The sequence below is a fragment of the Lygodium microphyllum genome, chromosome 9 (genome assembly GCF_053477565.2).
Source record: "Lygodium microphyllum isolate KBCC chromosome 9, Lygodium_microphyllum_v1.1.10, whole genome shotgun sequence".
Lineage (NCBI taxonomy): Eukaryota > Viridiplantae > Streptophyta > Polypodiopsida > Schizaeales > Lygodiaceae > Lygodium > Lygodium microphyllum.
The window spans coordinates 9,470,862-9,615,040 of record NC_141143.1 but is presented as its reverse complement, the minus strand read 5'-3'; the positions used below and the strand labels follow the sequence as shown (position 1 = coordinate 9,615,040).

The following is a 144,179-nucleotide window of genomic DNA, read 5'->3' as shown; positions in this document are numbered from 1 at the left end:
ACCGGGTGTGCCAGTGTTAAGACTGAGTTGACATCACACCTTAGAGTTATGTATTAGGAGTTTAGAAGTCAAGTTAAGCCTTAGGGTAAGTCAGATATGAAGGGGTGTAAGTTTTTGGAATGAATAGTCATAAGTAAGGGATGTGAGGAGTTATCAATCCCCGAATGTAACTGTTCAAGTCTGAGCGCATATGCGGGTGTAGATCATGTCTGTGCGTCTGTTTGTAAGCAGAAACTGAAGTTATGAAGAACAGTTCAGAGTCAGATATTGTTTCCCTGTCTTGAAGTGGTAAACTGTTTTCAGTATTCATGTTATTTATTGCTGAAATGAAGTCAGATGGTTCTGTAAAGGTGTACTGTAATGATGGAATGTGTGTATGAAAGTTATATGAAGTCAGTGCAGTCAGAAAGTAAGTCAGTTGGATTCAGAAATGTCAGGTAGAGTAGTTTTTCAGGGAGTAAATCGCAGGCAGTAAATTAGCCTGTAACAGAGGAATAAATGAGGGATGCTTGTCCAATGAAGACCGGATTGCTCCATAGTGCAAGAAGATTGAAGATTGCTGAATGTGGACTGTCATGAGCAATAATGGTGGCTGGAAATCAGTCCCGAAATATGGCAAATAAAAACCCGCAACCCGTAAAAGAACAGTAATCTCATTTTTACAAAGGAAATGGTGTTTTTATGCAATTTGCTTGATGAATTCTTGTTCCCATGAGATCATAATGCATTATAATGTTGTCTTCAATGTCTTTCAACTGTTTACGTGCAGAAAATCAGAAAATCATAAGTGTTGTGGATGAAATTAGTAGTGAAAAACCCGTAAATATGCAAAATATGGAAAAATTGGGTGTTTTTGAGATATCAATGGAAAATATCATAAGACACACCAACTAAACTTGTCTTTTTGCTGCAAATGAACCTAAGGGCCACAGCCCATAACCTGTTTTGAATTTTTAGTAATTAAAAAATGAAGGAAAATGGAAAAAATACAAGAAAAATAGGGAAAATAAGGAAAAAATAGGGGAAAAATGGATTTTGAGTGACGAAAATTAAGGAAAAATAAGATTCATGTTTGTGGATGTATGGGGGGTCTGAAGTATGAGGTTTAGCCTCAGTTCAGCCCTAACTTTATGTTTTAGTGAGTTTTATGGCTTTTTATGTAATAAAAATGTGGAAAATGAACCCTAAACCCATGCAATATGCACAATCTAAATGGGTGAGGGGGGTAGAGTGTATAAAAAGTGTGTAAATGTTGAATGAAATTATGAGAAGCTTGCTGGTTTTTTATGCATATCATATAGATTGATTGTTTATTTAAAATAAGAACCTAGTAGCACGAGGGTTTCTCAGTGCTAGGTCCATGCAACGCCGCATACGAGTGATAGAGAAATCCATTGAAAGAAATGTTTTCCACATGTGCACCAATGCTGATTTTATTAATTGTTTGAGTACGTAGACATTCACAACTTGCATGAAGCATGAAATTTTAAAGGTATCAGGCAATACCTCTTGGATGCATGGCAATTGCTTTCTAGAGATATGACCAACGTTGAGTGAGTAAGGTTGCCCAAGCTGTAGGCTAAGCGTTGGGTCTAGGGGAAAGTAAAGTGAGAAAGCATGGTATATCTGCTGAAAATACGCAGATCATAAAAGAGAGAAGTTTGTGTTCGTGTGTTATATATGTTTAGCGACGCATCGAGGGGCCAATCCCCAAGGTGTAGGAGAGTCGCAGTGAGGTAGCGGCAGTCAACCGTGGAAGGACCTCCTATGTTTTTGCTTCGTGCTATTTGGCAATGTGTAGGGACTCCCTTTAAGGAGTGTTAATTGGGTTAGAGTTGGACTATAAGACGTAATACAAACGCAAGATGTTTAGGAAGATGATGTATGTGTCATCCACGCTCCTGGCCGTGAGACCGTGGGGTTGTTGAGCGCATGATAGAGGTCCGGCTAGTGCATGAGCCAGTGCCGGCCTGTTTCAGGTCCCATCACCTTGCGATGGTCTTTGCGACTAAAAAATTCAGGCACTACATCCTCTATGAGAATGTAGTTTTCTACACGAAGGCGGAAGGGCTTAGATTGCTTATGAACAAGCTACAATTGCCTGATCGTCTGGCAAAGTGGTTAATCACTTTGCAAGAGTTCGATTATGAGATTAAGAGTAAGCCACCAAGGTTGCAGGGTATTATGGAATGCCTTGTGGATTTCGGGGAGCCGAAAGAGACTTTGGCTAAAGGAAGTGATATCGAAGAAATGTTTAAAATCGATACAGCTTCTATCCCATCTTGGTATGCTGCTATCATGCATTATCTATCAACGGGAGAGACTGGAGCTAGTTTATCCAAATCTAAAAAGAGGAAAATCAGACAACAGGATTTGAAGTTTTCCTTGATCGTAGGAACACTATATTGGCAGCGTATTGATGATATCTATCGCCAATGTGTGATGCGTGACGAGGTTCCTTTCATCTTGGAAGAATGCCATGACTCTGTGTGTGGAGGGCACTTCACTGGACGGTTGACCGCGCAAAAAGCTTTAAGAGCTGGATATTGGTAGCCGTCCATCTTCCAAGATTCCTTTGAGTACGTTAAGGGATGTGATACTTGTCAAAGACATGACAGTAGAGAGAATAGGAGACGCCCACTTACGCCTATCATGGCTATCCTTCCATTTGAGAAGTGGGGCATTGACTTTGTGGGTCCTATCACCCCATCGTCTACTACTCAGAAGAGGTACATTATAGTAGCAACCGATTATTTTACAAAATGGTCAGAAGCATGGGCGACGAGGCAAGACAATGCAAAAGAGATTGCAAGTTTCCTTTTAGAGCAGATTATCTGCCATTTCCATCCACCGAAGGAACTAGTGTCAGATCATGGAACCCACTTTTTGAAAAAAGTGATCAAAAGCCTGACTGAAGCTTGGCAAATCAAGCATAACAAAACAACCCCCTATAATCTGCAAGCCAATGGACAAGTCGAAAGTACTAATAAGAAGCTTGTGGGTATCTTGTCTAAAATAGTCTCTGAGAAGAAACGAGACTGGGACAGGAAGTTGTAAGTGGTTGTATGGGCATACAATACAACATTCAAGCGAGCTACCGGCCATACTCCATTTAAATTAGTTTATGCGGAAGAATGTGTGTTACCCCTCGAAATCGAGTTGCCAACCATACGGTTTGCAATTAACCACTCTTTGGGAGACGAAGATGCACTCTTTGAACGTTTCACGACCATAGCCCACCTGGATGAGCTGAAATTGCAGGGCTTATTACACCAGGAGGTAGCTAAACATCGGATGAAGCAGTTGCACGACCTTAAAGCAAAGAAGTATATCTTTAAAAAAGGGCAATTAGTTATGTACTACGATGCACGTAGGGAGCTATTTCCAGGGAAGCTGGAACCTAGATGGGATGGCCCCTACAAGATTGTCAAGATAGGGAAAAATAGGTCTACGGCTCTACTAGCTGATTTGTAGGGAGCAGAATTTAAAAATAAGGTTAATCTTAATAAGATCAAACCTTATTATTTCTAAGTATGCTAACACGGAGAAATGCATTGCAGGTCCATGCTGGGGCTGATTTGAGACCTGCAAAAGAGCTTAAAGCTGATTGATGGGGCAGTTAATTCCTTATTTGGAGCACCCATATCTAGAGCAGAGATACCATCAGAGGAAACTTATCTGGTGGAGCAAAGGATACAAAGTGATTGAGCAAGAAGATGGAACCTTTGTGTGGGCGATCAAAGTCTTCTGCCATCACTGCTTACGAATGCTGACAAGTATGCCTGTTGAGTTTAATGAAGAAGGTGGGATGGAGCCGTCACTTCATCCTCTAAACATGCTAAATTTTGACTATCATAATTACGAATAGAGGAGTTTGTGATGGCAGGCTGTGTAAATCCATTGTGGACGTACACATTATATTTTGACGGACCGTCCAAGGGCCCTAATAAAAAAAGGAAGTGTTGGAGTAGTAATCCGAGATCCCCGACGTAGAGTTACGATGAAGTTAGTTGCTTATCTTGGGGTAGGATTCACTAACAACATGGCGGAGTATAAAGCCTTGATTATAGGACTGTATATTGCCAAGCAAGGTGGTATTCGACAGTTGTTAGTAAAAGGGGATTCCCAGTTGATCTTGAATCAGCTAGATGGGACATACACAGTGCGGAATCCCATCCTTTGTATGTATCATCGAACTGCCATGACCCTACTTGAGGAGTTTGAGAGAGTGTCTCTTCAGTTGATTCCATGTTACTGGAATTAGTTTGTGGATTCACTGGCAAACATTGCTTATGAAGAAGGCATTTTCTTCAACTGTGGTCCTAGTTTGGATATTGCTATCAATAATGAGACGGGACCCGGTCCCTTGTGGGAAATGTTATCAGAGCATGCAATATATGGCAGGCGATGGTTGATATGGGTAATGCAAAGAGTAGTCGAGACCCATCTACTATTGTTATCCTGGACCCATAGGCTAATTAGACAGCATGTTATGCATACGCCTCTTGCTATATATGCAAGAGGGATGGGTCATAATCTTATGCATTTAGCTTAGGGCTACGAGCCCTATTTTTCCTCCTTGGAAAGGAGCATATTATTGTATATCTGTACTATTTCAGGGAGGGATGTGTAGGTGCTATTCTGTTTGATCTCGTTAGGCCAAGAGGGCCAATTTTGCGAGGTTTTCAATGTTTTATTTCATTAGGCCAAGAGGGCCAATCAGTTTTTGTAGTGAAATGCTTTATTTCATTAGGCCAAGAGGGCTAGTCGTTTGTTTAGTATGGGTGCGGTTAATGGTTTCTTGTTTTAGTCCTGTGCTAGATAGGTTTAAAGAAGAGCTTGGAAGGAGCCTATGTCATACGGAAGCTTCTCGTGGCCCTATCCAAGTGATATCTCTCCTTTACGAGTAACGTGTTTTTTATGCTATATGTGCTTGTGTACTTGTAGGGGATTTTTTCTTTCTTGATTGGGGACCGGTGTCCAAGGCATGAAGTCCCAGGTTTAGGTTAGGTATGTCTGAGGGAGGTCTGAGTAGTCGTTGCCTCCTGTAAAGACATTGCCAGGCATCGAGAGATCTGTTTTAGAAAGCAGTCCTAGTGACCCTGTTGTGCTAGCCTGCTAAGCAACCGCTCTAGGAGTTCTTGTTAGTTGTGAGGCAGTTAGAGAAGCCTGCTAGAGGAAAAAATGATGATGATAGCGAGGAAGAAACCCTGAATATCTCAAAGAAAATAAATATATACAAAGGTATGTAAAAAGGGGTTCTTACCCCTATAAAAAGTGAAAATAAAAGAAAGGAAAATTTATAAGTAGTTGCTCATCGCCTTGCGAAGGCCTAGTAGGGTCCTGAGGCCGATGCCTTGTCTTCCTAGGGGTGCCATCATACTGGAAAAGGGAAAAAAGAAGGTTGGAGCGAAAATAAAAGTGAGTGTCAGAAAAGGATTAAGTGTTGCCTCGCGAGGGCTTGGTAGGTTCTTGGGTACCGAGACAAGACCCGAGGCCGATGCCCTGTTCTCCTTGGGTCACTACGCTCAACTCCCTCCTTTTTACACGCCCGAGTATGGGGGAATAAATACCTAAAAGAAGAAATGTGCTAAAAGAAAATACTTCTTGATCAGGTTATAGGAGTCCTCACCTAGTAGGAGCTCCTGGTTGTGTTGTCCTTAGTTAGGTAAGTAGTTCAGACCACCATGTAGGGCAACCTCTTTGATAGTTCTTTTTAGTTTGGCCGTGTTGGAGCAGTCGGTTAGTGACTAGCTTTAGGCATTCGATCAGATTATGCTAGGCCTACTCTTTGTGGATTTCATGCCTTAGTTTTGTCAGGGGTAGGGTGAGCATTGTGCTGTGTTTTAATATGTATCAGCTTGATGATTCCTTTGGTTGTTTTGTGCAGATCTGCTGTGGGATTTGATGGGCTGAGTCACCCTATCCCGTGGTTGCCAATGAGATCGGAGTTTTGAGCCCGGAATGTGCCTAAAATTTGCCGAAAAATCCAGAATTTAGGGGGAAAATATTTGGCTGCAGCTAGGACGATTTTAAGCACTAATTAAAAGATGGCTTTTAAAAGGCACTCGAGTGACACTTGTGGATTTTTGATAATTTTTTCAACTGCCGTGTGGGATGCCGGTAATTGTCGGTCCATGTGGGATGCCGAGACGAACGCACAGGATTTTTCAGAGGTCGACCGAACGTGAAAGAGGCAAAAAATTGGCCAAGATTTGAAAAGGTGGACAAAAAAAATTAGGACCAAAAGGGGGTGCCCTTTGGGAGGGGGCACCCCCCCCCCCCTCATTTTTTTTCGTGGAGTATGGCGGTAGCATGCTGATTAGAAATGGCGCCGAAAAAATCGGACCTCCCCCCCACAAATCGATTTTGGGACAGCAAGCACCCCAAGGAACAGACATTGCCTGGAAAATTCTCCTTCTTCCCTGATCCTATCGCTGGTCTTCACGCGAGATATGGCTGACTGAATGAAGAGATCAGAATCTAGTCTTTCTCTCTCCTCCCTCTCTCTCCTCTCTATGGGTTGTTCATGCGCACTATCTTGAAGGAGGAATCTGAAGGGAGATTGAAGAAAATGGTGATGGAGATTGATGGAGATGCTGAAGATTGATATGCAGCATTGGATTGAGAGCAATGGAGGCTCCGTCCGCTGGTCATGCAGTCATTTAATGCGTCTCGAGTTTCGTAAAAACACGGTATGACCATTTTTATGAAGAAAATGAAGGGTTTTTGGTATTTTATAATGGTAATGATGTTGTTATTTGATGAAAATTTATTTGAGTGCTGGTTACATCATGATTAATTGTTGTTCATCAGAAAATCTTGATTTTGCAATGATTTACATGCATTATTTGATTCCCATAAACCCAAAATGTGGTTTTTAAGCGGTAAAATGATGGTTTTGTCGTTTCGGATGGGTGGAATGTGTTCCTATGGGGAAAAAATGAAAAATAAATTGAATGTTAGTATGCTGAAGTGATTGGAATAAGAAAAATCAAAAAATAGCATATTTTATTGACAAATAAATTAAGAAAATGGAAAAAATAAGGGAAAAAATAGAAATACGCTTCACAAAAATAAGGAAAAATATAATAATTATTTGTGGATGTATGGTAGTGGCAAAGCATGAGGTTTAGCCTCAAATTGCCCTATCTCCTTGTCAAAGTTTGTGATTTATCACTTTTTATACATCAAAACATGACAAAATGAACCTCTACACCTATGCAACGAAAGCAATACCTAAAGGTAGGGCGTGGGATGTTTGAATGGTGCGATTTGCTGATTATTGCTGATTTTTTTATGTATATCATGACATAGATTTTTTCGTATTTTAATTAAGAGGATAGTAGCATGAGTGTTGTCTCGCTGCCATCCTTACATCGCCGCAATGAGTTAGTGAATGAGCATTGGAAAGCCTGGTTGTGCACAACACGTTTCTGGTTGAAAATTATGTTTGAGCACTTTAGGATCATCCACCTTTGCATGTGCATGTCAACCATGGTATCAGAATACACAGGACTGGATGCATAGCACCTGTTTTCGATGACGATGACCCATGCTTGAGTGTGGAAAGGCAACCCAAGCCGTAGGATAGACGTTCTTTTCTTGGGGAATTATCTGGTAAGGACACATGGTATCTCTTGGAATACTTTCAAAATGAAAGAGTGGAGTTTGTTCGTTTGTTCTATATGTTGAGCAGCGCATCAAGGGGCTAATCCCTGCGATGTAGGAGAGCTACAGTGGGGCAATGGTGATTCCACCGAGAGGTTGCCTCCCATGTATGTGATTATCGTGGCATTTATTGCCAATGTGTATGGGTTCTCCCTCTGTGGAGTTTATGGAAAGGAAAACATTGGACTACAAAACTATAAACGCATAGATTAGGCTTTAGGACAGTTCGTCCTTTAGCAACAGATAGACGCTCCTGGCCCGTGAGGCCGTGAGCGTGTGTTTGTCTATCATGAGCATGAGGTCCGGCTAGTGCTATAGCTAGTGCCGGCCCATTTGAGGTCCCATAATATTCCATGTTCCCCCTAATAGTACTGATTGTTGAAAGAAAACCCTCTTAGGAAGACCCTTCAAAAGGGCGACAAAGTGTGAGGCTGACTATGTAGCATAGACGATACACTTGACACTATCGGGTGTGAGGATAATCACAATCTTTAGCAAGGGTGACCTCATTAAACCTCTAGGAAAAGACAAGAAATGCTCTAACATACCAGGCAAGCCTAGTAATGAGAGTAAGGACTTGTTGGAAGAGTTGATACAAGCGCATGTTGAACAGAGAGAACTAGTAAGTGAGGCCATGCTTGAAACGAGAAGGTCAGGAGACAATGCCAAGGACAGGATTTGGACTTACAAATATCATAGAAGACCACAAGAGAAGCCCAAGCCTTACAGACAAAGGTATTGATGGAGAGCCAGCATAACACCACAATGGATATCCAAAGCATTGCTACGCGCTCAAGGGTATTACGTAGGTAACTAATGGATTTGGGTACCAAAGCCCCCTGCTAAACCACCTCTATCAGTTGAAGACCAGGGCATATTAAGAGCAAAGAAGCCCACGAGGAAATCTAAATGAAAGATCAAGCCTCGAGTCAAAAACATTAGAGTGATCGAGCCCCTCACAATTGAAATCAGGAAACCAAATGGGACTATTCGAAGGATAGATCCTTAGCCTATCATGCTTAACAAGCAAATATCAGATGTAATCATTGAGGGTACACAAAAGCCACTAGTGCCCAAGGAGCCTTTGATTTCCCAAGAGGATAACAAGAATCATAGGTGCAACATTGCTTATGGTAAGATTGATTGCTGAGTAAAGCAAATGACAAGATCGTCTAATAGCCACGAGAATATCTTTTCACCAGTGCCAAGTCCACCTAGGAGCCCCAAATCTCCTACACCCTCTTTCCCTAAACGGACACAAGAAGCACGACAGTAGTCGTCAAGTGCAACTACTCAATCCCAATCTCTATCTCCAGCTAAGCCTCCAAATGTCCAAGAGGTGGGACATGAAACCACCCGTAGCTCTTGGCCCAAGGATATGCCTACACAATCTATTGTGACTAGATCAACTAAGGCTCAACCTGCACAAGTGAATGCTCAAAAGGCAACAAAAAGCACAACCACTTCTAATCTTCTTAAGGACTTGATGGCACAATCTACTAATAGTAGCCAATCCACTGAACTAGCTACTACTACTTCCAATCAGGAATCACACCAATCACAGCCTTTGGCCATGATGATGCCTCTTACGGAACATATCCTTAGCAATTCACATGCAGAAGAGGGGTCATAACCAACATCCTTAACACCTCCACCACTTTAAAGCACCTAAAGCCTAGGCTTGAGGAGAAATATCTCAAAGATTTGGCCAAGGAGATGGCGCATCCAACCAATGAACCAGAGATGAAGTGCCTAATGAAGCTTGATCACAAGCTAACAACCATCACACGTGTGTACATCCATGTGAACATTGGAAGGCTAACATCAAACACACAAAGCTCATAGCCGAACCCCTAACTTGGGATAAGCAAAAACATGTTTGCTCCCACTATGTAGATGTCATTGAAGAAGTCATAAAGGACATCCCAAAAGCCACAGCTAGAGAATTGTGCTTGATACCCTCACTCTATACTGCTCCATGTGAGACAAACAAGGAAAAGCTCAAAGCAATCAAATGAAAAGGGAAGGGACCAAGCAACTTTGTGCGGAAATGGTACTCCAACGAGAGTTTAACAACCAAAATTGGCCACCGACTAATGATACTCACTAAGCAAAGGAAAGCCCTTTGGACATCGATACATGATCCCACGTACGTTGCCTAGATCTCATTAAGAGTGTTGGCAATGGTGAATGAGGTCTAGCTTTCTACCACTGTCCAAAAACATCCCTTGTATGATAAACTACTTTTAGAAGAATATTAGGAGTAGGGCACATGGCACTTGATGTCAGTGCATATATCTTTTGCCTCACTCAAGACCCTACAATCCTAGATTTCTACTCTTCCCATCAATACAACCCTGAATTCTTTAGCTGGTTCCATCCAAGCCTACAAGACAGAAATCCTAAACTGCCCCTTAGTTCTACACCAGAGTCACCCAACCCTCCTGAGCAAGATAAAAACAACTCTAAACACACAACACCCACGCTGATAAGAGGCACTAAAGGCATGTTCCAATGGGAAAGGACAAGAACCTAGAGCAAATGCCCCCTGACCCGGAGAAACTGCCCATGCAATTAGGTGAGGAGCTAAATGCTGGGAATTAGCTAAAGAGCTAGACTCTCGAAGGGGAGAGGTAGTCCTCACAACCTAGTGAGGCTCTTTAGAAGATCACAACTATGTCCCATGAGGACACACTAGAGAAAGAGAATGTTGAGGCCCAACCAAGCACATCAATGGCTGATCTAGTTTAGGGTCCACAATCTTTAATGTTGAGATGGCAAGCTCAACACGTGCGGACATTGATGATGGACCACCTGGCTATATGGGTCTACACGTCTACACTTAGCATGTTGGTAGTCATTATGATACTCACATGGCCACTGACTTATCACTTATTATATTTAGTTTGTTACACCTACCAACAACTGGCAAAGATATAGCGTGACTCGATTAGTGTAGTCTGTTATGTATTGTTTGACTTAGTAGGCCACTTTCCTTTATATTGTATCTTATCTATACTTTGTGTACATTGTATAGGGTGTGGAAGATGAAGAAGAAATCAGCAAGAAAACGTTTTGGCCTCCATCTCTCTTCTTGTGTTCTTGAGTGAGCTTCCTCTTGTGTATATAGTGTGTGTTTGGAGCATAAGCTCAAGGAAGCCCTCCCACGACACGATTCTTGACATGGTATTAGAGCCACGCCACTAAGAGAGGCTGATTTTGAAGGTTGAAGTGAAGAAAAAGAAGCAAGGTTTGAGCAAGCAAGCAATGGGTAAGAAGCTCTCTCATTCTTCCACTCTTTCTTTTCGATAGTGCCTGTGGAGGCACTAGAAGCAAGGTGGAGTGAAAATCTTAGATTGCTGTGAGATTTGGTGTGCGAGCAAAGCATTGTATATTTTTTAGATAAGTCCTTTACAGTTTTCCCACAGTTCTTTTTGGCATTCTGAGGCCGTTTCAGGCCCCTTTTTAGAGCCACAAAGTTGCGGACATTAGTTTTAGGGTACACTGTGATTTCAGTTGTATTGACCGAAAGTGGGTGTACATGTTATAGATTTCAAATCTGTATTTTTTGAGGTGTTTTCCAAGAAGCAAACATAATGTTCATTTGAAACATGTTGTAGATTACTTGTACTATTGATCAATCAGTGTTTCTTGGTGTATTGTTGTGCACTTGTTGTCAAAGGCTACAGAGAAGACTAGCTTGTTGTGTTGTATCCTTTTTTGTGATAATGGCAGAGAACAGTGAAAATCCCATTATTGAGAAGCTCGACAAGAACAACTACCCTTCATGGAAGTCCTGTGTGACGAACTTTCTCATTGAAAAGGGCCTTTATGAGTTTGTTTCAGGTGAAGAAAAGGAGCCAAAGCTGGGTATCCCTCCAACTACAGATGAATTAAAAGCATGGAAAGAATGCAATGCAAAAGACAAAAAGGTGACATACTGGCTATCTACAATCATTGATAATACGATGTTGGGACATATCAAGAATGCCAAAACTTCACATGCAGCTTGGACGGTTTTTGAGAATATATTTTCAGTAAATACAAAGGCACAGAAGATTCAACTCAAGCAAGAGTTGAATACCTTGAAGAAAGAGAAAATGCCTGTCATTGAGTATGTTCTGAAGGTGAAAAGCATTGCAGATACTTTAGCACCGATTGATGCAATGCCTGATGATGATGATTCGGTTTCATCCACTTTGAGTGGCCTTAATAATGAGAAGGGATGGAAATCATTTGTTACTTTAGTATACGTACAGAAGCCATTTTTGTGAAAGATGCAAGATCTAGAGCATGGCAAAGGCGGAAGCTATGGAGGATGGAAGATAAAGATACTACTCATGTTGACATGACAATGTAGACAACTATTACACAAGTGACTTAGGTTTCAAGATTGAGACTTGAACTCATAAACACAATCTTGTGTAGAATTGACAATGACACAGACACTTGACAGAAAGAGACAAGTATTATTACATTATCATCATATGAAAGTAGTCAAGTACATCATTATATAGGATTGCTTGGTAGCACACTACATCCACTGTGCCTATGGGATCTGTCTCTCTTCCTAGAATGAACTGCATCTCCCTAGCCTAGCTATTCCATACAAAGGGGCATACATAGGGTGTGATTGGCAGATTCTCAACACCCCTCCTCAATCACAACCTGAAAGTACAAAGTGTGTAGAGGCTTTAGTGAGAGCAACACCTGCAAAGTGTGGGCATACCACAAACATGGCAAAACACCAGAGGCTATCGCAGAAAAGGCTAAGTGTGGGTACCATAAACATGGTGAACATCCAGAGGCTATAACAGGGGCCTCACAAAGTGTACAGAGGTTGTAGTACAAGGATACATGAGGAGTTTTAACAAGCTTATGAAAGGAACATTAAGGCAGGTACAATGCTTTTAAAACAAAAAATGAGAGACAAGGACCGATAAGCCCTTGTGGTCTTTTTCAGCATCTGCCATTTCTTTGTCATCATGGAAAATCTTCATGTCTTTAATCTTTGGTTCTTCAGCTTTGAATGATGTGGTCTTTTGATCTTCATGGCTGGTCTTCTTCTTGTCCTTCTTCCTTTTGATATTATGGTCTTCTTGGTCTAGTTCCCCGTAGACTTTGCTTGCTGAATCAATCTTCATGTCTATGTCCCCCTCAAGCAAAGACATCTCATTCTTTTTTAGGGTTTGTATGATGACCAAGGTAGCTGGAGTGTCCTCAAAGTCTTCAGATGGAATCATTGATTGCACTTGAGTGTAGGTAGCTCCATTATTACGTGATGCAAACAAGACTTCTATGTTGCTTTGCATTAAGATCTTCTCGTTCGTCATTGTCATGACCAAGGATGAGCAGCAAAGCAACTCCAGAATTCTGAGATTTTATCAGTGGAAGAGCATATTACAATGTGTCAAGAGACACAAGTAATGACAGTGTGAAAACACACTATGTTTGTGTTTATGTTGAGCTTGAATCTTCTTGTTCAGGGTCGTTCGGTCGTCCTTCAATCTTTCCAGGTCCTTCCCCTCCTTGATTTGGTGCTGGGACAGTAGATTAGAGTGGCAATGGGTTGCTCCAGGTGGCAGGAGAGAGAAAATGATGAGATTTTTTAGCTTTGATGAGAATGGCTATGGCTGACAGTTTAGGGTTTCAGACAGGGGCCTGTTTTTTGTAGATTGCAGGAGCTGTACTTGATGATTTTCAAAAAAAAATTTATAGAAAGATAGCCTACTTCATGGGCTATAAAAGCCCCATAGTACTCATCATGATTACGTCGCGTGCAGGGCAGTAAAAGTGACGAAATCAGATCGGGCACAGATGAGGACATGCGCAGTCAATTTCTCCAATGCTGGGACTAGAGAGCAACAATGTTATCAATTAATGTGATAGGGAGTTGCGCCTAATGTTGGGGAACATCTTCCAAGAAGAGGTCATAAGCTAATTTGACCTGTAGAGGGAGATCTCAGCCCTATATCAGAGGTATGTCCAAGCTGGCTATGGTGGCCACAGGACAGAAGCAAAGAAGAATGACAATGCTGGAGCTATAGGAGCCCAATGTCACTAATTGAGGTGCCAAGAAGAACCTTTGGAAGTAGCAAACACTTTTCTAGAAGGAAGCTCCAAGATATTTGACTTGTGGAGTGAGATACAAGAGCTTGAAGCAGGCAGGGTGCAGGCTGGCTATGGCTGCCAAGGAAGGTCAAGTAGAGATGGAGGTGAGAAATGGAACCATGAGCACTTGAGCTGACCTGAGGTTAAGATGAGCTGAGAGAGAGTAGGGAAGAGCTAAGCCATGCTCAGCTGCGCTCTGATACCATGTGAAAGATGCAGGATCTAGAGCATGGCAAAGGCGGAAGCTATGGAGAATGGAAGATAAAGATACTACTCATGTTGACATGACAATGTAGACAATTATTACACAAGTGAATTAGGTTTCAAGATTGAGACTTGAACTCATAAACACAATCTTGTGTAGGACTGACAATGACACAGACACTTGACAGAAAGAGACAAGTACTATTGCATTGTCATCATATGAAAGTGATAGTCAAGTGCATCATTATATAGGATTGCTTGGTAGCACACTACATCCACTGTGCCTATGGGATCTGTCTCTCTTCCTAGAATGAACTACATCTCCCTAGCCTAGCTCTTTCATACAAAGGGGCATACATAGGGTGTGATTGGCAGATTCTCAACAATTTTTAGATTTTGATGAGCTAGTCTCTTTCATGATTACCGAAGAGATCAATATGCAGGGTGACTCGCTGAAAGAAATGGTGAACACTCCAAGCATTTTACCCAAGTTTAGAAAGGGGACGGGGTAGATCCTCTTTGAGAGGCCGTGGTATGGGACGTGCTGGTGATAACCAGCAAAATAGGTTCAATCACCAATCTGGTGAAATACAAGTTTCAGGAGGCCAAGGAAACTTTAGAGGCAGGGGGAGCTCTAGAGAAAGAGGTGGATAGCAGAATAGAGGTTCTAGAAATTTTACTATTGTTTGCGATTATTGTGGCAAAACAAGTCATGTTGTAGCCCATTGTTATGCTAAGAAGGATTATATTCACAGTTGTAAATTGCAGCAACGAAACTATGCATCATCTTCACGATAGAATGAAAACAAAAATCAGCTTTTGTTTGTTATGTAGCACAGAATGCAGTTATAGGAAAGGGGACACATGATGATGTATGGTATGTGGATTTAGGTGCATCTAATCATATGACCAGTCATGTTGAATGCTTTGGAGAGACGCATGACTTACAAAATTCAGGTTATATGTAGACGGTGTCGAAGGGTTTCGAAAGCAATGTCGCAACTTCAAAAGTCCTGGATAAATTTCAGGATAGAAAATCAAGCAAGAGAACGAAGTCAAATCTGTTATGACAACAAATACTTCTTGTGATGTTGATCAATTGGGAAGATAAAAAATGTACATGATCATATAGAATTCTTTGTATTGAATGAACCATCTTCAAAAACATAGAAGAGTTCTGATAATATGTATCATGTGTATCTCCCTTTTTCTGCATTGTTGTCAGAATAATCAATGTGCTTTGGTGATGGAGTAGATGGAATGAAAAAGTTTAATAGCTGACCCTTCATCCTCAGCTAGATGATTCCTGCTCCTGGGCACTGAATTGTGCTGAGATTTTTCCCGTGTTTGATGCTGATGTTAAAGCTCTGGTCAATTCAGTTTCTGGATCCATGTACAAAGGGCAAATATGCCATGGGTAAGAACAGGCCCTGATGTAACTTAACCAGTCCCACACAAAAGATAAGCAAGAGCCTTGAATACTGTAGAGAGGATCATCTGTGAAGATATTGATCACTCTTGCTCTTTTGCAAGGCTGTCCAAAAAGCAAGGTATTGCTCTGTAAATTGTGTCTACTTCTTTCCGAGGGAAGCTTCCCATCCTCTGTGCAGTCCGTTGTGTCCTCTAAGATGTCAATCTCCTAGTACGTAAGGTCCTGCTGACATAAAGCAGAGCCCACATATGACATATTTGGGTATTAAAGTCTCCTATCAGAAGCATATCTCGAAGGCTAATAATTCAAAGAGAATGCTTTGGTGGCTGCAAGGCGCACAGATAGTGAGTTAATTTATCATATTAGAGTTGGCATGATTGCGTGCATCCTTAAGCCAGCTTGCTAGATGATTAGACGTCTCTCGTCTTGTGATGTCATATACCAACAGAGCACCGGCAGCACCACGATAATAAGACCCTGTGATAGATCAAAAAGACTCTTGCCCAGTCGTCTCTCAGATTTACAGCTTGATGGGCTTATTGTCTATAGTGATCATGTGGGAATCCGATGGTGAGATCATGGACAGGCTGAAAGTGCTTATCTGTGAACTACAAGCGCAGGCAGATCAATCATTTTGTTCTCGCTGAATTAAAAAAAAGCTCTTCGTCTCCCTCCAATTGATGAATCGACAATCATCGTCGACATTGGGCAGTGAATTCAATCGTTTTCATCTTCTTCGCGGATCTTCCGTTAGCCTTTCTTCATATTTTCTGTAGCTTCGTCACTAATGCCATCGTCTTCAGTCTTCGACCTCTGAAATTCCCACTGTTCAACCGCAAATGCCTTTTTCTGCATCTCGATGAGAGATTCTAGCTGTTTATTGCGCTTGGGTATAGGCAGCTCCTTGATTTTCAGAATTGAAACGCTTTAGTGCTTGGCATCGTTGGGGCAAAACGACCCTCGATTAGATGGATTTTGTGTCAAAAATACTGTTGCCTTCGTTCACAGTAGAGCAGCTTCCTCCCCATAGGTCTTCAGCACCGTCGTCCCCTGTTCTTCTGCGTTTCCAATGTCCTCCCCTCCATGCTACCTTTAATCGATCCTTCTCATTCCTTCAAGTCAAAGAATACTCCTCAAACAAGTCGCAATGGTGAACTGCAGAGTACTGTCTTTCTCCCCAAGATATGCTTCCTTAATCTCCGTTTTTGTCTTCCCAGCCTCTGAGCCACAGTAAAAAAAACAACGCGTGCCGGGAGCCTTCCTTCTTCTCTGTTTTTTTTTTTCAACCCCTTTCATGCTTTTTCCATTTCACCACACAATTAGATTCCCCCCCCTTTTTGATTCAAAAAGCTCTCCCCTTTTTCCAGAAAAACGGCTCCTGAAAATAGCCATCTAAATTTGTTCCTTTCGTGATAGCCATCTAAATTTGTTTCTTTCGTGGGCCTCTTTGGCACAACCATATCTTTGTCGTTTCCTTTGATGAATACCTCAATCAAGTTTATGTCGACTTATCCTGTTCCTATGGTTGCACAAGCTTTCAAGCAGATAACATATGTAATAGAATTGGCATGCACCTCTTGATGTTGCATCTCCTCATAGCATCGCATAACCATATCACCTTCACGATTATGAACATAGGCATCTAGCATTATTGTCCACGATATAACATCATGGACAGTCAATTTCTCAAATGCTTCTCGTCCTTCCTTGATAAAGCCACATTTTCCATACATGTCCACGAGCATGTCACCAACAATAGAGTCTCTTTCTAGGCCCCTTAGGATGATCTCAGCATGTATCTCTTGGCCCATTGGGAATGCTCCTATGCTACCACAGCTTTCAAACGAACCCTTGGTCACAATCAAAGTGGTCCATGAGATTGCATCTCAAGTTACCAGTCTACCAAAATTCCTTATTCTTCTCCATCTTCGGCATAGAATGAAAGAGCAAACATAACAACTAAGTATGTACAAAGTATCAAATCACACACACGACTTTTGGGTGGTTTCACACCTCGAATGTGCAGCAATATGACATCCACCCCCTCTAATCCTGCGCATCCTCCGGATGGGCCAACTACCCATGATCGTTATCATCAAGATCCACAAACAGATCAATCTCTTTATTATGCATTTCCGGTAGATCAACAAGATTATCTGTCATATCATCTGTCTCTTCCATTGGAGTTTCTTGTCGTTGCTCTTCTCTTAAAAATTCTTCCAATGCATAATCCTCATCATCTCTTTTCTTGAAAATCTTGATTCTTTTTCTAGCAATAGGCACTCTAAGCACTGTCCCATCCAATTCAGTCAGCTCATATGTTGCATTATCAAAGACATGTCTGACTATGTACGGCCCAAACCATCTTTTCACCATCTTCCGAAGTGCAGTATGCTGATTTTCAAGGCTGCTATCAAAGACCAATACCCAATCTCCCTCTTCTATTGCTCTTGGCCGCAAGCGATGCCTGCTGTCAAACCTGTCCTTATTTCTTAGTCTAGCAACCTTCAACTTGTCAATAGCTAGCTGAATATCCTCAGGTCTCCTCTCCAACTGTCGAATCCGAAGAGCTAAGAGCTCCTCTCTCGTCAAATCCTCCTGCCAAGGTAAAACTGACCAAGTCAAAGCACAAGTCTCAATCGGCATAATAGGTTTCTGACCATACATCAACTCTGCAGGCATATATCCTGTGGTAACACTATGAGTCGTACGATCAGCCCACAAAGCAAATGGTAGAAGTCTCGGCCATTCTCCAATCCGTTCTCTGCATGCTTTGGCTAATGCTTTCACTATCGGCGGATGCCCTCTTTCACTCTTCCCATTTCCCTCTGGATTGTATGCTGTGGTTAGAGCCAACTTAATTCCTAGCTGAGAGAAAAACTCCCTAGCTTCATCTGCATCCAATTCACCACGATCCGCAGTGATCTTACCCACAGAACCATACCTGCAGAAAATTTCCTCCAATAAGAACTTACACATTGCACTAGTGGTCTTCGTTCTCAAAGATCTGCCCTCAACATGATTGGTAAGATCCTCTCTAGCCAAAACAATGTACCTCATCTGCCATAGACCCATAGGCATGGTAACCAAATCAACTACCCACTTATAATGAATGCATAGCGGATAGGTCGGATGAAGCTCATCTCGATGACGCACTACTGAATACATCTGGCAGTCTCTGCAAGTCTCAACAAAGTGAGAAACATCTCTATACATGCCTTTCCACCAATATTTCTCCTTGATTTTCTCATAAGTAGCCCACACTCCTCTATGACCAGCCCAAGGACTCTCATGAAACTCCCTCATCACCTGTAACTGTGTCTCTCTATCGCAGACAACCCGTAAAGGTAATCCACCTCTTTTCTTCGGATGCTTCCAAAGAAATCCATCCTTGAGAAAATAACCATAGGCTTTTCTTCTGATCTTCTTGAACTCTTCATCTGTCCATTCATCTCTTTTGCTTAGTGTACTAAGGTACCTGCCAATCTGCAACCAATCTCCAACATAGAGTTCTTCTGTGAAAGCCACAATATCATAGACATGACAAACATGATCAACCATAGTGGCTGAAATTTCTGCATCATCCTCTTCTGCAAGTAGAGTCTCCTCATCATCATATCTGGCTCTTATAAGGGGCAGGTTCCCCAACTGTACAAACTTTTCGTACCTACTTCTAATACATTTCACGTCTTTAACCAAAAAATAATCAAGCGTAGGTGATATGCATTGAGATCAACACCATAGGATTTAGATAAGTGATGTCTTTTTGTGTTACATCTGTTCATTATAGTTGAAGCATATGTGGCTTGCATGTACTCTCACGAGTTGTCAAGTGGATACAGGACGGCACATGTCTCAGTATGAAAGCATTCAAATGTCTCAGTTACCACAAGCCCACCAACCCCACAAAGAGCCATTACAGAAAAAGCAATAGAAATACCAAGAACAAAGTGCCATGACAGAAGCCTCATTGTTGGAAGAGAAAATCACCCTTGCAAAACACCCACATTGCATTTGAGCATGGCCCAAAGCATAATCATTGGCTACTCTCTCATTCTTGGCCAAACTCCACATTTGGCTCACTAAAGCTACCTCAATTGTACCGATATCTCACATGTTACAAAGAGGTTTGCCAAATCCCAAGTGTATCTCTCCATCTCAACAACTGTCCCTCTAGCATCGAGGCTAGTAACACAATCATCGTTGTAATATCCATTTTTAGAGCCTTTGGATCTCGACATTTCCCAATCCAAAGGAAAGGTTGATAGCCTCATTGTATTGCAATGGTTGTATTCATGTTATCAAAAAAAAAGGAAAAAAGAGAGAGAAATAAAATAAAATCAAATCAAATCAAAGAAAAAAGACACCCACAATCACAACACAATACCTAAGGGTCCTCAAATTAGGTATATCCAGTGACCTTGGTCGGGTGACCTTAGTTAGCTGGCTCTCTTCCTAGTCCCCTAGCCCTTTCCACATCCCCCAAAATTGTTCAGGGCACATCAAGGGCAGGACATACCTAGGGAGCTTGTCTCACCTAGGGTTAGACCTATCACCTTGAACTATTTCCACAATTCTTGTTCGCACTCCATCTCAGTGTAGTACTATTGCAATCAATAGTGGCAAGCAAGGCCCAAAGGACCATGGAAAGTACACTGTACTCTTCGAAAAATACAAGTCGCTACCAACTACCAAATGTTAAGATGTCAATGAGCTCAATTATGCTAATCATGTTGTCAAAATCACAAATGATGTCTCAACAAACCTTCGTGTGTACTCCTCCTCAACATCAACAACCTTTTCCACCATATTGAACCCTTGCTTCATCCACACATTGCTACAAGGAACCAGACCAGCAATCTTCTAACTATGTAATATCTAAGTATGCACGGACACACATACTATCTGAATCATAATCTATACGCAGTTTCAGTCCTCAAGTGCAGGACATTCCTCTCAGCTTGCTTAGAGTTCGACCTATCTCCCAAACTACTGAAACTACGTCTTGTGTGCACAATAAGAAGACTAGCACCAACCCCTAGGAAGAGACCATATGAGAGGTTTTCAATTGCAGGCATTGACGACTCCAACAAAAGTACCAACAACTCTTCATCACCATTCAACTCTGAACTCTTGTCCTTCCTCATCATGCAAGCGACCAAACAATCGCCATATACAAAATCCCCACAAACCAACACATGTGCTAGTCATCAGTGCAATTTTCAACAACGAACAACCCTATCCCCAACTCCAACAACCCAACCACTAGCCATCCAAGCCAACAGCATGTCCCCAACGACCTTCATCCACACCACCACCAAAACTCCTCCAAGGCAACAACATATGTCCCTTCCCCCACGTCTTCGGTGCATGCCAATGCCTGCTATCTATGATGATGAGTATCATGGGACTGGCACTCGTTTAGGAGGGGGGTAATGTTAACCCTCAAACCAACAAGGTGGAAAATTTGGAAAATCTAAAGCAGAAGACAAGGCTAAGGGAAAAGTGAAATGGATGACGAAGGCATGCCAAAGAAGAATCTGGAAATATAAGAAGTGCAAAATAGTCCTAGATTAAGGAGAAAGGCACATAAGAAAAAACACAAGTCAATACTTTTGTAAAAGAGAAAAAGGAACACCATGATTTATTTTAAGAGCACCGACTCTCACCCGTTCAAATTGTAAAGGTAGATGGGTAGTGGGAAGGAAGCTAGGAAGATAGGAGGACGATGGGAAAAAGGGCCTAGGCCAAAAGGGGATAAGGGGATGATCTCCCAAATGGAATTTAGGGCTTTGTATATAAGGTTGAAAAGTGAATGAGAAGCTCATTCTTGTGTGTGGCCAAAAGTGGCTCTCTTTTTCTTTTTCCTCTTCTTGTTATTGCTTGCTTAAGCTTGTGCTTGAGAGAGGGAGTGTGAGAGTGTGAGGGAGTGAGTGTGTGAGGGTGAGGGACAGTGGTGGAGAAGCCCCCCATCTTCTTCTCTCTTCTTCTCTTCTCTTCTCTTCTCTTACTCACGTAAATGGAGCTTGGAGCATGGAGCTTGAGGATGAAGCTTGCTTGAAGCTTGCACTTGGATCATGGAGCTATCAGAGTGTTGAGATGGCAAGCTCAACACATGCAGACATTGATTATGGACCGCCTGGCTAAATGAGTCCATACATCTACACTTACCATGTTGGTGGTCATTATGACACTCCCATGGCAACTAACCTATCACTTATTATATTTAGTTTGTTACACCTACCTACAGCTGGCAAAGATATAGCACTAGTCGATTAGTGTAGTTGGTTATGCATTGTTTGACTTAGAAGGCCACTTTCCTTTATGTTGTATCTTATCTATACTTTGTGTACATTGTATAGTGTGTGAAAAAAGAAGAAGAAACTAGCAAGAAAACGTTTTGGCCTCCATCTCTCTCTTGTGTTCTTGAGTGAGCTTCCTCTTGTGTATATAGTGTGTGTTTGGCACAGCAGCTCAAGCATATCCCCCCATCACGCAATTCCTGACATGGTATCAGAGCCGGGTCACTGAGAGAGACTGATTTTGAAGGCTCAAGTAAAGGAGAAGAAGCAAGGTTCGAGCAAGCAAGCAACGGGTAAGAAGCTCTCCCATTCTTCCACTCTCTCTCTTGGATAGTGCCTGTGGAGACACCGGAAGTAGGATCGAGTAAAAATCTCAGATTGCTGTGAGATTTGGTGTGCAAGTCGATCACTATATATTCTGCAAATAGATCCTTACTGCTTTTCCACAGTTATTTTGGGCGTCTGAGACCATTTCAGGCTCCGTTTTAGAGCTGCAAGGTTGCAGGCAACAGTTTCAGGGTACACTGTGATTTCTATTGTATTGACCGAAAGTGGGTGCGCAGGTTACAAATTGCAAATCTATAATTTTTGAGGTATTTGCAGGAAGAAAACATAAGGTTTATCTGCAAAAAGGTTGTAGATTACATGTACTATTGAGCAATCAGTGACAAAGGTTGCTTGATGTATTGATGTGCACGTGTTGCAAAAGATTGCAGAAGACTAGCTTTCTGTGTTGTATCCTTGTTTGTGATAATGGCAGAGAACAGTGGAAATCCCATTATTAAGAAACTCAACAAGAACAACTACCCTTCATGGAAGTTTCGTGTGACAAACTTTCTCATTGAAAAGGGCCTTTATGAGTTTGTCTCAGGTGAAGAAAAGGAGCCATATCTGGGTATCCAACTGTAGATGAGTTAAAAGCATGGAAAGAGTGAAATGCGAAAGACAAAAATGTGATATATTGGCTATGTGTAGTCATTGATAATACTATGTTGGGACATATCATGAATGCAAAAACTTCACATACAGCTTGGACAATTTCTGAGAGCATGTTTTCAGTAAATACAAAGGCACGAAAGATTCAACTCAAGCAAGAGTTTAATGCCTTGAAGAAAGGAAAAATGTATGTCAATGAGTATGTGTTGAAGGTAAGCAGCATTGCAGATGCTTTAGCAGTGATTGATGCAATGCCGGATGATGATGATTTGGTTTCATCTACTTTGAGTGGCCTTAACAATAAGAAGGCACAGAAATCATTTGTTACTTCAGTATATGTACGGAAGCCATTTGCAGATTTTGATGAGCTTACCTCTCATGATTAGTGAGGAGATCAATATGTAGGGTGATTCATCTGAAAGAAATGGTGAATAGGTCCAAGCATTTTACTCGAGTTTAGGAAGGGGACGTGGTAGATCCTCTTCAAGAGGCTGTGGTATAGGACATGCTGGTGATAACCAGCAAAACAGGTTCAATCAACAGTTTGCTGAAATACAGGTTTTTGGAGGCAGAGGAAACTTTAGAGACAGGGGGAGCTCTAGAGGAAGAGGTGGATGGCAGAATAGAGGTTCTGGAAATTCTGCTATTGTTTGCCATTATTGTGGAAAAATAGGCCATATTGTAGCCCATTGCTATGCAAAGAAGGATGATATTCGCAGTGGTAAATTGCAGCAAGGATACTATGCATCGTCTTCACGACAGAATGAAGACAAAAATGAGCGTCTGTTTGTTATGCAGCATATGATGAATGCAGTTATAGAAAAGGGGACACATGATGATGTTTGGTTTATCGATTTAGGTGCATCTAATCATATGACCAGTCATGTTGAATGGTTTGGAGAGATGCAGAACTTACAAAACCCAAGTTATGTGCAGACGGGTGATAATTCATGCCACCCAATTTCACACATTGGAAACGTTTTCTTATCCTTGTATGACGGCTAGACAAAGAGTCTGACAGATGTATTACATGTGCCATCAATTACAAAGAATCTAGTGTCTGTTGGTCAAATGGTAGAGCAAGGGTTGCAGGTCCGATTCAATGCAAAAGGTTGTTTTGTAGAAGACTTTGATGATAAGTGCAGGTTGGTCACAAAAGGAAGTAGAGTTGAATGTTCACCTTAGAAGCTGGATTTCTTGCAATGGATGCTGCTATGTATGCTAAAGTAAAAGGAGTAGTTGTAGATATTGAAATATGGCATAAACGTATTGGACATGCAAATGTGCAAAGGCTGAAATTAATGGAGTCCAAAGGATTGGTTACAGGGTTGCCTTCTTTTAGAGTTGCAGAATTGCATTAAGATTGTGAAGCATGCCAGTTTGGTAAGCAGGCGAGACAACCCTTCTCGCATGATAGAGAAGTGAGCAAAAATATACTTGATGTAGTACATATAGATGTTTGGATTCCTACACAGAATGTATCTCTTGGTGGCAGCAAATACTTTGTCACATTTATTGATGATTGTTCAAGGAAGCTATGGGTATACTTCATGAAGGAAAATAGTGATGTGTTTGAGCACTTCAAATCTTTTAAGGCAATTGTTGAAACAGAAACAAGCTTAAAAGTGAAGTGCTTGAGATCAGATGGAGGGAGAGAGTACATCTCTAATGAGTTTAGTGGCTTCATGAGGACTCATGGGATAAAGAGGCAATTTACTTGTAGGTATACCCCACAGCAAAATGGTATTGCAGAAAGAAAAAACAGGCATATTGCAGAAGTTGCACGAGCATTAATGAATGAAAAGAATATACCCAAAAAAATGTGGTCTGAGGTTGTCCATACTGCTGTCTACATTATGAACAGAACTCCCACAACTGTAGTTCATGGGATGACTAGAATGCTTTATTGGCAAGAAGCCTGATGTATTGCACTTGAAGGTATTTGGCTGTGTTGCATACGTTCATGTGCCAGATGAGCTACTGAAGAAGTTGATCCAAAGGTAAAAAAATGTGTTTTTATTGGATACTTTTTGAGTAGAAAGGGTATCGCTATTATAACCCTGTCACAGGTGACTTCAGAGTGAGCAGGGATGTTATCTTTGATGAGAGGGAAAGTTGGTATACACTTGCTAGGGATGTTTTGGATGATGATAATGATCATGACAGCTATGTGTAGAAAGATAAAAAATAATCACGGAGTCTTAGTGGACTCGAAACATCATCTGGTACTACATCTATAGTGAGCCCTTGGTCTGGGAGACTAAGGAGTAGCCCCACATCTTCAGGTGGATCTATAAGTGTTGCAGGGAAAGACAAAGGAAAGAAGAAAGTGTTGGATGGTAATGATGCATCTACTAGTCATTTGGGATTTGATGGAGATTCTAGCGGTTCAAAGAGTTTGGATGATGAGCTTGTCATTCCTTTAGTCATGACACCAGGTGTACAGAGAGCTCATAGTAATGTAAAGGCTCCATTCAGTGATCCGATGGTACGTAGATCTAGCAAGGTCAGATACCCTGTTAAAAGATTTGGTTTTAAAGGTTATGCAGCTCACCATTATGCTTATATAGTGAAACTAGTTGAGGATTTTGAGCCCACTTGTTTTGAGGATGTTGTTGGTCATGCTCATTGGGATGCAGCAATGGATGAGGAGATGGCTGCATTAGAAGCCAATAAGACTTAAGATTTGGTACCCTTACCTAAGGGTAAGAAAGCTATTGGCTATAAGTGGGTTTACAAAGTCAAGCATAATGCAGACAATTCAGTTAGTAGGTATAAGGATAGGTTGGTTGCAAAAGGCTATGCTCAAACATATGGCATAGATTATGACGAGACATTTAGTCCAGTTTCTAGGATGGCAAACTGTTAGGTGTGTGATTGCCTTGGCAGCAGCCAAAGGTTGGAGTTTGCAGCAAATGGATGTTAAGAATGCCTTCTGCATGGTGAATTACAAGAAGAAGTGTATATGGAGCAGCTAGCAGGTTATGAGGATTTAGAGCATCCCACATATGTATGCAGGTTAAAGAAGGCACTCTATGGGCTGAAGCAAGCACCTAGAGCATGGTCTGACAAGATTGGAGAGTATCTTATCAATATTGGATTTTGTATTTCTGATGCTAATCACTCACTTTATGTGAGAAAGGGAGATGTAGGTTTGGTCATCATAGTCATATATGTGGATGACTTAATTATTACAGGTGACAGTGACAATGGGATTGCTAAAGTTAAGGACTTCTTGAAGAAGAAGTTTGAGATGAAAGATTTACGTTCTTGGTATTGAGGTGATCAGATGTGATGATGGTATATGGCTATCCCAAAGGCAGTATATCTTGGATTTGTTATCCAAGTATGGTATGACAGCATGTAAGCCTCTTTCAGTACCATTGGAGAAAAATGTGAAGTTGAGTGCTTGTTGAGATGACAAGCTCAACACATGCGGACATTGATGATGGACCGCCTGGTTAGATGGGTCCACACATCTACACTTAGCACCTCGATGGTCATTATGACTCTCACATGACCACTATTACTTATTATATTTATATTGTTACACCTATTTACAGCTGGCATAGTTATAGCGCCAGTCGACTAGTGTAGTCAGTTATGCATTGCTTGACTTAGTAGGCCACTTTCCTTTATGTTGTATCTTATCTATACTTTGTGTACATTGTAAAAAGTGTGGAAGAAGAAGAAGAAACCAGCAAGAAAACGTTTTGGCCTCCATCTCTCTTCTTGTCTCTTGAGTGAGCTTCTCCTTGTGCATTCTGTATGTGATCGGCGCAGCATCTTGAGCAAGTCCCCCCACCATGCGATTCTTGACGTGGTATCAGAGCCGCGCCACTGAGAGAGGCTGATTTCGAAGGCTGAAGTGAAGGAGAAGAAGCAAGGTTCGAGCAAGCAAGCCACGGGTAAGAAGCTCTCCCATCCTTCCACTCTTTCTCTTGGATAGTACCTATGGAGGCACCAGAAGCAGGGCAGAGCAAAAATCTCATATTGCAGTGAGATTTGGTGTGCGCGAAGAGCGCTGTGACAGGCCCGTTTTAGAGCCGCAAGGTTGCAGATAGCAGTCTCAGGGTACACTGTGACTTCGACTGTATTGACTGAAAGTGGGTGCGCAGGTTACAAATTTGAGATCTGTAAGTTCAAAGATGTTTACCAGTGAGTAAACACAAGGTTTATTTGCAAACAGGTTGCAGATTGTATGTATTGTTGAGCAGACAGTGAAAAAGGCTGTCTGATGTATTACTGTGCACTACAGGTCGAGGGTTGCAGAAGATTTGCTTGCTGTTGGTATTAATTTTGTGATAATGGCAGAGAACAGTGGAAGCCCCATCATTGAGAAACTCGACAAGAACAACTACCCATCATGGAAGTTCCGTGTCATGAACTTCCTTATTGGAAAAGGCCTCTACGAGTTTGTTTCAGGTGAAGAAAAGGAGCCGGAGGTGAGTGATCCTCCAACTGCAGAAGAGACAAAGGCACGAAAGGAATGGAATGCAAAAGACAAGAAGGTCATGTATTGATTGTTTGCAGTAATTGACAATAATATGCTGGGACACATTAGAAATGCAGAGAATTCATATGTAGCTTGGACCATACTTGAAAGTATGTTTTCTGTAAATACAAAGGTACGAAAGATTCAACTCAAGCAAGAGTTAAACACATTGAAGAAAGGGAAGATGTCTATCAATGAGTATGCACTGAAGGTAAGGAGCATTGCAGATGCATTGGCAGCGATTAATGCAATGCCCGATGATGATGATTTGGTGCTGTCTACCTTGGGTGGACTTAACAATGAAAAGGCTTGAAAGTCTTTTGTAAATTCCGTATATGTTAGAAAGCCATTTCCAGATTTCGATGAGTTGGTCTCCCTTATGATCACTGAAGAGATCAACATGCAGAGTGAGACATCTGAAAAAGGTGGTGAACAGGTCCAAGCTTTCTACTCCAGTTCAGGAAGGGGACGTGGCAGGTTCTCTTCAAGAGGCCATGGTACAGGACGTGGTAGTGACAACCAGCAAAACAGATTGAATCAGTAATTTGGCGATATGCAAGTTTCAGGCAGTCGTGGTAACTTTAGAGGCAGGGGGAGCTTTAGAGGAAGAGGTGGATGGCAGAACGGAGGCTCTAACAACTCTGGTATTATGTGTCACTACTGTGGCAAAACAGATCATATTGCAGCCCAATGTTATGCTAAGAAAGATAATATTCGCAGTGGTAAGTTGCAGTAAAGAAACTATGCATCGTCTTCACGACAGAATGAAGACAAAAATGAACGTCTGTTTGTTATGCAGCATATGTTGAATGCTATTACAGGAAAGGGAACACATGATGATGTTTGGTATGTTGATTCAGGTGCATCCAATCATATGACCAGCCATGCAGAATGGTTTGGAGAGATGCAGGATTTGCAAAATGCAGGTTATGTGCAGACGGGCGATGATTCATGCCACCCAGTTTCACACATTAGAAAAGTTCCCTTGTCCTTGCATGATGGTAAGACAAAGAGTCCTTCAGATGTATTACATGTGCCATCTATTACAAAGAACTTGGTGTCAGTCGGTCAAATGGTAGAGCAAGGGCTGCAAGTTAGATTTAATGCAAAGGGTTGCTTTGTAAAAGACTTCAGGGAGATGCAGGTTTGGTCATCATAGTCATCTATGTGGATGACTTGATTATTACAGGTGATAGTGATAGTGGGATTGCTGAAGTCAAAGACTCTTTGAAGAAGAAGCTTGAGATGAAGGATTTAGGTGAGCTAAGATACTTCATTGGCATTGAGGTAATCAGATGTGATGATGGTATATGGATGTCCCAAAGATAGTATGGCTTGGATATGTTGTCCAAGTATGATATGACAGCATGCAAACCACTTTCAGTCCCGTTGGAGCAGAATGTAAAGTTGAGTGCTGATGTTGGGGATGAGATAGAAGACCCTACTATGTTCAGGAGGATAGTGGGGAGTTTGATCTACATGACCATTACAAGGCCAGACTTGAGCTACGCTATTGGTCTTGTGAGTCAGTTTATGCAAGTACCTAGAAAGCCACATTTGGATGCAGTCAGACGCATATTGAGATATGTGAAGTCCACATTACATTATGAACTTTTCTATGAGGCAGGTACAGATGTACATGTGTTTGGATACACAGATGCAGATTGGGCTAGTAATATGTCTGATAGAAGATCTACCAGTGGATACATGTTCTCTCTTGGTAGTGCAGCACTTGCTTGGAGCAGCAAAAAGCAATCTACAGTTGCTTTGTCGAGTACAGAGACTGAGTATAGAGGTGCTGCTGTTGCAGCATGTGAGGTAGTATGGCTACAAAAGTTAATGGCTGATTTGGATATGCAAGTGGAAGGTCCAGTTGTCATTTATTGTGACAACATGAGTAGTATACAGTTGGCTAGGAACCCTGTGTTCCATGCCAGGACAAAACATATTGAGGTACACTACCACTTTGTGAGAGAGAAGGTACTAGCAGGTGAGATTGACTTGGTGTATGTCAGCACACAGGATCAAATAGCTGACATCTTCACGAAGGCATTGGGTATAGAGAAGCTTCAAAAGTTTCAAAGCTTGGAGTTGCAGAGATGCAGTTGAGCTTGAGGGGAAGTGTTGAGATGACAAGCTCAACACATGCGGACATTGATGATGGACCGCCTGGTTAGATGGGTCCACACATCTACACTTAGCACCTCGATGGTCATTATGACTCTCACATGACCACTATTACTTATTATATTTATATTGTTACACCTATTTGCAGCTGGCATAGTTATAGCGCCAGTCGACTAGTGTAGTCAGTTATGCATTGCTTGATTTAGTAGGCCACTTTCCTTTATGTTGTATCTTATCTATACTTTGTGTACATTGTAAAAAGTGTGGAAGAAGAATAAGAAACTAGCAAGAAAACGTTTTGGCCTCCATCTCTCTTCTTGTCTCTTGAGTGAGCTTCTCCTTGTGCATTCTGTGTGTGATCGGTGCAGCATCTTGAGCAAGTTTCCCCACCACGCGATTCTTGACCGTGCTGACATTGGGGATGAGATAGAAAGTCCCTACTATGTTCAGGAGGATAGTAGGGAGTTTGATTTATATAACTATCACAAGGTCAGACTTGAGCTATGCAGTTAGCCTTGTCAGTTAGTTTATGCAAATACCTAGAAAGCCTCATTTGGATGCAGTTAGACTTATATTGAGATACATAAAGTCCACTTTACATTATGGACTTTTTTATGAGGCAGATGCAAGGTGGTATGGCTGCAAAAGTTATTAGGTGATTTAGACGTGCGGCGAGATGGTTCAATTTTCATTCATTGTGACAACATGAGCAACATACAGCTAGCTAGTAATCCAGTGTTCCATGCTAGGACAAAACACATTGAGGTGCACTACCACTTTGTGACAGAGAAGGTACTTGTAGGAGAGATTGACATGGTATATGTCAACACACATGATCAGATAGCTGACATTTTCACAAAGGCATTGGGTGCAGAGAAGCATTGCAAGTTCTGAAGCTTGGAGTTGTAGAGATAGAATTGAGCTTGAGGGGGAGTGTTGAGATGGCAAGCTCAACATGTGCAGACATTGATGATGGACCGCCTGGAAAAAATGAGTCCACATGTCTACACTTACCATGTTGGTGGTCATTATGACAGTCACATGGCCATTGACCTATCACTTATTATATTTAGTTTGTTACACCTACCTACAACTGGCAAAGATATAGCGCCAGTCGATTATGCACTAGTGTAGTCGATTATGCACTATTTGACTTAGAAGGCCACTTTCCTTTATGTTGTATCTTATCTATAGTTTGTGTATACTGTATAGTATGTGAAAGAAGAAGAAGAAACCAACAAGAAAACGTTTTAGCCTCCATCTCTCTTCTTGTGTTCTTGAGTGAGCTTTCTCTTGTGTATACAATGTGTGTTTGGTGCAGCAGCTCAAGCACATCCCCTCATCATGGGATTCCTGACATAGAGTGCTCGGGAGAGGAGGCAACTCAATCGGTCATGGAGGTGAGTTTACTATACTCCTAGAGATGGATAGCGTGTCAACTATGTGAGAGGTAGCCATTAGTGCCCGACTTGAAACTCTTGAACAATAAATGGTCAGTGGGTCTTGGCGGTTGAGCTTGTGCTCCCCTCTACATAGGTATAGGATTATTGCAATCATAGAGCTACTTCACCCATCATGGCAATAGCTTTTTCGATGGTGTGATTGCAAGTTGGTAATCTTTTTCCTCATCATTTGAAGATTATACTTTCTCTTTCTTGAGGATAGGGATAATTCTTGGGATAGATTCATAGTGGACTACTTTTTAACTGGATGATAAAGTGAAAGAAATTATATTCTCCTCCTCCACTCTATATGGCTGCTTCTTGAATACCACATCATGGCTCCCCAATGATATTCTTTTCCTCTTGGTCATACAATTTGTAAGCCTTTTGCTCATCATTATAACCCAAGAAGATACATTTTGTGCTTTTGGTTTTTAACTTGTTTCACTTATCCTTTGGGACGTATGCATAACATTTACATCCAAAAGTTTTAAAGTGTGAGACACATGGTTTCTAACTAGAATAGGCCTAGTAAGGAGTTTTTCCTTGAAGAGCCTTTGTGTAACTACGATTGATAATGTAGACTAGAATATTAACAAGTTTTTCTCAAAATTGGTTACAAAATCATTTTCCTTAGGAATACACCTTACCATTTCCATAATAATGTGATTTTGATGTTTAACAATGCCATTCTATTGAGATGTATGAGCCTATTCTAAACTTCTTTACAATTTACCCCGTTTCATTCTCAATAAGTTTAGCCATTCTTTGAACTTGCCAAAATCTTGAGCCTTATCATAAAGAAATTACACCCACATCTTCCTACCATAGTCATCGATGATCAACATAAAATAAGAAGACCCTCCTAAGGCTTGTATAGGTATTTACCACTCAAGTCGACATGTACCAACTCTAGAGGAGCCTTCACTCTATTCTTACTTTCTTATGGCAATCTCTTTCTCTGTTGCTTACCCATCATACAAGCTTCACATGGTTCCTTTATTTTAGTTACTATAGGTAGGTGAGCAACCACATCTTTTTTATATATCTCCTTTAACACTCGAAAATCAATGTGACTAAATGTTTCATGGTAGAGTTTACTTGTGCCCACACTAATGGTGGCTGTAAGAGTATGTAACTCATACAAGTTGTTTCTTCTTTCTCCTTTGCCAATAACTTTGCTAGCACTACTGACAATTTTTTTACTTGTCTTTGTGAACCTCACCTCATGACCAATATCAATTATAGAAGTAATTGATAGCATATTTCTCTTAATATTTAGAATATACAATACATTTGAGAAATTTTTTAGTTCATCGTTTGTAACAACAAAAAAAATAGTACATGTACCCTCAATAGGATATTTTGCATCATTTCCAACCATCATAGTGATGGATTCTTGTAGAGGTTTCATAGAACTATTGTTGTTGGTCATGTAATGAGAGATGCCACTATCCAATACCCATAAGTCAATGGTAGATATTTCTTACACCAAGGAATAGACTTCCTCAATGATCACTTTGAATAACTTCAACTCTGATTTTGCCATATTGACTGTCTCCTTCCCTTTAGTCTTCATGATGCCATTCATTTCATCTTTCTTCTTGATATGACAATCTGCAATTGTATATCCTTCCTTCTTATAGTAAAAGCACTCTCCTTGAAACTTATTCTTACTACCCTTATTTTTGTCATCGTTGGTAGAGGAACCACCTTTGCCTTTTGCATTGGCATAGAATGCAGCATCTCCATCACTACTATTTTCTCAAGCTTCAAGTTGCAAATCTTCCTTCATTATGTTGAGATCGCAAGCTCAACACATGCGGACATTGATGATGAACCATCTAGTTAGATGGGTTTGCAAGTTTATACTTAGCACATTCTTGATCATTATGATCCTCACATGGCCACTAACTTATCACTTATTATACTTGGTTGTTACACCTATCTAAAATTGGCATAGTTATAGCGCCAACTGATTAGTATAGTCAATTATGCATTGTTTAACTTAGTATGTCACTTTTCTTTATACTATATTTTATTTATACTGAATGTATATTGTATTGTGTGTGAAAGAAGAAAAAAAAACCAAAAAGAAAACATTTTGGTCTCCGTCTTACTTCTTGTGTTCTTGAGTGAGCTTCCTCTTGTGTATATGGTGTGTGTTCGGCATAACAACTCAAGCACATCCCCCCACCACATAATTCTTGACATGTTATCAAAGCAATTCCACTGAGAGAGGTTGGTTTTGAATGTTGAAGTAAGAAACTCTCCTATTCTTCCATTCTTTCTCTTGGATAGTGCCGATGGAGACATTGGAAGTAGGGTAGAGTAAAAATATATATGAATACCCCTTTTTGACTTTTCCATTGCTTTTTTAGCCATTTGAGGTTGTTTTGGGCCCCATTTTAGACCCGCAAGGTTGCAGACAATAGTTTCAGGGTACACTGTGATTTTGGTTGTGTTGACCAAAAGTGGGTGCACAAGTTATAGATTTTGAATTTGTAAGCTCTAAAATGTTTGTCAAAAGAAAAACACAAGTTTTATCTATAAATAGATTGTAGATTACATGTACTATTGAGTAGTTAGTGAAAAAAGCTGCTTAGTGTATTGTTGTGCACTTGTTAAATGAAAGGTTGTAGAAAATTTGGTTGATGTTTTATATCAATTTTGTGATAATATCACAGAACAGTGGTGGAAACCCTATCATTCAAAAGCTGAACAAGAGCAAGTACCTATCATAAAAGTTTTGTGTGACAAACTTCCTTATTGGATAAGGCCTCTTCGAGGTTGTTTCAGATGAAGAAAAGGAGCTTGAGTTGAGTGAACACTATGTTAGGGAATTTGGGAATTCTCATATAGTTTGAAAATTCCCAATATAGTTAATATTTGGCCACATGATCAAATCTTATCCCCTTATTTGAAAGTGGAATCTACCTTAATTACTATATAGGTTGTCTTTCCAAGTCCAACTTTGAAGCATGGGTTAAGATTTAGCCACATGGCCAAATCTTTACTCCTTATTTAAAAGTGGAACTTGGGAGATTTCCAAATTCTCTAATATGGTGTTAGTGACCCTATGACTGTAGAATAATTAAAGATGTGGAAAGAACGGAATGCAAACGACAAAAAGGTAATGTATTGGTTACTTGTAGTAATTGACAATACTAAGTTGGGACATATCAGAAATGCAAAAACTTCACATGTAGCTTGAAAAAATTTTCAGAATATGTTTTCAGTAATATAAATGCATGAAAGTGTAACGTGCCCACCTAAGAGCTACACATGCACGTTTTTAGCGAATGATCGAGAAACGAATCTAAGCGTCGCCACCCAGCTTTCCCATGGAATGTTTCAGGTTTGTTGCCTTCCCGATTTTGCCTCGCAATGGAACGTTCATGGCCCGAACCCACTAGGATCGACCAAAAATTTGAATTTCTAGTTATCAAGGTCTATTAATAGCATTCTAGCATTGGATCCTAGACATCCTACTTTATGTAGAGATACCTAGCCCAAAGTAGATCTCTGCTGCACTTGGTTCAAAGAGAATGGGAAATGAGAGGGATGCACTGCTCAACCTCTCTGCCCATAAGGCATAGTCCCATTTCGGTCCCCTAAAACGGGATCAATCGGGTTCTTATCTAAAATTACCTAAAGGTCATACGTCTATAGAACCTTGTGAGAAGCCTCCCAGTTCTCTAGGACCACCCTACCATAGGACAGATCCGTCAGGGGTTCTGCCCACCCGTTTCCCTCAATGGCATTCTTTAGTTATCTAATTAGGTCCTATCACATTTATCTATGACATTTAAAAAACAACTTCCTTAAGTAAGCCTTTTAGGAAACATGGTTCGTTTGCGTAACTTATAACACTGACACAAAAAACAATTCAAAAAAGTTCTTTGAAAGTGAGCTTTATATTATCCTTTTAACTAAAATACAAGTCTTGTCCAAAAAGGATGGATTCCACAATCCACGAGGATACATCTTATTTCTTCCAAGTTTCCGCCCCCCTTGCACTAGCATTAGGGACTCGAGAATCTATCTTGAGACGTAGATCATTTGAGTAGGACCTGGAGACATGGAATTTACACACGTAGCCCCCCTTGGCATCCAGGCATCCTCCTACATTCAAACTAAACCATGGAGAGACCTCTCCTGGCAGGTTCAGTCCACGTTCCCATCACAATTATTTGGGAACCCCCTTGGCTAGGATTGGCGGCCACCTGGGGGTAGCTTGGCATGCCCTCCTTGAATTCAACCTGATTCATTGTTCAAATTTCTATTGTGGTCCAAGATCCAAGTAGCATATATTTGGAAGCATCCAACCCAAGTATCTTGCAAAGCTCTTACTGGAGCATCAAATAACCATACATAATACATAACAATGAATGACAGCCAATGTCAAGATTCAAAGGCTCCAATCTCAGCTCAAAGGCAATCTAAAAGCATAACCAAGCATGCAATATCTGAACCATAAGCATCGGTACATCACCCAGAATAATTGGTAAGCACCCAGGAGCAACAAGCATATGCTTTCATTGATAGAATAGCATTCAGCCCTGGTTATTACAACAACCATATTACTATCCATACTGAGCAAGAACAATGCTCAAATCAATTCCAAAGTGAGCTCAAAGCATAGGCATAACATCCCCGAACATGGTAGCATTATACATAGCCATTCAAGTATCAAATCAGCATGCCATTGATCATGGGATATTAAAGACAAGGGGATGCCCTGTTATTAGAGCCTGTAAACTGTAATGCATAGTCAATAGCTGAAGGATAACACTTCAATGGAATGCTAAAGTAGCAAAGACCAATGCAGAGGAGTATCAAGAAGGATTGCTAAAGTTCCAAAGGCTACATGGCAAGTGGGATGAAGCTGGAGGAGTAGGATAGCCAGGCACAAATCACGCTACCTATTCCTACTATTGTGGTTGCTCTTGCACTGATGGTGTTTAAGGCTCGCGGAAGCTCAGTAGGTCCTAGGGAAGCCTTGGGGCAAGCCTCAGCTTTTATAGGAAGAAGTCGAGGAGAAGGTAGAGATCAATGCATACCTCATGGTGAAGAATCAATGGGGTGGCTACCATTGAAATTGTGAGCTGAAGCTTTTCTCCACAAGCTAAAGTAATGATAGGTCGGGCTCAAGATCTCGAGGAAGATGGATCTGATACTAGTTGAAGGGAGTGAACCATGAAGTGGAAGCATGGAGCGGAAGCAAGAGCTATGGTGGAAGGAGTAAGAGCAAGAGAGAGACACACACAATGTGGGAACTCCAAAAGTCACAATGTGTAATTGGCCTTCTTTTTATTCAAATGTCACTAAAAGAGTAAAAAATAAAGTAACAGTGATGGCCACCTACCACATGTAGTGTCCAAGTGTGCGAGTATATGGGTACTGTTACAGTCAATGTAACTAATACACAGGTAACTAGACACATACACCTTTACCCCCAACAACATAATAACCCTGTTGCTTGCCTTTTTGATTTTCTTTCTTCTTCCAACATTCCTTGGCAATGTGGCCATACTTTCCACAATAGTAATAGTCCTTATCCTTATTTGCATTTTCATGCGTAGTCTACGATTACCATGATCCTCTACCTCTAGAGTTGGATCTTCCCCTCGTGCAGAAGTATCCACCACCTCTAACATTCTGAGATTTTGAGATGCATTTTGTTGAGTTCCTCATCTATGATAGAACCATCTACCATGAGTGTCATGGCCTCTTTGATTTGCATAAAATATTATATCTATGCCTTTCGAGCTACTTGAGTTAGTAGCTAAATCCAATTTAACCTCTTTATGAATAAGCATGGATTCAGCTTCAACACCTATCACTAGATCTGAGTAGCCAATTTTCATATAGCATAGTTGTTGTTATCTAGTTTTTCACCCACTATCTGAGTGATATTGTCAGTCCTATCATCATTTGCCATGGTTGTAGCTCTATGTATTTACTGCAATATTCAAACTGTTAATGCATGGCTCCTAGCAAACCAAAAGCAGTCTTTTCAATGACACAATGCTTGCATAGCATTCAAGCAACACTCATACACTCTGTACTTAGTCCAGTCAGCTCATTTCAGTCATAGAGCAAACATCAGTACATCAAAAATTATCCAAATATCTCAGCTACATAACATAGATATACTTCTTCCCAATTATGACAATTTCAATTTTAGAGTGATTGCACTAGTCTCTTTGCAGTAACCAATAGTATTTCAGCTTAGTAGCTTGTTATACATCTCCAAAAATCTGACATAACATCGAGGAGTGATAGCATACTCATGTAGACATCATTTACTACACAGCCCTTATGCAGATAACCTTTCCAACAATAGACAAACAAGTAGTTTGTGTGATAATAGCAATTAATTCTCTGTCACAACTGAATCATTCTTAGCTCAAAAATAGGTAAAGGACATCTTAGGCAAGTGATATAACCACTGATAGTCGATACATAGACATATGAGTATCAATGCTTGTACATTCTTTAAGTATCAGTAAGAAAAATACTTCAAACAAGCTGTAACTAGCTTAATAACCTATTAAACTACTTGTAGATCAATCCAAACCTAAGCAATCAATGCTCAAAACATCCCAAAATAGACCTCAATACTTTTGCTAGAGATCCTCCAACCATCCAAGTAGCAAATGGTGTCAACACAAGCTTATGCAAGCTCTAAGTACTAACAAAAAAAAATCTTTCCAAGACCTGTAAACAACAATCTGCTATGAATAAACAACAAGTAAACAAATGGGAAAGCTCCAAACCAATGCCCAGGCCCACAAAGTTGATGTCAAGGTCAATGCCAATCACTTTCTCGATGTCCAAGGATGCTAGCATCGAGTATATAATGGTTGTCCATCATGACAAAGACCTGAAGAAATAGGTGCATTTTTTTTCCTGATCTCTCCACACTAATTTATTGCTCACATTTTGATGATTTTGATGATGATGATGGTTGCCATTGTTCTCTTTTGGGCTTCTTCATAGATTAAATGTCAAGTCAAGCTCCACAAAGTTGAGCTCTTCGCAATGCTAGTTCTCTAAGGCTATGCTTTGATACCATGTTCAAATACAGAAGAGAAAGTGTAGACAAAGGAATGGAGCAGACACAAAGAGCAGTGTGCTCTCATCTTCTCTCATTATTCTTCATCATCAGTAACAAACACTAATAATCTACAACAATGTAATGAAGATAGGTCTAACTTACTGACCATAGTTCACTAAATATGGTTAAGTCTAGTCTACTCGACTTATTAATGACACACACATGGCTAGTAATAGCTAAGGTCTACAACTATCATATCGGATAAGTATGATGGTAGATGAGCTTGACTCTCAACACTCTAGTGGTTTCACTTTGTGAACAACAATACATTGGGTTATTCTCCCCTTGTTGCATTCATTTTTAGCTCAATTTTAGGGTTGATTTACTATTATTATAGCAATCCATTCTCTCTTTACTTTGCATTCATAATGGCATGTGCTTGTAATGCCTCTAGGGATAGTGCCCTCTTTAACATTGATAAGTTTGATGGCAATAACTTCAAATATTGGAAGACCCAAGTATGTGTTGAGAAATGACAAATGATGTATGCTCCAGGAAGAGATGTCCTGAATCCCATATGCATAGTGAGGAGAGTGGAACAACCCAACTTCTATAAAGCATTGTACTTGATTATCACTTTCACAATGATGAATGCAATATCATGATGCTTTCCTTTTTCAGTTAGTGCCATTGTCATTGTCAGCCCAATACACAAGATTGTCTTTATGAGTCCAAGCTTTCATCTTGGAACCTAATTCACTTGTGTAACCGTTGCCTACTCATTGTTCATGTCAACATGAATTTAGTCTTCACCTTCCAACCTCCATAGCTCCTGCCATGCTCTAGATCTGACATTCTCACATGGTATCAGAGCTCAGCTGAGCATGGTCAACTCCTCACTCTGCTTCTCCAGCTCCCTTTCACTTCTACCTAGCTTGGTATCAGCTTAAGACTTCATTTCCTACTCCAGCTTCACCTTCACCTTCACAAGAGCTTTCATGGCTGCCATAGCCAGCAGCACCCTGTCTACTTGGAGGCCTTGGATCTAGCCAAAGAAGAAGAGATAGCTCATGCCTTGAAGTAATAAAATCTTCTCCTACTCAGGACACTTTAGGCCAACACATCAAACCATGGCATTGGCCTCTTCCTTGCTCGGCATTACGCATTTCCCAGGTCGCTACTCAGAATTGCGCACCGATTCCAGTCCGTACACAGATTCGTCTCATGTGAGTGATTTATCCTGTGAATATAGGGCTTTGGAAGCTCACTATGTAAGCCTACTCCCCATGCAATATCTCTTGCAATGGTCAACTCCTTAAGCTGCACAAGCTAAAAAGACAATCACCTGTAAAAACCCTAAAAGAAGAAGCCATAGCCATTGACCTTCAAGGCCATAAACACTTCATTTTTTCACTTCATTCCAACACATTGAAGACATATCAGTTTCTAGCAAGAGAAATTCTCAAGAAGAAGATTTGGAACATCAAGCATCAACTATTAAGCTCAACATCGAGTCTTCAAGGCACAATCAAGGCATAGTATCTCTTGACACTCCATTAGTGCTTCTTCAGCTTACTCAAGGACAAATCATTTTTGATCCCATCTCAACTGCTTGATCAAATCTCTTGTAAGTCTTAACCCTCTTGTAAAAGGACAGACACTGCCCGAGTACGCTCGTGGTAAGACCTCCTTCAAAATGAGTGAACTTGGGCAAATAGCTAAATTCAATGGTGAAGGCTTTCATGCCTAGAAGGAAAAGACCATGTGCCATCTCATGAGGAAAGGCCTCTAGGATCTCTTTGAAGATGATAAAGGCGATGCAGATGGTGGGAAAGAAGATTTAGAAAGTGGGATCCTTACAGTAGCTCCACCAAAAACCAAAGAATTGAAGAAGATGAATAACAAGGCACTAGGCATCATTGCCCGGGGACTAAGTGATGATGTGCTTCTTCTCACTCTCGCTCCTGCTCACCCTTTCCAATCTTGTATCCCACTAAGGAAGCAAGCATAGTCTTTTTTTTGAAAATCAAAGCCAATCCATTTGTTAAGCTTGTGCTCATCAACAAAAGTACAATATAAAAGCTATCTTTAGACAACAATTACCCAACAATTACTAGAACAAAGCTCTTTTGGTTAAGATCTTACACTTTCTCACAACCTAGTACTTCTGATTCTTATCTTCATCAATGTCATAATTAGAGACCATCCAAATGCACCAATTGACAAAAATGATTACTAAAGCCCAGAGCATCATACTCTCTAGAAATTGTCCCTACACATGGGTTAGCCCTAACAACGGACATGTATTGCAATTGCTATTGGTCATTCTTTACTATATTGCTCAGAGAGTAGGAGTGCCTGCTTTAGGTGATTTTGACATTGGTCTTGGAGTCTACTAAAAGGTAGAACTTTTTGGAAAAGAGAAAGCATTATGGATACATGTCATGTATAATTTGAAATTGGTTATATATATTTGACTTGGTTGACCAATCTCCACTTTTTGTAAGCACGTGTGATCATTTATTAATATACCATGCTAACGAAGTCAAGATTACTTACTTGATGGTAGAGCTAACAAGCACCACATACTCAAGCTTTGATACTTTCTTGTATTTTCCTCAAAAACATATAAATGTCACCTTCAATATACTAACATACACACATCATCACTTTTTAGAAGGGTTTAAATCAATCGGACAAAAAGTCTCCCTTTAAAATTAAGGGGATGTGAGTACAATAGACTAAAAATATTTTCTCTTTTCTTTGTTTTGATACAAAAGACAATTTAAAAGTTATGTATGTGTTTTTTAAAAAATCAGCATATCCATAATATATTACATTAAACAATACTTACAAGTTATACCATCAACATGCCAAAAGCTAGTGTAAGAGCCCCATCATGCTCGCACCAATGCTCTCAAATTTAATAGCAATATTTTCCTCCCCTAGTACTAACATTTTGGTCGCCGTGTCAATTTGCATAGTTTGAAAGACACGATTACTCATTCTTTACCACCTTAAGCTTCCCTTTAGCACACCCATTTTTGCTTGGGTTTGAGGGGTGACTATGGGGGAAGCAAGCACCAGTAGCCCTCGATGCGACCAATGGCTAGTAGGGGGAGTGAGGTTCCATTCCCCAACTAGCCCTGGGTGCAACCCAATTCTTATAGGTCTAATCAATCTATTGTGTCCCTATGTTCCAAAGTGATATGATGAAATACAATACATTTTCCATTGAGCCAAAATATTAGAATCCTATTCACTTTTCTTGGGCGTTGTATTAAAATTATAGCTTGGAACAACATGTAAACAAATCATAATTGGCAACATGCAACCAATGCTAGAAAAACTTCCATTTGGATTTAACAATATTCATGACTACCATGCATAAACTTCTCTCCACGTTAGTGGAAGCTCTCCATGAAGAAGACTACGAAGAGGAAAGGGAGCTAAACATGTCTTACACCAATGCCAAAAAATCTTCCATTTGGATTTAGCATTCATGACTACCATGCATAAACTTCTCTTCACGTTAGTGGAAGTTCTCTGTGAAGAAGACTAGGAAGAGGAAAGGGAGGTAAACATGTCCTACATTGTGGAAGGGTAGGAAAGGAATTCTATTAATGCTAATTAGGTGGAAGACTAGACAACTATTTTTGTGGGGTTTTTCTCACAGAAATAGTTTTCTAGAAAGGACCCACTCCAAAAGACCCATAGCCTTGCTTTTTTCCCATAATAGAGAAGGGGTTTTGGGTTGAAACACCAAGACTGATGATTAATAGTACTTGCAAGCTAATGAATTAAAGGCCTCATCCACTTTTGTTTGGCTTGCAAGTTGCATTTGAAAAACTAGAACGTATCTTTTCAAATGTGAAAGTGAAATGTGAGAGTGATGTCATATGGAGTGCTTGATCAAGACTCAAGGCATGACCATCGACACAATTCAAGTCAATTAGATTCATTCACCCACTCACATGCACTGGCTCCATGCAATCATTGCATAGTTACCATGTACTTCTACTTCTTCAAGTAGATATAGTAGCACTAATTTACTTGCTGAAGTCCCATTTTTTTTTTCTAGGAAATCAAGTAAAGTAACTCAGCCATGCTCGTAGTGACTTCACTCCGTTGACCTGTTCAGATGGACCCAAGTGTGGCATGGCCTTAAACCTCAATAGAAAGCTTCCTCGCTCCCCAGAGGGAGCTTGATATTTGTTAATGCACAGTCGCGGTGGTCGCTTCGACAGCACTAGCTGCCGTGTGCGCAACCGCGTGATCGTGACCATGCATTGCTTCTACAGCATTCTGGTACTGCAGCTAGTCTTAGCTGGATCTTCATGGTCCTCCGGCTCGGGCGTCACAGCACAAACCACCGCAGGCAAGTGTGCGGGCGGGGCTCCTTAATATTGACTACACTCTCAGCATAATCCTCAACGAGGAAGATGATGATCTTACTACTTAGACTTTCGGCGTAATATCAGTGCTGTTTCGATGCAGGCTTTGTGAGCATCGACTGCGGCTCGAACGCGACCACAAGCTACCAGGATGTGCTGGGGATTGAGTGGACGCCGGATGGGATGCTACTCAGCAGTAGTGCGATGGGAGCGGGCCGCCCCTCCCTGGGGAATATCAGCAGGACGGCCTCGGTGGCAGGGCAAAGCAACTGGCCGATGTACAGCACGATGCGCTATTTCCCGGAAACCACCAACCACAGCAAGTACTGCTACTCGCTGGCTGTGAGCGCCCAGGGCACCACGTATCTGGTGCGGGCGACCTTCTGGATGGGCGAGAGGCCGCTGTACAGCGTGCTCAACTCCAGCCGCATCAGCTTCCAGCTCCTGGCCGGGGCGGACTTCTGGGACGACGTCATCATCGACTTCCCTCAGAGCGTGCCCTTCTTCTGGGAGATTTACGTGCCCGCCTTGTCCAGTCGCCTCGACGTCTGCGTCGCCCCCGATAGCGCCACCCGCGACCCCCCTTTCATCTCCAGCCTGGAGCTCCGACCCCTCCCCGTCACCCTGCTGCCCGTGGGGTACATCGTCAATACCACGAAGGCCCTCGTCCTCTCTCAGCGCGTCAATTATGGCGTTGCCCCAACCGAAGAAGACGTCAGGTCGTATCTCTATATAAACCTCTATCGCTTTACCAACATCCATTGATATAGTTGGTGCGTATGAACGATTACAATAAGGCTCCTCACACACCGTCAGCCACCCCCACCCACACACCATTACGTCACACATCATGGACAGATCTGCCCCCATTACACAAGGACAAGGTGCGATGTATGTTCATGTGTTGAAGTACGTAACTCTCAACATAGAGGCCGAGCAATCCTTGTTATCCATGTCAAAACATCAATCCTCGAACAAGGGCATGATGTTTCCGTATTTGTGGCGAAACTTGAGAAAGTTTTAGAGATTCATGGTTTGAGGATGCAAATCTATATTGAGAAGTGGTCCTTTTAATGCCTAGCAAGTTCATTCATATCTTTTGCTAGCCATGTGGAGTCCATCACTCACCAACACCTTCTAGCACAATACTGGGCAAGGCAATGCATTGGGCCTTTGCAACAACCTTGATGTTTAGCTATCTTTACTACCTAGCAAGCTCACATCAAAAGCACCCACTTGTGATAATTACTCAATGAGAGTGTATTTATGAGAAAAGCCAATAGATTCTTTATGCCCCACTTGAGTTTGAAACAGAATGAAAATTTGCAAGAGAAACAAAAGTCTCCTTAATCACTAAAATAAGTATCCTAAACTCATACTAAAACCAGGAGTTAAAATGCAATGTTACACTATTGTGTATATCTTCCATAAAGATCATGTGTAAAGAGTGCATGTTTTACAAATAGACGTACGCATTTAGAAAATAAGACATCTCAATGTTTATTTAGGTTACGATGCCTTAAAACTCTAATATAGGCATGCATGGGCTATTTTCTACTCCTACAGTGCATGGCTTACAAACAGCCACGTCATACATATAGAACACAAGAAATTTGTGCATATATTCACTCATTGATGTCGAAGTTTGTTTCAGCTATCCTGACGACACTTTTGATCGAATTTGGACCCCGGATAGTGGCCAACCAAACCTTGAAACCTTGTCATCGGTGGGGAATAATATTTCAGATGAACCGCCAATGAAGGTATTTCAATCATCCTATGTGAGCAAGTGGCCTACGGGATTCGTATTTAACTTTGCAGCACCGCCTAGCACCACATACCGCATCAACTTCTACTTTTCGGAGATCGATTCGAGGGTGAATGCATCAGGCCAAAGGGTGTTCGACATCTTTGTCAACTCGAATTTCATTAATAACCAGACGGATGTTTTCGCTGAGACTGGTTCACGAGGAGTGCTTGAGCAATATTTCAATTTCATGAATGAAGGATCCATGATGACCATCAACTTCTCATGGTCTCCCGATTCCCTATTTCCCCCGTTTGTAGCGGCTCTAGAGGTATTTCGAGTTTTTGACAACGCTGTGTCAAGCGGAACTTCTCCCCAGGATGGTATGCATCATATAACCCTTTTCTCCCTCGCTAGTTGAATTTCGTAAGAGAATGTTCGCTTCATAGGCACGGAAAGCCGATTTCAAAAAATGTTGAGTCGCGTGGTTTGTGCGGATGACTCTTTCCTTCAATACAAAGTGATATAAAACAAACGTGTTTTCTCTTGTAGACGACTTTTCACAAGGATGGGTTGGGAGGTAAAGGGATTAGTTAACTTGTGTGTTCACTGATGTTCTTTTCAAAACTTACATTAGCACAGAACAATATCAAAGCCCAGAGAGAGAGAGAGAGAGAGAGAGAGAGAGAGAGAGAGAGAGGGTTGATAAAGGGACTTATGCATACATACATAACCATCTCTCTTCAACGACATTGCGTGTCTCTTCATGCCACACCTAATACAAGTTTGGACATTGTTGAAGGAAGCATACGGCCTTTGTGAATGAAACTAAAAGTGCTGGAGTAAGGGAAATATAGACGATCGTGTGTCACTTCTCTCACTTGAAACTGCAACCTAAGCAGCAGCGGTCCCCTAAAGAGATCCGCCATTCTTGTTCATATATGTACATGGAGGTTGAGCCTCTTGTAAAGACGATCTAAGAATGTTGAAAACATAATTGGAGCATTGCCATCTTGTGGGTTTTTCTTTAAAGATTATGCTAGGTGAAGAGGAAGAACGGAAGAGCAACACATGAAAGGCAAAAAGCATATTAGTAGCAGGATATGAACTTGCTTTACTAAAAAATCTAGTTATCTTCAAGTGATTGAAGTTAGTGACTATATCTGGGGTTTGTTCACCTTCCACTTGAGAGTATTTTTAGGGTTTCTTACCTATTTACAGCACACTTGTCAGTTGGTCGCTGTCGCTTCCTTGCTTGCTTCTCACTTGTAGCAATAGAAGAAGATCGAAGTGCGTGGAGGGTAAGGGGGCCTATCGCTGCAATCTTAGGTAGAGAGAGAGTGTGTATCGCTATTTCGCTTGTAAATTCACTCTTTGGCTGTCATCTCTCACATGGTATCATTACCTGTTTACTGCGAGCATGCTGCACATCTTCAGCGGCTTCTCCCTCTCTTGCCATAGATGTGTTTACAGCCTATAGCCCTTCGCCCTACTCTCTAGTTGTTTGCCCCACCATCCTCTCCAACCCTTTGCCTTGTTGTTGTTACCGTGCTTTCACCCTTTCTCAGCATCAAACATCTTTCCTAACCCTTCATTCTATAGATGTCTCTACTTGTGATAGCTGCTTGTACATCCTTTGAGTTTCTATCTTGACATCTATGCTTTGACAATTTATTTTCGTCTTAGTTGCTCTGTCAATCTATTGGTTGAAGGCTCACACCATACAATTTATGACATGCTATTAGAGTTGCACCATTTTGATAGAGGCTGGTTGTGGAGGTTGAAGTGAAGGAGGACTAAGCTCTCCCATTCCCTCACTCTTTGCCTTGAATAATGCTTATGGAGGCACCGGAAGCAAGGCATAGCAAAAATCTTCGATTGTTGTGAGTTTTGATGGACAAGCAGAATGGTGTAGAAATTGGAGCTGATTCGAGGGAGAAGGTATAACTAGCATGGGACTTGTAGTATCCTAACTTGAGCCAAGTGTGAATTTGTGAATCCCTACAAGCTAAATCGAGAACTTGAGTGCACATGATATGCATAAGTATCATTGGAATATCTCAAGGCACACAAAGTACTCTTCCAATGAGATACATGATCTTTAACGAAGCATTATGAAAGTATGGATGTGCAATAAGCAAGGTCAAGTTAGGAATAGGTGAGCCAAAGCAACTTACTCATGACCTATTTGTAAGAAGTCTCATCATGGAGCATAGCATCCAAATTCTTGGTTAGTTTAAGTCTCTGATCAAATGAAGTGGCCACTAAAATGATACGATTGGGAAAATATTGAGCAACCAGCAGTAAGGCATACTTTTGCATTGACACAAAAGCACTATTATATGTTGGACAATCTCCACACCCAAAAAAGTAAGACAATCGATTGAGGTTAGTTATCCCAAAGATTAGAAGCAATCGTGCTTGAATGGATTGAATTTTTGAAGAATGATAACCTATGATGATAGGATCATCCACCCAGAGCACAATGTGGTAAATCCCCTTGGAATCCTTGAATATGTACAAATTGAGTTCAAACATAGAGGCTTGGAAAGACCAGTTTTCCTTGAAGAAAACCTATTTGTCATGCCTTGTCATCTCCTGTTGCTGCCTGTGACTGCCTGCCTCTGAGCCTCAGTCTGAGTAAGACGAGGACATTAGGAGCTTTGACATGTCTCGCGAAAGAGATAGCCCTATTTGAGGATATGCATTCCCCTCAATTGTCGGCTTCCCATGTGCACTTCTAGATTAGTTTTTGCATTTCCCGATCTGTCTCCACCTATCGGACATTGTCTATGCTAGTTGGGATTTTTCTGCGGCCACTTGATATTTTTTTGGCCTTTTTGTGTAGTGTAACGAGCATTAAATGTTGGTTGGCCAGCATTTATGACACCTCAGAGGTAGGTCGGTAAATTTTGGGCATTTATGGCTATATATAGTTAGTCCCCCCACTTGGTAGTTATTTATCCTCTCTAGTCTTTTGTCCTCCTTGGCACGTGCACACTCCAACACTCCGCCTCCTTTGTGCTTGGTGCCACCATCATCATCAGTTTGATCTGGTGCTCTCACCGATGTTGTGGGCTGCGTGCAGGGACTGATCAGTCTCCTTCCGTTGTCCCGTTTGTGTCAACATTCTTCCTTGTTTAGTGCAGATTTCATTCTTCTTTTCTTGCAGTCTCTCTCTCTCTTCCTTTGTCTTTGTATTTCCGTTTCTTTCTGTCGCGCACGCTCACATGGTATCAGAGCATGGTATCATTATCTGAGAGAGATACAAAGGTGAGGAGACCATCCACATCCAAAATGTAGGCATACATCCTTGCGTTTGCTGAAAATGCCAGCTATACTGTGTGTGGGCAACATCATCTAGTGGCCAAGTGTCAACATCCAGTGGATTGTGACATCATTAGGAGGCCAAGTGACATCATGCAAGTGTAGGTGATTGCTTCTAGGCATTAGGCGACACATCTCCATCATGCAACCCTTTGGGTGGTGGCAATGGCCTTCACAGTCAAACACAACATTTGCCGAGCAGATTACAACATATTGATCAGCGCTTTGTGCTTGTGAATCCTTCTATGTGCAAAGAGGAAGACGTCTTTCCTATTTACATGCTTTGATGACTCAAATGGGGATTGTCATTCTCGACACTCTTCTGAGTGGAGATGTGATTATTATTGCGAATATCATCGGAGGGAGGACTCTCCTATTTGTACTTGTCTTGAAACTAGCCTTGCTTCTCGGAGAGGATGGTAATTCTTGATGAAGCACTTGATTACAATAATCAGAAAATCATTACAAATTGAAATGCACACTTTATACCTTAAAATTCTTGGATAGCAAACACCCTATTAGCCCCAAAACTGGCACCCCATACACCCTTGCTTATATAGGATTCTCATGCTTTACTTCTAACACGAAGGAACATTCATAACAGAGGGACACAAGCCCCCCTAAGGGTGGAAATTACTTGGTAAGAAGTCTCATCATGGGGTATAGCATCCAAATTCTTGGTTAGTTTAAGTCTCTGATCTAATGAAGCAGGCACTAAATTGATACGATTAGGAAAATACTGAGCAACCAGCAGTAAAGCATACTTTTGCTATTGACACAAAAGCACTCTTATATGTTGGACAACCTCCACGCCCAAAAAGTAAGACAACCAATTGAGGTTAGGTATCCCAAAGGTAGAAGCAACGGTGCCTGAATAGATTGAATTTTTGAAGAATGAAAACCTATGATGATAGGATCATCCACATAGAGAACAATGTGGCAAATCCCCTTGGAATCCTTGAATATGTACACATTGAGTTCAAAAGAAGAGGGTTGGAAAGACCGGTCCTCCTTGAAGAATCGATCAATCCGATGAAATGAGGCCCATGGGGCTTGCTTCAGCCTATAAAGAGCTTTCTGCAAAGAAAACACCTTATTCTCATGGCCAAGAATAGTGAGGCTAGATGGTTAAGCCCTGTAGGCCTCCTTTTCGTTTGAAACGATGGCCGCTTATGATGGGCATTCAAGCTCAAAAGGAGGTGGAGTGTGTAGTAGGTGCAAGAGTCTCCTCGAAGTCAATACCCTCTTTTGGATAGAAACTTTGCACTACTAAGCAAGCCACCATTTGCCTTGTACTTGATATGGAAAATCTGTTAGCAGTCATGACTATCATGCCTTGTCATCTCCTGTTGCCTGTGAGCCTTAGTCTGAGTAAGACGAGGACATTAGGAGCTTTGACAAGGGATAGCTCTATTTGAGCATGCCTTTCTTTGCATTCCCCTCAATTGTCGGCTTCCCATGTGCACTTCTAGGTTAGTTTCTACATTTCCCAGTTTGCCTCCACCTGTCAGACATTGTCCATGCAAGTCCGGATTTTCTTGGAGCCACTTGATATTTTTCTGGCCTTTTGTGCAGTGCAACCAGCATTAAATGTTGGTAGGCCAGGATTTATGACACCTCAGGGGTAGGTCGGTCAATTTTGGGCATTTATGGCTATATATAGCCAGCCCCCCACTTGGTAGTTATTTATCCTCTCTAGTCTGTTGTCCTCCTTGGCAGGTACACACTCCAACACTCCATCTTCTTCGTGCTTAGTGCCACCATCATCATCATCTTGATCCCATGCCCTCACTGACATTATGGGCTGTGTGTAGGGACTGATCGGTCTCCTTTCGCTGTCTTGTTTGTATCAATATTCTTTTTTTTTTTTTCCCAAGAAAATGTGGCTGATTATATTACTCAAAAAGCTGATTACAACGAAGTGCTCAAGCTCAACAGAATAAACTGGACCTGATGCAAAGTCACCACTACATCATGTATACAAGCCTCTCACGGCGGTCTAGGGGGGATGGGGGCAAGGAGCCATGGGGGAGATTGCCTGCCTGCAGCACAAAGAATAGGCCCTGGCCGCCCCAGGTACGCATGAAGTGACCACGGAGCTCCTGACGAGCCTTGGACTCACCCTGCACCTGCTCCCATCGACCGCGGAGGGAGTGAATGATGGAGGTCCATAGCTTTGCCAAGGTTGCAAGTGCTGAAAGCCTCTCTCTGTCGAAAGCCACCTGGAATCACGCCTTCCAAATATGCCATCCAATAAGACTCCCTATGATCTCCCATATCTTTGAGCGGTTTGCTGTGGGCTCTAGTACCTGGCGGATGGGTAAAGCCTCCAGACCAACCACTACACATGACCCTGCCTCGATCATGAAATCGTGTTTTGCATCCCGGCCTTATACAAAAGGTGACGGCCCTGGCTAACTGACTGCTAGTAGAAAGCTCCCCATGAAATACACCCAAGGCTGGGGGCTATACGTCAAAAGATACGGCATGCTCCTCTCCATACAAGCTGCGCCTCCTCACAAGACCAAAGGCGATGCTTTGGGGTTTCTAGAGGCTGCTGTGTGCAGCGCTTACACCCTCCTTCCTTCTACATCTGGGCAAGCCAGCTTCCCACCACCAAACCTCCATGTGCCACCAGCCATAAAAAATACGACACCCTCCTCGGCCTCCAGCTATCCCACAGGCGGCGCCAGAAGGTCCGTCGGAAGGGCTCCGTGATGCTGTGCTCCACCCAGTGTCTGCTGCGTGACAGTGCCTAATCCATATCCTCTTGCATCAATACATGTTTGCCAATCCTGGCTGTGTATTCTAGGAGCCTGGGTGGCTTTTTTGCAACCGCAGAGGCCGGCCATAGCCACTCTCCTGGGTCCCACTCCAGCTCATCAAGTGGTCTACCCTCCCAGATCCAAAGGCGCCACTCCTTGAGCTCCATCTAGAAGACATAGGGGTCCAGTCGCCAGGTCTTCCCTTGAAGACCCCCACCCGAATCCTCCTCCATGAAAGGGTGGCAATCCCCTCATCCTGTTGCCCTCTGTCAAGGGCCAGACATCCCCCCTCCTGAACGGTAAAGGTCCCCTGGGGGGCGCCGCCCACTCTACCTGCCACCTGAAGAGGGATGCCTGCTGGAGAGAACCTGGCTACCCATACCTCCCCGGCCTCTATCGGTTCTCGTATCAGGGGGGCAAGCCACTCCGGAGGTATTGCTGCGTCTATCTCTCTTTTCCTCAACTCCACTCCTCTCAAGCACCTTGATACTCGCTGTAGCACCTCCTTGTCTGCCATCCTGTACACCTCCCGCCATGTCCTGATGGAGCGAGCCGGGCCGGCCTCCCACCCAGCCCACTGGATGTGGGGGCGCTCACCTAACTGTACCCCTTCCCTGTCTTTGGCCTGGAGGTTTCAAATCACCGGCTAACAGGCTATTTCCTCCTGGCAGCTCGGGGGGCTCTGGATTAGGGCCTTACGGAGGCCCTGCCACACGCAGAGTAGGCTCCGCAGGAAAGGTGATATGGGCGGGGTAATCTAGGCTGAAGTGAAGATCCATCTCAGGGATGGCCTCCATTCCCCGCCAAGCCTCGGTTTACAATCCTGGAGGCCCTCCTGCAGTAAGACCTTCCAAGTTTGCCCACCTGGTGTGAGACCGCGGACAACTAACTTGCCCAAGAGGGCCCTACTCTGATATTCTGGGTCTATGATCCCAAGCCCTCCCTCTGATCGATATCGTATGATGGTCGCCCACGCCACCTTGGCCCTGGAGTCTCTGGAGCCATCAGACCCTGACCAAAGGAAGTTCCGCACCAGGCGGCGAAGCTGCCCTGCACCTGATGAGGAGAAACACCAACATGAGGCGATGTACTAGGCTGTCGCTAGGAGGACCTGGTTAACCACCAGGGCTCGACTGGCTAGTGAGAGGCGAGCCGTGCTCCAATAGGTCAGTTTCCTCCTAATAGACTCTAGAACCGGAAGAAACTGCTGGGCAGGAGTGATATCAAGTCCCACCTGGAACCCTAGGTATCGGACGGTCTGCCCTCTGCTCACCCATCTAAATCCCAAGTGGACTTCCCACTCCGTGCTGGATTCCGGGTCTGTGAGGAAGCCAACCGACTTTTGCCAGTTGATTTTCGCACCCGCTACAGCACAGAACACCTCAAGAGCCAACCTCATTCTTCCCAGCATCACCTCATCGTCCTCTATGTAGAGTCCTGTGTCATCTGCATACTCTGAGTCTAACAACTCAGCCTCCTCTCTCACTGGAAGTTGGAGGCCGCGTAGTCCACTCACACGTGACCTGAGGAAGTGAGACATCGCCTCTGCGACAAATAGGAACAGGTATGGGGCCAGGGGGCAGCCTTGTCGGACTGATCTCTCCATTCGGACCTCCTCCCCTCGCCTTTTGCCTATGAGAACCCTGCTGGTGGCTGATCTGTACAGGCCGGAGACCCGCCGAATCCAAGCGTGGGGAAATCCTAACTTCACCATGGTACCCTCTAGGAAATCCCACTCCACCCTGTCGTAGGCTTTCTCGAAGTCCAATAGTAGTATTGCCAGTCTTTGCCCACTGTGTTGAGCCCACTTTGTCGCCTCAAAGAATGTAAATACATTGTCTAGGATGCTCCTATCCTGGACAAAGCCTGTCTGTGTGTCATGAATGATGTCTGGAAGCACATGGCGTAATTGTCTACCAATCATCTTTGCCAGAGCCTTATAGGCCAGTGACAATAAGGTGATCGGTCTCCACTAGGATAGCTCCAACCGGTCTCCCCCTTTGGGGAGGAGACTGATAAGACCTGCTGATAGCCTCCCTGGCATTTGTCCTGAGGAGAATATCTCCTGGAAAGTCCTCAGTAGGGGATCCTTCACCACCTCCCAGTATGTAGTGAAGAAGGCCTTAGAGAGGCCATCCTCCCCCGGGCATTTTTGCTCATCCTGTGTATGGAACGTCTCCTCTAGTTCCTTCTCTGTGAAGGGGACTAGGAGGGCGTGTCCTATCTCCTCTCTGTGACAAGGGACGGGATGTGATCCCATACCTGTTGTCTGCATCTCTTTCCTCTAATTGAAGCTGTCTCCTGTTGGAAGAGTCGTGTATAATAGTCGGTGGCAATCTCCATCCCCTCATCAGCGCTAGAACGAGTCCTCCCATACTGATTCCTAAGGCTGCGTATCTGCTCTCTCGCGGTGCGGGGCTGGTGCACCTGGAAGAGCTCCTTGCACATCGTGTCTCCCTTCCGCGCCCAAAAGGCTGCTGAATTGCGGAAAGAGAACTCCAAGCCCCTGTCCTCTAGGTCAACAATGGTTGCACGCGCGCGCACCTCCTGTGCGTGGAGGATGGGGTCCCCTGGTGCCTCCTGTAACAATCTCTGCGTAGCTGCCAAGTCTCGGCGGAGTGCTTTCTCCTCCTCCCAGCACTGCTGCTTGGCCTGTAGGGCTGCCTCTTGGCAAATTCTACTTGACTCGGCTAGGACCTCTGCGACCTCCTCTGCTATCCTGTCCCTCCTCACCCACTCTCTGGTCCAGATCTCTATCTGTTTCGACACCTCCTCCCTCCTATAGATCGAGTCAGGGATCCGGCAGGATCGTGTATCTAGGGCGGATACTAGGGGATCAAGTGCCAGGAGAACCGGGCAGTGATCGGCGAATAGTGTGGTACCTGCCAACTGCTCAATCTGGCCTCCGCGAGAACCTCCCTACTCTCCCACATAAAACCTGTCCAACCGCTCCAGCAAGGCTCCGCCTAGTCGCCTGTATCCCCAAGAAAAGTCCAACGACCTCTCCCTCTTGTGGAAGGCAGGGTCTTTCCAAGTATCTCGTGCTCCGACTGCAAGCAAAAAGACCTCCCATGCCTCCTGCTCCTCCCTAGCCATGCCTTGGTAGTTTCTTCCTTTGCCCTGCTGGTCCTCCAAAGCCTCTAGGTTGTTGAAATCTCCTCCCACAATCCAGGAGTCCACCTCAGGGAGTCCATTTACAATTTCCCCCCAAAACCTGCTGCGTGCCCTAACCTCCATAGGGGCATAGACATTGAGGACTCCAACACACGAGTCCCCAATATCCAGTTTGATCCATAGAGCCCTTCCTACCACTATTGTCCCTTGGTCTCGTACACAGGTGGTAAGACTCGGACCAATAGATGTGCATACGCCTCCGCCTCCGCTCCTGCCGTGGGCACCTATGGCTTGCTCCCAATAAGTATGCGAGCTGCCTGGTAGTACCTTCCCAACCCGCTGAGCCTGGGCGAGGGTGAGCTTGTGCTCCTGTAGTAGTAGCAAGATGTCTATCCGTCCGGCGAGGGCAAGCTGTAGCTCTCGTCGGACAATTAACTTCCTTGAGCCACGCGTCCCACTATAGAGGAGACTGTTCACATTCGAGGATGCAAGGTATAGGCTCATGGGGAAACTTGTGACTAACCAAACACGCATCTATTCGGTGTGGAAACTGCAGATGAGGAAGAGAGACTGCGAGGCGTGCAGGTACGTTTTGCCATTGGCCTGGATGGTGAGCTCTAGTCCCCCATTGTGGCCCTCGGCCGGATCATAGGGGTGATAGATGCTCCAGGTGGTACTATCAATGCATCTATTAGCCATGCTGAAAGCCGCGACTCTGTACACTGGTAGAAGCGGGCCGCCATTGCCGAGGGCCACGCAATCACATCCCTCGGTGCTCCCCACTGTGGGGGGGCTTGAAAGATAATGCTCAAATGCGGGATGTCGGCGCTAGCCCACCAGTTAATGTCCATCATGCAGCCTGGACACTGTTGTGCGAACAGTGCTAGTCCTTCCTCTCCCATCCACTGGGAGATGTGATCTGCCACCTGACTCTTCAATTCCTCCTCAATTTGTGTAGTCGTCCACTTCTCTGAGAAGGATGACTGGAAAAAGAAAGTGTAGTTTCGTCCATCCGGTGATGCTAGTAGGTGGACCTTGCCCCTCCTTGACTTACGAACCACGAAGATCCCCACCTCTAGAGGTAGTGGAAACTCTCCGCGCTCCGCAACTCACAAGTAAGACCATGGGCCACTGCGAAAAAACTCGTGGCAGTAGCTGTGCCTGTCTTGGGAAAGTAAGGCGGGTGACAGGGGCAGATGAGCTGGTGGTTGTGTGGACAGGGGGGGACTGTTGGTGTGCAGAGGAGGTAGGTGTGTGTGGATTATCACCTCCTGTGGGGGGAGGGGGGGTGGGTCTGGGGGGACTCACCTGACCTAGGTGCGGATTAGGGGGGGTGCTCGGTAGGGGGGGGGATGGGGGTGGATTGGATCGCGCTATGGTGGAGTGGCTAAAGATGCATGGTGGGTGTGGGGAGGGGGTGGAAGCCCTGGCAAGGGGGGGCTGTGGGCCATGGTCAGTGGAGGGAGGGGGGGGATGGGATGTGGGGGGGGGGGGGGAGGGGGGGTGAGGGACTTGTGGGGGCTTCGGCGAGGCAGTCTGTGGCTCATGTGGATAAAATGGGGGGATAGGTCTTGCCGGGTGGGGCGGGCAGGGGGGGGCTGTGGAGTGCTCTGCCGAGAGGGGGGCGCTTGTCTGCCATCACCTTGCTGACAAGGCTGGGCTTGAGGGGCTAGCTACACCCGCCCTTGCCGTCTCCCTCTCTGTCGCCTTTGGACCCTTGTGAAACTGTCAACATCCACCTGCGGACCTGTAGGCGGAGCCGCCTTGGCTCCAAACCCTGTGCAAATTGCTGCATGATGCCCAAAGTCGTGGCAGCGCAAGCAACTGCCCTGGTTGCCCAGTCACAATGACCTGCTGCCTGAAGGAATGCCCGCCTGCCTCAATCTCTAGGAACTGTGGGATATTCTTAACCTCCTTCACTGCCACCCGTACCTTTGGGACCCCTGCCCGCTGTCACTGCATCCGCGAAGGACGCTGGAAGGACAGTGCCGAAGAGCCTCCCGAAGTCTTCCACTAACTAGCGGTACTTAATTGCCAGGCCGGGGAAGAGGAGGGTGACTGGGTGCTGAAGAAACCTGTTGTGGAGTGCAAACGCCTCCACCGTGAAGCCACTGTACCAAGGGACCATGTATATGACCCCCTTCGTGGATGCATAAGGTGAATTGGCGAGTAGCTCGCGAGCTGCGTCTGCCGAACTGAGGTGGACCATGAAGATCCCTTGGCCCAACAGGACCGCCTCCATGATCTGCGCCGAGCCGATGCTCAGCGTGGAGTGGAGCCAGTTCCGAAGCTGGGCCCTAGCTGGGGAATGTCCTACTACCTGACCATAGATTGTTGTTTCCATTAGTTCCAGCTTCTTAGCTCAGACGGCTAAGAGCTGCTCCTCAGAGAGGATTACGCGCAAGGTGTTCGACTATGGGGCACTCGGTGAGTACGCCGGTGTCTGACCAAAGGTTTCCATTGCCCGTCCCTACTGGGAGAACCTATCTATTGCGCTGCTGTGTCGCTGAATGGGGAGTTGCTACAGGGGGAGGGAGCAACTGGAGGGGAAGGGAAGAAGAAAAGGGGGGGGGGGGGGGGGGGGGGGTTCTGTTTTCAATGGCGGTGGTGTTGCAGACTGATCGCGGGCCAGGCCTCTCGTTAAGGTGGCACTCGGGGGGGGGGGGGGGGGGGTTTAAGGGCGACAGCGTGCACAAGTAACTGACAGCGGCCTAGCGGGGGGGGGGGGGGGCGGAAACAGTCAACCCGGGGGATAGCCAGGCAAGAGGGGGAACAGGTGGCCGTTACACACCTTGGGCGAGGGCGCTCGAGCTGAACAGAGAGGCACGAGCAGTGCTAAGACTGCCACGATCAGTTGGGCAGCGTGCAGGACAGTCGGACAGCGTGCAGGCCAGTCAGACAGTCGGGCAGTCGGATGGCGTGTATCGGGCGGGGGGACAGCAGCGCGACGTGTAGGCGGAACACGATTTTTTTGGTTTTGTATCAACATTCTTCCTTGTTTAGTGTAGATTTCATTCTTCTTTTCTTGTAGTCTCTCTCTCTTCCTTTGTCTCTTTGTTTCCGTTTCTTTCCGTTGCGCATGCTCACATGGTATCAGAGCATGGTATCATTATTAGAGAGAGACACAAAGGTGAGGAGACCATCCACATCCAAAACGCATGCATACATCCTTGTGTTTGCTGAAAATGCTAGCTTTTGTGTGAGGGCGACATCATCTAGTGGCCAAGCGTCAACATCCGGTGGATTGCGACATCATTAGGAGGCCAAGCAACATCATCCAGGTGTAGGCGACTGCTTCGAGGCATAAGGGACACATCTCCATCAGCGTTCTGCATAAATGCAACCCTTTGGGTGGTGGCGACAGTCCTTCATAGTCAAATGCAACATTTGTGGAGCAGATTACAACATATTGATCAGCGCTTTGTGCTTGTGCATCCTTCTGTGTGCAAGCGACAATCTTCTCTCCTCAAGCGGACCTTCTACATCGAGATCTTGGTATCTTGTAGCCGAGTCCTTCAGTTTTGGGGCTGTCCATAGCCAAATGCAAGTTTTCTTTAGTGGATGATTGTTGAAGAGGAAGACGTCTTTCCCATTTACATGCTCTCATGACTCAAATGGGGATTGTCATTCTCGACACTCTTCTGAGCGAAGATGTGATTATTATTGCGAATAACATCGGAAGGAGGACTCTCCTATTTGTACCTGTCCGGAAACTAGCCTTGCTTCTCGGATAGGATGGTAATTCTTGATGAAGCACTTGATTACAACAATCAGTAAATAATTACAAATTGAAATGCACACTTTATACCTTAAAATTCTTGGATAGTAGATACCCCATTGGCCCCACAATTGGTGCTCCATACACCCTTGCTTACATAGGGTTCTCATGCTATGCTTCTAACACGAAGGAATATTCATAAAAGAGGGACACAAGCCCCCCTAAGGGTAGAAATTACTTGGTTGAACGGCATGTGAAATCTTGAGCATTTCATGAATGCTTGGTCTAGCGATTGTTTGCATAGAGGGCAGGGGCCAAAAATTTGTAATTGACTAAACTAACCATTTGTGAGACTGGCAGTGTGCTAGGTGTAGGAATAGAGAGTCTAGGACTCATGTGGCTAGAAGGGTGTATGGACTTTGAGTCAAAGGAGTTCCTATCACACAACTTATTGTTTCACTTGGTACAATAGCTATAGCATGGCACAAATGGGAAAATCTTGAAATTGGAAGACTTGTAATGGAACCATAAGTCACATTCACAGGGGTTACGTCCACTTGATGCAACATAAGAAACTTTGGCTTCTAGTCGTGTCCAAAGGAATTGGATGACTAATAGAGTTAGAGCTTGGGACATGGCCGAGTGCAAAGTTTAATGGAATTGTGAGAGTGTGATTGATAGTCTTAGTAGGGTATCCCAAGGTAACGGGATGGGAGAGAAGGACATGAAAATTAGAGTAGATGGTTGCAGAAGGATAGGTGGGTGCAATATATATTAGGAAAGTGCAGAGGAATGGAAGCAAAGAGAGTTGAGATATTGTTGCCAGACACTGCAATGAACATAAGGAACAGAAAAGAACACAAGAACTCTGAGAGAATAGACTCAGAAAATGGAATCCATATACCAAGGCTCAAGAACAGTACAACGCATAGAAACATGAGACGGGAAATGGGAGCGGGGAATGGCGATGGGGATTCCAAACCCATGGAACGGGGACAGGTGGACAGGAATGGCATTAAAAAAACAAGTAAAAATCTAAATTTAAAGACATTACCTTAAACTGAATTACAAGCTAGTAAACCATAAACCACGTGTCATAAATTCTAGAGTTTGAGGAGTTGTTGGATGTGGAGTTTGCAAGTGACACATCTGTTTACTTGGATGGGGATGCGGAGAATTTTAGGGCCTTTGTAAGCTGCGATGGAGGTCTTCTGCAGAGCCTCAGGAGTTCTTATTAACTAGCTCAAATCGTATGGATTTTGGGTTTGCGATACTAAGCAGATAGATTGGAAACCACATGACAGTTTCACTTGGGTCCCCCATGGCACTTCTGTGAGATATTCAGGATGCCATGTAGGCATTGATATTTCTTCAGAGCATCAGCTGGCATCCTTATTACTTAGCATAAGACAAGCTACTATATTGGAGCACAAGACTGTCACTAGCAGGTAGGGTGGTAGTTGCAGATTGGGTTATGTTAGCCACCATGTGATACATAACTTCTTGTTGGCAGGTCATGCATTGGCCAAGTGAAGTGATTCATTAGGAATTCTATTTGGTCAGGTGGAGATGGTAGTCCTGCAAGGGCTAAGGTAGCTTGTGATGTTATCATCTAGCCTAGATCTAGGAGTGGTTTGGGGTTATTGACCCAGAAAGTCAGAGTAGAGCACTGATGGTAAAGCTCATTGTGAGGGGCCTTCTTTTGGGTGAGGAGCCATGGAAGAAGCTACTATTATGGAGATTAGAGACCATTGTTCTCACTCATGGAAGGCCATGGGAGCCTAGCACACACTGGTTATTTCAGCATATCCAAGCTATAGGGCTTGGGAACAATTTTGAGGTTGGATTTACTGCATCTATTATATGGGCATGGAGATCAGTATCTACACGACTTCATCAGATTGACCCAGCAAGTGTTGAAGAGAAATTGAGGCAACCACTCCTTTTTAATCAGCTACTCAAGATAGAGAGAGACCACACCCTTGGGGAGATGACCCTTCTATCTTGGGGGAGGTTCTTGGCACATGTAGCTTCTACAGTGGGGGAGTGGTTTGCCTTTCAAGAGCTGCCAACCCATATATAGAGATAGAGACTTCAAGATATCAGGGGGGCTGGAGTCATAATAGAGAGTAACAGAAGATGAGGTCCAATGATGATGTACTCCTGTAGGTTGTGTGGCAGTAGTAGTGGTATCTGCCATACTCTGTCGTGTATCAGTGAAAAAGTCAGTGACTTTTGTCTATGTGAGCCAGCTGTGGGGGCCTCCTACTCCGTAGAATTGTTGCTCTGCGCCTCTGGAGCAAGAGGAAGAATCCCAAGCATCTCTGATCCTCAAACTACATGATCCGTCTCAGGGGTCCAAAACCCTCTCGAAACAGACAGTGGTATCTACCTCGTATATCATAATATATAGTGCATCGGCAGATGTAGTGTTCCTCTGTCTCTGGCTCTCTTCGCATAGTGGGCATATGCATTCCTCTGTCTGTATACCCTCCCATCTGCCTGTCTCAATTCTGAGAGAGAGAGAGAGAGAGAGAGAGAGAGAGAGAGAGAGAGGCACTTTTTGATGCACAACCTAGTACCATGGGTTAAATAGTTCAAGCAATATAGAATAAAACACAAAGAGAGGAAATAGATGTGAAAGAGTGTAATGATAGAAGCACAACGATCAACATGTGTGATCTGTCCTTTGAGTGGGTCCAGATCAGACTGAAAATGCAAACTTGCTGAGAACACAGGCTGAAGATGATTGAGGAAGAGCAAGCCTGAGAAAAAGAAAATAAAAAATGACTACATAACAATGAAATCATCAATTGTAGAAGCACAATTGGTAGCAGATCTAGTAAAAATGCAGGCTGGACAGCAAAATTGCAAGGCTGGAAGCAAAAAAACAGGCTGCAACAGGCCTCTTGGGGCTGAAAGACTGCTGCCTAGCAGTTGACATTGTCGCTGGAGCTACCTGGATCAGATCATCAGCAAAGACAAGTTTCTGGAATAGTCTACATGCAAACTGAAACAGCATTCAAACACAGCAGAAAGCACCAGAGCCAAGAGATACAGGCTTTGATACCATGTGAGAAAAGTTTGGAGCAATGGAAACAAAGAGACATTGCTCATAGAAACTACTACAAACACAATGAGATGCTGTGACCTGGAGCTACCCGCTTCTGATCAGCAGCTGGAGTAATCTATGTGTCAATAGACCTGAAAACAGCAGTCAAACACAGCAGGCAGCACCAAAACCAAGAGACAGAGGCTTTGATACCATTTCAAAAAAGTGTGGAGCAATAGAAGCAAAGACATAGTGTTGACAAAAACTGTGATGAACACAAAGGACATAGAAGAATACAAGAACTCAGAGAGAATAGACTGTAAATGGAGCCATATACCAAGGATAAGAACAATACAATGGCATGGGTTGAGTGTGCAGCTAGCAGAGTGCAGTAGACTCCCTTTCTTCACCAGGAAGCAGGCGTGTAGTAGGATGAGTACTTGATTGATAAGTAGTGGACAAGCAGTAGTCTATAAATAGTCTAGAATAAATACATGTGAGAGTTGGAGTGGATCGAAGCTCAGCTGAGAGTAGAGTAGACAGTGTGGAGAGTGGAAGCACAACACCCAATGCAATAGACTGAAAGTGTAAGATGAAAGTACAAGGTAGAACCCTTAAACCTTAGGGTTGTAAGAGGGTGTTCACATCCGAAGTGTGTGCAACACAATAAATGCCCGAAAATGTGTAACATAGGCACATAAAATAAAGAGAATAAATTTGTGGGAAAAAACCTCTCGTACGGAGCGTAAAAAGTGCCCCAATGTTCTAATGAGATCACCGATACTCCTCTGTGAGCGTAGGCTTGAGTGAAACCCAACAAACCCCCCTGGAGTGGAGTGATCAAAATACAAGGGTCATCCGCCACCAAAGGAGATCAAATTTAAAGCATTGCAAAATGCTTCAAATTTGTCACGAGGAAGAGCTTTGGTGGAGATGTCTGCCACATTATTGGTGGTAGGACGATAGACAAGGCTGATATCTCCGGCATGTAGGCTGTTGCGGTACTGTCATTCTGCAGTCGCCCCAGAAAGGAAGCACGAGAGCTCTCAATTCGCCACCCAGCCACGCTTAGGAAGATGCCGGAAGAACTCAACGTGTCTCCTCTTGCTAGCCGTCAATTCCTAGCAAGTTATACTAATTTATAACTCACTTCCTAAGCCCCCCGAACCTCGTACGGGCGCCCAAGTCCCCCGGACAGTCATCTCTCGTGTTGTTTCCCCATAAGTTATATTCGTTAATGCAACATAGGCTCTCTCTGACAAAGTGATAATAAATCTCAATGTGTTTCGTATGTGCATGAAACATCGGGTTCCGTGCCACTGCAATGGCACTCTGACTGTCAGTGAACAAATGAGTAGGCTCCGTGACAGATACATCCAGATCAACTAGCAAGCGTCTAAGCCATACACATTCAACTGTGATAGTGAAAGCAGCCTTCTATTCAACTTCACATGACGATATGGCATCTTTGTGATTTTCTTGCTAAGCCAAGATATGCAAGATGAGCCAAGGAAGAAATAATTGCCACTAGTGGAGTGACGAGAATCATAATCACCAACCCAATCAGAATCACTGTAAGCATATAAGCGTAGTGGTCCCCCCTTGGCATAAAGCAAGCCAAGAGATTTAGTATCCTACAAGTAACGAAAAACATGCTTGACAACTTGTCAATGTGACATGTGTGGCTGATGCATATATTTACTCAGGGCTGAAACTGCAAACTGTATGTCCGGCCTAGTGTTGTATAGGTAGATAAGGCATCTAATTGCTGGAGTATATGTGTGTATATCAAATAGGTCACTGTCATCATGCAATGACAGCTGCAGTCCGTGCAGTCTAGGTTCCATTGGTGTAGAGACTGGCTTGCAATCTTATAAGCCAAACCTCTCAAGAAGTTTACCAATGTATCTTGACTGTGATAAACCGATACCTCTAGCATCATGAATGAATTGAATGCCCAAGTAATAGTGCAAAGACCACAAGTCTAACATCTTAAAAGTTTGCTGCAAATTTTGTTTAAATGCTGAAATCTGATCAGCATGTGTCTCTGTAAGCAAAAGGTCATCAACATATAGACAAATGATCAGCATGGATCCCCCCTCTTTACATACATAAAGAGTAGACTTTGATGAGCTGTTTATGAACCCTTGACTGACTAAAAAAGCATCAATCTTTGTGTACCAAGCTCAAGGAGCTTGTTTCAAGCCATATAAAGCCTTTTCCAGCTTACAAACCAAGTGTTCGGATCCCTCAACTGGAAAACCAATGGGCTGCTGTACATATACTTCTTCATGAAGTTTCCCATGTAAAAATACAATCTTTATATCTAATTGATGCACAATCCATCCATCCCAATAGGCAAAGACACTAAATTCCATGTTTGATTCTTCATGATGGAATCAAACTCAACTTGCATTGCTGCCATCGAATGCACACTATGTTGTCCATCCTCAAAACATTCAGGGTCCTTATCATCAATTGTATTTATTGCCATAACAAACTCCATGGTATGCGCATTATTATGCATACGAGCTTGCCTTCTAGTACAACTAGCCATGTAAGCATCCAAATGACTATCTTTAATAGTCTGTAAATACCATCTAGGCATTTGTCTAGCCTCCTGACTGTGCACAAGCTCTTGCTGAATTTCAGATTCAACACTTTGCTGAATATTCAAATCAGCCATGGGCTGATTTTCTGCATTATCCAATGGAGCAGTTGGCTGAACATTAGTTCACTTGCTGAAACTCCAGCTAAATCACCAAATGCAATGGGCAGCAACCCTTCAAATACATCACTTGTAACCTGATATGTGTCAAAACCAGCAAGGGATAATTCTGATTTTTCATCGAAAAGTACACCCCTATTGGCAAATACCTTTTAAGAGACAGGATCATATAATCTATATCCTTTGCTCTCATTGCTATACCCCACAAAAATGCATTTGACAGCCTTGTTATCCAACTTTTTTCTAAGTACCTTGGGAATGTGTGCATATGCAAGACACCCAAAGGTAGGAAAGTGCCCAACAGAAGATTTCCGGCTGTCCCAAGCCTCAAAAGGCGTGATATTCTTTAATGCTTTGGTGGGGCATCTATTCAGAACATGGAAAGCACAGATAATGGCTTCCATCCAAAAATGTGTGGCAAGATTTTTGCTTTCAACATACATCTGGCCATATCCATGAGTGACCGATTCTACCTCTCTGCAACCCCATTTTGCTGTGGAGTATAAGTAGTAGTGATCTGATGAAAAATGCTTTTCTGCTTCAAAAAGGAATTCAGCATAGAGGACATATGTTTCCCCCCTCGGTCTGAATGGAGAGTCTTCACCCTATAGCCAAATCGGTTCTCAACAAGTGCTACAAAAGCCAAAAATGCATCATACATTTTTGACTTTTTCACTAAAGAATAGACCCAACGGAAGTGAGTAAATTTATCAATAAAAGTCACAAAATAGTAACATCCATCCAATGACTTTGTCTCCATAGGGCCACATACATTTAAGTGCACTAATTGTAACCTGGTTGTGGCTCTAAAAGCAACATCACGGGGAAACGAAAATTGATGCATTTTTCCCAAAATACATCCCTCGCATAAGTGCTTAGGAGGTCTCTCCAAGAGAGATAATCCATCAAGCATCTGTGTACGTTGTAAAAGCATCAAGCTACTATAGTTTATATGCCCCATGCGAGCATGCCATAACTCCATCTGTAACATAGTAGGAGTAAGAGTGGATGCTAAATAGGCCGACTGATCAACTGAAAGAGCATCCAACTCATATAACCCATGACATAGAGTGCCAATCAAGACCAAAGTAATGTGTTTCTTATCTCGCACCATACATCTGTCATCATCAAAGGTGACCTACAAACCACACCGTGCCAAAGAAGAAATAGATAACAAATTCTTCTTTATACCTGGCACAAACAAAGTTTCTTGTAGGCAGGGAATAGAGCCATCAATGGCTGTGAGCACAATCTCCCTAAGGGTATGATGCATTGTTGGTACACTGTACAGACTTGCCAATTGGAGCCGCACTAATAGAAGCAAACAAATCTTTGCAAGATGTGATGTGCGTAGAAACACCACTGTCAAAAAACCATGTGCTTGCATTCTCGGTAGAGCTCTATCAGCCCAATAAGATTCCTAACGCATGTATAAAAACAATAGTCACTATCTGCAACAAAGGACGCTGACTCAGTAACAGTGGAAGGAGCATCAGAAACAGATATCCCCGACTCCTCCTTCTCCTTGGCTATGTGCTTTCTACACTCAGTGATGTAGTGGCCTGGCTTCTTGCAATAATGGCATTTGCCCTTCTTGGCTTGCATACCCCCTTGTTTCTTATTGGCTTGTGAAGTGGCTGAAGTCCCAGAGCTCTGCGGAGCATTCTTTGCTTGGCTGCCCTTGCCCTTCCGCTGTGCCATAAAAGCCTGCTCAAAGACTATAACATCCCCACCACTGTTTCTTCTTGTCTGCTCCTACTCTAAGACAAACTGACCACCTAAAGAAAAGTAAGTGGCTATGGAGTAATCCTCATGGTGAGGTTCAAGGCCGTATGAAAGGCCAAGTACGAGGGCGGCAATGAATTCAATGTAGTAGATATCATGTGTGCATCTGAGTAATACTCATCAACATTCATAAGCTACTCACGCAACTCCTGAATTTTGTTTAGGTGATCTTGCATAGAATCACCCTCATACATCTTCAGTGTCTCAAGCTCTTTCTTCAAGAAAGATATGCGGGTCTCATTCTTACCAGCAAACATCTACTCCAAGGTGAGCTAAGCTTCTCGTGAAGAAGCTACAGACCGAATGTGAGGGATGATAGACTCTTGAACTACCAATGCAATCAGCGACAAGGCCTATGCATCTCGTGTATTCCATGTCTTTTGTGTTGCTGATCTTTGTGAAAGTGGTTGAGGTGGAGCAGGTTGAACAAGCTGAGTTGCCCGTTGTCCACGTCCTCCTGGAGGAGTAGCAGGAGCCACAACTCCGGGCCTAACGTCTTCACCGTTGACATATTCCCAAAGATTCTTTGCAATCAGCACATTCTTCATCATGAAGGACTAGAGTGAATAGTTGTTACCATCCAACCTGTCCTCCTTGGATACATAGGTAAATACATCACCTCTCCGATTTGCCATGATAAACAATGCCAAAAAAAAGAGCAAAAGAGGAATGTCCTAGGTGGATAAACTTGGAAATCTCAAAATTTCCAGAAATTACAGCAAGTAATTTGCTGCAATTAGCGAACTGAAGCACACTTTGTTAAAACTGTCTATAATGCATGCTGTCGAAGGTGCAATAAATGCTCAGCAACCTTGTAGAAGCAAAAGCCCCAAAATGGTCACAAACAGTCTATTTCACACTGGAATTGTACTGCATGTAGCAATGTCTTCACAAAACCCAAAAGCCCCAAAATTCTTGACTTATTTGCCAATAGATTTCTGTATAAATCGTATCCTAGACATGTATCAAGATTGCTTGTGCCTGCTTGGGCAAAAGCCTCTTTCCTAGAGATGAATCCGGAATAAAAAAGTAAGTTTAACTTGGAAAAAAATTTGTACCTGGCGCAGGAACGAATCGAGTTGGTGGCGGGCTGCCTGGGCAGGTGGCGCATTGGGCGTCGCAGGGAACAAGCGGAAGTTGTCGGGCGCTGGTCAGGGGTAGCGATGCAGCTCACAGCTGCGGGCGCTTGCAGTGGTGCTTATACAGGCGGGAGCAGCACTAGGGATTGGCGGCACTGGACACAAGTGGGTGGCGCTAGGCACAGGAGCACAGGTGGGCATAGGGCGCTAGCGGGCACAACGTAGGGTAGAGGCGGTTAAGGCGTAGGGAAGCTGCACAGGCAGACTTCTCAGGCACAGGGGCGGCGGTGGACATAGGCGGCGGCAGTCTGGCACAGCTGGCATAGAGCAAAGCTGCAGGCGCTGGCGCTGTTTGGAGCTGCACGTTGTTGGCTAGTGGGAGCTGACAGTTCCAGCTGAAGGGGCGGCTCCACAGGGACTGAACTGAGCTGTACTCAGAGAGTAGACTGAGCTGTTCTCTGCTCTGATACCAAATGTGAGAGTTGGAGTGGATCGAAGCTTAGCTGAGAGTGGTGTAGACAGTGTGGAGAGTGGAAGCATGACACCCAATGCAATAGACTGAAAGTGTAAGATGAAAGTACAAGATACAACCCTTAAACCTTAGGGTTGTAAGAGGGTGTTCACACCCAAAGTGTGTGCAACACGATAAGTGCCCAAAAATGTGTAACATAGGCACATAAAATAAAGAGAAAAATTTGGGGGAAAAAACCTCTCTTATGGAGAGTAATAAGTGCCCCAATGTCCTATTGAAATCATCAACAGTCCTTTGTGAGTGTAGGCGTGAGTGAAACGCAACAATACATAAAATGACCAGTCAGCCAACACATAGGTGCAATAAATGCAATCAGCCAGCCAAAATGGCATTGTCATAAAAATAGAGCACACACTAGTTGTGGGTCTTGGCACCCACAATATACACTCTGGTAGTGAGGATATGTATAGTGCTCACAATATGTGATGCATCAATTAACAAAAATTTGATGGAAGTAACTTGTGAATCAAGAGAAATACCTGGTCTAGTATGGACACCTCCCTTGTTCTAGTTGACATAGTTTTCTGGTGGTAACTCATTTTAGGCTGCACATATTAAATCAAGATGAAAGAGATCTTATGTATAGGAAACATTTCTGACTAGATTGGAGTAGGCCTAGGATATCCTTCTTGGTCCATGGTGATCTGTTCTCTTACTGAAGAAGACTCTGGATTTTCTTGAACTGTCTTGTCCGATTGTGTGCACTTCTAGATGGTTTGTTAAAGTCAAAGCTCAAAAGACCGAGTTCATTGTTGAAGATGAGGAGGACTCCCTTAGAGCCTGAACTGATGGACTCAGAAGAGAAGGCTCTAAGGAGGGTTTTAGAGTATCATGCTGAGACATCAAAAGCTAGTGTAGTTTGCTTGTGCAAGCTCTAGTCTCATGATGGCTTTGATACCTGTGAAGAGAACACTGTCAAGTTTGTAGAGAAAACACAAAATGCGTACTAACAGGACTAACAACTAAACTTAGAGAAAAACTCAAAAAACACAAACATAAGAGTATAGGGTGAATGAATGACTCTGTGAATTTGAAGGGAGGAAAATACAAACCACCGTCTCTCAATGAATTTTTTGTCCTCCATTCTTGTAGCATGTAAAGGAAATTTGGACAGGTAGAATGTTGCTATCGCATTTCCCTTAGTTTTTACATTGGAGTCTGTTTATGTCAGTGCACTTATTGTACCTGCATTGGTGGGTTGCTAGCAGAGTGCAGTAGACTTCCTTTCTCCACCAGGAAGCAGGCATGCTGTAGGATGAGTACCTGACGATTGATAAGTAGTGGACAAGCAGTAGTCTATAAATAGTCTAGAATAAATACATAAAATGACCAGTCAGCCAACAGATGTAGGTGCAATAAATGCAACCAGCCAGCCAAAAGCACACAATGGTTGTGGGTCTTGGCACCCACAATATACACTCTGGTAGTGAGGATATGTATAGTGCTCACAATATGCGATGCATCAATTAACAAAAATTTGATGGAAGTAACTTGTGAATCAAGAGAAATACCTGGTCTAGCATGGACACCTCCCTTGTTCTAGTTGACATAGTTTTCTGGTGGTAACTCATTTTAGGCTGCACATATTAAATCAAGATGAAAGAGATCTTATGTATAGGAAACGTTCGAACCTGACTAGATTGGAGTAGCCCTAGGATATCCTACTTGGTCCATGGTGATTTGTTCTCTTACTGAAGAAGACTCTGGATTTTCTTCAACTTCCTTGTCCGATTGTGTGCACTTATAGAGAGTTTGTTAAAGTCAAAGCTCAAAAGACCAAGTTCATTGTTGAAAATGAGGAGGACTCCCTTAGAGCCTGAACTGATGGACTCAGAAGAGAAGGCTCTAAGGAGGGTTTTAGAGTATCATGCTGAGACATCAAAAGCTAGTGCAGTTTGCTTGTGCAAGCCCTAGTCTCATGATGGCTTTGATACCCTGTGAAGAGAACACTGTCAGGTTTGTAGAGAAAACATAAAATGTATACTAACAGGACTAACAACTAAACTTATAGAAAAACTCAAAAAACACAAACATAAGAGTGTAGGGTGAATGAATGACTCCGTGAATTTGAAGAGAGGAAAATACAAACTATTCTCTCAATGAATTTTTTGTCCTCCATTCTTGTAGCATGTAAAGGAAATTTGGACAGGTAGAATGTTGCTATCACATTTCCCTTAGTTTTTACATTGGAGTCTGTTTACGTCATTACACTTATTGTACCTGCATTGGTGGGTTGGTTTGTGTGGATTTTATAGTTTCTGCTATCGATGACATCAAAAGCAGCATGGGTTTGAGCAGTTATACAGGTGATCCATGTCTACCTGATGACTACAGGTTCCCTTGGGTACAATGTACTGCAGATGCACCTGTCAGAATAACATCCTTGTGAGCTATTGATGACTCCATTTTACATAATTTATTTGATATAGGAACACCAATGAAGTTGTACAGACATAAGGTTAACACAGACTTTCATATAGACCTCATGATTCTTGTGGATGCCTTTTGTAGATCTTTGTCTAATCATAGCCTAGATGGCCACATTCCTGAAACTATTGGCACCCTCAGTGAACTCACAATGCTGTAAGTTCTTGTTTGTTATTCAATTTTGATGTTTTGATCCTTTTCCTTTGATTTTCAAATCATTTTTTGGATTGATGTGTCATGTACTTCTTGTTTGCAGATGGTTAGCTGGAAATAACCTCACAGGCTCAATTCCTGATCTAAGTGCATTAAGTAGCTTGGAAACATTGTAAGTTACCTATTTGATCTTAAGTATATAGACACCTTTTGAATACCCTCCAAGCTTGATGATTTGGACAAACTTCTATATAATAAATTAAAAGTTACATTAATAAGTTAGGCTGGTAAGATTGCATTATGTGCATCCGTGCATCTGTGAAGGATCAGCTATGCAACTATAACTATCAATATATCCCTACCAAGTCCGTATATTCCAGGTCCAGGAGGAGAGCTCTTTGAGCACTTCTATGGGCATGTTCCCACTGGCTTGCAGTCACTCAGACCTTTGCAGTATACTTATTATCAAGATTTGCTTCTTTCTTCCCAATCTTTATCTCTATACACTAGGATCTAAGCTGCAAGTGTTGTTGGGTTTTACTCATACCTATGCTCACAGAGGAGTGTCGGTGATCTTCAGTAGGACACCAGGGCACTTTTTACTCTCCATATGAGAGGTTTTTCCCCCCAGATTTATTCTCTTTATTTTATGTGCCTATGTTACACAGTTTTGGGCACTTATCGTGTTTCACACACTTCGGGTGTGAACACCTTCTTACAACCCTAAAGTATAAGGGTTGGTACTACTTTCAGTCTATTGCATTGGGTGTCATGCTTTCACTCTTAACACTATCTACTCCACTCTCAGCTGAGCTTCGATCCACTCCAACTCTCACATTTTGTATCAGAGCAGAGTACAACTCAGTCTGCTCTCTGAGTACAGCTCAGTTCAGTCCCTGTCAGCTGGAACTGTCCCTCTCAGCTGGAACCGTCCCTTCAACTGGAACAGCCAGCGAGCTGCTAGCCAGCAGCCATCACCCTGCAGCTCCTGCCTGTACCAGCACCAGCGCCAGGTGCCCTGCCAGCTGCACCTGACTGCTGCCCTTGAGCTGTGCCTGCTCCTGTGGCGCTGCGCCGCTGCCCCTTGACCAGCACTCGCTCGCTGCTCCTGTGCCCGCCTCTGCCTTGTGCCGCCCACCTGCACAGCTCCTCTGCGCCTGAGCCGCCCGCCTGCGCAGCTCCCTTGCGCCTTGCATCGCCCACCTCTGCCCTGTGCTGCCCACCTGCGCAGCTCCCCTGCACCAGTGCCGCCCGCCACTAGCTCGACTGTGACCAGCTGCTCCGGCCACCAGCTTGACTGGTTCCTGCACCAGGTACAAAATTTTAAAAGTAAACATTACTTTTTTATTCCAGATTCATCTTTGGGGAAGGGGCTTTTGCCCGGGCAGGCACAAACAGTGTCGATATGTGCCTGAGACAAAATTAATGCAGAAATTTATTGGCAAATAAGTCAAGAATTTTGGGGCTTTTGGGTTTTGTGAAGACATTGGTACATGCAATATAGTTCCAATGTGAAATAGACTGTTTTAAAGACCTCCCATGCCTCCTGCCCCTCCCTAGCCATGCCCTGGTAGTTACTACCTCTGCCCTGTTGGTCCTCCAGAGCCTCCAGATTGTTGAAGTCTCCTCCAACGATCCAGGAGTCTACCTCTGGGAATCCATCCACGATCTCCACCCAAAACCTGCTGCATGCCCTAACCTCTGTAGGGGCATAGACATTGAGGACTCCAAGGCACGAGTCCCCAATATTTAGTCTTACCCATAGAACCCTCCCTGCCACTATCGTCTTGTGGTCTCGTACACAAGCGGTGAGACCTGGGCCAATAGAGGTACATACGCCTCCACTCCTACCGTGAGCACCTATGGCGTACTCCTAGTAGGGCAGGCCGCAGCTCCTGCCGAACAATCAACTTCCTGGAACCCCACCTCTAGAGGTAGTGGGAACTCTCCACTCTGCGCAACTCTCAGGTAGGACCTTGGGCCAGTGCGGAAGAACTCCTGTGGCAATAACTGTGCCTATCTCGGGAAGGTGTGACGGGCGGTAGGGGTGGATGAGCTGGTGGCTGTATGGGAGGGGGAAGACTGCTGGTGCGAGGAGGAAGTAGGTGTGTGTGGCTCATCACCTCCTGTGGGAGGATGGGGGGTGGGACTAGGGGGGGACCACCTGAACCGGGTGTGGATCGGGGGGGTGCTCGATAGGGAAGGTGGTGGGGGGGAAGAGGATCGAGGGATGGTGGGATGGACAAGGATGCATGGCGGGTGTATGGGGGGATTGGTGGCCCTAGAAAGGGGGGGCTGTGGGCCAGGGTTTGTTGGGGGGGGGGGGGGGGGGCATGGGATGTAGAGGGGGGTGGGTGTGGGGGCTGTGGGAACTTAGGCAAGGCAGTTTATGGCACGGGTGGTGGATGTGGAGGCTTGCAGTCCTGCCAGGTGGGGCGGGCAAGGGGGGCTGTGGAGTGCTCTGCCGAGGGGGCATCCCTCGCCCACTTGCTCCCTGCATCGCTCCCCCCTGCTGTCTCCCTCTCTGTCGTCTCTGTACTCGTGTGAAATCGTCCGCATCCAGTTGTGGGCCTGTCGGTGGAGCCACCCTAGCACCGAAGCGCGTATGGTTTGTTGCCTGGTGCCCAAAGTCATGGCAATGCAGGCACTGCCTTGGCTACCCAGTCACAATGACCTACTGCCTAAAGGAGTGTCCGCCTACCTCAATCTCTAGGAACTGTGGGATATTCTTAACCTCTTTTACTGCCACCCGTATCTTGGGGACTCCTGCGGCAGTCATTGTGTCAGCGAAGGACGTGGGAAGGACTGTGCCAAAGAGCCATCCAAAGTCTTCCACCCAAGTGACGATACTCTATCGCCAAGCCGGGAAAGAGAAGGGTGACCGGGTGCCGAAGAAACCTGTTGTGAAGTGCAAATACCTCCACAGGGAAGCAACTGTTCCAAGGTACCATGTGAATGACCCCCTTCGTGGACGCATAGGGTGAGCTGGCAAGTAACTCCCGAGCTACGTTTGCCGAGCTGAGTTGAATCATGAAGATCCCTTGGCCCATTAGAACCGCCTCCATGATCTGTGCTGTGCCAATGCACAGCGTGGAGTGAAGCCAGTCCTGAAGCTGGGCCTTGGTTGGGGAACGCTCTACTACCTGACCATAAATTGCTCTTTTCTTTAGCTCTAGCTCTTTAGCCCGGACAGCTAGGAGTTGCTCCTTAGAGAGGACGACGCGCAAGGTGTTTGACTGGGGGACACTCGCTGAGTGCGCCGGCGTCTGACTAGAGGTTTCCATTATGCGTCCCTTCTAAAAAGCTACCAATCACGTTGCGGTGCTGCCTGAGGGGGAAAGTTGTTGCGGATGGAGGGAGCAACTGGGGGGCGGGGGGCGGGGGTGGGATAATGGCGGGGGGAGTTGTTTTGGTGGTGGGGGAGATATTGGACGCTGTGGATATCAGGTTACGTTGACAGCGGATGGAAGAGGTGTGTCCCAGGACGACGAGCGGGGCAGAGGGGCATGCTGGTAGTGGCTAGACGGGGCGGTCACGAGCTGTCAGGGCAGGGGCGAGCAGTTGGGGGTGGCGCGTCAGACAGAGCGGGCGGGGGGGGGGGGGGGGGGGCACAGGCCAGGTGGCGTACGAGCAGGCGGCCGCAGGGCGGGGGGGAGGGTTGGCGAGAGAGGACGGGAGGACTGGCAAATGGGAGGGAGAGGGGCTGTCGAACGGGGGAGGGAGGGTTGTCAAATGGGAGGGAGGATGACTGGCGTAGGGCGGGGGGGGGGGGGGGGGGGGGAATTGGCGCAGGCGGGGGGAGGGGAGGACTGGCGCGGTGGCAATTTGAGCCGGGATGGAGGGCAGCAACGATGCGATGGCGGAGAGTCTATCTACTTCATGACATGACCTCTATGCTGAATTCTTTTTTGAAGATATAGGGCATTGTTCATTAGTACACTATTGCTTATACTCCATGGCAAAATGGGGTCGCAGAGAGGTAGAATCGGTCACTCATGGATATGGCTGTTGAAAGCAAAAAGCTTGCCACACATTTTTGGATGGAAGCGGCTATGTGTGCTTGCCATGTTCTGAATAGATGCCTCACCAAAGCATTAAAGAATATCATGCCTTTTGAGGCTTGGAACAGCCGGAAACCTTCTGTTGGGCACTTTCGTACCTTTGGGTGTCTTGCATATGCACACATTCCCAAGGTACTTAGAAAAAAGTTGGATAACAAGGCTGTCAAATGCATTTTTGTGGGGTATAGCAATGAGAGCAAAGGATATAGATTATATGATCCTGTCTCTTAAAAGGTATTTGTCAGTAGGGATATACTTTTCGATGAAAAATCAGAATTATCCCTTGCTGGTTTTGACACATATTAGGTTGCAAGTGATGTATTTGAAGGGCTATTGCCCATTGCATTTGGTAATTTAGTTGGAGTTTCAGCAAGTGAACTTAATTTTCAGCCAATTGGTCCATTGGATAATGCAGAAAATCAGCCCATGGCTAATTTGAATATTCAGCAAAATGCTGAATCTGAAATTCAGCAAGAGCTTATGCATAGTCAGGAGGTGAGACAAATGCCTAGATGGTATTTACAGACTATAAAAGATAGTCATTTGGATGCTCCCATGGCTGGTCGTACTAGAAGGCAAGCTTGTATGCATGACAATGCATATACCATGGAGTTTGTTATGGCAACAAATACAGTTGATGAGGAGCTCTAGATAAGGAAAAGTTGCTGTTGAAGATCAAGCAAAAGCAACAGGAAGTTCTTGAATGTATAGCAGTTTAGGATCAAGTAATTCTTCATTGTCAAGCACTCGTATCAACCCAACAAGAAGTTGTGGATTATCAAGTGCCTACCATTCAAGTTGAGTATGGAGGAAGTAAGCATGATGATGTCTTGTTGGATGGGGGTTCAGGAGTTAATATACTTCCTGAACATACATATTTGGCAACCAAGCAAGAGGAGCTACTACCAACCCCATTTCAGGTCAAGATGGCAAATCAAAGGAGGTTACAGCCCTTGGGTATTCTTAGGAATCAACAAATTTGAGTGGCTAGCCTAAAATTCAGGGTGAGTTTTGGTGTGTTAAGAATGTCGGAAATTGGGGATTCTTATACAATGCTCTTGGGTAGACCGTGGTTTAAATTGGCCAAATTGAAGCAGGGCTGGGGGAATGATTATGTATGTATCCCCAGAGGACTCAAGGAGATCAGATTGTCAACAGTTAATAAGGTAATATTAAAGAGTTCCTCTAGACCTGTAGTCTCTGAAACTATTAACCTTGCAGATGAAGTGGAAGATGATGAGGAGGAATTATTTTTTCAGGCAAATCCTTATGTGGTTCCAGTCTTTGAAAAAGATGTTGAAAATATTATTCAGGAGTATTGGGATCATCCTATGAGTGTAGGAAATGAAGTTCTGGAATACCAAGCTGTTTAAACTGCAGTCCAAAACTAGTCTGGACAGAATCCTGAAGGTCGGGATCAGTTTGACTTTCAGGACAGGTCAAGGAATGAGCAATATAAAATGGTTCAGGACTAGGGAATTGGTCATCCTAAATTTGCTCAGCAAGAAACACCTGAGAATCAGCAAACTAGTATGGACAATTCTATGGACAGTTCTGATGTATTGGATACAGAAGGACAGAAAGCCATTATTCAGGTTGAGCTGAGATATAATCACACAATGAGAAGATCTACAAGGGTGGTTGAAGATGAGGTTCAAGAGGTTAATTTGAATATGGAAGGGGAGGCCAAACCCATGAAGGTCAGTATTTTTGTGGAAGAAAACTTCAAGCAAGATCTTATTAAGTTGTGCAAAGAGTTTCAGGATATTTTTGCTTGGAATTATACGGACATGAAAGGTTTTGATTCAGCTGTGTGTTAGTACAGGATAAATTTAAAGAAAGATGCTAAGCCAATCATTTAGAAAAGGTATAAAATGAATCCTAACTATGCCAAACAAGTCAAGGAAGAAATTGACAAACTTTTTAGGGTTGGATTCATCAAATTGGTTAATGAAGCTGCTTGGTTACCCCCTATAGTGGTGGTGCCCAAGAAGAATGGGAAGATCAGAGTTTGTGTGGATTACAGGAAATTAAATGCAGCTACAATTACTGATCCCTTATCGATTCCTTTTACCGGCTCTCTCCTTGATGATGTGGCAGGCCACAAAATGTACAGTTTTCTGGATGGGTTTTTAGAATACAATCAAATTAGGATGCATCCAGAAGATATGGATAAGACAGCCTTTATCATTGAGTGGGGAGCATATGTTAGTATAGTCATGAACTTTGGACTGAAGAATGGAACTCTTGAGTTTCAAGGAGCTACTCATAAGACATTTGAGCCATATCTCACAACTTTTATGAGGGTATTTATTAATGACTTTTGTGTTTTTGGCAGTAGCAGGAGAGAGCATTTAAAACATCTTAGGTTATGTTTTGAGAGATGTAGAAGATTTGGCATGTCCTTGAACCCTTTCAAGTCAGTGTTTGCAGCAAAAAGTGGTGTGCTTTTAGGCCACATCTTGTCTGAAGAAGGCATGAGCATAGATCCAAGAAAGATTGTAGTTGTTCAGAAAGCTAAGGTTCCAACTAATGTGTAGGAAGTTATGAGGTCTGTGGGGCAAGTGAAGTGGCATAGTAGGTATTTAAGGTACCTATCGCATATTTGTTCTCCTCTTACAACTTTAACCAATAAAGGGATGTAATTTATTCGGAGGAAAGATCAGGAGAGAGCCTTCAATATTCTCAAGAAGATGCTAGTTGTAGCTCCAATACTGCAACCTCCTGTCACGATTGTGGGAGAGAAGGAAGGAGTCTCGCTTGAAGCTTTCTTGCTTGCACAATGGGGGAAGACACATAAGGGTGGAGGCTGAAAATAGTTTTCCTCTTCTTAGTTGTGTAAGCCAAAAGAACTCAAGTACAAAAAAATAGAAGAACCCTCTATATGGGTCTCAAACCAAACTCAACTAACTAAGGTGGCATACTAACTGAGCCACGAACTAGAGTAGATAAGGATAGCTATCATGTAGCTATTATTCATGGGCGGTGTACCAACCGCGTCTGCAACTGACAAGTCGGTGACATAAATACACAACGGTCACCCTGGCGTATCACGAGTGGAGCTCGATATCTCAACACCTCCAGCATGGGATTTACCTTTCTATGTCTTTGTTGATGCTTTTGACCTAGTTGTGGGAGCTATACTTATGTAGGATAAGGTACCTGGTTGGTATAGATCAATCTATTATGCAAGCAGGAGATTGAGTGCTGTTGAAAAGAATTATTCAATTACAGGAAGAGAAGCACTTGGGACGGTTTTCTCTATGCAAAAATTTAGGCATTATTTATTGGGAAGACAAGTAATCTTTCATGTGGATCATCAGGCACTTTTGTTTTTGATTAACAAACCTTAGTTAATAGGTAGGTTGGCTAGATGGATGTCGTTGCAAGAGTTTGATTTCAAGGTTATTCACACTCTTGGTAAAGAACATGTAGTGGTTGATTATTTAAGTAGATTGGAGAATAATGAGACTGAAGTAGGAGTTCCGGATCAACTTCCTAATGCTGAACTCTTTGAAGCTCAATTTCTTGATCCTGATTCATATTATGATTAGTTGTTGCATTTTTTGAAGGAAGGGATTATGCGCCAGCATACCTTACAGCTAATCAAAGATGGAAGTTGGCATTGAAGAGCAGATCATTTCAGGTTATTATGAATACTTTGTATAGAAGGGGAGTAGATAATGTCTTGAGAAGGTGTGTTCCTGAATATGAGCAGTCAACAGTTCTTCATGAAGCCCATTCTAGATTGTCAGGTGGTCATTTTCTTCGTGAGATTACAAGTAGTAAAATACTGCGGGTAGGTTTGTGGTGGCCTACTGTATTGAAAGATGCACATGAGCATGCTAAAGAGTGTTTGCAATGCTTGAAAGAAGGGAGAGAATGCAAGATCATCATGTGCTTCCACTTGAGTCATTCTAAAAGTGGGGGATTGATTTTGTTGTGCCAATCAAACCAACAGTAGCCAAAAGGATAGGTAACAGATATATTTTGGTTTGTACGGATTATTGAATCAAATGGGTAGCGGCTCAAGCATTGAAGGATAATAAAGCAACCAATGTGGCCAAGTTCTTATATTCTAACATTAAGACTCGGTTTGGATGTCTCATTGAGTTAATTAGTGATAGGGATAAGTATTTCTTAAATTAGGTTACTCACGAACTGACTGCCAATCATTTGATTTTACATAAGAAGTCTACCCCACATTATCCTCAGGCTAATGGACAAGCAGAGAGCTCTAATAAGATTTTTCTTCAGATTTTAAAGAAGATTGTTGAGGATAACAGGGAAGATTGGGATGCTAAACTTGATTCAGCATTGTGGGCTTTTAGGAGAGCATATAAGGTTACAGCAGGTCTTACACCCTTCAAATTGATGTATGGATTAGAGGCTCTAGTGCCTATGTAATTTGTGGTACCAAGCTTGAGAGTTGCTGTTACGTATAAGCTAGATCATGAGAAGTCAATGAAGCATAGATTGGAACAACTCCTGAAGTTAGAGGAGGACAGGGTGGTAGCTGCCTACATCTTAGGAGTTACATAGAACGGAGATAGACTTGGGTCAATAGACATTAAAAAGAAACTTTTTTAGGAAGGAGATTGGGTTGTTGTTTATAATTCTCGACGTGGAAAATTTCCCGGCAAATTAAAGCTTCGGTATGCAGACCCATTTGTAATCTTCAAGGATCTTGGTCAGGGCACGTTTTTATAAAAGGATTTATAGGGGAATTTGTTGAAGCCTGTATAGGTAATGGGTTTAGGATGAAAAGGCTTGTGCAACCTTATTACTCAGAATTGTACCTTGGTGTACAAACTTATCAGTGACAAGCAGTGATGACAAGGAGTGGTTTTGTGTTTCTCATGGTGATGGGACATGTGGCACAAAAATTCCTCAACACAAAGAAGACTCCACTTGTGGGTTCAAATGGAGAAGACGATTGCTTCGTTTGTTTCTTCTTCTTTTTCACCATCCTCTTTTGTGAATAGGCCGTTTGTCCATGCCATGACTAATATACGCCGCGGCTCAGCCCAATGGCTGTCCATGCAAAAGTTTGCTAGAATGGATGATGACAATGATGAGGATTTTGACCGAGTTGAAGAGGAGAAGTACGGGCAACAACATGATGTCAATGCATCAGCAAAAGTTCCACCTCAGGTAAATAGACCTAGTGCTGTGCAAACACCATTTGTTGATTCTACATTGGTGCTTGATGTTGAGCATGCTGCCAATAAAGCATGGTTGGAGAAGATTGTCCTATATAATTTTGCATGCTTGCCCTGGGCTAAGTGGGCAGCCAATGTGCATGCCTTAGTAGTTCAACTGGACATTTTGAGGCAATCTCAAGGTAGAATAGCTGTAAACCTTTACATTTATACATATGCTCCAGCAAATGTATGTCTCATTTATTTATGCAACACAAGGCCAGATATTCAGTTTGTAGTTTCAGCCCTGGGTAGATATATGCACAATCCACGCATGTCACATTGGCAACTATGAAGTGTGTTTTCCGTTACTTGCAGGGCACTAGGACTCTTGGATTGCTTTATGCCAAGGGGGGGCCGTTGCGGCTATTCTGGAGATTTCGATTCTCGTCACTCTACTCTACAAGTGGAAATTGTTTCTTTCTTGGCTCTTCTTGCATTTCTTGGCTTAGCAAGAAACAATGCACTGTTGCCACATTGTCTTGTGAAGTTGAATACAAGGCAGCTTTCACTACTACAGTTGAATGTGTATGGCTAAGATGCTTGTTGGCTGAATTTGATGTATCTATCATGGAGCCTACACCTTTGTTCACTAACAGTCAGAGTGCCATTGCAGTGGCACAGAACCTAGTGTTTCATGCACGCATGAAATACATTGAGATACATTATCACTTTGTCAAAGAGAGGCTACATGCAAGGGATATCAGTCTTGTCTACTGTCCTACCACACAACAATGTGGCAGACAACTTCACCAAAGCTATTCCTCACGACAAATTGAAGCATTTCGCAATGCTTTAAGTTTGATCTCCTTTGGTGGATGATCACTTTTCACTGCAGGGGGGTTTGTTGGGTTTTCCTCACGCCTACATTCACACAAGAGTGTTCGTAAGAGAGGTTTTTCCCCCCAGTCACATTATTCTTTATTTGTGTATTTATGTTACATAGTTCGGTCACTTATTGCACATTACACACTTTCATGTGTGTGACTGCACTTTAAGCCACTTACACAACCCTAAAGTCTAAGGGTTGTACTTTGTACTTTGAGTTACACACTTCCCAACTAATCAAGTGTTGAGCAGTGACCACACACACACTCTCTCTCTCTACTGTCAGCACACTCTCAAGCCGAGCTGAGATACTTGCTGCCATCTCACGACCAACAATCAAGATACATGATAAGTACATTCGGGAGTATATACATCGAATATGTCTTCAACTTGCAAAGGAAGAATCATTGAAGCAAATGTACAAAGCCCAACTACATCCAATGGAGCTCAAATGCAAAGCTCAAAGTGTGTCATACGCATATCCGGGCACATACATTAATTCCAAGCATCCATATGAGCATGTAGAATACTAGAAGCACTTGTAGGCATTCAGAGCATAAAGCTAAACTGTTGTATGCTTGCTGTCCAAACTGTTATTACAGTGCTAAAACTGAGCTAAATGAGTTCTATCCAATCCAAATAGCATCTCAAAGCATCCCCATAACATCTAGGCATCAAAATAGCATCCCCGAAGCATTACATAAGTGTATATAGTAGGTTTGTACCAAACTGTGAGTGTATGACTGATCAACAAGTCTTCAAATGCAGCTCAAGGTGAAGTCATTTAATGCCCAGGAGATTACCAAGGGGTTTGCCAAGTGCCGGGAGCAATAGGGAGTGATTTGAAGTAGTTGGAGTGTGAAGCATAGAGGGCTGTCTAGCAGGCGCAAATCATGCTGAGCAGCCTTGGGGCTATGGCAGCAGCTACTAACCACATTGGGGCTTGAAGCAATGCCCAAACAACCTCTTTGAAGACTTGAAATAAGCCTTGAAAGCCCTGGAGCAAGCTGAGACTCAATGCATATCTCGAATGAATGAAGGGTGGGCAGCCATGAAAGCTTGAAGTGAAGTTGATCTTTCCGGTATGAAGCAAGTGATGATGAAGCTCCTTGAATGCCCACTCTGATATCGGTTGAAAGGTGGAGCAGAAGTGGAAGCACAAGCGGAAGTAGGAAGAGAGCAAGAGCTATAGAGGTTCAAGCAAGAAGAGAGAGACCGGTATGTGGGAACTCCAACAGTCACAATGTGTGACCTACCTTCCCTTATTCTATTGCCACTAAAAGAATAAAGAATAAAGTGATAGCGATGGGCGCTTGCCACCTAAAAATGTACAGGTGTGCGTGTACTGTATTCAAGTAAATGTAGGTGGTTAGGCATAGGTAGCTTTTAACCCCCAACAGTGAGGTGCATTTGTTTACTGTAAAGCGAAGGAAGCGGAAAATGAGGCATCAAGAGGAAAAGTGCAAGGCGAAAAAAAGGAAAAGGCGCCCGGAAGAAACCTAAAAGCTTGGAAACAACCACTAGGACTACAAGATGCAACCATGAAAGCCACAAGAAGCCAAAAGCAAGAAGACACACCTTTAAATATAAAGGCGCAGCCAAAACCTCTGTAAAAGAGCGATAGGCTCTCTCCTGTGCAATTTGTAACCACGAACAGGCGGTAGGACTAAGCTAGGAAGAGAGGAGAACAATGGGAAAAAAGGCCTAGGCCATGGCCGGCCATGTAAGAAAAGGGAGATAAGGGGATGACCGCCCAAAAGGGATTTAGGATTTTGTATATAAAGTTCAAAAAGTGAATGAGAGCTCATTCTTAGCGAGTGGCAAAAAGCTGCTTCTTCTTCTTCTCTTCTCATTTCTTCTTGGTTGTGCTTGAGTGAGAGAGTGAGGGAGTGTGAGAGAGTAAGAAAGTGAGTGTGTGAGAGTGAGGGATCAAGGAGAAGAAGCTTCCCATGTCCTCTCCTTATCTTCTTCTCTTCTCTTCTCTTCTCTTGTCTCTCGCGGCTATGGAGGATGGAGCTTGACACAGAGGGATTAAGGTTGTTTGAGCTTGCCTCAAGGATCATGGAGCTACCGGTGTGCAAGAGAGAGGAAGGTACTCAATCGAACATCAAGGTAAGCTCACTACACCCCATGGGTAGGGATAGCTTGTCGGCTATATGAGAGGTAGCCATGGCCACTCGGCTTGAAACATTTAACCAATAAGCGGTTTGTAGGTCTCAGGGGTTGAGCTAGAGAGTCCTTTCAGCATTGCTACCTAAAAAAATTTCTTTTGTAGCTCCACTGCATAAGGTACTAGGCTAAAACCCATATATAAGTATAAATGGACTATATCTAGTGGAAGAGTGCTTGACACTGTCATATGCAAATTGAATTATAGGTAAGTACTTTTCTGAATGAGTTTGCCATCTTGTAAACACATGCTTGAAGCACATCCTCCCTGATTTAGTTAACCCTCTCAATTTGCCTATTAGCTTGCGAATACGTTGTTGTACTTATGCTAAGTTTAGTATCCAATATCCTAAACACAACTCTGAAAAGTGACTTTCCAACTTTTTATCCCAATCAAAAGCAATATCTTGCTAAAAGGCCATACAATCGGTATAGGTTCTCTATGAACAATCTAGCAAGTTTTTGGGGTTTTAACATTAGATGACGTTGGAATAGACCTAGACATTTTGGTTAACTTTTCCACAATCACCTAAACATTAGATGAGGTTGGAATAGACCTATACATTTCTTAAGGGTAGAGAAGACCTCCCAACTTTAACCTTTCAGCTGTATGAACCTAGCGTTTACCACATTTGACTTCATAGTCCAAAACACCCTTATAAAATTGACTTCATAGTCTAGAACACCCTTACACGTTCTAGATGTTGGCACATGTAGAGTATTATTATTACTCTCGGGCCAATTTACGCATTTCTTGGATAGGCCAGACTGTTTCATGCAGTCGTCAGCTGATTTGCAGTAGTGTCATACAAGCTGAGTAGGCAAAGCAGAACGCCATGTGTCACGCAACATATTTTGTGCAGCATTTTTATATTGTTTTCTAGTGCTCTGATTATTTATGCAGCAGGCAGGTAGTTTTTTTTACTCATTGACCTAGTCATTTTTTTCTTTTTTTTATTGCCTACATATGGCTGGCTTGCCCCCAGTCATTTCTGCTTGAGTTTTGCAAGTGGAGAGAGATCCTTGGCAGAGATACACTCGATAGCCCGTTGTACATATCTTTTTTTTTTTGCAAGTAAAATGTGGCTGATTATATTGCTCAAAAAAACTGATTACAACGGAGTGCTCATGCTCAACAGACTAGCTGGAGCTGACGAAAGTCACAAATACATCATGTATACAAGCCTCTCAAGGCGGTCTGGGGGGGTGGGGGGCAAGAAGCCATGGAGGTGGAGCTGTATCGCCATCTGGGGCTGCCTACCTACATCACGAAAAACAGGTCATGGCCACCCCAAGTGTGCATGAAATGACATTAGAGCTCCTGATGAGCCCTAGACTTGCCCTGCACTTGATCCCATCTGCCGCGGAGGGAGTGGATGATGGAGGTCTAGAGCTTTGCTAATGTCGTCTTTATTGAAAGTCTCTCTCCATTGAAAGCCTCCTAACACCGCACCTTCCAGATATACCAACTAATAAGACTCCCTATGATCTCCCATACCTTAGAGCGGTTTGCTGTGGGCTCCAGTATCTGGTGGATGGGTAGAGCCTTCAAACCGACCACTGCGCACAACCTTGCCTCGATAATGAATATCGTGTCCTGCATCTCGGCCTTATACAGAAGGTGACGGTCTTGGCTGACTGCATGTGTAGAAAGCTCCCTATGAGATACATCCAAGGCTGGGTGCTATATGGCGAAGGATGCGGCATGATCCTCTCCACACGAGCTGCGCTGCCTCACACGACCAAAGGCAGTGCTTTGGGGTTTCCAGAGGCTGTTGTGTGTAGCGCTTACAACCTCCCTTTATCTGCATTTGGGCAAGCCAACTTCCCACCGCTAAGCCTCCATGTGCCACTAGCCATAGAAAATACGATACCCTCCTCGGACTCCAACTATCCCATAGGTGGCGCCAGAAGGTCTGTTGGAAAGGCTCCGTGATGCTGTGCTCCGCCCAGTGCGTGATACGTGACGACGCCCAATCCATATCCTCCTGCATCAGTACGTGTTTGCCAATCTTGGCAGTGTACTCCGGGAACCTCGGTGGCTTCTTGGCGACTGCAATGGCCGGCCATAGCCACTCTCCCAGTTCCCACTCCAGCTCAGCAAGTGGCTTGCCCTCCCAGATCCAGAGGCACTACTCCCTGAGCTCCTGCCAGAAGACAAAAGGGTCCAGCCTCCATGTCTTTCCCTGAAGGCCAATCACTTGGATCCTCCTCCATGAAAGGATAGCTATTCCCTCATCCTGCTACTCTCTATTAAGAGCCAGATGCCCCCCCTCCTGTATGGTGAAGAGGGTCCCAGGTGGACTGCTTTCCACCCTACCTGCCATTTGTAGAGGGATGCTGGTGAAAACCTAGTAGCCCATACCTCCTCGGGCTCTAGCGGCTCTCATATCAGGGGAGCAAGCTACTCCTGAGGTATTGTTGTGTCTATCTCCCTTCAATACTCGTTGTAGCACCTCCTCGTCCACCATCCTATACACCTTCCGCTATGTTCTGATGGTACGAGCTGGGAGAGCCTCCCAACCAGCCCACTGGATGTGGGGGCGCTCGCCAATTTGTGCCTTTTCCCGATCTTTGACCTAGGGGTTTCACATCACTGGCTGACGATCTATTTCCTTGTGGCAGCCTGGGGGGTTCTAGATTAGGGAGTTACGGAGGCCTTGCAACACTCAGAGCAAGTTGCATAGGAAAGGTGATCTTGAGGGGGCGATCTGGGCCGACGTGAAAATCCATCTTAGGAACGGCCTCCACTCACCGCCAAGCCTCGGTCTTCAACCTTGAAGACCCTCCTACAATAGGACCTTTCATGTCTACCCTCCTGGTGTGAGGCCACGGACAATTAGCTTGCCCAAGAGGGCCATGCTCTGATACTCTGGGTCTATGATCCTAAGCTCTCCCCTTGACCGATGCCATATGATGGTTGCCCACACCACCTTGGCCCTGGAATCCCTGGAGCCATCTGACCCGGACCAAAGGAAATTCCGCACTAGGTGGCGAAGCTGCACTACGCAGGATGAGGAGAAGCAACAACACAAGGTGATGTACTAGGCCGTCGCTAGGAGGACTTGGTTAACCACCAAGGCTCGGCCTGCTAGTGAGAGGTGCCGTGCTCCAGTAGGTCAACTTCCTTCGAATAGAATCGAGGCTTGGAAGAAACAGCTGGGCAGGAGTGATGTTGAGCCCCACGTGGAACCCTAGGTAACGGACCGTCTGCCCTCTGTTCTCACCCTTCTAAATTCCAGGTGGATGCCCCACTCTGTGCTAGAGTCCGGGTCTGTGAGGAAACCAACCGAATTTTGCCAGTTGATTTTCACTCCCACTGCAGAATAGAACACCTCAAGAGCTAGCCTCACTCTGCATCAACTCATCGTCCTCTATGTAGAGTGTTGTATCATTTGCATACTCTGAGTCTAACAACTCAGTCTCCTCTCTCATGGGAAGTCAAAGGCCACGTAATCCACTCATACGTGACCTGAGGAAGTGAGACATTGTCTCAACAAAGAGTAGGAATAGGTACGGGGCCACGAGCAGCCCTGCTGGACCGATCTCTCTAGCCGAAAGTCCTCTCCTTGCCTATCATCTATGAGAACCATGCTGGTGGCCGATTTGTAAAGTGCAGAGACCCCGCAAATCCAAGCCCTAGGGAAACCCAACCTCACCATGGTTAGGAAATCCAGTCTACCCTGTCATAAGCTTTCTCGAAATCCAAGAGTAGTACGGCCAGTCTCTACCCACTGTGTTGAGTCCACTCTGTCGCCTCAAAGAAGGTGAATACATTGTCTAGGATGCTCCTATCCTGGACAAAGCCTGTTTGTGTGTCATGAATGATGTCTGGAAGCACAGGGTATAGTCACCTACCAATCATCTTTGTCAGTGCCTTATAGGCCATTGACAATAAGGTGATTGGTCTCCATTGGGAAAGCTCCAACCAGTCTTCCCCTTTGGGAAGAAGACTGATAAGGCTTGCCGAAAGAATCCCTAGCATTTGTCCATAAGTGAAAATCTCTTGGAAGGCCATCAGTTGGGGGTCCTTCACCACCTCCCAGTAGGTAGTGAAGAAGGCCTTAGAGAGGCCATCCTCTCCCGGGTATTTCTGCCCGTCCTGTGTATGGAAAGCCTTCTCTAGTTCCTTCTCTGTGAAGCTGGCGAGAAGGGAGTGTTCCATCTCCTCTATGTGACGAGGGACGGGATGTGATCCCAGACTTGCTATCTACATCGTTGTTCTCTAGTTGAGGCTGACTCCAGCTGGGAAAAGGCGTCTGTAGTAGTCGGTGGCAATCTCCATCACCTTGTTTGGGCTAGAACGAGTCCTCTCATACTGATCTCAAAGGTTGCGTATCTGCTCTCTTGAGGTGTGGCGCTAGTGTACTTGGAAAAACCCCCTACACATTGTATCTCCCTTCTACACCCAGAAGGTTGCTGAGGTGGGAAATGAGAACTCCGAGTGCTTGTCCTCTAGGCCAGCAATGGCAGCTCGCGCGAGCACCTCCTATGCGTGGGGGATGGGATCCTTTGGTGCCTCTGTAAAACCCTCTCTCGCACATAGTGATAATGCACCTCAATGTGCTTTGTTCTAGCATGATAGACTGGGTTATTTGCCAAGTGTATACTACTCATATTGTCACAATAAATGACAACTGGTCCATCTATAGACTGATGCATATCATAAAGTAGCTTATGCAACCAAGCTACCTCACATGCAGCCATTGCTGCACCCCTGTACTCAGTCTCTGTGCTCGACAAGGCAACTGTAGACTGTTTCTTGCTGCTCCAAGTGACTGCAGCACTCCTAAAAGAGAACACATATCCACTGGTAGATCGTCTATCAGAAATACTACCAGCCCAATCAGCATCAGTGTATCCATACAACTGTATCTGAACCCTAGTCTCATAAAATAGTCCATACTGCAATGTGGACTTCACATACCTGAGTATGCGTCTAGCCGCATCCAAATGTGGTTTCCTTGGAGCCTGCATAAACTGACTTACCAATCCAACAGCATAGCTCAAATCTGGCCTAGTAATAGTCATATAAATCAAACTTCCTACTATGCGTCTGTACATAGTAGGGTCTTCTAGAAGCTCACCTGCATCTGTGCTCAGCTTCACATTCTGCTCCAAAGGAACTGAAATAGGCTTACAGCCTGTCATCCCATATTTGGACAGCATGTCCAATCCATACTGCCTCTGCAAGAGCTGTATCCCACTTGGTGATTTAATCACCTCAATGCCCAAGAAATAACGCAGCTCTCCCAAATCCTTCATCTCAAACTTCTGCTTCAATAGCATTTTCACATGAAGGATATCTTCATCACTGTCACCTGTCATAATCAAATCATCAACATAAATGACAAGTAGCATAATACCTTTCTCTATTTTTCTCACATAAAGTGAGAAATCTGCCTTGGAAATCTGAAAGCCAATAGTGACAAGATACTGTCCTATCTTGTCAAACCATGCTCTAGGTGCTTGCTTCAAGCCATACAAGGCTTTCTTCAACCTGCAAACAAACTCAGGATGAACAGCATGCACATAACCTGGTGGCTGCTCCATATAGACCTCTTCTTGCAAATCACCATGCAAGAAGGCATTCTTTACATCCATCTGATGTAAAGACCATCTCTTTGATGCAGCCATAGCAATGACTGCTCTTACAGTTGCCATCCTTGCAACTGGACTGAATGTTTCTTCATAGTCAATGCCATATGTTTGTGCATACCCCTTGACTACTAATCTTGCCTTGTATCTGTTCACAGAACCATCTGCATTGTGCTTCACCTTATAAACCCACTTACAGCCAATTGCATTCTTACCTTTAGGCAAAGGTACTAACTCCCATGTAGCATTTGCTTCCAAGGCATCCATTTCTTCATCCATGGCTTTCTCCCATTTTTCTTTTCCCATGGCTTGCTCAAAAGATGTGGGTTCTGGTTCCTGTATCACTTTGACCATATATGCATAGTGAATGGCTGTAAATCCATCATATTTCAGCCTATCCACAGGATACCTAGCTCTCGTAGACCTGCGCAAAGTAGGTTCACTCCCAGGTGCTCTCAAAACATCCCTGGTCTTCCTTACTCCAGGTGTAACAATAGAAGGAATACCCAACTCATCATCAATGCTCTGTTCTGAGCCATTGGATTCACCATCCACATAAGAGTGACCTGCATTCACATCAAACATGGACTGATCAACCTTCTCTTTTCCTTTTCGTGATACCTGCATACCACTATCTGCATTACTTTGAGAAGATTCTCCTGATCTCAATCTGCGTGTCCATGGTGAAGAATGTGAACCACTACTAGAGGACGCTCCAGGTCCACTAATATTTTGTGACTGCTGCTGTGAATTCTGTGCAGCATTACCATTTTGTGCATCTACATCATCAATCACATTTACTGGTTTATACCAGCTGCTCATCTCATCAAAAACAACATCTCTGCTCACTGTAAACTTACGAGTAGAAGGGTTATAGCATCTATACCCTTTTTGTTGCAGAGAGTAACCAATAAAGATGCACTTCTCAGCTTTTGGATCCAACTTGGATCTCAACTCATCTGGCACATGTACATAGGCAATGCAACCAAAAATTTTCAAATGAGAAATATCTGGTCTCCTACCAGTATACCTCTCCTCTGGAGTCATTCCATGTATTGCTGCAGTGGGAGTCCTGTTCATTATGTAGACTGCTGTAGCAACTGCTTCAGCCCAATAAAAATCTGGCAAGTCTTTTTCATTGAGCATGGCACGAGATACCTCTCCAATATGCCTATTTTTCCTTTCTGCAATTCCATTTTGTTGTGGGGTATAACTGCATGAATATTGCTGCTTTATGCCATGCTCCTGTAAGAACTTTGCAAACTCATTTGAGAGGTACTCTCCCCCTCCATCTGACCTTAGGCATTTTATTTGCAGACTTGTTTCTTTTTCAGCCATAGCTTTAAGGGTTTTGAAATGCCCAAAAACTTCACTTTTCTTTTTCATAAAATACACCCAAACTTTTCTGCTATAGTCATCAATAAAAGTGACAAAATAATGACAGCCTCCAAGAGATGCAGCTTTAGTAGTCCACACATCAGAGTTGATCAATTCCAATGGCTTCTCACTCTCTTGAACATGTCTAGGAAATGGTTTCCTTGCCTGTTTTCCAAACTGACAGGCTTCACATACCTTATGCGTTTCTGTAACCTTGAATTTTGGCAATCCTGCAACAATATTTTGGGCCTGCATTGATTTAAGTCGCTGTACATTAACATGACCAATGCGTTTATGCCAGATATCAATATCTGCAACTACACCAGTCCCATGTGCAAACATTGCTGCACTCAATTCAGACATGTCTGCATCCAATGTAAACATTCTGCCCTTCTTCTTTCCTTTTGCTATCAAGCGACCTTTATTTTTCATATCCTCAACAAAGCATCCATGAGGATTAAATCTGACCTGCAAGCCCTGTTCAACCATTTGACCAACAGAAACCGGATTCTTGGTGATATTCGGGACATGAAATACATCGGACAGGTATTTCTTTTTCCCATCCTGCATAGACAAGGGAATTTTTTCAATCTGCACAATAGGATGTGCAGTATCATCACCAGTCTCCACAAATCCTGGTTTTTCCATTTTCCTTGCATCCTCTATCCATTCTGCATGACCTGTCATGTGGTTTGATGCACCTGAGTCAACATACCATACATCGTTGCTTTCTTCTGCACTTGTCACAGAATTGTTCATGTGCTGCACCATAAACAGATGCTCATTTCTGTCATCACCCTGTCTACTAGAGGATGCATAATTTCCTTGTTGCAGTTTTCCATTCATGATGTCATTCTGCTTTTTATAGCAGTCTTTAGCCATATGACCCATTTTACCACAATAGTAGCATTCAACATTACTGTTTGCATTTTGGCCTCTTTGCCATCCACCACGACCTCTTTGGCTCCCCCTGCCTCTAGAGTTACTACGTCCTCCTCCATAGGACTGGTTTTCTTGAGTTTGCTGCATATTCTGATTTCTACCACGGCCTCCAAATCAGCCTCCTCTACCTCTGCCTCTACCTCTTCCAGCATTTGAGTAGAAGACAGCTTCTTTTGAAGTTCCTCCTGAAGAAGATGCACCACCATTTCTCTGCTCCTCAGAAATTAGAAGAGCAATCAACTCCTCAAAGTCAGGAAATCTTTCACGAACTGAAATGGATGTCCGAAACTGTGCATAATCCTTTCCTAGACCATTCAAGGTCACAGAAACTAAATCATCATCTTCCACTGGTGACCCAATGGAAGCAAGTGCATCTGCAATCTTCTTCACCTTCATGTGGTAGTCGTTGATGCTCATATTTTCTCTTTGCACATTGTGCAACTCTTGCTTGAGCTGCATTTTCCTGGCTTGCGTATTTGTGCTATACATTTTTGACAAAGTATCCCATGCCTCCTTTGGCGTACTTGCATCCTGAATATGCACAATCATAGAGTCTGAAATGCTGATAGACAGCCAATACATAACTTTCCTGGCTCTCTCATGCCATGTTTTAAATGCCTGCATTTACTGTTGATTGGGAACATCAGGAAGAACTGGTTCTTCTTCATTTTCTGCAACAAATTCCCAATATCCTTTTCCCATAAGGAAATTCGTCATTCTAAACTTCCATGCTTGGAAGTTGTTCTTGTCAAGCTTTTCAGTGACAATCTGTGAAAGAGAATCAGATGCCATTACAGAACACTGCAAAAAATTCTGTCACTGCAAAAAACACAGCTTCACCCTCACAAGGGAAAATCTGCAAAACTGGCGAAAGTGGTATTTGACCACACAGTCACTTCCTAGTGACGATTTTGCATCAACAGGCAACAGGGATGATTCTGTAACTCCCAATGTCTCTGCGCACAAGCATACAATGCAATTTTTACAGTAACTATTCACCGACCTGTAGAACAGTGTCTGCACAGCATAAAACTGGGCCTTTTCCTGAGTGCGTGCAGAAAACTTCCGCCTCCAAAACAGGCCCCGAAATGGCCTCAAAAAAAAAAACAAGGTCGCCGAGGGCTAAAGCCCTTTCCCGCAGCATATACTGCCCTCTTGCTTCACCGCGAAGGGCGTCTCAACCTGAGACAATACACTCCTGCACTTTCCGGCTGTGCTACCTGCAGAGATCTGCTCCCAAAACAGAAAATGAAAGCAACACTGCTCCTCTTACCAGAACACCGCGAGCTTGGCTTGCTTTCTTGAGCTCCTTACCACGAACAAGGCTCTGATACCATGTCAAGATTGTGGGAGAGAAGGAAGGAGTCTCACTTGAAGCTTTCTTGCTTGCACAATGGGGGAAGACACACAAGGGTGGAGGCTGAAAACAGTTTTTCTCTTCTTAGTTGTGTAAGCCAAAAGAACTCAAGTACAAAGAAATAGAAGAACCCTATATATGGGTCTCAAACCAAACTCAACTAACTAAGGTGGCATACTAACTGAGCCACGAACTAGAGTAGATAAGGATAGCTATCATGTAGCTACTATTCATGGGCGGTGTACCAACCGCGTCTGCAACTGACAAGTCGGTGACATAAATACACAACGGTCACCCTGACGTATCACGAGTGGAGCTCGATATCTCAACAACTGCCTTACCTGGTCTCCGCGAGAGCATCCTCACTCTTCCACATAGAACCTGTCCAATCGCTCCAACAGGACTCCACCTAGCCGCCTGTATCCCCAAGAGAAGTCCAACGACCTCTCCCTCTTGTGGAAAGCTGGGTCTCTCCAAGCATCAGGTGCTCCTACTGCCAGTAGAAAGACCTCCCATGCCTCTTACTCCTTCCCAGCCATGCCTTGGTAGTTTCTGTCTTTGCTCTACTGATTTTCTAAGGCCTCTAGATTGTTGAAGTCTCCTCCAATAATCCAAGAGTCCACCTCTGGGAGTCCTGCTGCAATCTCCACACCTAGAACCTGGTGCGTGCCCTAACCTCAGTAGGGGCAAGACATTGAGGACTCCAAGGCATGAGTCTCCAATATCCAATCTGATCCATAGAACCCTCCCTGCCACTATCGTCCCGTGGTCTCGTACACAGGCGGTGAGACTTGGGCCAATAGAGGTGCTTATGCCTTTGCTCCTACTGTGGACACTGATGGCATTCTCCCAGTAATTGTGCGAGCTGCTTGGGAGTATCTTCCCTACCCTCTGGGTCTGGGTGGGAGTGAGTTTGTGCTCCTGTAGAAGTAAGATGTCGATCTTTCCGGCAAAGGTAGGCTGCAGCTCTTGCCAAACAATCAATTTCCTAGAACCATGTGTCCCACTATAGTGGAGGCTATTCATATTCCACGATGCAAGGTGTAAACTCATGGGGAGACCTATGGCGGACCGAACAAGCATCTGTTTGGTGTGGAAGTTGTTGATAAAGAAAAGGAACTATGAGACATGCGGATACGCTTCACTACCGGCCTGGATGGTGAACTCCATTCCCCTATGGTAGCCCTCAGTCAGCGGACCATGGGGGTGATGGATGCACTGGTGGTACCACCAGGGCATCTATCGACTAGGATGAGAGGCGAGACTCTGTACACTGGTAGAAACGGGTTTCTTGTGCTAGGGGCCACTCTATCACATCTATCGGCGCTCTCCACTATGGGAGGGCTTGAAAGAGAATACTCAGATGAGGGACCTTGGCCCCTGCCCACCAATTGATGTCCATCATGCAACCCGGCCACTGTTGGGAGAAATGTGCTAGTCCACCTTCTCCCATCCACTTGGAAATGTGGTTTGCCACCTGGCTCTTCACCTCCTTCTCTACTTGAGTCGTTGTCAACCTCCTGTGTGAGAAGTCCTGAAAGCAAAAGGCGTAGTTTGGTCCATTCGGTGGTGCTAGTAGATAGACCTTGCCGCTCCTAGACTTGCGTACCATGAAGATTCCCACCTCTAGGGGTAGTGAGAACACTTTGCGCTCCGCAAATCTCAAATAAGACCATGGCCCACTGTGAAAAAACTCCTGTGGTAGTAGCTGCGCCTGTCTTGGGTAATTGTGGCGGGCAACATGGATGGATGAATTGGTGGCTATGTGAGGGAGGGAGGGCGGGACTAGATAGCTGATAAGTGGAGGCTGTCAGCATTTGGGGCTCCTCACCTCTTGTGGGAGGGGCGGGGATGGGTGGGGGAGAGGCCACCTGTACTGGGTGGGGATAAACGGGGGGAGGGGGGACTGGTCGGTGGGGGGGGGGGGGGGGGGGTGGGAGGATTAAGAGATGGTAGGGTGGTCGGAGACCCTCGACGGGTGTGGGGGAGGGGCAGTGTCTTTGGGGAAAGGGGGGTGTAAACTGTGGTCAGGGGAGGGGGTGGGGGTGGGGGTTGTGGGCCCTTAGGTGAGGTGGTGTGTGACGCCTCTGTGGCGGGTGGATGTGTAGACCTGTGGACCTGTTGGGCAGGGCGAGGAAGGGGAGGCCGCGTGGTGCTTTGCCGGGGGGGGGGGGGGGGGGGGGGGGGATGTTCGCTCTCCTGCTCCCTGCCGTGGCTCTGTCTGAGGAGCTCCTTGAGGCCCCCCCCTGCCGTGTCCCTCTCTATCGCCTCTGTACTCGTGTGAAACTGTCCGCATCCACTTGTGGGCCTGTCGGCGAAGCCACCCTAGCACCGAAGCGCATACACTTTGCTGTTGCCTGGTGCCCAAAGTCATGGCAGTGCAGGCACTACCCTTGCTCCCTAGTCACAATGACCTGCTGCCTAAAGGAGTGTCCGCCCGCCTCAATCTCTAGGAACTGTGGGATATTCTTGACCTCTTTCACTGCCACCCATACCTTTGGGACTCCTGTGGCTATCATTGCGTCCGTGAAAGAGGCAGGAAGGACAATGCCGAAGAGCCGACCAAGTCTTTCACCAACTGGCGATACTCTATCACCAAGCCAGGAAAGAGAAGGGTGACCGGGCGCCGAAGAAACATGTTGTGGAGTGTGCAAATGCCTCCACTGTGAAGCCATTGTACCAAGGGACCATGTATATGACCCCCTTCGTGGATGCATAGGGTGAACTAGGTAGTAACTCACAGGCTGCATTTGTCGAGGTGAGCTGTACCATGAAGATCCCTTGGCCCATTAGAACTACCTTCACGATCTGCGTTGTGCTGATGCGCAATGTGGAGTGAAGCCAGTCCCGAAGCTGGGGCTTGGATGGGGAATGTCCTACTACCTAACCATAGATCGCTGTTTCCTTTAGCTCCAGCTCTTTAGCTCGAATGGCTAAGAGCTACTCCTCAGAGAGGATGACACGCAAGGTGTTTGACTAGGGGGCACTCGAGCTGAATGTGGCGGCGTCTGACCAGAGGTCTCCATTGCAGGTCCCTTCTGAAAAAACTACCAATCACGTTGCAGTGCTACCGGAGTGGGGGAAAGTTGTTGCAGATGGAGGGAGCAAGTGGAGGCCTAGGGTGGGGGGGGGACTAATGGCGAGGAGGGGGAGCTACTGTTTTTGATGGTGGGGGAGGTGTTGGACGCCACGGATGGCCGGCTTACGATGGGTATCGTGCGGGGAGTGGCAGGTTTGCAGGATGGAGCCGGGACTACAAGGCGGAGGGGGTGGAGGCAGTGTGCGGGGGGGGGGGGGGGGGATTTGGCGCAAGGGATAGCCTGGCAAGGGGAGAGGACAGTAGAGCGGGGGTGGGTATGGCGGGGGCATCACGGGGGATGGCACCGCAAGGGGGCTAGGTAGGGGGGCAGTGCCCCACGGGGAGGGAAACTGACAGGGCAGATGCGCCACGGGGGAGGGATATGGCGGGGGACAGGATGCCACAGGACGACAGGTGGGGAAGGGGGCGTGATGGCAACGGGCACAAGGGAGAGGTGGGGGGCTGACGCGATGGAGCAGTCAGGGCAGGGGGCAGCAGCGCGACGTGACGGGCAGAGCTTTTTGCTTTTTACCAAGCTATTATTTCTCCATCCCCATTGTACATATCTGCTTTCTTCAATTCTGCATTCATCTAGTGCAGATTTTTGATCCAATTGTTTCTATCTCTCTCTTGCACTTTGGCTGTAATAGCCCACATTGAGCATTTGACCGTTGCTCTAGAGATATTGCTGGAATTGGATCAATCATACAATTGGAAGACCGTGATGAAGTAGGTGTCTTTGGAGGTATAGATGTGGATGTTGAACTCATCCAAGTTCGGTTCCATGCGGGAGTATGTTAATAAGCTTTGACAATTGTAGATTCAAGTCCAAAATGCAAAGATGATTACTTAGAGGACATGGCAATAACTCTTCGCTTGTAGTTACTGCCCAGGTTTAGTACATTCTATGCCACCTTGATTGCTTCAAGGCAGATAGAAGTGGGAGAAGTTGGTTCCGATGGTATTGGATCAAGAGAAACAACTCAAAGGAAAGAACACTTCCAAATTGGAGGTGTTGGCAAGTCAGTCTTCTCAACCAAAGGGGAAGAACAATAACAAGAAGAAGAAGGATGAGAAGACCAAGCAAGACAGCCAAGGAGACTACTTGTCACCTTTGTGGCAGGACAGGTCATTGGAAGGAGGAGTGTCCAAACAAAGAGGACACCGAGAAGGAGAAATCTACGAAGGACTCGGGTGTGGTGGCTACTCCTTAGCCGCCTCTCTCTATTTGGAGGTGATTGAGGATTTGACACTAGTGGCTACTGATCCAATGATGATGGCCCAATAGCTTTGTGAGTGGATTGTGGACATTGGCGCTTTTTGCTGCATGACTTCTTCTGCAAATGGTATTACCTATATGTGTCCAATGTATGGGCAAATTCTCATTGGTGACAACTATTTTAGTTTCCATCAACGGCAAAGGTGATATATAGCTGATTTTCGATAGGCAAGGTGGTGCTCACTGAAAGGTAAGAAGGATCGAAGCTTGCACTCTAGAACTATGGCGGGAGAGTAAGAGCAAGAAAGAGAGAGACAAGAAATGGGAACTCCAACAGTCACAATGTGTGACCAGGCCTTCCTTTATTCAAATTGTCACTAAAAGAATAAAGAATAAAGTGACGGTGACGGGCACCCGCCACCTGCAGTGTGCAGTGGCGGTGACTGTCAGTGTAGTAATACACAGGCGGCTAGGCGGAGGCGCCTTTACCCCCAATAACCTCCCACTTAAAGGCAAATCTGCCCTAGTGAAGAGTGAAAAGAAAAAAAGAAAAAGACAGTACAACATGTACAATAGGATGAGGAAAGACGTCATCTCATTCCACGCCCATCAATCTCCTGAGGAAGGCAAAGCGCTCTGTAGAGAGGTTTTTCGTGAGCAGATCTGTAGGATTCTGGTCAGTCGAGATCTTGACAAGGTCAATAGACTTTTCCTCAACGACCCATGTATGAAGTGATACCTCACCTCAATGTGTTTCGTCTTCGCATGGAAGACCAGATTCTTGGCTAACTGAATAGCACTCGTAGAATCCGAATGCAGTGTAGGGATAGCATCAATACCAAGGTCAGCAACCAAACGACCCAACCAAATGGCCTCCTTGCAAGCCTTAGTGGCTACAACATACTCGGCCTCTGTAGTAGAAAGAGCCGTGCATTTCTATACCCTAGACATCCAAGAAACAACACCTCCAGCATAGGTGAATACATAGCTGGAAGTGGACTTGCTACTATTTGCATGTCCTGCATAATCAGAGTCAGTGTACCCCACGACTCCTGTATCTTGGCTGCCATAGCATATGCACATATCTGCAGTGCCCTTCAGGTACCTCATGATACCCTTCACGGCATCCCAATGCTTCTTGCCAGGTGTAGCCATATAGCGTGCCACAACACCAACTGCAAAGGCAATATCTGGACAAGTGGCTATTATGGCATATATAAGACTGCCCACTGCGGATGCATAGGGAATCTTGGCCATCTCAGCCCTCTGCTCATCTGTCTGCGGACAATCAGCTTGTGAGACCTTCACATAAGAAGGCAATGGACAGCCAATAGGCTTTACGTCCTGCATGCGGAAGCGCTCAAGGACTTTATGAATGTACTCCCTCTGTGACAAGTAGAGGAGTCCCTGATGCCTGTCGCGTCTAATGCGCATACCAAGTATGTGAGCAGCCTATCCCAGATCTTTCATCTCAAAGCTCTTCTTGAGCTGAGCCTTAAGAGCATCTAGCTCATCATGAGCTTTCTTTGCTATCAGCATATCATCCACATAGAGTACCAAAATTAATAAAGAACCATCACGGGCTTTTTTCGTGTAAAGACACGGATCCATAGCACTCCTGCTGTAGCCCTGTGACTGCATAAAGACATCAAACTTATGATACCACTCCCTAGGTGCCTGCTTCAAGCCATAAAGGCTTTTCTTCAATTTGCACACTAGGTGCTTCTTGCCAGGTTCTGCAAAACCCTTAGGCTGCTCCATACAAATCTCATCATGCAAGTCCCCATGTAAGAAAGGCGTCTTGACATCCATCTGGCATAAATCCAAGTCAAGCTGAGCAACCAAAGCCAAGACCAAGCGCAAGGTGGTCATCCTAACCACAAGAGAAAAGACCTCATCAAAATCCACACCATGCTCCTGCTTAAAATCCTTTGCTACCAATCTAGCCTCGTATGCCGGCTTGGGGTATCCAGGGGTACTTTACAGCTTGTACACCCACTTGCATGGCAAAGCCTTTTTGCCCGTAGGCAAGGAGACCAAATCCCAAGTGTCATTCTTATGCAAGGAGTCTATCTCAGACTGCATAGCCCTCTCCCAGGAATGACTGTCACCCCTGCGCATAGCCTCATCATAAGTGAAAGGCTCTCCTGCATCTGTAACCAAGACATAATGCATCGAGGGCTAAAATCTATCAGGTGGACGTCTGTCTCTAGTAGACCGTCTCACGGTAGGCTTTGCTGCCTGCCCAGTTGCCTGTCCAACACCCTGACCATGAGCATCTGCTGCAGCTGTAGGTTGTCCAACTGGCTGTGCGGGAGCTCTCGGCTCCTCCTGAAATATGACCTTGTGAATCTCAACAACTCTCTCAGGCTACCAATGCATCTTGTCTTCATGGAAGACTACATCATGACTGCGGATGACTTTCCGCGCCTGCAAATCCCAGAGACGGTAACCCATCTCGCCTGCATCCCCATAACCAAGGAAAATGCATTTGACACTTTTAGGATCGAGCTTACTTCTCTTGTCCTTGGGCACATGGCAAAATGCCTCACATCCAAAGACACGGAGATGCGTATAAGAGGGAGGTTTTCCAGTCCATATCTCCTCTGCAACCTGGAAATCCAAACCACTAGAGGGAAATCTGTTTATGACATGCACAGCTATACTAACTGCCTTAGCCCAAAAGCTTTGTGGTAGGCCTGCATGGCTAAGCATACTGTGTACACGCTCCTGGATGGTTCTATTCATCCGCTCAGCCAAACCATTTTGGGGGGGGGGGGGGGGGAGGGAGGGTGTAGGGGGCAGTCAACTGATGCTTAATACCCCTCTCATTACATAACTGCTCAAAAACACGTGAGACATACTCACCCCCATTATCTGTTCTTAGGTATTTTAGCCTATACCCAGACTGGTTCTCAACTAATGCAAGCCATCTGTGAAACACAGCCAAGACATCGGATTTCAACTTAATGGGATATGCCCAAACTTTCCGTGAAAAATCATCTATGAAAGTAACAAAATACTTGGCACCACCCATAGACTAATAAGGCATGGGCCCACAGACATCCGAATGTACCAATGCCAAGGGCTCACTCATGCGTGGCCTACGAGACTTCTTACGCGTAGACCTAGTCTGCCTGCCATAAAGACAATACTCACATGAATCAAAACATGCATAATCAAGGGGCGGTAAGTACTGCAAATCAGAAAGCATTTTCATTTCTTTCAAAGACATATGGCCCAAACGAGCATGCTAAAGAGATACATGTGGAATAGAACCCACAGACAAAACATGATTAAGGGAAGAAGCGGATACAATCAAGGGATAGAGGCTGCCAGCCTTGGCACCTCTCGCAATTTCAAGTCTGCCACGAGTGATCTTCCATGTAGAGTCTCCAAAAGATACATAATAACCTACGTCATCAAGCTGTCTAGCTGATAGGAGACTGTGTGTCAAAGCAGGTACATGACATACATCCTGTATAACAAAACTGTTGCCAGAAGAAAACTGCAGCCTAACATCACCAATGCCCACAATATCAAGAGAGCTGTCATCACCCAAGCGCACAGAACCCAAAACAGTACGGTATGAATGAAATCACTCTCGGCAAGGTGTCACATGAAAGGACGCACCTGAGTCCAAGAGCCAACACTGTGCATACATAGAGTGTATCTCTGTCATCTACGAAGCACTAGAAGAAGCTGCAAGGATATAATCATCATCATCAACATCCTCAGGCTGCATAACATTGATCTCGTCAATTTTAACACTGGACTTTGCAAGCACTATGCTGCGATCAGAAGACTTATCCTACACTTTGTCTTTCCTCTTATCTTTGCGCCTTTCATTGTGCAGTTCATGGCATTGTGGCCTAATATGGCTCTTTTTCTCACAATGGTGATAAGTAACATTTGCATTCCTACCACGGGATTTGCTACGTGACTTCCCATGAGACTTGGACCAAGATTTCTGAGAATCCTGTCCATGGCCCACTGCCATTGCCATGCTTTCCATATCCATCATTCCTGCCTCTAACTGTCATAGTATGCGACACACGAGAGGCATCCAAATTCTTACGGTTAGCCTCTTTCTGCAGAAGAGCACTCTTAACATCAGATACTTTCAAGGTAGCAGTAGAGGCACATAATGCAGTGCGAAATACATCCCATGACTCATTAAGAGTACCAAGCAAGAAAAGAGGAGTGACATCCTCTGCGAAGTCAAGTTTTTGAGTATAGCATGGAACTGGCTCAAGTGAGTAGACATGGTCACATTCTTCTTCATGTGCAGATCCATAAGTTGCTTTAGCCAATACATTTGACTCGCTAGACTTTTCTTGTCATAGAGATTCTTGATTTTATCCCACAACTGCCATGCACTCTGTTCTTCCTCAAATACATTGTAATGAACCTTTTCTGTGAGAGATAATACAATATTGGACTTGCATAACTCATCAAGCTTAAGCCATTCCTCATTTGGCATAGTTGTAGGCGGATGCCCGCTCAACCTCAAAGGTTTGATCTACGATTTCTGTACCAACACCTGCCAAATCTGGCTCTTCCAATAAGAGTAATTCGTACCATCAAGCTTAGTGATGTTGAAAATAGCATGATCAGTGGACAAACTCGCTATAATGCAGGCTGAAAGACTGCAGACAATTTAAAACTGCTTGCTGTTTACTGCAGAAAATGCCCAAAAAATTACTAAAAATCGAGAGAAAAATGGCGAGAAAAGTGTAACCAAAGCTGCTGCCCACCAAGTACTAGTGAAAGTACATCACTTCAGAATATTTCAGCATGAAAAATCCATGTCAGTCCGGAGCTATATGCTTGCTGTAATAAATGACACCAGGGTACTATGAGAGTCAATTGTTGACCAAATCACTGCACCAAGTCAAGAAATAACAGCCAAGACATGACCAGCCATAAACGGGCATAAATCAGCACCAAACAGTCATCAAGACCCTGAGCAAATACCCAAACATGTCACCAAAGCATTCGACAATGAGTAGACATACCCCCTGGACAATAGGGCAAAGTATACATAACACTGGCAAGACCTAACACCAGTAGGTGTATGCTCACAAGAGTGCAAAGCCCAAGCTCAGGTCTAAAGCAATTCCAAGATATCAGTGTATGAACCATGCAATATGTAAGTGTAAGAGATCCCAAAGTCTCAAGTATCTACAAAATGCTCAAATAGTATAAACCTCCTGCTCAATGTCGGTCAAGCATACAAGATACCCTCACTAGCTCAAAAGGCGGATAAACGAGCTCAACAACTCAAGTAAACCAAGTCAAAGTGCCAAATATAGTAACCAAGACAATGCCTCAATAGCATCCAAGGTCATAATGAAAAAAGCCAAGTCGTAACGGAAAAATCCAAGTCAATGCCCAACTGCTCAAGGGAATACTCAAATGAATGTCAAGATGAGCTCAAACAATTGTCATCCACAGTCAAAGCATAAAGCATTCACCAAGACACCATAACCCGTACTGGGTAGCCTAGGCATAAACCATGTCATAGATGAAATGCCAGCTGCAAAGAAGTGATAGTCAAACCCAAATCGAGCTCTAATCTCAGCTCAAAAGCATTCTAGAGCATAAACAAGACATGTGGCATAGTCCAAATACATCATGACATTATACCGAGTAGCCGGGAGCACCTCGTAACCAATAGGCATAACCCAACTGTAGTATAAATAGCTTCAGCTCTGAAGTTTTCAGCAGCATATAACCTTTGTAAACTGAGCATATGAGTGCTCAATCCAAGCTCAAATCCGTAGTCAAACCATAGGCATACATTCCCGTATGTACAGGCACCAACCGGGCATAATCAGGCATCAAATGCCAAGACCTGTAAGCATAAAATTGAAGTAACAGGTAGCTGCCCTGTTTTGGACAAATTTGGGATTGTTCAAAACAGTCAATGACTGAGCTAAATCATCTCCAAATGCATCTCACATAAGAGGCATAACATCCACAAGTGATCCGGTATCAATAGACATCAGTAGAAGCATCACATAAGCCATAGACATACAAATACATGTTGTCTCAGACCTGAAATCTGTTACAGAATATTTTGTCATCAGAATTTGGCAAATCCGACATCACCATCACGTCCGGAGAGTGCCAAAACCCCAATTTAGACTCTTACCTTGCCTGAATCAGGTTCCGAATGCCCGAGATATGACAAAAAGAGTGATTTTTGGGCCAGATTTTTAAACAGGCGCAAAAAAAAAAACGTGAGCTGGCTGGGGGGGTCTGCTATCCCACGTGTCAACAATGGGCCCAAAGGGGGCACAAATTGGGACTAAAGAAGGCCTACACCAAGCCTCAGCAAGCCTTGATAGGTTGTAAGCAAGATCGAGGTGAAGGGAGCTCCAAGAGGTGTGAGCTATGGCTGCCCACAACTTGTGAAAACCCTGTTTACCTAGACCTGTGGACTGAGATAAATCTTTGAAATAATGAATCAATACCTCAATGTCAATGCCCTGATGGTGCCTCAATAGGCCGGGAAGAAGCTCGAGAAGCCGAGAAGTGACGGGAGCTCAAGAGAATGAGCTATGGCTGCCGGGAAGGAGACCCAATGCGAGTGGGGAGTCAATGGGAAGCTGAGAATGCCACGAGCCAAGCTCAAGAGTTGGGAAGCCGTGCTCTGATACCGGTTGAAAGGTGAGAAGGATCGAAGCTTGCACTCGAGAGCTATGGCGGGAGAGCAAGAGCAAGAAAGAGAGAGACAAGAAATGGGAACTCCAACAGTCACAATGTGTGACCGGGCCTTCCTTTATTCAAACTGTCACTAAAAGAATAAAGAATAAAGTGATGGTGCCGGTGCCCGCCACCTGCAGTGTGCAGTGGTGGTGACTGTCAGTGTAGTAATACACGGGCAGCTAGGCGGAGGCGCCTTTACCCCCAACACTCACACATTAGAAGTTCTCTATGTGCCGAGTTTAGGTTATCATCTTCTTTTAGTGAGCAAGATTTGTACTCTTAGGTCTGTAGATGGAGCAGATTGGCACGTGGCAGTAGAAAGGGGTGGAGATAGTGAAAGGAGAGAGAAGAATGATGGAGAGCCTCAGAGGAATGATTGATGGTGATGAGAGTGTTTGATGGGTGTGTGGAAGAATCATAGAGATTGCCCATAAATAGAAAAATATTGTCTAGGTCCTAGGATGGCTTCCCAGACAGTCTAGGGTGGCACCCTAGATGTGGGTTCCTAGCCCCTTTTTGTGGCTATACACTATGTGAAACCCTAAAACTGAAGGGAGAGAAATGAATTGAATGGATTGAGTGAATGCATTTCTCAACAACCTCATGCTCATAGGTCGCAGACATGAATAGGGCTATAGAGCCAAAGCGGGTATGTCCAAAGTCAAAAGAACTAGGGCATGATCTGGTTGTGTGGACCTTGTAATTACCCAATTTTCCCCTCTTGAGAGGTGCCCCCAATCACCCACATGGAACCTTTAAAGATACTCCAAGAAGCAGCCTTCCAATTGGCTATAGCCCTAAGAAAAGTCAAGCAATTTGTTTTGGCTATGAAATGCTAGGTCACTCGAAACATCTTTGGCATCAACTATGAAAAGAAAAGCCTCCCAGACCTCTTGCTCTCCATTTTCATTGGCTTGGAAATTTGTCTCTCTCATACTCACGTGGAATGGGAAATGGGGACAAGGACAGCCATGAATTGCCATTCCTTGTGATTATATAATCACATGGAATAGGCATGGGGCATAGGATTGGGGACCCAAAAATGGTGGTTCCTTGTGACTATGGCACTGTCTCTACCTTGTTGATCTTCTAAGCTATCCATATTGTTGAAGTCTCCTCTAACAATCTAAGAATCAATCTCAAGCAACATTGCCCCACCTCAAACCAAAATCTAACCTATGATGGTGCAAAGATATTGAGGCTTGCTTTGTTACAATTGTCTTGTGATTTCTCATAGAGAACAATAGAATGGAGCCAATGGAAGTACACACTACTCCCACTCTAACTATGGGTGCCGATTGAGTACTTCCTGTAGGTGAACAATGCTCTTGGAACTCATCGTCATCACCTTGTATGTTTGTCTACTCCTCCTACAAAACTACTATTGTCGTGCAGTCCTTCCGAAGATGTCCCTTCTGGCCACAATAATAGCATTGAGACTTCTTCTTTTCCCACGTGTCACCCCTCTCTAAAATTGGAACATCTAGAGCATTGAGAGAGAGTATCCTCAGTAAAATCTAAATATGAACATATCAAGTCTCGAACATAGCACTCATAGATGAGTAAACAATGTCGGCATCCTAGTCATCAATAGAAGAAGCTAAAGGAGCCATTTTAAGAGAGATACAAAGAAGATAAAGTATGGAAGGGATCTTGAGGGAGAGAGTTATGCCAAGAATACAGACTCACAATAGTGCCTTCCCAACTTTGTTGGTGTGAGAGGAGGAGAGCTTATGGTCCTGTAGCAACTAAATGTTGATGCATACAACACGGGTTGGTTGAGCTTCTGTGGAACAATTAGCTTCTTAGAACCTTGTGCTTCACTAAATTGAAGACTATTCACACTCTAGGATACAAGGTTTATGCTCATGCGGAAACTCTTAAGTCCACCAAATAAGTTATTGCTTGGCATAGTCAAATATGAGGGGAATTGGGTGCCATGCAAGGACGTTTGATGCCGAATTAGAAGGTGAACTCCACTCCCCTATACTAGCCTGTGGACATAGTAGGGGTGTCATCTTTGTGTGGTGGAGGGGCAGGTTTTCAAAGGCAGAGATGGGGCAAGGAGTGGACAGAGAAGAGGATGATGTTCATAGGAGGAGAGGTTTGTTGCTTTGAGGGCATCTGCTGTCTAGACATGGCCCCTTCTGAAGTTCTTGCTTTTGGCTTGGGCAGCAAGGGATGCTTGGGCCCTACCACACCGATGTTAGACTCTTGTGAGTCCATCATCATTTGTTGTAAGGCGGGGCTTGGCCTTGTAAGTGGTCTCTTGCTAGGTGGACTTACCCCCTAACCACATATACTTTGCAGTGTGATGTCTGAACTCGTGGCTTTGAAGCTGTGCAGAGTTACTCAGCCACACAATTTGTAGCTTTGTAAATGGTCTCTTGATGTTAGTGGTTGCGACCTGCACCAGTCATTGTACCGACAAAGCATGCTAGTAGCTGTTAGCAGCCTAGTCACTCATGGTGAGTCTGGGCTATGCTTTGAAGCAGTGCAGAGTTACTCAGCCACACAATTTGTAGCTTTGTGAATGGTCTCTTGATGTTAGTGGTTGCGGCCTGCACCAATCATTGTACCGACAAAGCATGCTTGTAGCTGTTAGCAGCCTAGTCAGCTCATGGTGAGTTTGGGCTATGCTTGACATTACTAGGTATTCTAGGCATTTTATTGTGGTCATTATGATGGGTATTTAGGCATTTATTGCTGGCCAACCTACTATCATTTATGGCACTATTTTGGCCTATCTATTCTAGGCTTCCCTCCTCAGTCAGTTATTCATCTGTAGTTTTGTTGGAGAGAGGGAGTTGGTGCCAATGCCCACGCAGCTAATGACTCACTGTTGTATGCGACTGCCTCATGTTTGGCATATGAATTCCATTTCCCGAGCATTCTTCTAAGACTATCTCATGTTTGGTATATGGATTTCATTTCCTGAGCATTCTTCTAAGTTCCCTTTTTCGCAGTATTCTCTCTTTCCTTTCTCTTCTGTTTGGTGTTCAGCTGTTTATTTCAGCATTTGTTTATGCTTCCATTGTTGCATCCACTTTTGACAATGGCATGGTGTCAAAGAGGGATCTGAAGTTTTCCATTTGATAGTGATACTCCACCACAAGGGCTGGAAAGAGGAGAGTGACAAGGTGCAAATGAAACTTATGGTGAAAACTAAACTAGAGATTGTAAAGTGATCGTATCAGAGAATGTGTAGATGACACCTTCCTAGAGACCAGAGGTGAGATGAGGACTTTTAGTACACTTAATTGAAAGCACCTCTAAACTTTGTTTATTAGGCTGAATATCTGACAAAATGTACTTTTATTTGTAGGCCATGCTTTTTTTTTTTGCAAATAAAGTGTGGCTGATTATATTACTTTAGAAAAAAAAAACCTGAATACAAGGAAGTGCTCATGCTCAACAGAATAGTTGGAGCTGATACAAAGTTACAGATATATCAAGTGTACAAGCCTCTCAGGGCAGTTTTTTGGGGGGGGGGGGTGTATCGCCATCTGGGGCTGCTTGCCTGCATTGCGAAAAACAGGTCCTGTTCCCCCCAAGAGCACGTGAAATGAAAACGGAGCTCGTGATGAGTTTGAGACTTGCCCTGCACCTAGTCCCATCGGCCGCATAGGGAGTGGATGATGGAGGTCCAAAACTCTGCTTAAGTCGCCTGTATTGAAAGTCTCTCTCCGCCAAAAACCTCTTGACACCGCGCCTTCCAAATATGCCATCCAATAAGAATCCCTACGATCTCCCATACCTCAGAGTGGTCTGCTGTGGGCTCCAGAACTTGGCAGATGGGTAGAGCCTCCAAACTGACCACTGCGTATGACCTTGCCTCAATAATGAATATTGTGTCTTGCATCCCAGTGTCATATAGAAGGTGATGGCCCTAGCTGATTGCCTGGCAGCAGAAAGCTCCCCATGAGATACATCCAAGGTTGGGTGCTATACGACAGAGGATGCGGCATGCTTCTCTCCACACGAGTTGCACCGCCTCACACGACCAAAGGCAGTGCTTTGGAGTTTCCGAAGGCTGCTCTGTGTAGCATTTACAACCACCCTCCTGCATCTGGGCCCAACCAATTTTCCACCGCCAGGTCTCCATGTGCCACTAGCCATAAGAAATACGATACCCTCCTCAGCCTCCAGCTATCCCATAGACAGCACCAGAAGGTCCGTCAAAAAGTCTCTGTGATGCTGTGCTCCGCCCAGTACCTACTACGTGACGGTGCCCAATCCATGTCCTCTTGTGTCAGTACGTGTCTGCCAATCCTAGCTATGTACTCCAGGAACCTCGGTGGCTTCTTGGTGACCGTAGTGGCCGGCCATATCCACTCTCCCGAATCCCATTCCAGCTCATCAAGTGGCCTGCCCTCCCAAATCCAGAGACGCCACTCCTTGAGCTCCTCCTAGAAGACATAGGGATCTAGCCACCATGTCTTCCCCTGAAGGCCAACCCCTCCAATCCTCCTCCATGAAAGGACAGCTATCCCCTCATCCTGTTGTCCTTTGTCAAGGGCCTGACACCCCCCCCTCCTACACGATGAAGATGTGGCGTGTCCACAAAGCAGGCTGTGTAGTAGGAAGGGGGATTTTGGGGGAGAGGGGGGGTGATTTGGGCCGCCATGAAGATCCATCTCAAGGACGGCCTCCAATCACCGCCAAGCCTCAATCTATAATCCTCCTACATTAGGACCTTCTAGGTCCGCCCTCCTAGTGTGAGGCCGCGGACTACTAGCTTGCCTAAGAGGGCCATACTCTGATACTTTGGGTCTATGATCTCAAGCCCTCCCTCTGATGACTGATGCTAGATGATAGTCGCCCACGCCACCTTGGCCTAGGAATCCCTGGAGCTCTCTGACCCGGCCAAAGGAAGTTCCACCACCTTGGCCTGGGAATCCTTGGAACTATCCGACGTGGCCAAAGGAAATTCCACACTAGGCGACGAAGTTGAACTACACAGGATGAGGAGAAGCACCAACACGAGGTGATGTGCCAAGCCGTCGCTAGGAGGACCTGGTTAACCACTAGGGCTTAACCTGCTAGGGAAAGGCAAGCAGTACTCCAGTAGGTCAGCTTCCTCTGAATAGAGTCAAGGACTCCAAGAAACTGCTGGGCGGGAGTGATGTCGAGTCCCACCTGGAACCCTAGGTAACGGACGGGGTTTGCCCTCTACTCACCCATCTAAATCCCAAGTGGACGCTCCACTTCGTGCTAGAGTCCAGGTCTGTAAGGAAACCAACCGACTTTCGCGAGTTGATTTTCGCTCCCACTGCAGTACAGAATACCTCGAGAGCCAGTCTCACTCTCTCCAGCATCAATTCATCGTCCTCTATGCAGAGTGTTGTATCATCTACATACTTTGAGTCTAACAGCTCCGTCTCCTCTCTCATTGGTAGTCAGAGGCCATGTAATCCGCTCACATGTGATTTGAGGAAGTGAGACATTGCCTTTGCAAAGGGTAAGAACAGGTATGGGGCTAGGGGATAGCCCTGCCGGATCGATCTCTCTAGCCGAAACTACTTCTCTCACCTACCACCTATAAGAACCCTATTGGTTGCCAATTTGTAAAGTGCGGAGACCCCGCGGATCCATGTCTAGGGGAAGCGCAACCTCGCCATGGTGCCCTCTAAGAAGTCCTAGTCCACCCTGTCATAGGCTTTCTCAAAGTCGAGAAGTACAGCCAGTCCCTGACCACTGTGCTGAGCCCACTTTGTCGCCTCAAAGAAGGTAAAGACATTGTCTAGGATGCTCCTATCTTGGAAAAAGTCTGTCTGTGTGTCATGAATGATGTCTGGAAGCACATGGCGGAGTTGCCTACCAACTCCCTGGCATCTGTCCAGAAGTAAAAATCTCCTCGAAGGCGAGCAGTAAGGGGTCCTTCACCACCTCCCAATAGGTAGTGAAGAAGGCCTTAGAGAGGTCATCCTCTCCCAGGCATTTCTGCTCATCCTGTGTATGGAAAGTCTCCTCTAGTTCCTTCTTTGTGAAGGGGGCTAGAAGGGAGTGTCCCATCTCCTCTGTGACAAGGGACAGGATGTGATCCCAGACCTCCTGTCTACATTGCTGTCCTCTAGCTGAGGCTGTCTCCTATTGGAAAAGGTGTTTGTAGTAGTCCATGGCAATCTCCATCACCTCGTCTGGACTAGAACGAGTCCTCCCATACTGATCTCAAAGGCTGCGTATCTACTCTCTTGAGGTGCGGGGCTGGTATACTTGGAAAAACTCCCTGCACATTGTGTCTCCCTTCCGCGTCCAGAAGGTTGCTGAGGTGCGTAATGAGAATTCAAAGCGCCTTTCTTCTAGGCCTATGATGGCAGCTCGCGCGCGCACCTCCTGTGTGTGGAGGATGGGATTCCGTGGTGCCTCTTGTAGCAATCTCTGCGTGGCTGCTAGCTCCCATTGGAGTGCTCTCTCCTCCTCCCAACTCTACTGCCTCATCTGTAGGGCTGCCTCCTGGTAGATACTGCTCAACTCAGCTAGGACCTCTGCCACCTCCTTTGTGATCCTATCTCTCTTGCCCCACTCCCTAGTCCAAATTTGCTCAATCTGTCTCTTCACCTCCTCCCTCCCCTATCGATTGAGTGAGGGATCCAATAGAATCGTGTGTCTAGGGTAGATGGTGGGGGATCAAGTGTCAAGAGAATCGGGCAGTGGACAAAGTGGTGCACACCAACCACCCTACCTGGCCTCTGCGAGAGCATCCCCATTCTCCCACATAGAACCTGTCCAATTGCTCCAACAGGACTCCACCTAGCCGCTTGTATTCCCAGGAGAAGTCCAGCGACCTCTCCCTCTTGTGGAAAGCTGGGTCTCTCCAAGCATCACGTGCTCCTACTGCTAGTAGAAAGATCTCCCATGCCTCCTGCTCCTCCCTAGCCATGCCTTGGTAGTTTCTTCCTCTGCCCTACTGGTCCTCTAAGGCCTCCAGGTTGTTGAAGTCTCCTCCAATAATCCAGAAGTCCACCTCTGGGAGTCCTACTGCGATCTCCACACCCAAAACCTGGTGCATGCCCTAACCTCAGTAGGGGCATAGACATTGAGGACTCCAAGGCATGAGTCCCCAATATCCAATCTGATCCATAGAACCTTCCCTGCCACTATCGTCGCGTGATCTCGTACACAGGCAGTGAGACTCGGGTCAATAGAGGTGTATATGCCTCCACTCCTGCCGTGGGCACCGATGGCATGCTCCGGTAGGTGTGTGAACTGCACGGGAGTACCTTCCCTACTCGCTGTGCCTAGATAGGAGTGAGCTTATGCTCTTGTAGAAGTAAGATGTCGATCCGTTTGGCAAGGGCAAGCTGCAGCTCGTGCTGAACAATCAACTTCCTGGAACCACGTGCTCCACTATAGTGGAGGCTATTCACATTCCAGGATGCAAGATGTAAACTCATAGGAAAACCTATGACTGATCGAACAAGCAGTTGTTTGGTGTGGAAGCTACTGACAAGAGGAAGAGGAGCTATGAAGCATGCGGATACACTTCGCTGCCAGCCTGGACAGTGAACTCCATTCCCTCGGACCATGGGGTTGATGGATGCGCCTGGTGGTACCACCAGGGCATCTATCAACCAAGTTGAGAGGTGAGACTCTATAAACTGGTAGAAGCGGGCCTCCTATGCCAGGGGCCACTCGATCATCGATAAAGCTACATCAAAAATTTGAGATTGTAGGTCCATGTTATTTCAAGTAATCGAAATAGAGCCTAAGCTACAAAAGTTTCTCATACCCACAATTGTGGCCAATTACAAGAGTAGTGTTAATGGAAATTTTCTCATGTTAAGTTTAGTAAAATGAGTATTTTCTAATGTCTATACCATATATCACTAAAACAAAACCAATGATTCATACAAGGATCTAAGCAACAACAAGCTCAATGGATCTTTTCCTGAATCATTGTCCACTTTGACAAATTTGAAATACTTGTAAGTGGTATGCAGATTTTTTTATTGTTTCTCTCACTTTTTATTTGTAAAAAATTTATTATGAACTGAATGGAGATATCATAGGAAATAGAGGAAATGATGCAAACCAAATTTTTTTCTTTCCATAAGCTTGTCATTCCTTCTCTCAAAGAGCACAATTGATTCTTGATATGAAACCCTTACATGCCTTATCCTATGCAGGTATCTACAAAACAATAATCTATCGGGACAAATACCAATACTATTATTGGAAAAAAGAGATGCATCAACACTACAATTTGAGTAGGTCGAGTTGCTGGTTGCATCTAGCTTCATCCATTGATTTCCCTTTTCTTTTGTTTATCTGTCTCGTAAATTCAAATTTATTTCCATTGGGAACAAACAAGGGTTTGGAAGTTTGATATTGGATGCAAATTGAAGAGAATGTCAAAGTAGGCTGCCTTTATAGTAGAGAGACAAATCTGAAGTATACTCTTTGTTGGAAAGTTTTTTACAAAAAGAAAGATAATGCATGATGTGAACTTGTATCATAAAGAGAGAGATTTACATCAAGCACTTAATGGTGGGGATACTTCATAGCTTAAAATTTTAACTTTATTCTCCTAAGAAGCTTATGTGCAGTTCTAGACTTCTGCCATATTGCCATGTCAGCTGCACGTGCCAGCTCTGGACTGCGACACCTGCTAAGTCTGCCTGCAACACCTTGTTCCAGCAGCAGCACGTCAACTACCATCAGCGAAGCCATGCTGCTGTACCTGCCGTCAGCAATACCATACCTGCTGCTGTAATTTCTGCAGATGTCTTGTCTCTGCAACAGTGGCTCCTACTTGACTACTGCAGTCTTAGAATTCCTATCTTCCTGTTGTCATGTCTTGCTGCATTATCACAGTCCGCTCCAACACTACCTTTAACACCATCAGCTATTGGCTCCTACTTGACTACTGCAGTCTTAGAATTCCTATCTTCCTGTTGTCATGTCTTGCTGCATTATCACAGTCCGCTCCAACACTACCTTTAACACCATCAGCTATTGGCAGGATGACCACCAGCTGCAATCAATCACGTGCCATCAAGTCACTCAAGACAACAAACACTGTTGCCTTTCGTAGACAGCATGTTGACTCAGCAGCTGACATCAAACCAGTTCCTGCCTCTAAGGCTATTGCCACGTGCTTGTCTCTTTTGCAAGCTACTGATCAGCCTTAGAGTTTCTGCTTTCTCGTCAACATCAGCCTTAGAGTTGCTGCTCTCTCATCAACATCAATAAGTCATCCATGCTTCCCTGGCCACTTACCATCCTCTATGATGTCCCCACCTACAACTGCTCTATCTCTTAGCAGTCATGTTTGTCATGCACTATCATCTCTTGTGTGTGAGCCTTAGTCTCAGTCAGATGGGGACATAGGAGCTCTAACATGTCTGTCATGTGCTTTGATAGAGGAGGCAACTCGTTCTAGAGTCTGCATTTCAATTTTCAGTTGGTTTAGGAGTATTTGTCAGTCGGTTTCCAGTCATTTTGCTGCCACTGCCGCATTGCGAGTGTTCAAGAGTGCCACATCAGCATTACTGATGCAACGTCAGCATTTTTGGCATGATCAGCTGCTGCTGAATGCATTTAATGAAGCCGGCCTGATTTCTTGTCACTCTCTGATATTGGTCGGCCAGTTTTTGGGGGTTTGTGCTATTTATAGCAGCATCCCCCTATTCCCCCCTAACCCCCAATTGGCAAATTATCTTCCTCTCTCCCTTGGCAGGTGGTTCATTGGTAGCTGCAGTCTCCTCTATCTTTGGCATGGACACTAGGGTGAATATTCCCGTCCTCCATCACCATCGGTGCTGTTGTCATCATTTCAGCCTGATTTGGTGCCCTCATTGATGCCTTGGGCTGCATGCAGGGATTGATCAATCCACTCCTTTGTATTCAACAATCTTTTTCAGTCAGTGCAAATTTCTTTTCTTCATCTCTTGTTCTCTGTCTCTCTCTCTCTCTCTCTCTCTCTCTCTCCATGTTTGTAGTTCTCTTCCATTGGGTACTCTCACATTGTATCATCGCCGAAGTCAGTACACAGATTTACCCCTTTGAGAGGAGACCCCCCGAGCTGAAAACACAGATTTTCAGTCATCTGCGCTTTGCTGAGAATGCAGATTTTCTGTGTTCTACTGATCCATATGACACAAGTGGACCATCTACAATCATTCTATTGCAAAGGTGTAGCTGATTTCCACTGTTCGGGACCATTTGCAGCAAAACATAGATTTTTGTGGGTGTTTGAAGGTGTTGAAGATCCCTTATCACCAGTTCAATGGCTTTGATGACTCTAACGAGAATGTCTCTCGTCACTCCTTTGGAAGGCAGTGGGATCATCGCGAAGATTGGAGGTCCCATCCCCGTTCTGAACAGGAACCCTCTCCTAACAAGTCACACATATCAGAGCAGCCCTCTCCTCCCCTCTCTCTCCATGTCTCCCATAGGGCCCGTTCTTCTAACCTCAGGATGTGTATGATGGCACCATCAGTATAGGTTCCTCTTCTTCCTTCTCTTCCCAAAGAAGACTTTGGGCGGATCAAATTATTCACTTTGGTCTTGTAAGGTGGAATGTATACTTGACACCTTCGATCTTTGGGAGTTTGTTACCCTCCCTATTCCTTGTCTCGTGGAGGATCCCAAAGTGGGATCGACGATGGATCGTGTGGCCCTATGGGATCGGTTCAATTCTAGAGCTTGATCTTTCCTCTTTATGAGCTTACATGATTTTATCATAGTGCATGTATGTAGGTTGCGGTAGCCGACGCAAGTGTTGACAAAGCTTGCTTCTTTGTACAATTAGAAGACATTTTCCCATTGGATTACTCTTGGGAAGAAATTACGGCTGCTCACTATTGATGACTCTCCTTCCATGAAGGATCACATCAACAAGTTGGAGGATATGAGGGATGAGCTTTCTTCCCTCGGCAGGATCATCACTTTGGAGAGTCACTATTGATGACTCTCCTTCCATGAAGGATCACATCAACAAGTTGGAGGATATGAGGGATGAGCTTTCTTTCCTTAGCAAGATCATCTCTTTGGAGGATATAGCCATGATTCTTTTGACTTAGTTACCCTCTCTGAAATATGATAGTCTTCTACACTAGCCTTCTTACATCTAGGACCTGAAACTCTTCATGGGAGGAGCTTGCCATACTTGACTTGGATCATAACGAGCATTTGAAAGAGGTAGCCAATGGGTCCAGCTCCATGAAAGATTTTACTGTAGGTACAAGAGGGGGAAAGAAGAAGAGGGAGAAAACAAAGGCCAAGCCCAAGAAGGAGACATAAGAGTATTCTTCAAGCTCTGACACAGATTTAGAGAAGCCTCGATGCCCACATTATGGGAAGGGGACACCTCCTGAGAAGAAGTGTTAGCAGAAGTACCCTCAGCTTCGTTTGGGAGCGAAGGATGGAACTACATTATCTGAGCCTTCCTCTTTCTCTATAGCAGTTGTTACCCATGAGTCTGTGTTCCTTCATATCCATGTGTTGGAGGATTCTTCTTCAATGTTTGACTCGTCTATAGCGAGCCCTTGGCTCATTGACAGTGATGCTTTGAGTCATATGACTCCATGAGGAGATATGCTACAGCATCTTCGTCCATGTGAGGGTCTTGTCACTGTTGGTGACATTTTTTCGATGCCTATTAGTAGTGTTGGCACTTTGCCATTATTGTCGCCCTCCATTTTGGAAGTCCTACATGTTCCAAACTTGGGCTTTCCACTCCTCTCCATTTATGGTCTTACTAGACTTTGTACCCGGGTTGTCTTCACCGAGCAGGCCATGTTTATTGTGGATTCTTCTTTAGGAGCTATTTTAGCAATAGGTTGGCAGGAGAGTGGGCTCTATAGGCTCCATTCCCCTTCTCTTATGTAGGGTCCTCCAAGGCAATTGTCTATTGCTACACCCATTCTTGCTTGTGCACCATCTATTCCATAGGTACTTTCCCGTCCCCCACCCTCTCCTTCGGTGGTTCCCTTGTACCCCCCATTCCTTTCAGAGGGGTTCGGTCTTGGTGATGCGACTGTGGATTCCTTGTCCCCTATTGTTTTAGAGGGGGATTTCCAGGATCGTGAGGAGCTTCTTCATTGGCGGTCTACATCGACGGACTTCATGGGCATTGGCACTCTTCCTGTTACCCTAAGATCTGCCTCTTCTTTGGCCTTCAGCCACATCTAGGATCTGAGCCCCAAAACTGGCTGACTAGCATTAGAGAGTGACAAAAAATCAAGTCAACTGCATAGCAATTGATCATACTAAAAATGCTCATGTGGCATCAGTAATGCTGATGTGGTAGTCTAGAGCACTCGCAATGTGGCAAGGGCAGCAAAGTGGTTGAAAACTGACTCATAAACACTTCTAAACCAAATAAAAGAAGAAATGTAGACTCTAGAATGAGCTACCTCCTCCATCAAAGCACATGACAAAAATGTCAAAGCTCCTAATGTCCCCGTTTGACTCAAACTAAGGCTCACATGCAAGAGATGACAGGGGATGATAAACATGACTACTAACACCCTCTCTCGGATCCTAGATGTGGCTGAAGGCCAAAGAAGAGGTAGATTTGAGGGTAATAGAAAGAGTGTAATTTTTTGTCACTCTCTAATGCTGGTCAGCCAGTTTTGGGGGGTTTGTGCTATTTATAGCCCCCCCTCCCCGGGTTGGCAGATTATCTTCTTCTCTCCTTTGGCAAGTGATCCGTTGTAGTTGCAGTCTCCTCCATCTTTGGCATGGACAGCAGGCCGGATATTCTTTGTCTCCTTCAGTGTCTTTGTCTCCATCATCATCGGTCCTGTTTGTCATCATTTCAGCCTGATCCAATGCCCTCAGTGACACCTAGGGCTGCATGTAGGGACTGATCAATCCACTCCTTTGTATTCAACATTCTTTTTCAGTCAATGCAGATTTCTTTTCTCTCTTTTTTTTCGTAATGGATGTTATATTTATTAAGTACTAAACAACATTTCTTTTCTCTCTCTCTCTCTCTCTCTCTCTCTCTTTGCGTTGGTGCTTCTCTTCATTATGCACTCTGACACTATCATCATCAATCCCACCTCTCCACCTTCTATAACACATCATCAACACTTTTCATCTCATGTATTACTTATCCACATACTCATCTATGCTGCTTAGGATAGAATGTGGCACATAAACCTTGACCATGAGCTCCAAGAGTTCAAAATCACTCATTAGGATTACCTTAATGTCAAGTTATTTGAGCGTGGATGGTTACTAACTGAGTTTGCCACTACTAGACCTCCTAAGTTCAATTACGATAGGTCGCTTTGTTTTTAAATAAGTTGCCACCGAAGTATTTCAATTTTATGGAACAAGTGATCTCATAGTCTAGATTGTCCACATTCTATGAGTTTGTTGGCTAGCTGTTGCGTTATGTATGGCTGTTTGATCAAGTTCATAAGAAACCCTCTTTGCCATCTTTAGAGTGGGCCGTAGTCCACTTTTGAGAAGGGGAAGCAAGTGAAAGACAATAACAAGGATAAAGACAAAGATCACTTTCCTTTGTACTCTTCATGCTTGGGCGGTATAGAAACACCCAATCTCAAGGATAAAGACAAAGATCACTTCCAATTGAGATCCTTGTATAGGAACACCCAATTGAGATTGGAGGAACACCCAATCTCAATTGGAATGGGCGGTATAACTTATCTAAGAGAAATAGGTTTTGTGAACATTGTAAAAAGATTGGCCATTTCAACAATAAGTGTCACTCAAAGGCCAAAGATACAAAACCCAAGTTAAATCCCCCAACCAAGACCTTGCCCCACTTGCAGTGGGTAACTCCCTTAGTGGAGGCAGGGTGGTGACCATCCACCCACACAATGTCACTAGAGACCTTTGGGCCAAATCGCTACAAGACAACCATCACGGTCTGCTTCTTGTTCAACATCTAGGGGGATATTTGACCAGCCGATTGGACCATCAATGGACTTAGGTCCTGAGGCCCACCTCATCTTTGGAGGGATATCAGAGGTTGTATACTTGTCCATGAGCGAGCTGTCTTCAAATGAGGCTATCGTAGAGGCCCACTCGACACATCCTTGTGGTCATGAGGTTGTTTGGATAGTAGACAATGGCGCCACACATCATGTGGGAGACATAGCTATCCGAAGATTTTTATGTATACAGAGGTACTGCCCAGACAATGATGTATGACACACATGATGCCATGTATTGAGAGATTGCCCTAGAGGATATGAACATGCAAAGATAATCATGTGACACTAGGGAGATAACAGAGTATGATAGACATTTCATCCCATTGGGGAATGCACATGGGATGGTCATCTTTAATGGCATGTCATGATGGCAAAGTTGAGGAGGGCTTACATGTTGGATCCCCAAGGGGGAATTGAGTACTGTAGACTATTTGATAGGGTCACCCTCTTTGTTGCCAGATATCATTGAATTGACTTTACCTCTTCAAGAAGACCTATTGGTTTAGCAGCGGATCATGCATATTTGAGCTTTACAATGACAAGAGGTGGTTGTTGAGCTAAACTAAGCATTACATGCTGATATAGCCTCTTGGACAGCCCCTAAAATGTTTAAGTAATGAAAAACCATAAAATGGGAAGTAGTTCAAGAGAGTTAAAACGAGGAGAGGTTTGAGATCCGAAAACTTTCATAAATAGGCAAGTTGCCCTCCATTCAGCCCAATCTCGTTTTTGCAGGTTTCAGGCCCTCTAGCTTCGCTGCCCACACCCTATTCATGGAGGACATCTTAGCCGAGGCTTCCCAACATTGTCTACATCCATTGGGCACTTGTTTCCAGCCTTTATCGCACAGTCCACACCATCTACTGCCACATGGCAGCAACATTGACAGGCTGGCGGCAGCATTGGGTGATGGGTGGCAGCAATGGCAGCAGGGGCAGAACCTCCAAATTATTAGGAATGATGATGTAGAGCTTGCCATAGTGTGGATGTGATAATGGATGAATAGGGATCAGGATGAATGCCCACAACATGTCCTTATATAGGGGATTTTTGGGCATTTATCCTACTGCCAAATAAAATGCCTTTCTAATGTAATGAATATTTTCAGGGCTATTTCTATGGAGCTAAATTAAACACCATATTGGGGAATATGGAAATTTCCCATAAGTTTGGGACACGTGGTCAAATCTTTGGATTTATTATAACTTGAACACTATAACTCCAAATCGAGCGGTCTATAGCTCAATAGATTCCATTTTTCAAGTGCTTTCCAATAATAGGTCACATCATATGGTTTTGAGAAACTTATGGACATGTTATTTGGGAGCTACCTTTTTAGTATTCAAAAAATGGGAATTGGGAGATTCCCAAACTCACTAATATTGTGTTATTAGGACTAAATGTAGTTAGTTTGTGTTAATGCAGTCCTTTAATTTTAGTGACTCAATAGCCTTGTGGCTACTTGTGGTATTGTCCCCTATCTTTTATATTGCCTGGTTGCCTAGAAGGCCCTTTGTGTATATTTTAATTTGCTATTCTTTAATTGAAAATCCTTCACAAAAAAAAAGAGAGGTTGCAGCAAGATAGCAATGATAGGCTATCAGTCCATTGTCTTTTTAACACACTAAAATGGAAGTACATAACCCAAAGTAGGTCCATGTAATGTACCTTTACTGCACAAAGCAGATCTATATGCAGTCAGACTAGTGACATCATATATCAAACTCCTCTTCAACTGATGAAAATTGATAGTAGCTGGAATGTATCTTCAAGGACTGCAAATGACTAAATTGGCTGAGAACCAGAATTTACCGCTGTATAAGGGTGTGTATAAGTTGCCTTCAGTACTAGTTGTTGCCCAAATTCTGTATATCATTTAGTGTATGTGCTTGTTTATTAATTGTGTGAAAGGGGCAATTTGATAAGCAAGGCTTGACTCAGAAACCTCTATTTACCTTGCAGCTTTTCTGGAAATCCATTACTCTGCCGTGATAATAACTTACCATGCCATTCTCCCCCATCTCCATCAAATAGTTATTTTCCAAATTCTAGCACAAAGGCCAAGAATAATCATGTTGGTGTGATAATTGGAGTGGTTGCGGCTGCATTGCTTGCCATTGGTGGAATTGGATTGATCATCTTCGCCAAGAGACGAAAGCTCATCAAGAAAGAGCATCAACAGCAGACAAGCCCTACCTATGGTGGGTAAAATTATTGAGAGCTTGGTAATTACATCAACTGATTACCTTAATGCTTTCAATGCATGCTGAATAAGGATTTACAAATGCTGATGGAAAGAAGCTCTGAGGGTTGCCGCAATCAACATGTCTTTTAGTAATTTGTGCTCTGTTCAAGTTATGATGTCCTCTCATGAATGCTTTGTATATACTAATGCAGTGGTGGGACACACTGAAATAAGGAAAGCTTCCAGCTTAGCTGAATCCTTCACCTAGCAGGACATTGTAACTGCCACACAAAATTTCAGAGTGGAGCTGGGGCGTGGTGGTTTTGGACCTGTTTATGAAGGACAGCTTCCTAGTGGTTGCAGTGTTGCTGTCAAAGTAGCTTCCAAGAATTCTAGTCAAGGAATCAAAGAGTTTTTGAACGAGGTGTGTATGGTCTTTGTTCTAATGCATATTGGTGGAAATTCAAGCCGAAAGTAATATTCAACTGAATATGATGCAAAGAGTTTTGAAAGAGCCTGTATGGTCTTTGTTCTGTACTCATATTAGATTGTAATTCAAACTGAAAGTCATATTCAACCGAATCACTCTTCTGTGAGACCCACAAGAGCACCTGCGTGATGAGAATTATTTCTGCATACCTCGTGATTAATCATCACAAGTGTTTGCTTCTCAGGTTGGGCTGCTATCCAGAGTGCATCATAAGAACCTTGTAGGACTCTTGGGGTATTGTATCGAAAGACAAGGGCTATTAGTGCTTGTCTGTGAGTTAATGCCTAAAGGATCTTTGTTCAACTACCTCCATGGTATAAGAATATCAATTACAAAAAATCATTTGATTGGTCCATTTTGTCAAAGGTACATTAAGTTCTCTTGATTGCTAATGAAGGTCCAATATCAAAAGTTACACCGTTGTCTTGGAGACAAAGATTGATGATATTGGTTGATGCTGCGCAAGGTAGTAAGTGTTTGTACTCTTTCAGGGGCTGATTGAGGGCTTTTCAAGTTAAGCATCTCTTCTATTATATGATGGTCTGGTTTATTATGAAGTGGCAATGACAAATGCAGGACTTGATTATTTACATCATGGATGCAAACCACAAATCATTCATAGGGATATCAAAAGCAGAAACATTCTATTAAATGATAACTTGGAAGCCAAGATTGCTGATTTTGGCATCTCAAGGAATTGTCTGAGTAGTGCAGAAGATGTTCCTACAACTAACATGATGGGGAGCATAGGCTACATGGATCCAGAGTATGTACATATAGCTGTGCACAAATCCTAGTGAAATGTCACTTTTGATCATCCATGTAATAAAGCTGTGTCATGTGGGAAATCCTTCCTTTTATGCAGGTACATATCCAGCACAAAACTGACAGAAAAAGTCGATGTTTATAGCTTTGGGGTGCTCTTGTATGAAGTGACAAGTGGACAGAATGTGATCCTCAATGCAGGAGATAAAGAAAAACAAGTGCACATAGCAGAATGGGTAACACAAAGAGTTAATCAATTCATGTGCAGTGCATTAACTTTATGTATCAATGAACCAAATTATCTAGAACAGTCTACTGTGGCCGATCTGATCTGAGAGTTGGGGGTGTCAATGGACAGGCGCGGCCCTTGATCGAGCGAGGCATGATTGAGGATGTTGTGGATGAGAAGGTGGGGAGCAGCTATGAGGCATCGTCAGTATGGCGCGTGCTGGAGGCGGCCATGCAGTGCACTCAGTTTGAGAGCTCGCGGAGGCCCTGCATGAGCGAGGTGGTGCTCAACCTCAAAGAGGCTCTGCAGACGGAGCTCCCGTCATTAGGCTCTGACAAGCCCTTCCACGATGACTATGGCCTCCTCTCTCATCACTTGCATCCAAGATAGGTAAGGACTCTCGTATATAGCCTAATTGTCCCTTTAATTTTTTAAATAAATTCCTCTAGAAACAAAGAAAGAAAGATCCCCAAAGCATTACATACATGTTTATGGTCAATGTATTCATCAAGTGATACATAATTGCAACAAAAAATAAAAATAGAAGTGATGCCTATGAATATCTAGGGTGCACAACAAAAAGGGAAGGGAGTGCTATTTTGGTATGGGTTATATGTCATCCAAAAGTCTCTCATCAAATCAAATGCTATAATTTAGAAAATAAGGTATCCAACTCAAAGTAGCCGTGGTGGCTGCCGCCTTTGGTGGATGATAATGATTGTCAAGTACACTCTTTTATAGTTGCAAGATGGTACCACTTTTCCTCATACAAAGAGGCTATCATAGGAGTGTGATTGAATGTTTCTCAACACCCCTCCTCAATTACAACCATTAAAAAAACATCGATTATACATAGGCTGTCATGAGTAGAACCTTGCTAAGTGTAGACATGGAAAAACCAATCATATAAAGGTAGAGGCTATCACAAGGCCTCACTAAGTGTACAGAGATTGTAGTGCACATGTTACATGAGGGTTACAAGGCTTATGATTGGAGCATTAATGCAAGTATATACAAGGCTTAAAAAAGTCTGTCTGAATAGTGACATTTTCATCTTCTGTGCAATCGTTTTCACTTTTTATTTGTTTATAGGCTCCTACTTGCATTTTCTTGGTCCATGTTTTCAACTTCATCAACACACTAAAGAAAAGGTTCACAAGTGTCGATTGTCTTGCCTCTATCCACTACACTCACTTTACATCGTGTTCCTCTCGCACTAACTTTTTCTCTAGCTTTGTCACGCATGTGTGCACTTTGGTACGTGGGTCCTTCAAGACCATATTTGGTGCTTCTATGTTGTGAACTCACTGATGTAGATATTCTTGCTATGGGCTTGCTCTTGGAGCGTGGGCAATGCTATTAGGATCATTTGAGAAAGTTTTTGGATATATCCTATTGTTAGGGCAAGAGCTCAGGTCTAACCCTCTATAGTAAGTGGACCCTCTCTATTAGATGTCGTGCTTCCATTGTATGTGAAGGTGATGCAAATGATTGGAAAATAAGGGATGAAAATTTAGGGATAAGGTTTCAAGGGAAGAGAAGCTAGGTGGACGCTACAAGCAAACATAGCTACAAATTGTGATGGTGGATGGGGCGAGGTGGAGAGAGAAATGAAATGAAATGGTATATTATTTGCAACAACAAGAGGCCAAAATGACCTATGAGACAATGAGTCACAATCATGAGTATGATGGGACAACTATGTGAGCAAAACATGTAGCACAAAGCAAATAAGAAGGAAACTAAGGCTGTATAAACCATAGAACTCTATCTAGTAACAATGAGCTCTAGATGGTACAATATCATGTGGATGTGGAGAGCCTAGAGCGATAATAATGTGTATTCACCTATGAAGATGTCATAGGTGTTTGTGTCGAGGCCTAGGCCACTCAGATGAGCTAAGTTGAATGGCTTGATCAATTAGTACTCCCTGTGTGTGTGTGTGTGTGTGTGTGTGTGTGTGTGTGCTTGGGCATATGAGTAGGATGTGAGATGTTCCGTTTGCTTGCTACTAATGTGGTTGAGAGAGAGAGAGAGAGAGAGAGAGAGAGAGAGCTTGGCATATGAGTAGGGTGTGAGATGTTTCGTTTGCTTGCTACTGATGTGGCTGAGAGAGAGAGAGAGACAGAGAGACAGAGAGAGAGAGAGAGAGAGAGAGAGAGAGAGAGAGAGAGAGAGAGAGAGAGAGAGAGAGAGAGAGAGAGAGAGAGAGAGAGAGAGAGAGAGAGAGAGAGAGCACATGAGTATAGTGTGACATTGTTCCGTCTGCTTGCTATTGATGTGGTTGCACTGACTTGTATCTTTCAGCCCAGAAGGGAAAGAGAACTCATAATCCCCATCTAACAAAGCATGCTGCCATGTACAATCAAGCAATTGATAAGTAAAGTCCAACAGCCAATGGTTTTCTTCCAAGTCGTCTTTTTTTAGCCTAATAAAACTTTATGTGGCATATGCCCCTCTCTCTGATACCTTGTTGGAAGGGTTCAGCATAATTAAGCCATATATGTGCCCCTAAATTTGATTTGCTCAAACAAGAAGCTTTTCTATTGGATGAGAAATGAAGCAGCACATGTGCCCATGATGAGAGAGAGAGGAAGAGCTTCTAATATCCAATTTGTCAAGAGCCAATTTCTGCTTGCAATGCTACCAATTTATTAAGAGCTAATGAGCCAAAGATATAGTTCTATGAATTTTACTCTAGTGTAAGAGAGCCTTTCCACTATGAGTTTGAAAAGGGAAATGAAAAGGGCACGACAGTTTTAAACACATAGCACAACCACACTGCTCTGTGATTAGGATGACTAGTGCAACTAGTGGTTTGTGTGTGGTAGGAGTGAGAGGGGGATGCTTAACAAAGTTTATAACCTCCTGTTGTAAGTGATGAGGGTGAACCTATTATGCTTGTTTCATAACTTTAGCAAAAATTTCACAAAAGAAATAGAGTTTCCTATTTTCATGGAATTCTTTGTCAAACTCACCATGAGAAAGGGAGAGTTTCAAGAAAATTTATAGTTTTGGCCTCCCAAATTCACCATGGGAAAGCTCTCTAAGATCATTGAATAGTAGACCTTATATATAAAACATACGCATGCATTACTATGTGCAATCCTCTCATGAGCTTCCATATTCTAAAGTTCATGTTATAAGGTTGATGGAGCAACAATAATGCCATTGTTGCTGCAATAATGAATCTTATATCTACCACCATCAACAAACATAACTCATTGCTATTGCAATAATGAATCTTATATTTGTCGTTGACAAACTTAACTCTAAAACTATCTTCGATAATTCCAAGAACTAACAATAAGTTCTTTATGCCCACTACATAAAGTACTAATGAGAGTACATGCATTGCCATTTGATGCGGTGTGCTCCAATTTATCAACACCTTGAACATGATGTGAGGTGTTGGCACACTAAATAGACCCCTTTCTAGCAAAGCATTTCCAAGGAGCAAAGCAATGATTGCAACCATGTTGTGTAATTATTAGGCAAGTTAAAATAAATTAGACTAAGGACTAATTTTCATGCTAATGATGAGTTAATGAACTAATATGTTGGTGAATGCAGATGAGCATTGACAAAACTTGATTGATTGACAATTGGATCTCATATCTTTTGCTATTATCTAGAGTACACAATGTAATCCCTTCTCATAATATTCACATGTATTATAATTGTGAGGCATACTTATTTGACTCTATGGTTAAATATATTTCATTTTGACATTGTAAATTATTAATTTGGTAAGATATATATGTTAACGGATTGAATGCGAAAGGCTTTCCAAAAAAAGCGATTACAAACTATATATATGCAGTCTTGGTATTTTGGCCCAATCAAGGTGATTCTTTAGTACATGAATATGAAAAGCACACCTACTAGCATATCATGGAAGTCATTCATACAAAGTCCTACATTTTAATGATGAGTTTCATCTTATACTCTTCTTTTTTAGGGAACCCTCATTCTTGGTGGAAATCAATGATGATGTATTTGAAGGATTCAAGTTTATGTTTCTTTATTGATCAAAATCAATGGATCTTAAATTAAAGTATAGGTTTAGGTAATAATAGTCTTATGATGAGTGAGGATATATATAGTTTATTGTTAGCTTTTAAGATCCTTTCTCATATACTATTTTCAAGTTCCCCTCTAATGTGCATATTATCAAGCATCTGATAAATATGTGCAGCTTCACAAGGAGGTAGGATGCTTGTCATTTTCCAACAGTATAACAAGCATAGATGTCTTTTCTCAAGGTATCTCAATTAAAAAATATATGTTTCCTTAAATATTATATTAGTTTTCCATGACGCACATTGTTGGGTCCAAATGAGAATGGGTATTTTGGAGTGCAAATATACATGCATGATTTTTCACTCATTTCCTCTTTCTCATGCTCTTGCTCACTCGACCAATTCAAGCTTGAGAATCTTTGAACAATATAGCTTCTAAATCAAGTTGTATATTTGCAAAAGGCCTTGAAGTATGAATTAAATGTTACATTAAAGTGTGACAAAAATCAATATTTTCCCATGTATGGTCAAGCAACCTTATCAAGTCTCCATGCTCATGTACGATGGGCTAACTTCATGAGTTTATTGGTTGTTTATTGGGCTAACTCACTCTTTTCCACGAGTGGATTATATGTGAGCTATGGTTTGGACCTTTTTGGAGATACACTTATGAAATTGTGAACCAAGCTTGTTATCTTCTTTAAGGTTTGTCTAAGCTCTTATAATGCTATCATGATTAAAAGATTGTATTCACACATAAAGTCTATTTTCCCCCATTTTTTCTTTAATCTTATATAAGATTGCTTGTTATTAATTTTAATAGAAAAAACGACTAACACAATTTTTAATCCTTTACAATCCAGTATGATAGCCACTAACAATGATGTCTATAAAAAACTAAAACTTATAGTAATTTATTATTATAAAGCTATTAACCTAGCTTTATGTTACACACACACACACACACATTCATCTTATACATCCACACTTACCATTAAAATAGCCCCTTCTGTTTTTGGTTCTTATTTGCTTAACACACACACACATAATCATTCACATATTTGCACATGCACGCATAAACTTGGGTATATATGCATAATGGTGCATGTGCCTTTGTTAGTCCACATGTATGTAGAGTTGTCTATAGATATGTAGATATGATGTGAGATGCCATAAACATGGCATTTATTTAAGTAAGTACATGTCTCAAGTGCTTTCAAACCCCTATGTAAGCATCCTTGTTATACATTTTTTGAGATTAGTTTGAGACCCCCTTGTAAAAGCATGCACCTGTTTATTGGTTGGTCTTTGTGTGAGACACCACTAGTGTCCTCATTTAACTTTGTAAAATAATACAAATAATTTCCCTAGGATATACGTACAAGCATATATACGTATGTAGCTATCTACACACACACATGTACATACATTATAAGTCCTTCTTGCTTACACTCATACTTGATACACAATTCTTAAAATTGAAATGCTTATACCTTTTATGAGTTTAATGAAAACTCATTGCCAATTCCCTACACACATTTTTTCATTTTTCTTGCCATATAACACGTTATTAAAGAAATCTAATTTGCCCACTTATACTCTTAATACCTTGGGCTCAATTCTTAACCAAAAAAAAAAAAACGAAATCCTTTATTAAATGAGAACTCCAAATTTTTCATACTTACTCTCAATCACTTTGCAGAATGGTTTGTACGATTAGCCGTGGCTAAACCCCTTTACCGATACTCAACCACAATTTCCCTAACATAACTGAATTCTCCCGCTCACGTTTCTCTGTCTAGGAAACCCTTCAACATCATGACTATCCCTTAGTTATTCACTGACTTCCATCATTATCAGCTTATTATTAGCATTTCAAAATACGCATACACTTACTAGCCAACCCATCTAATACTGCTTACCTCCCTTCTCATCTAGCCGTTGCTCCACCTCTTTGAGCTTGTCGGACCACTACTGTCTCTTCTTCTCCATTAAGCCTGCACAGCCTGCTTTACAATACCGCCACCGCCACCGCCACACACACACACACAGACAGAAGTGGTCCCATCCCTCCCTTCCACTTTATCGTTGAAACCAATCGCTGTAACATCGATGAAGTCGCACCACCCTCATTCATAAGCATTGCATTTAGTATTCTTTGAAACACTGTACTTGTGTTTACAAGCACTACTTCTCTAGTATTCTAACGCGTTTATACTTGCTTGATGTTTTCCTTCAATTATTTTTTTGAGATTATTATCAATGATGCCATTTACCTAATTTGTAGTTTTTTTCTTTTTTTGGAAGAATAAGACTTCCTTTTACGAAATCTCTCCTGTAGTATTGTTGAGATTATTAAGTGGCGAATCAAAAGTTCTATTGTATCAATGATGTCATCTCCCCAATTTTTCTTTCCCCCCCCTTTTTTTTGGATTCTCCTTGTTGGATCAATTAAAACAATGGCTCAAATATATAATCCTATGTTAGTGCCTTCTAGTAACACACAAGCAATAAGCAAGAAGAGGGCTCCATAAGATTTTGCACCGCAAGCATGAGTTTATTCTTTCCTTGCTTAGCTCTTATACATAGCCTTGACTTTTTGAGCACCCTTCGATCTCTTTGGCCCAAACAATTGGTCTTCTCTTAATGCTCATGTCTCACTCAAATCATATTACAACTTGGCTGGGATTACAAGTGCTCGAGAGGAGACGCTCTCATTTCTGCTTCTCTTTTTGTTTTAAAATTTTGCATTTCTTCTTGCACATCTTGCTTTCGTCTTGCCTTTCTAGAAATGGTTAACATTACCCCCCTCCTACAATCCCATGGCACTCTCAGATCTAATGTGTGGCTACTGTTGGTGGATCATGAAGGGGATTATTGATAGAGATATTGTAATTTTGGATCATTGTTAGTATAAATGGGCTTAGCTTCTTGATTAGGTAGATCCTTTAGTTGTGATTGTTAGTATAAATGGGTTGGTCGAGTGGATCCTTAAGTTGTGAGAGTGCAATTGGGAGATGGGTTGGACCCTAAGCAATCTTGGAGTGTTGTTCCATAGTTGAGGACCCAATTGATGCAAGGGGAGGTGTGGTGCAAAGATTAGGGTGATAGGTTTGTCGATGGCCTTGTTGAGATGTCTTTGCCCTTGATGTGCCCCGAGTCTTTGAGATGAACAAGGGCTAGGGGGTTGGAATTGGAGCTCGTTAAGTGGATGCCACAAGAGGTACCCAACTTGAGGGCCCCTAGGTGATGTGATTGTGGATGTGGACGTACATATTCTATAGTGGAGCTTTTTCTTTCTATTATTTTTTAATTTTAATTTAATTTTATTTTGAATGGGTATTTTATTGTGGTTTCTTCTTTTCCCTTTGCGTTGGCCCAAGGAAGTTGCTGTAATGATCTTTCAAGGCATGACATGCTCATCATGTAAGTTTTCGGCACTGCTCTTGCAGCCAGGGGTATATTCAGGAGGAAAGGGTGGCTACAGCTTGTGAACCTAATGGCATTCATATATTCTAGTAGCTTTAAACAATATGTTGATAGTATGGTGACCCAAAGAAGCAATCTTACCATGGTATATCTATCGATTTCTGCATTTATGTCAAAGAGGAGTGGATGTAAGCCCTCTTCTTCTGCTACCTTCTTTTGATTAAGTAGTTAGAGGAGTAATTGTAAGTACTTGCAAACAGTAATGAAAGCAAGGCCTTGAAGGCAAGCTAAAAAGTAGTTCACAAATTGCTTGAAAGAGGTCATTAAGTCCTTTTCACAAAACTTAAGACTGTTGTCTTCTGGCCTATAAGCGTTAATACTAAATAAAGATAAGAGGGAAGTTGTACCTACCATGCTCTTTAGGATCATAATCAATCTCTTGTCTTTTGGTATAAGGCATGTAATTAGGATTCCGCCTTTTAGAAGGTAAAGCATTGTAGGATGTGACCCATGCTTTCATATTATCATTCAATATGTTCATTCTTCACCCTAATTGAGATTCATAGCCCCTCATTGTCCTTGGCACTTCAAATACCTTGTCCTTCTAGTATTCTATTGGCTTTTGCTACCACAATCTAAGGACTTGAGTAATTCGCTCAAACCATCTCTTCCGCAATCATGAGGACACTTGAATCACATTTTGAATTGTATTGAGTCATAAGACCTTCCTAAGCCCACGTGGAAAATTGAAAGTGAAATCCATTGAATTTCCTGGGTCTCCCATTGCTCCCACACGATGATCTCCTATTATTAAGACCAAATTTGAGGAAAAGAGGGCCTTTTAATTAGCATTTACTGATGACAAGATTAGTGAAAAGGCCAATAGGATACTACCATGTGTGGTCCCATGTAACATTTGACTCTACTGATTTGGCCAAACTTCATTCATCTCTAGTAAAAATATAAAAAGGGATATCTAAATTGATCCTCACGAGGCAATTCTAGCCAAAAGGTCTATCTTTGATAATGACATTTTTTTGGCTCCCTTTTCCTTACTTTCAGCATCTTAATGTGAATGATTAAAAGTGTGATTCTTTTAAGTCACCTCAAAATTAGGAAACAAAAAAACTTTTATGTCGATCTAAGAGATATTTCAGAATATTTTGTACATTGCATACACTACAATGGAGACCATTTTCCTTCAAGGTGTCCTAGACTCACTTGAGTGTGCTCCAATTTTGGCCACTTTGCCCATGTTCCTACCTATTGTCAAGCCCCTAAAAGGCTCCCACATCTTGCTCTACAAGGCAGATGTTGGGTTTGAATAACCCAATAGCGTCTCTTCCAACCCAAGAAGCCCACAATTGGTCTTGCCAACCCCACCTAATCAAGGACCTACCATTCCTTTAGTAATACCAAAATCCCTAGGCCCTATCATAACATAACCTCCTATCAATACCCCTTGTCATTGAATAACCATACAATGAAGAGTATACAAATCTTATGTCTAATATAAAATTTATGGTAGTGTAGTTTCCATGGTTTACCACACAAACTCCAATCATGATGATGTTAGGAGTAAAGGAAGAGGCATGAGGCAACCACTAGAAACAATTGAGTGCTAGAATTATAATCAACATGCACCTATGTCCAATTGAGTGCTAGAATCATAATCAACATGCACCTATGTCCAAAAACTATCCAAATAAATAGGAACCTCACCAAGAAGACCTAAGATGCAATGAGTGCATCATTACTCATATGGATCGAGTGTGCGCTAGAGTCTAGCCATTCAATAGCACCTCATTTTTCTCTACAAGACCTAATATTTCAATTTTAAAGAACAAGGACACAAATATTGACCCAAAAAATCAAGAGCTAATGCCTGATACCACTAGCATTTCTTATGGTCAAGTTGCTACCACAAAGAGAGCCCATCATAGATGCTCTCATCAACAAAGATTTGGATTTCAATACCTTGACTCATGGCATAGGGACCAAGGTTGGAGGATAGCCTAATCTTGTAACAACAAGCACAAATATCAATCCTTACTGAGGATCCCTATACTACGAAAGGGGAAGATTCTCACAATGGTAGAAATTGAAAGCATTCTGATAATGTTTTACATGCTCTTAAATTGCAGGGTTGATTATGAAGCATAAGGGATATACTTGAGCTTACAACATCAAGATAATCACAACCTTAAAAAAGTGATATATTTTTGTTCTTAAGGGAAGGACAAGAAACCAATCATAGAATCAATCACATGTGGTAGTGAGGATGGAAAGAAAGTACTTAAAGAGTCACTCAAATCTCAAGAGTAAAACAAAACCCACTCGGTAGGTTTCCTCCACGTGGCGACAAAGAGAAAACTTGGGCTACTAAGAGCACAACAATAGTCCCCAAGGGTATCAAAACCAACCAACATATGGTCTCTTCAAGAAGAATCGAGGGACCAAGAGCTTACTAATGAGGGTACCAAAATGAAGAGTTAACTTGAAGCCACAATGGCTTTTCAAACCCATAATAGATGCTCAAGGCTACTATGCAAGAAACTGATGGATTTGTTTGTCTAAATCAAATGTATAAGCATCTCCACTAACCATCCCTAATGCTTCATCCAAGATGAGAAGCATGAGAGCTAAACCTAGTGCAAATCCAAGCTATAAGCCAATCTAATCGAGGAGTCAAAAATAGATAAATTGATTGCCAAAAAGCTAGTACTTGCCTACCAGAGGAAGATAGTGCCTAGGATTATCAATGTGCAATACTAAGGTGCTTGCTACTTCACAAGAGAAAACAAAGGGATCTAATAAACCATTAATGGACCAAAATAGTGGCATCCCTAGATGCCACTCAATCCAAAAGAGAAAATCAAAAAATGGAAGCAATAGAACCATCCAATACAAATAAGAAAGTGTCTAAGGTACTTGTTACTTCATCCCCCAATGTTTTAAAATCTCCCAAACCCAAAGGAACTTCATCACCAAAAAAAGAAATGAAGCACAATACCAACAATATAATGTTGTTGCCTAATGAAATAAAATGCATCCAAATGGGAAAGAAGAGAAAACACCAAAGGATTGCCACTTACCATGTGAAAGGATTGTCATGACCACATCCAACACCTCAGAGCACGATAAGCCTAAGATTTTTTCCAATCACTCCAAGGATCTAAGTAGTAAGAAGTCATCCTTAACTGCCAACACCAGCAAATCCATTGATTCTATGCTAGTTGCTACTTCCAAATCAAAAGTGAAACTCGAATTTTCACAACCCCCAATCAAAACTAAGCCTATCACCTTAGGCAAGGAACAAGACCTTAGTACCACAATTAACATAGAAGAGAACTCCAAATTTAAAAGCACAATCAAAAGGATTTCTAAAAACATATTTTGTCCAAGTCAAAATGAAAATGTATCGGCACCTAAGTACTTTAAAGAACTTGATAAAATGTTGACATCACTTTCTTGAGTATATGCTCAAGCCAACATCAAAATTCTAAGCAAAAAATATTTTAGAATGGCTAGCGACATGGAAACAGCAATACCACATCTACACACATTACCCAATGATTGAAGGTGAATTTGTGGAGCGTTTTCTCAAAGATGTCCCTAAGAAGCTCTGCTTGATTCTCTCATTCCAAATTGTGTACTAATATAAGAACATGGAGGAGGTGCAAAGACTAGAAATGAAAGCAAAAAAAAAACTTTATTCAATAGGGAATGGTATAACATTCAAGCTTCAATAGCCAAGTTTGAAAACTAACTAATGAGACTACCACAAAGCAAAGGTGAGCTATATAGAATTCCGTGAATAATCCAATGTATGCAGCTTCCACTTCCTTACAAGTACTCATGGATGGCTCAAGCTACCCATACAACTCCTACACTACCTTCTACTTGACAAAATCCTCACAGAGGAGGAGCTACATGTTGCAACAAGAATAGACTAAGAAATAATATTAGATGTGATTTTGTATGTAACATTCCTAGATATTATGTTAGAAATTATGATGCCTATGCCACATTTTAATATAATCCAAATAAATGGCTTGTTCCAAAGTTGAGTGATGATGTACCATAGTCCAACATATGTTAAAAATAAAAAAATCCTTGTAATTGTGTATAAATAATTTTCAAAATAGGAAACAACCCATGTACACCACAAGAGTCTAGCCCTTGCAACGCTCAAAAGCATTGCTACATTGTGGGGGAGATACAAGGTACGAGCTATGGTGCAAGATAGAGTGATAAAAAATTCAAATTATTTTTATATTTGAATTTTTTTTGCAAATGCATATTGCTCTGATTAAGTGAAGGCAAGTTAAGAATAGGTGATAAGTAATGTGAGATTGACCTAAAGGATGCATCAACAAATAAGGTCCTCTCAAACATCCCAAAAGGTAGGAGCATCAAAGATACAAGACTTCCAGCCTCAATGATCTTTGAAGTAATGCAAGAATCGTCAACATCCAGGTCCTAACTTCTTCAAGCAAGGTGCGCTCTTCTACTTCAATAACAATTGATTTCCTTAAGAAGAGTTGCAACTTGCTTCATCTGTGACTCAAAGCTTCACCAATAAATTTGGTTCTTCAACAAAAACTCCATCAATATTGAGGCTTGCACCTCTATTTTCTTGGCCTCAATATTCAATATTCTACAAGCTTTGGTACACAAATCAATATTGGGAGACAAATTTTACAATCTACTGTCAGCCTTAAAGTCTCTTACACTCCCAATTCTTCCCAACTCGCTTGCACTCTTCTCCTTTTCACCTTTTCAACCTAGTGATAACATATTCATCATTAAAGAAAGGTGGAAAAGGTCCTAAAAAGAATAAAGAGAGGAATTACTTCAACTACTAGTTGTCATTGACCCACTTACTTGCCCTTTAGAAGCTACTTGCATTTGACTCCAATTTTTTCCCATTTGGCTATGGGTATCTTTCTATGATTTTATTTAATAATATATTTTCCTCATTGTCTAGCAAATTTTCCATCCTCAACAACCAAGTTCCCTTCTTCATCAACTACCATTTAAAAAAAAGAACCGAAATGGCAATGCCTTCCAACTATGTACTAGCCTATGTGAAAACGAGTATGCACATGGTAATTCCACCATAATCTATACACGGTTTGGGTCCTCAAGTGCTAGACAATAGTTCGAGCTTGCTTGGATTTTGGCCCATCTCCCAATCCAACTAGATATCTCTTGTGCATGAGAATAGGAGACTGGAAATTCCTTTAAAAAGTGAAAGCATGCAAGGTTTTCTTTGTAGATATAGAAGTTTAAGAATCATAAGTGAAGCCTCAAGAGGAACACTAAGAAAATGGGGAATCTACTGAAACAAAATCTATATTGTATCATCAACAAACATATTTTTCATATTTGGTATGTCCACAACAAGGAAAAGAATACCAAGAACAAGAAATCTTCACGCAGCTTCATAGAAACAATTCTCCCACGGCTTTAGCTTGAACAAAATTGATTATGCTCTTCATATTCTTCATAGAATTCATCAAGAAACCACAAAGACACAAGCGAATACACCACTTTGAATGGAAATCATCACATAATATGCTTCTTCAAAAGTTCCATTGCTTTCTCTCACAATCTCTCACTCATATAGATACATTGTTCTTCATGGAATTGGTTATCTCTCTCTTTCTCTCTCTCTCTCTCTCTCTCTCATACATACTCTCTCTCAATTGTACAATGAGATAATTAAGAATAATCATTAATAATCCCTATTAGGTCGTCAATACCCCTCCCAAGAGGTATGTCTACTAGCATGAAAGGTCATCACAGGAACACTACAATGTTCCTTACGAGCTCACTACTATCACTGTCACTTCAGTCTTTACTTCAAATCTTTAGCAGCTACTTCTTCCACTTCTTTGAGCTAATTTTAACTTGTATACATCCCTTTCCAAGATTGGAAAAATTTTCCAAGCTACACATTCATCCATCATCACACTTATAGAGGCATACAAAACAAAATAGAAGAGAAACAGAGGCTCTATAGATGCTCAATAGAGGGTTAACAAAGGCATCTTTAGCTCACTTAATTCATTCCAAACCATCAAAAATCAATCAATAAGCTTCCAAACACTCTCGAACTCCATCAATCCTTACTCTAACCCCTCATACAAAAGGAAAACAGAGCAAAATAGAAGGTCAAAAGACTCAAACAGACACAATCAAACACTAACTCGACATCAACAGAACATGTTAGAACATCAAATCTCCATATAAAACATCACGATCTTCTCAAACCTAATCAATCTCATCCAAAACACTTCCAAAACAACTAAAAATTATTCAAAATCCATAAAAATCAATCATTCAGTCCACAAAAACAACAAAAATCAGCCAAACATCAATAATTTCAATCGTCAACATATATCCCCACACTTAATCAGGGAGCGTCCTGGTGATTTGGGAAAAAGAGAATATAAGTTCAAAATATAGGTCATCTCGATCTTCTTTAGCATCTTCAATAAACACCATCCAACTACGGCCCCAACTCATAACCTATATCTAATAAAGAATTACAACGAAATGAAAACACGTTTATCCATTATCACAACTTGGAAAGATAAAAGAATGAAAAACTTATAAAGGATATAAGAGGTTTGTTACCTTCTGCCAAAAGCATCCATCATTTAAGTACCCTTGGTGTACAAAAGGTTATCCCTTGAGCTGGTTTCTTTTACATCCTTGCTTTTAAATTTGCTTTCTCCATCAAGCAGTGAGTGTTCAATGTCTTTGAGTGAGAGACTGGGAACATTACTTAGTGTGGACATAAGATTCTCATATGGTTCATGATTAACACTAGCAAGTGGCATTGCTATTGCCTCATCCTTATCAATGTTTTTTTTAAGAGTTGCAAGCTCATTTTTAAGGCTCTTGAACTTATTGATGTGTGTAGTCATAGACAAACTTTCTTTAACATCCAACTTATAAAACTGCATGAGTAATTTTACCTTTCAGTTCTTTGCTTGTGTACCAAAGATCCTATCAAGCTCTTTCCATGCTTTCTTTGCATTCTTGATGCCAGAGATGTGGTGTAATACATCATCTGATAGACCCCATGTGATAATACCTAGAGTTTTGTTGTTCATCTTTTTCCATGCCTTTGTCTTAAGATGGACTTCTATAGCACCTTCATCTTTAGCATCTTCCTTCTTGTCATCTGCATCTTCTTTCTCATCTTCAAACAAGTCCCCCAAGTCTTTCAGCATGAGATGGTACATGCTCTTCTCATTCCAAGCATGAAAGCCTTCTCCATTGAACTTGGCTTCAGTAAAAGAGTTGTGGTTCAATGTGTCAAGAGACACAAGAATATCATTGTCAATTGACACTAGTTGAGTATCAAGAGATACTAGTTATGATGAGCTTGATTGTTGACTTGATTCTTCCAAATCTTCTTGAAGATTGCCCTTGCTGGAGAACATACAGGTCTAAATGACAGAGGTTTCAATAGGATAGGAAGAGTAAGTAAATGAGGTGAGAAAGAAAGCTTGATTTGAGGCAAGCTATGGATGTCTCTGCTAAGATTCTGTAACCGTGTGGTCTTTAGCTCGTATTTGCACAACCAGTGGTCTATCTATGCCAAGAATCGGTGAGAAGGTAGCTTATATGATAGGCTAATAAAGCCCTATGGTCATAGAGTCTTTTGCTTTGCGTACTACATAAATCAAGTGTACGACCCATGACATGCGTAGATCTATAGACGATGATGAATTTTAGCAATGCCAGGTGTTGCGATGGACAATGTCGAACTTATCATGCCAAACATGTGCTCCCTAACTAGAAGGATGTTTGCCTAGAAGAAATCACAGAAAAATATGGTGTGTGGAGAGAGATCCAAGAGCTCCAAAGTAGGTAGGTAAAGCTTGGCTATGGCAGACAACAGGAAGGAGTGTAAACTAAGAGATGAGATTAAATGCTTAACCTAGATTGACTAGATGCTATGAGGAGCTGGGAAAAGAACTAAGCCATGCTCCACTGGCTCTGATACCATGTAGGGAACATGGATCTAGAGCATAGCTCTGACTATGGAGGACGGAAGTCAATAACAAGACTCATAGTGACATAGACAAGAAGATAAGCTATTGCTCAAGTGAATGAAGTTCTAAGATGTAAGCTTGGATTCATAAACACAATCATGAGCTGACCATGACAAAGACACAGAATGTAGTACCAAGTACAAATAGCATTGCATTGAAAAGTGAACCAAGTACATGCCTTTATAGCTTTCCAGCTTCTCCACTCTCCTCACTGTGCCTATGGGATACAAGTCTCCTCATCATGTAGCATACATCATTTGACCTATTTTCTAACATTTCTCAATGGTGATTTAGCAGAGGATGTTTATATGGATCAGCTTGAAGGGTATGTACACCCTGATTTTCAGCATTGTGTATACAAACTCAAAAAGTATTGTATGGGCTGAAGGCTCCGAGAGCCTGGCATGCAAGGATCAGTAATTACTTGTAGAGTTTGGGAATCATTGTTGGCAGGGCTGATCATATTCTATTTATGAAAAAGACGAACAAAGGTTTGGTAATACTGTTTACGAAAAAGATATAAAGTTTGGTAGTACTAGTTATCTATGTTGATGATTTGATAATCACAGGTGATGATGACTTGGGGATACAGCATGTTATGCGGATGCTGAAATCTGAATTTGATATGAAAGACTTGGGTGAAGTGAAGTATTTCTTGGGTATTGAGGTGATCAAGGCTGAAAATTATTTATGGCTAATGCAGAAACACTATGCCATGGAAATGCTAAAGAATTATGGCATGGCTGAATGTAAATCACTGGATACACCTCTTGATCAGAATGTCAAGTTGGACATTAGCACTGGAGCTGAAATTGATGATGTGACTATGTACAAGCAGATGGTTGGAAGTTTGATCTACTTGACCATCACCAAGCCTGACTTGAGTTATGCTATTGAGCTCATAAGTTAGTTCATGCAAAAGCCCACAAAGCCACATTTGGATGCTATTAGGCAGATTATGAGATATGTAAAGTCCATTGTAGATTATGGGTTGTTTTATGTGAAAGATAAGGCTCTGAAACTCATTGGTTACACAGATGTGGATTGGGCAGGATGTCATATGACCATAGATCTACAAGTGGTTATGCTTTTGGATTTGGAAGTGGAATGATCAGCTGGAGCAGCAAGAAGCAACCAACTGTTGCATTGTGTAGCACTGAGGTAGAGTACAGCGGTGCTGCATTGGCAACATGTGAGATTGCATGGCTGCTCAAGCTTATGGATGATTTAGACTTATAGGTGGATGCTCCAGTGACTTTGTTATGCGACAATCTCAGTATTGCACTCCTGGCAACGAATCTAGTATACCATGCCAGGACTAAACACATTGAGGTACACTACCATTTTATCAAGGAGATGGTTCTTACAGGGAGAGTAGATCTTATGCATGTGAAGACTTATGAACATGCTGCAGATATCTTTACCAAGTCTTTGGGTAAAGATAAGTTTAGTGTTTTTCGACAGCTACTTGGTGTACAAAGGCTGTCTTGAGTTTGAGGGGGATTGTTAAGACTTCAAGCTCTTTATCTTTAGTATGTGTGTAACTAACACTCTATCTCTCTGTCATATATCCAGATGTATCAGAAAGTGTGGGACATTAAATAAGTCGGTGACTTTAGGCTCTGTGTGAATGGTCTGTAGACCTTAGAGTGTTGCATTCACTTCAATTATATGTAATATGAAATAATAAATAAAATGAGATGAGAGCATACAACTCCTCACTGTTATCTCCAACCTCACACACACACACACACACACACACACACACACACACACACACACACACACACACAACAATAATGAGGGTGGAAAAGAAGGAAAAGAAAGTAAAAATTTCTGAAGGGATTCTGCTAGAAAAACAGAAGGAATAGGTTGAACAATAGAAGTAGGTTCAATACGAGTAGGTGAGGATATTAGCCTCACACAATTTAGAAAATCCATCATCAAAAGGCTAAATTGTATAATGGGTAAATTAGAAATGTCTACAATTTAGCCTTTTGGTGCAAATGATCTAGTTCTTCCTTAGACAATAAAGAAGACATCATGGGAGCTGGAGGAGGAACAGAAAGAGTGGCAAATTTTTGAGTAAGTTCATCAATAAACTTCTTTTGCGACTCTATAGTCTCTTAAGAATGCTACAATTGGCCTTCACAAACACCAAGCTTGCGAGCTGATTCAATCATTTCCTCAAGGGCGACATCGTTCTCTTTGGTTAAGGACACATTCGATTCCTCTAAAGTAGCAACCTTATCTTCTAACTCTTTAATCATGGCATGATGTGAATCCATCAAAGCCATAGCTGGAGTCATTTGGGTATGGATATCACTCAAAGTAGTCTTTTTCAAAGCTAAATCTGCAAGAGCTTTGCTAAGCTGACTAGTCAAAGAATCCACCTTGTCTTGCAATGAAGTATACATTCTCGTAAAAATTGTTTGAAGACATGAAGTCATGGAAGTCTCCAAAGCATTCTGAACACGTGAAACTAGCTATGATAGCATAGACTAGACAATATTGTTTGTAAAGAAGAAGGAATCTGTGGATCCACTTGGCCTTCCCTTTGTGCTGCAAAGAGATTTGTGAATGATAAGAACGAGGGAAGGGAGCTACCAGACACCTCAGGGATCGGAATCTGTATCACAGGGGTTGGAATAGGTAGAGGATCAAAATTTGTATCACAAGGGTTGGAACATGTAGAGGATCGGAATCTGTATCACAGGGGTTGGAATAGGTAGAGGATTAGAATCTGTATCACAAGGGTTGGAACAGGTAGAGGATCAGAAGGACCCTATGTGCGGTGCTTTTTTTGAATGAATCTGGTAGGGGGTTCACATCCCGCTAAATCAAAATTGACTTCCATAGGAGGAGAAGGAATAGGTGGAGGAGAGTGCTATGGAAGGGAAACATGATTAAGCACTGGAATGCCACCTAGGGGAGGTGCCAACTAAATGATTTTTTGTAGAAAAACTCGATAGGACACATTACTGAGTTGACCTTTCATGACTCACTGAAAACGTTGATCCATCTTGGCCAACATAAAGGTTTTCCAATTAAGTTTAACCCCTTCCAGGGTCTTGATAGAGGCTGTGAAGAGTTCTCTAGACAAACACTTTGAAGCAGGCTTGCATGGTCCCAAAAAAATTGGCATAATTGCTTGTGCTACCAAAGGAGTAGAGGTTTCCTTCTGCAACAAGACAAGGATCTCTATAGTGGATAATAATTGATTACCAATAGGCACATGAAAAGCTGCAAAAGGCAAGAACAAGGCCTTATTGATAGTAACAGGGGATAGGCAAAACCGAAGCAGCCATAAACCAAGCCTGATTGCTTCTTGTAAGTCTCCAGGAGAGAATGACAAAGCTTTGCATCCACTAGAGGGAACTTCAAGGCCACAAAAAGATGAAGGCCACCCTTGTGGATACATTCATCATCCAAAACAAGAGAACTGTAGTGATGAACCGGTAATGGTACATGCTAGATAATATGTGGGGGAGTGGAAGAAGATACCATTTAGACCACATTAGAGTATCCACACACACACAAAACTAGGAAAAGAGGAATGATTCTTGCAAAACCCACACATAACACCATTGAGATAAATAATAGGGGGAAAAAAAATAGCAATAACAACACATTGACTGGACTCGACTAGACCTCCCCAAGCATTTCACATCCTATGAAAAATTTGACATGACCTATGCACATATGCGACCAAAAGCTTCATGTGATGCATACATTTAGGCACCCATAAACCTCGTATCACTCACTCAAGAGGAAATAAAATTCCACACATTCCGTATCCCAGACACCATATAGAAATTAAGACTAAATCACCATAGACTCCGACCATCAATAGATATAGACGGACAAGATCTTATAAATGAATGTGAGTACCACATGGCAACAAATATTAAGAACATAAAAATAATTTGGTTAGAATGTTGTAAGGCATGAAAACAACCATGTTTTGAAATTTTCGCAATAAATCATTTCCAATATGTTTGTTAATTGTTATGTATTTTTAACATATCATAATCATAATGTAAGTTTAGTTGTAATTTTCTATACAATAATTGATTTTTTCTATTTTTTTCATATTTTTAGGAAATTTATGTGGCATATTAAAGTTTTGTGATTTTTTGCTCTTTTTTAATATTGTAATATTTTTTAATTTTTTATTGGCATTTTCCATCAACATGAAGTATTTCAAAATTTTCAAAAAAATACATATTTTTTCTATGATTTTTTTGTACTTTTTTGCATTTTATTTGAATTTCTATGGATTTTAGACAAAATTTTAAATGTATTTATGGTTTTTTCTCAAAAATAAAAAAGGCGAGAAATATGGTACCCGATCACCAATAACGTGGATTGTGCGTAAATAGCTGCAAGCTCGTCGCCACACGGACAAAACCACACGCGTGACCTCACGCATGAATGACCGTAATCCCGAACACGCGTAACGTGGTCCAAAACCGTGCATGCGAACAAACCTAAGGAAGGGGACACACACACATGGGACGTGGGGAAAGGGGGTGGTCATGCGTGGAAGAAGAAATGATATGTGGTGGGGGCCGTAAAGCAAGAGGTGGGGGAAGAGGAAATTTTGTTGTGTGTATTATTAGTAGGAACCATATTGGGGAGCATGGGAATTTCCCGTAAGTTTGGGACACGTGGTCAAATCTTTGGATTTTTCATAACTTAAACACTACAACTCCAAATTGAGCACTCTATAGCTCAATAGATTTCATTTTTCAAGCGCTTTCCAATGGTAGGTCACGTAATATGATTTTGAGAAACTTATGAGTATGTTATCCAGGTGCCACCTTTTTAGTATTTAAAAAATGGGAATCGGGAGTTCCCAAACTCACTAATATTGTGTTAGATGGTTTTTAAGAATAATAATGTTGTTAAGAATGTTTGTGTGTGTGTGTGTGTGTGTATAGACTTATATAGAGGTGTGTTTTCTAGTTGTTTGTTGTTTTTTTAAAAAAAATTAAGTATAATTTAAATGTAAGTTAAAAAAAATTAAGGGGTAGAGGGGTTACTGTTGGAGGGGGGGGGGGGTTTGGGTGGGTGTGGGGGATCTCGAGGGGTGGCCTGGTGGGTTGTAGGGTGGGATAGTGTGGGCGAGGGGAAATGGTGGGTGGGGGGGAAAGGTGGGCGGGGGTAGTTCGGGGTGGGCAGGTTGTAGGGTTGGATAGTGTGGGTGGGGGGAAATGGTGGGCCGGGGGGGGGGGGGGGGGATGGTGGGTAGGCAGGTAGGGGGCCGGCTAGGGTGGCAAGGTAGGGTGGCGGGGTGGGGAGAAGGAGGCTCGAGGGTAGGGTGTCCAACGGCGGGGGAGGTGAGGTGGAGGAGCGGGAGGCAACGGCGTAGGAGAGGGAGGCGACGCGTAGGATGGCCGACTGTGATGTTGAGAGCGGCAACAAGGACGACGTGGATGGCTGCGATGTTAATGACACTGCTGCTGCTGACGGTGGTGTTGGGAGCGAACATGGAGGAGAGGAGGGAGATGGAGAGAGGGAAGGGGAAGGAGGAGGAATGGGAAGAAGAAGGGAGGGTGAGGGAGGAGGAAAGAAGGAAGGAGGTCATGGGGAGAGAGAAAGAAAGGGAGAGAGAAGAGAGAGGAGGGAAAAGGGGTAGAGGGGTGGTTACGGGCTAGGGTTTGTTGGTTTGTTTGTTTTTTTTTTTTTGTCTAGTTGTTTGTTTGTTTTTTATTTGTTAAATATTAATTAAGACATTAGGTGGTTTTTTGTTTTTTTAAAAAAAATTGTTTAGTTGTTTTTGTTTAAATGATCGTCATCCCCCTCATCCCACGTGTATGCAGGTGATGGTAAAAACAATTACGTTGCTGGGGGACTGAGAGGTAAGGTCCGACAAGGATAGGACTTATTCACATAGGAAGAACAAAAAAAATGCACCTGAAGCATGAAATAACAATTAATACGGAGAGATCCATAGGGCAACACTCGGCGAGGCGAAAACAAAAAAGGTGTGCAGTGAGGGATTGGACAGAATCGGTAAGGTAGAATGCAGTTCTGGGAGTGGTAAAGTGTGCGTGCGTTCACATGGGAAAAACAACAAAAACACACACAAAAACAAAGTAAAAAATTAATATGAGAATATTCGTGCAAATCAGTATATCGTTGTTCCAAAGTGAAAAAGATATGTTCACATGGAAACACGTGAAATGGGCAAAAAATCCTTTAAAAATTAATAACTCATGATTGTGGCTCAGAACTGAGGATTGTAAAAAGGAAAAGTGGCCAGTTCGAAGGAATAATCATGGCTATAAGGGTCAATTTGTAATTTTGGTGAACGTAGGATGCATTCACATAGAAAATCGACAAAACAAAGGAGAAAGGCAAATGGTCAAGGAACAATCCCAAGACAGGTTGAAAAGAGGATAGGTGGGTGTGGAAGGAACCCCATTAGGGCAAGATTAGGACTTGGTATGCTTAAATCATCTGATAGGGATGTGTCCATGAGGGTATGCACAATAGACACGCAGGGACACATCCCCACACTTAAGACCTTAATAGATTAGATTAATGATGCAACAAGGGTCTAGAGTTGATCATAACCCATACACATATGTCCCACACTTAAAGCATGATTGACTTGTGAAATTAAAAGAAGTAGGGTTAGAAAAACTTGGCCCGATTTGTTGATAGTCGAGGGAAACTGTCGTTGTCACATGAAGGATCGTAGTCATCGACAGGAGGTACCGAGGCATGCCACATCACACTCATCTAGCATGGAAGGGGCCACACAGCAGCACCCAATAGCTTTGTTGATGGAGCGTTGGTTAGGTTTTTGGTGGTGAGGTATCTATCACTTGGTTGCGACAGTCACTCATGTTGAAATGATAGATCGGTCACTTGCCCACTTGCCCAACGATACATATCACTCGAAAAAGAATGTTGGAAACCCATAACTCACATCCGGTTGAGAGATCGATAAGAGGGATGATTCAGAGGAAGTATGCCAATGTGCACAGTTGATGGTGCATCAGTGCGACCCAACCCATTTGGCATAGGTGCAAGAAGGAAGGCCAGGGAGCCTTGTAGTGTAGTGCGCCAAACAAAATGAGGTGTACAGTGATGGCGGAGGAGGCTTGTCCCATGCGTGTATAGGAAAATGAGAACGTACATGTCTCCAATTGTTGTAATGCTCCTCAATCTGCACCTCTTAGTTGATGAAGGAAAAATCATTCACGCTCAACCCCCCCTCTGTCTCATGCTCTCTTGATCATTATAGGAGAGCAATCGAGTTACATCCCGTGGATTAAATCCTTTACTACCACTTGTGCAAAGGTTGTATGCCTTGTGTGCAATTGATAGTGTAATAGTGCATCTTGCCCTATGCTAGTATACGGTACAAGAAGGAAGGTTAAGGAGCCTTATAGTGCCATGTATAGGAACAATTTTTGGCTCTATACATTGAGGGGCCCATCTCGTGCTGCATGCAACACTCCATTGACACATCTCACCTCTCTATTGGATATAAAGGGCAAGGACTGGTCACTCACCCCACCCTCTGTCTCTCGCTCTGTTGATGATTACAGAGGGTAGCCCATACTCACATCCCCATCCAGTTAGGATAAAAGCTCACATTGCTCTATGTTTGTCGATGAAGATTGGCTTCGTCTAGTTGATGATGCCAACTTGCATTAGTTAATGAAGAGGCATATCCAGGGAGGTAGCCAACAAGTCCGATACTTGGATTGCATCTTAAAGATAACGTCTGTTGTTATAGGAGTCAGAAGCACTAACGGAGTTGCAGGATTCAGTGCACCAAGGGAGGTGGCTTTGGAATTGCTTATAGAAGAGGTTTGCTAGTAATTCAGCTGTCCTGGACTGCAAGCTATTACCACCTTTTCCACAATCAGCTTCCTGTCCAAGGGTGTTTGTAATCTTTTCTTGGAACAAGACCTGTTATGACATGGAAATTTGTCATTTTCTCCCATAACAGTTTTGATTTTAATTGTTGTTTTTTATTTTTCTATTCTTTTGCCCTACTCCCAAGGGTATTTTCACATTTTCTCGCGCATGACAGGGACCAAAGTCATTTTCTCCCATAACCGATATATGTTTATTTATTTTATTTTTTCTTTTGAAAGAGGAGAATGGTAGGAACACCATGTATTAGAACGATCCTCACAACCTCTATTGGATTAGATGGAAGGGAAGTCACATTAGGATGGAAGGTGGCTGTGAGGGGTTAGGAGAACAAGACCACCTCATCAAGATAAGCAGGAGGGCTATTAGGAGCAATAGGTAAAGCCTTACCGACCAACATGCAAGGAATGAAAGGAATATTGGCGGTAATTGTCAAGATCACTAGGGAGGGTAATACTTCTTGAGGTGATAGCCATTATTAGGAAGGGATCATTAGAAGCATCAACTGTCTGAACTTAGATAGCCATTAGGGTTAACAACAAGTACTTTATAGGGGTCCATCCATCATTGTTGAAGCTTGCCTAGAAACTTACCAAATCAGGAATCATAGACTAAGAATAAGTCACCTTCATTGAACTTCTTCTGCTTGATGAAGCTATCATGATAGGCCTTTCTGTGAGCTTGCATGGCTTCCATACATTGTAGGGCTATCTTGCGAGTCTCATCTAGACATTTTAGGTGCAAGAGATGGAGTTGTAGGGACTCCATCTCCCAAGTGTTCTTTGATAGCCATGTGCAAAGAGGGTAGCTCGAGTTCAACAGGGAAGACGGCTTCAGTACCATACACCAACTAGAAAGGGGTCTGTTCTATAGCAGCCTTATGGGAGGTTCTGTACACCTAGAGGGCCTCTATAAGTCGATCATCCCAATCACGATGATGTACAAAAATCATTCTCATTAGAATTGAATAAAGGATATGATTGGTAACTTCAACTTGGCCGTTGGCTCTAGGGTAATAGGGTGTGGACTTACGATGGCGTGTCTTGTACAACTCTGTCAATTCTTCCATAATCTTGTTAAGAAAGTGAGTACCTCTATCATTTAAGAGCTCGAGGGGACTGCCAAAATGGGTGATGATATTCTCATACAGAAATAGGACCATATTGTTGCCATCATCTCACTTCAGAGCTTTGGCTTCACACCACTTTGTCACATATAGTCCATACAGAATAAAATGTATCTATTCTGTTTTCTTCTGGTTGGCGGATCGATAAGGCCCACGAAGTCAATTCTCCATTTCTCAAATAGCTTTAGGGGAAGGATAGGTTACAGTGGCATGGCGCTAGATTTGGTAGGCTTTTCCATTCATTGACAAGCATCACAACGTTTGCAGTAGTCATAGGCATCCTTATGGAGGGTCAGCCACTAATATCCTGCAAGTAAGGCCTTTCTAGCTGTCACTTCTTCTACAAAGTGTCCACCGCTATAGGGCTCATCTGGCATGCTTTCAACATGATTCTAATCTCTTCTCTTGTAACAAATCTACACAATACTTCGTCTTTGCCTTTCTTACAAAGAACCACCTAATAGGGTGTAGGGGCTGATTCCAACAAAAGCTTCTTCTTCTCATAGCTCAAGATACTAGGGGGATATTATTGGGTTGCCAAGAGGTTGGCATCTAGGTACCATGGGGTAACAATTTTGACTAGAAAAAGGGAAGCATCATGAATGTCTAGATCATCTTGCTCTTCTTCATCGCTCTGGGGGATTCACGACAAATGATCAGCCCCAGGACATGGGGGCGACCGGGTTTAGTAACTACCTCAAAGTCAAACTCTTGGAACAGAAGGAGCCATCTCATCATTCTTCCCTTCACATCCACATTGTTCATCATCAAGAAGGACACGGCTTCATGATCCATGCAGAATTTGAAGTGCATCGATAGTAGGTAGTGTCGGAACTTCTCCAAGGCAAACACCATTGCCAAGCACTCAAGCTCCGTCACTGTGTAGTTTTGTTC

At 43.3% G+C, this 144,179-nt stretch overlaps 2 protein-coding genes across 7 annotated transcripts; both read left to right on the top strand.

Moving 5' to 3' along the window:
* Positions 1-42,726: 42,726 nt before the first annotated feature.
* LOC148030804 (putative LRR receptor-like serine/threonine-protein kinase At1g05700) lies at positions 42,727-117,601 on the top strand. 6 transcript variants are annotated; one of them, XM_087684335.1, is made up of 7 exons: positions 42,727-42,896; positions 68,280-68,409; positions 68,536-68,607; positions 68,708-68,776; positions 109,279-109,359; positions 117,028-117,266; positions 117,463-117,601. In XM_087684335.1, exons 1-7 carry the CDS (start codon positions 42,866-42,868, stop codon positions 117,516-117,518), a joined length of 678 nt encoding a protein of 225 aa, XP_087540461.1. In that variant the 5' UTR covers positions 42,727-42,865; the 3' UTR covers positions 117,519-117,601. The 6 variants fall into 6 exon arrangements, with proteins under 6 accessions (XP_087540461.1, XP_087540459.1, XP_087540458.1 ...); XM_087684332.1 differs by lacking the exon at positions 42,727-42,896 and adding an exon at positions 43,881-44,307 and having other exon boundaries at positions 117,028-117,290; positions 117,463-117,591; XM_087684331.1 differs by lacking the exon at positions 42,727-42,896 and adding an exon at positions 43,882-44,307.
* LOC148030803 (putative leucine-rich repeat receptor-like protein kinase At2g19210) lies at positions 117,519-122,588 on the top strand (the record flags this gene model as incomplete). The annotated part of the gene is made up of 7 exons (XM_087685844.1): positions 117,519-117,674; positions 117,925-118,054; positions 118,138-118,206; positions 118,317-118,506; positions 118,606-118,741; positions 118,864-119,124; positions 122,308-122,588. Coding segments are annotated over 6 exons (942 nt in total), but the record flags the coding sequence as incomplete, so codon positions are not given.
* Between the last annotated feature and the right edge of the window lie 21,591 nt (positions 122,589-144,179).

Excerpts from the sequence above, each read along its gene's own strand:
- LOC148030804 (XM_087684331.1), top strand. The coding sequence starts at position 43,935 with ATGAAGGTATTTCAATCATCCTATGTGAGCAAGTGGCCTACGGGATTC. Across the intron at positions 68,777-109,278 it reads TTAAGTAGCTTGGAAACATT|GTATCTACAAAACAATAATC; the intron begins GTAAGTTACCTA and ends TATCCTATGCAG. Across the intron at positions 109,360-117,027 it reads GCATCAACACTACAATTTGA|CTTTTCTGGAAATCCATTAC; the intron begins GTAGGTCGAGTT and ends TTTACCTTGCAG.